Raw genomic sequence first — 144,179 nt, 5'->3', positions numbered from 1 at the left:
CCAGAACTCTTTGCCGAGTGTCTGCACTCTGGGAATGAGGCATAGAGAGCAACATACCACAAAATGAAACTCAGGGCAGCTACTATGCTGAGCAGAAAGCTGACAAGAGTATTTACGCTCAGAGTTCAGTCACCTAGGTGTTGTCAATAAAAAAACATTTTTGGGATAACTCTGGACACAGCTTTAAGCCAGTTTAAACACAACTCTGCCCTGGCTTCTTACACAACCTAGTTTCTTTTCAGGAATACTGAGAATCCAAAGATAATCCAAATATAAGAGCAGACAGGTTTAAGAAGGGCTGTCAAGCTATATCCACTTACTCTCCCGGAGTACACTGGCAGTTAGCACAAACAAGTTCCAAACAACTTGCCAAATTCAAGCCTTCCCATACCCAAGAATACGGGATGAAGGTGCATGCGTGTGTTTGCAGAGTGCTTGTGCTGATCTCAAGTCCCAGCTCCTTCATCTGTTGTCTGTTGAAAGGTAGTAAGGTAGTTGCACAAGAAATAATCAAAAAGGGGGCTCCGGGATTTGCTGCTCTAATGTGACACACTGACTTGCACATGAGTACACAGCTCCTGTGGCTGTTATTCCTACAAGTTTAGTTTCTCCTTTCTGTTGCATCGGAAACATCCATGTTCAAGGGAAGGCTCTGAATTTAAGCAGAGGAAGCCAGGTTTTTAATGGCAGGGTACGTAGGTGCTCATCCCTTAATCTCAGCAGTTTCGCATAGAAAGTTCTTTCATTCTTAATTCCCCTGTACATCAAAGATTCATCATATAATTATGTTTATAATAATTCCTCCTTAGAAAGTATCAACAAGGTTCTTCAAGATGAAAAACACTTTAGAAACACATTAGTTCTCATTATGATATCAGGATTAATCACTTCCAAAGTGTACAAATAACAGTCGTAGTAGCTTTTCCTAACTTTATGTTTGTATTCCCACTAATTGGTATCTCTCTTGGGATTCTTCACCACCAGATGGGTGACCATATGGAAAAGGACAATTGTTTATAAACCCTGTTATTTATGCACATACAAGGTTACCTAAGGAAAACAAACTTCAAACTTCCTCTAGATTTTATTAGGAGACAGACATTAAAGTATTGTTATTCCAGAGTGGTAGGAATTACATTTTTCTTTAATCTTTTCAAGAGGAACTAGAGAAAAGCTAAAGCTTTGGGTGTGGGGTTTTTTTAATAACTTCTTAAAGAAAGTGAGGACTTAAAACAGTAATAAGGTAAAAAGCTATTAAGGGCACAACTGCATCATTTTTTCTTCTCCAAAGAAAGCACACAACAGTAAAAACAGAGTGGAGGGGGAATGTGTCTGGCCATAAGACTGACTCTGATAAAGAATGGTTGAGCAAATTAAAAATATCAGCTGGAAAAACAGAAAATGAAACCTGCACTTTAAATCCCAGCAAGCGGGAGAAGAGGTCTGGATTTTGACCTATTACATTAGCAAATGTTCAGAAAAAAAAATTAGTAGCTCTAAGTCAATACTTATCTGCATTCACACCAGTGTAATTGAGATCAGACTCCGGCCTGGAAACCGTAGTAAAGCTAATAATATTAGAATAACACTTTAGGGTAATGATAATTTACATTACTTAATTTGCCATTTACCTAAAGCCGTTTAATCCACCAGAAAAATTAATTCACTGTTAAAAGACCTTTTATACCCCATTGACTTCAATGGACGTCGGATAAACCTTTATGACTTTACAGCAATTTTCAAAAAGAAATTAAGATAAATAGTAGCTAGTTTCAATATCCGTCAGTCGAGGCAGTGCAAGTAAATAATACTGTGAAACAATTTATTCCAAATAATTTTTACATAGTTCCTGTAAGTCAGCAAAAGGGGTTTTTTTCTAATATCAATTTAATAATTGTATTACTAACACATACAACAAATGTGTCACACCAGGCCTTGCATTAAAAAAAGTTCAAAACCTTTGCACGCTGTGTATGACATCAATTCCATACTGATAGACCAAGAAAGTAAAACCTGCATCAGCCCCTGCAACAGCACATCTATTCATATCTTTCTGTAAGCATTAAACATAGTCTGATGCCATCTTGAGACTGAAGGACTGCATGGCCAAGCAGTATAAGCAATGGAAGATGGAGTTGTCTCTATTCCTAGCAGGGCTGTCTATCCCTAGGCATTATTGTCCAAAGCCTCATCCAGACTCTCCTAGCGCCTGACCTACCAGGCTGGGAATGTTACTGAGTCCTGCGGGGGCTCTGTTTGCCTTGCCGGTTATTGGATGCAAGGAAGAAAGAGAAGGTATCTGGGCCTCAGAAGGGCACAAAGTCAAATGTCAGCAGGGCCTGAAAATGAATACAGGAGCAGGGAAACACAACTCAGATTGTTGGGGGGGGGGGGGGGTTGGGGTTTGTTTTGACTTTTGTTTTTTTTATTTTCAGATACAGGTCAAGAAACTGCTTGATTTGTGTTTAGCCTCTTAAAAGCCAGGTTATAACAAAGCACAGCTTATGTTTTCAAACTGTTGATTTCAGCAACACAGCACTGCAGGGAGTTTTCACAAAGCAGCTCACCTTCAAAGCCCAGTGTGCAGGAACGGCTTATTTTCCTTTTGAAGCTCAGTGAGGGAAATAACAAGACTGCATGAAATGGGAGAAGTATTCCTCTCTGCTGCAATTTTCCACTTAATTTGTCTGAAATTCTGCCTTGCTTTAATATGAATAGAGTTAGCTCAGTTGTGAAGTTAAATTTAGGGCGGAGGTTTGCATTGGCTCTTCTCTCTGTTCCCTATAATCCCCCAGTAATACTTAGAGCAAACATAGCAGTAGGTTGACTACCCAAGTACTGATTTCTCACAGCTATTTGAAAGATACACACTTTCAATGACAGAGTAGCACAGAAAGTGTTTTCTAAGGTCAAAGGTTTCTTCCTACTTACGTAATAGCCACATTAATGTAGCTTTCACCTTGTATTTATGTCTGTGTCTATACAGTACATTAAGCAGTTCCAAGGAACATTCCCGGCCATGGGTATTCAATTCTCTGTCCGCTCTGCTAAATCATTCAGATGGTCTTTAGTGGTATTTCGGCCCATGCAAACCAGCACTCCCCTAAACGAAGTCCAAGAACAGTTTGGAAGTTATCATAATTCAGAGACCACTTCTAAGAGAAAATCTGGGTGTAGCCACTGTTTTAGAAGCTAGAAATCTTCAGTAGTGGACAGTATCCATCATCTTCAGTGACAGACAATGGTCTTGGTTACTTCTCATTTGTTAAAATAAAAATAGTCTGTGATTTTCTTGTATGAAAATGTGCATGCCAAGGAAGAGATGCTTGCCAAAGAGTATTTATAGCCATTATAGATCATAAAAATCACATTTTCATTGTAGTAGCCAGCAGTGCATGATATTCAGGTAGCTTATGAAAACAGTGGCTACAGGAGATGAAGAGAATTCGAGGCAAGATGGATTCAACAGGTACAACGTACTGTGAGGGTGATTGAACACTGAGACAGATTGCTCAATGAGGTTGTGCAGTCTTCATCCTCGCAGATATTCAAAAGCCATATGGACATGGTCCTAGGCAACCAGCTCTAGGTGTCCCTGCTTGGCCTCCAGAAGTTCCTTCTAACCTCAACCAATCTATGATTCTGTGCTTCTAATAAAGAAAAATAATTTTAAATTATTCTGTTTTAATTGTGTCAAAGGCCACAAAAAAAAAAATAAAGGAAAATATTTCTCCTTCTGGACTGTTTTGTAACAGAATTGATTGTCTCACATAAGGCTTAAGCAGCAGGGAGCTTTACCCATGGAGATACATTATTCCTGGATGTACTCCTATTCTGTAGTGTGGAGAAAAGTGAGATAGGTATTGGTGAACAGGTAAGATAAGAGAATTGAACAAAGAAGAAAAAATATGTTTGCCACTTTCCTTTGTAGTGATAAAACATCAAACCCTAGTACTGACTAACTCGAGCCGGAATGCAACCTTTTTCTTTAAAACCAGAATGTATTTCTCAGAAAAGGTGATGAATTGCCCATCTTCTGCACAGTATAGGAAAAGCACAGGGAATGAAAAAAGAAAACTTCTTTGTCACGGATTGACAAGCATGTTATTAAGGCTATTTATTCTGCAAGTATGCCTCCTGAACAAGTGAGCTGTCATCCTGTCACCTGAAAGAATTGCAAAGGCCAACAATAAAAGTCACTAAGTGGACATCTGAACACTAGTAACAGGGCTGAGACCACTGCACTCGCTTTTGACCACAGGCTGCATGATAAAAGGTCCCATATCCTATAATTCATTTGGCTTATCAAGTCAGAAACATGGCCACATCTGTAGTCCTATTTACTGTATATGCTTGAGTGTTAAAGCACCAATAAGTCAACTTTCAGATAAAATCTGCAAGGGAAACATTTCAATGTGTCTTTAATATCTCACAGCTTGAAGAAGGTTACTGCCCACTTCTCAGAGGCCTGAAGTTTGAAAGGCGTGTCTAGACCACCTCCCTCTCATATCAACTGTACCACATGTTATTCTATCTAAATAATTTACATCCTGGATTAGATTAATCAAACATTTCTCGATAACTAAGTAGAAAGATTTTGATCCTATTAGTAAAATATATACTTCACCACTTCCAAGAAATCTATATTTGTGCTCTTGGACACTGGAGCAACTGATGGTACTAGGGAAAGCAACTGTTCTTACCACTGAAAATGAGCCATGGCCTCACAGAGGTAACTCCTCATTAAATGACTGGTGTAATGGGAATTACAGGGTGGAGAGCAGGGAAAAGGTGTTACTAACTAAAACAGAAGTGGAAGGAATAAATCCAACATGAGTCCCAGCTAAGCTGATACCTAACACTAAGAAACACATCATTCAAACCTGTTTCTTTTCCTGGCTTTGAGCTCACCGTGCATACCCAGAACTGTCCTGGTTAATCAAATAGATCCCTTCCTTTGCTTTCTACCTGGCCTTGACAGGGTGAAAAAAGTAAAGAAAGTAGGTCCACAGTGGCTTGATGAGCCCAGCTGGTCTGTTCAAGGGTCACACAATCATCATGCCAACAGCTGTCTGGAAGCTGCAGCTGGCATATATATCTTCAGTGCTACGCAATGGCACTACCAGCATTTTCCATATGCCATTATCACTTAGCACACTCCTCCCAGGTAGCAGACTACACTAGCTGAGGAAGAGGATTTCTGTCCCTACCTGTGGCTAGGATGATGTTTGAACAGATAGGCTGAGCTTGTTTGAAACCACTGTGACTGAGAAAGGACTTGGATCAGGACTTCACTTTACAGATAAGAGCCTCTAACGACTTGCCTTGAAGGTAAAGAAGTGACGCTACCACTGCTTCTCCTTCCTCTCTAAAAAGACAAGAGTAAAACGTCATCACATGAGCTCTTCAAGAGAATAATTGTAGGGCCTTATGCTAAAGAGAGGACTTTGGTCTCTAGCTTCCAAATAGCTTTGTTGAGACATCTCTGGATGATAGAGTTGAAAATGCATCCACATGCTTGGCACATCCAGCAGACTACATACAGAGGTCAACCTGAGCTCTGAAATGCCTGAGTTGATTTAGTAGCTTCTCGATAATCAGAGGAGTGGCCTACATTTGGTTCTATGCTCTCATTGCACCTTACATTCATGAGAGACCATGTACTTCTCTAATCCAGGGGAAAACTTCACTCATTCTTTGTAGGGCAGTTTTCTTCCAGCATAAAGGGGGGAACAAATAGAGAAGAGGGGGAAGAAAAGTGGCTGGCTTGAGCTTATTCGTGAAACCTCAACCTCAGAGTGCACATTGTTAACTTGCTTTCCTTGTCTAAATCTTCCTGTACACCAGACCAAAAGTCAAAACTCTGAGATCTGGATGCAGTCTTAGGCATCAGGTGACTCCACTTGTAGGTACTAAAATCTTATATTCGATTAATTCAAGACAAATCAAATGATTACTATAAAAAAAATCTCAAGACCCAGTTATAGGTCAAACCACAGTCAATAATCAGAGATCTGTTTCAGTTTTCTAATGAGCCTCTGGCTGAATTAAATTTCATCTTCTTCATTGCTCAAAGATGGTATTATGGAGAACATGATATGTCAAGGCATGTGTAAAACACTATGAGAGTCCCCCAAGAAATTGAATTTTGCTGTATAAGTGAAAGATATTTGTGCTATCATTTTAGAAATAGGTCCTTGTATAAATTTGCAACAAAGAAACTGTTGCTTGACCTCATGAGAACAGATATTACAGTGGATAATTTAACACTTTAGTAACTCAGTTATTTACTATTTTTATTCTTGTTATTAATGATGTTTGCACCATTACTAAGCCAAGATCTTATCTTCTTTTACATCATTAAGAGTAAGTCAGACTGGAGTCCCATTTTTCAAAGTATGTATTAAATGGTAGTTGTTGCTTTCAGGAAGGTAATGCCTGAAGGACAAGTCATAAGAGGTGAGTGTCTGTGCTCTCATAAGTACACTGAATAATGGAAATGATTGGAGATCTGAATAAGACAAAGAGGCAGCAAGTAAAAGTGGAAGAGGGGATTTTGGAAACAACATATTATTTCAGCGTTAGACATCAATATGCATCATTTAGAGTTAATCGATAGTAGTAATTACAACTCCTTACTGACCTAACCATTATCAGATGACAACATTATAAATATTCATACTATTGAAATGGATTACTATTATTATTCACAGCTATATTAATTTTTATAGTTACATAATGGTCAAAAATCCTTTTCAGTCATGTGGGGCATATTAAAATTTTAGTTTTGTAGAAAGCGATCGGCTCCATCTGCCTTAGTACAGTTCAGCTGCTGATGAATTTTCTGATTATTTAACCCTGAAGAAATATTCCTGCTGAACTGCTATTTTCTCTCCTCTAGTCAAAATCTACATTTCAGAACAGCAGGACAAATGCTGGGATGTGTCAAGCATTTATAATTTGACTTCAGTAAAAATTACAGATGTTTGATACTTTTCAGGTCATGAGCCAATGTCTGGATCTCTAGCAACTGAAACACTGACACTGTCCACTGTAATTTGAGTTCACTTTCAAATCATGGATTTGATTGTCAGTTGCTGGAGTTAACGGCAGCCTAGACATTCATCCACATGGGCAAGAGGGAACTGCAAGCAAAGAATAATAGAGATTTATTTCCCATGATTGCATTGAGTATTCCGTGAGGGAACTAAGTAATAGTAAAGCTGTATTTACGGAACAGATTTTATACACAAGTTGTAAAAGTTCTTTACGAATAGCATAGGCCTATACTTCACATCCAGCTGTCCCAGTGATTCAGAAAAACTCGTGGTAAGATTTGGTTAGCCTTTGCTCCAAGATCAAGGTTCCAGGTAATCAATTAGCTATTTGTTTATCAATAAACCAAAAGAAAACATTTCTGGAAATAATTATTTTGGAAAACTAGCCATATAAATATTGTGTGAGCCAAATGCAGGCAAAGCAGGGCAACAAACACAAAATCACAGATAAAATTAAAAGAATAAAGTTTTTTCTGTTACCTCTGATCCGGGGCTCTGGAAAATAGCACTTGGGCAGAAGGAATGTGAGTGGGAACGCGGGCACTGCAAAGCTTGGTCCTTGCTAGCTAGAGTGTGTATCTAAACTGCTGCTTTGTCTGTATTTATCAGGGAAAAGTAGAGCTTTTGAGACTTTCTCACAGCAATGCTGAAATCTCAGGCACATTGTATAGCCCTGAATTTCACAGGTCTTTGCTATCTAAACACAGACGTTCTACTTGTCAAGCAAGCAAGACTAAACAACAAATAGAATGATGCATGTGTTTTTCTTCACCCCCAGGTGTAAGCTGCTTGAGTGTGTTTATAACCCTCCACACCAATCTTGTGTTATAGTCCCACAAACATCAAGTTTGGGTTTTATATTTTCTACTTAAGTGATCAAACGTCAATAATTATTTGCATACAAATAGGACAAAAATCTGAAAAGAGATAAAAAAAGACATGATTCATATGTTGACATATGACCATGTATATCTGTGAGAGACTGGATGGTGATTTTGGAGAGGGTCAGGTGCACTTCAACTATTCACCTCTGCGGTTGATAGTATTTCCGATCAGTATTTTCTAGGCAGAAATGTAGAGTTGCACTGATGTTTCAGCAAGGCTAAGATCTGCTGCACAGATATTGTCCAAATGCTCTGTGTTTGCACAGCAATTCTGAAATTTCCCACAGGGGCAAATCATCCAAGGAGTGGAGACTGTGAGACCTCATGTGTCTGAAAGGATACTGAACACATTGCTGTTGCACAGAATTGCACAAAACATTCTGACTCCACTCAAACTAAACTTTCAGGCAGAAAAAAGATGTGACTGAGAAAATGTCGACATATGGTAAACCGCTGGGTTCTGCAAAGCAGAGATATGAAGCAGAAGAAGAAAGGGAAATTAAATGTCTTACAAGATATTGCAAACAACAAAACCCCAACAATTGTGTTAAAAGCCGGACATTAAAGACATCTCACCACTGGGGTGACAATGACTGTTGAGATCTCTGCAAGTTCACAGCTTTCTATTTACTGTATTTTTTGAAGGATTTTGATCTTGAGAGTTCTTCATCACTTATAAATGAACCGGTCATTAGTAGTCTTTTATGTATCTCCAGAGAGCTATCACAGCTCTCATTAACTGCTATATCTAAACAACTGAACTCTCCTGTTCTAACGACACACATTTTCAGGTTTGGATCTTTACCCATTATCATGTCTGGTCTTGTAGAAGCAGAACTGAGCCTGAATAAATGAGGGTAAACCGCAAATCTTTCATCATTGCCTCAGTTAGTAGTTAGGATATATACAACATATATTGAACTTAATATTTCAGTTTCAAAGATTTTTTTTCTAGAAAATGAGGAGAAAGTAAAGGACTGTCACAAAATATTTTTTGTGAACTGACAGAACTGTTTTTTCCCAACAATTGTTGATAATCTAATTCATAGTATTTGTTTGCTAGCTATGAATGTGATTATTTAGGTTAGAAAAAAAAACAACCCCCAAATCTGTATTAAGAAGGTTTTTATGCAAAACTAGCTTGGACAATTATTGAATCCTATCAAAAGAAAGCAGCTGTGTCGCTTGTTCTTTTTTTGCCATAGCTTTCCAGAAGAAAAAAAAAAAAAAACAGAAATGAGTTGTCACCTAATTCACAGCTTCCACCCTGCCCTTTGTATAGTTTCTCTAAGACTATGTATGTACTTAACCAAAGACATTGTATGTACTTAACCAATGAAATAATTTTGCTGCTTCCTAGAACTACTATAACTTATTTTAGCTAGAAATGTAAAACAGATCCCCGTTGAGTTAGAGAAAAGGTCCATTTTGCTGAATCCTCTGTGACAGGGGCCAGTAGCTGCTGTTTATGGAATAGTATAAAATCAGTCTAAGAATCCAATGGTATTTTCCCTCATCCACCTTACCAGCTTCCAGCAAAAATATAATGGGTTGCTTTGTACTCATCTTTTCACCCAATTTCTTCCCTTCCTGCTCACTTGAAGGATTTTATGAAGCACTGTAACTACACAATCACTGTCCTCTTTTATGGGCACAGCCAACATATCCCTCCCACCCCCTCTTTTATTACATTTATAGTCTTTGCCTGCCAAGATACTTTTATGGTGGTGGGAATGATTGCCTCACTCTTGATAAAGTCTGGAGCATCCCTTGGTGCTCCATATAACTTGTCGCAATATTCTTAACAACAGCTCGTTGTGTATTCCTGAGCGACTGATGCTTGCTACCAACTCCCCTGATGTGCTTTCTGACACTGTTAAAAAATATTCTTCCTCATGGCATCTCCCACAAAACACTGTGCAACAGTTCTTTCCAAATTCTGCTCTCAGCTTCTTCACTTGTCTTAACTCCTGGCTTTTGCCTTTGGAGACAATGAAAATTTATACCTTTGCTTGGCACAGTAACTATACAAGTAATTTAAAGTAAAACATTCCTTTTGCTGCATCGCATTTCTGTTGAGAGTGCTGTGCGTGTTCTTGTAAGGGGTATATCCCCATCACTTTTTTTAAATGTAATTGGAAACCAGGCATGTTTACCTCAAAAGTATCTTGTGAAGAGCAGCTTCACTCTTGGCTTTTCATTCAGCTCAGCCTTGCTGCCTGGTTCATCTGCATTTCCAGCTCACAGAAGATTACAGACATACCTTCTGTACTGAAATGTGTGACCTAAAGGAAATAAAAGACCAAGCAATAGTATAGATTTGGCTCTTCTTCAGAGACTTAAATGGGAAAGAATTATTGAAGGCACCGTTGAGGCCCCTTGCTGAATCATCAAACTATTTTGCAGTGGTAATTGAGACACCAGATAAATACTGCATAGGTATCTCTTCAGGCCCTCTTCATAGAGCAGTTATATTCCATTAAAGTGCTTTTCCTGTACAGGTTAATCTCTCAGAATAAAAGTGGAAAATACAGCAACAAAACAAGATGGTATTTTCACTACTCAATAAGCCTCTCTTCCCTCGCCTGTAAATAAATGATTCCCACAGGCATCCCCTCCAGGGCTGCTGAAGACTCAAAAGGGCAAGCAATGGAATTAAAAAATATTGTAGCCTGACTGATTTAGATTGTATTCAAGTTAAATCAGATTTGAACCCAATCTGGCTGTAGGAATACATGCCTTCTACACCCAATGATTGAGATAAAGGTGAAAATAACCTCCCAGTTGACTTGAGGCAGAAAAGCTGTTTTTTGTGAAAATCAGAACAGCAAATCAGGCTCGATGATCAAGACAAATCCAAAGTGTGAAAGGAAGAGTAGAACAAGCTGCAATATCACCTCCTGCAATTTCTTCTACATCGCTCACCTTCTTTTTTCCTTGTCCTGTGATTTTTCCTTTTTATTCCAGGACTATATCTATGGCAACTGAGCAGCACCTGATGTATTTTGGATGCCATGATAGTGTAACTGCCAGTGATAAAAGCACATTCTTGTTACAGCTGCACACAGAGGAAAGTATTTCACTGCTCAGTGTTGGACTGATTTCACATTATCAGTCAAAAAATACAAATGTCTCTCCCAAGGGAAGTGTAGCCCTGGAGTTCAATGGCTAGATTCCAGTTCCAGGACAGTTAGATAGTTTGCATTTTGTTATGATTTACCTAATTATATACTTACTATTTGCCATTCTGCTTTAATACTTTTGTCCTTCTCTTCCTGTCCCAAACTCTTGTATTATGGTATTGCATATTCTGTCAGATAATTTCGTCTTACCCAAGCAGTGGTCACTTTTTCTTTGTGGGCCTTGTACTTCCTCTCAAAAAGGGTGTTTAAAGCAGTTTGTAAAATGCTTTGGGATCTTTGAGAGATGAAAGGAACTTTATAAATCTCATTTATTACTACTAAAAGTGCGCTGAGTGAGTTGTCTAGAGGTAACTCTTGTATGTGGTTTGGCTCTTCATCGATACATCATAGAAACTGCCATTACTGGTCTGTTTTACTGTATATGAAACAAGTGTTGGATGACACCTTGTATTTCCACAGCTGCTTTCCTGCAATTTTTCAAAGAAAGTAGCACAATATATGGGCCACCTGCTGTGAGAACATCTGAAATACTACAGACAGTAAAAAGCTTTTGAGTAAAGTTCTTCCAGAGGGTCCTCTGCTGAAGTGCTCTATAAACCTTACTCAGTTTCCACACAGCATCTCCAGTTTCCATGTAAGGGAACTATGCTTTTATCATTGTTCTTTTTTTTAAGTGAATGAGAATTTGATGAGGTTTTTTTTTTAAAAATAATGTTCTTTTTTCTTTTGTTTTAGTTTTCTGTTTGTTTCTTTTTTGGGGTTTTTTTTTTTGTTTGTTTGTTTTATTTTCAATTAGGTCTGCTTAAAGGATCAATCAGCCCATTATTTCCTCATTGCTCCCAAGTACAAATTTAGCTCACACAAGAGTCCTAACAAAGGACTAATCTTGTATCCTTCACTTACGTAGGTAAATTGTCAGATATTAGTGGAACTAATTACAAGAGCATTGCTTTCTGCTTTCATCAGGACATCACTGAAGCATGGTCAATATACAACACTGTCTTCCAATAACACCTTTATTCCAGATGTTCATTTAAAACGTAGTGTCTTCTTTGAAGAGTGTGAAAGAACTTTATAAGCATTAATTCTTGCAGTGACCTGGCAGGGAGCTACAGCCATCCTACAGAAAGGTAAATTGAGTTGAAGCAAGGCTAGGTGGTTCATCCAATGCATCGCTATCAGTGAGCGAGCCACCTTTTTCATAACCCACACAATTCTCATCATTAAATTCTACTCAATTCCCTACCAGCACTCTGTGCCTTTGATTTATACTCATTTTCTCTAGATCCACAAAGCAGCCACTAATTGTACTCTACATACACAGCGGAATGGGACCTTAAGGGATAGGTTTTAGTAACTCTGATGACACCTTTCTAGTTAGTGCAGTGTAGCAGTATCCTATTTAAGATTGCTTTGTTTAATTATTCAAGAGCCATTATGGTAACTGGATATACTCAACTGTAATTTATTAACTCATACACTTGAATTATCCAAGTCACTTCACAGAATTACAGAGGAACTAGAATAAGGTAATAGTATCAAAATGGTATGGAATACTCCCTCTGCTGAGAGTACAGAAGCTCTCTTACCTCCCATACCAAAGAGGTTCACAAGGTTTTTCAAACTATGAACGAAAACAACAAGAATAAATTTATACCAGCAGCAGTTGTTCATACAGGCGGTATTAAAACATATCAATATTTTTTACATCAGTAAATGTAGATGTATGTACAAGCAGTTATATGTGTATCTGCATTCATAGACTGTCTTCAATGTAATACTACAATTTGCTTCCCTTTTCCTGTAAAAAACCAATACTGCATCCACCTGTTAATTCCTCTTTCTTCTTTCCTCTTAATATGCTTCTTCACACCCTGATCCCTGTCTTCTTTTCTGCTCTTGTGCTTTCTTGTTGTCTACTCATTGTGCCTAAACTAGGTTGCCATGTTACGAGGTTCCTTTCTCACTGGAAATACTGTCCATCCCCCTGAAATCCTCTTTACCATCATCCTCTGCATATGCTGCCTGTCTGCCTCCCACCTGCCTACATGGGACATCTTTTTTCTCTGGAAAATGACAGCTCTGGAAGCAGCACCTTGAGAGCTGCTCTTCCTTGCTCCGATATTGTGTCTGTCCTTGCCATCAGCAGCTAGATTCTCTTCTTGCCATTCAGGCATTTCACATCTCAGAGCTGTCATCTGCAAAAAGAATAGAGACACATGGAGCAGCAGCTGAAGAAAAAAATATCAAGACTAAATCATGTGAGCAACCAGCTCCCTGAAAGCCATAGCCAAGCACTTACAGACCATCTCAGTATCATAAATTCATTTGGAACTGCTTAGAAAGGAAAAGTTTTAGCACTCCAGATTCTTACTTACTACAGTGTCTTCAACAGAATATTGCTTTAGTTGCAGCATGTATCCTTCTTAACCTGAATGCTTACCAGAATTCTGCTGTGCTCCAGACAATATGCCATAAACATTATGAATGTGCAGAGCCATTATAGTGCCCTGATTCTGAGCTGCAGCATCCTCACAGTTCAAATATACTAGCACAGGACAGAAAACTGATAACAGCAATTCTACAAAGCTTTTGAGCCAGGAGGAAAAGAAGATTGCAAGCAAATACTGCCTGGGAGGCTCAGATGTTCTAGAGCAAAAAGGAGGAAAATTTATAATTTACCTGGACTGACCACTCTCGCAAAAAAACCATAATTTGCTCTAATCTAAGATCTTGCCAAAAACTAAAAGTTATGCAGGCCTGTCTGAGAAAGATTATTAGAAGATACAGAATGCTTTCCTGCGCCAACAGAATTGTGTACATCAGTAATGCACAATATCCCTCTTGCACTTAACCTTTATGTGCTACCAAAGTACAGCGCCAAGACTGTCCTTCCAGCATGTCTGTAACTGAAAGCTTTTAATACCCTCCTTCTGCCACCCTCAAAGCCAACTTACCAGGAACATAAAAGATTTAACCACTTATTAAACAGCATTATTTTGTCAGGCAATACGTTCTTTTCTGCAGGGCATCACTGAATTGAATGTACAAGAGAGACAAAGTGCCTAACAAAGAAAAAGTTGCAAGACCAGGATTGCCTCTCCTCTCCCAGAGAATTCAATCAGCAAGGAAACCACGTGGAGTACAAACCAAAGCAATCCTACGAGAGGAAATAAGGTAATAGGAAATCACACTAAAGATGTAGAGAGAGATATTGGTGGACATGAATTTTGTAGTTTTTTTGTAAGCAGTGCTTCAGTAATAACAAGAAAACTTGGGCCCTAATTGCTTTGATTACTTGGCTCATGGTGAACCTGTCTCTCCCTTCCTCTTTTTCTACAAACTGGAGTTGGAAAAAGCAGCTCTCACTGCCATGTTTTACACCGTGCAAACATGGCACACCACAAGCCAAACACAGAAATCAGCTGAGAATCAGGCCTTGAGGCACTTGTACACTTAAGAATACGAAATAAGTATAATTACATAACAATGGGAATTGAACGCTGCAGGAAAGCTGTCACTGGGGACTACTCCAGTGAAAGAAAATGTTAAAAAACAGCCCTCCCAACGCACTGTTAGCACTTCTTTACCACACAGTATAGACGTACACATACGTACTAACATAGAGAGGTCAAAAAGAGACTGTATACAGCTTTACCACCCCACAGCTTCAGCACACTGGCACTTAAACTATCGTTCGAGACAGAACAATGCAAACACTTCAGGACTCCTACATTTCTATGACAGTAACACCCATGTTCCACTGAAACTGCTGCTGCTAATTATCCTGCTAGGTCATGTTTGCTTCTTGGCTTTACTGCTTTGTCTAAACCCATAATTATCAGTTGATGTATAGCTATGAGTCATATATACAAGAATCACCATCACTTCTGGGCTCTTCAGTGTCTGAAACACAGCATGAGACACACCAACTAATCTATATCACCTCCACTTGCCGCTGCAAATCTCTGTTGATTGGAGGACACAAGGACGCACGGCAGTCTTGAGTTTTATGCTTCCGCACTTGAAGTGGTTAACTAAAAAAAAGTAACTGCTTTTAAAATGTAGGCTGGAAATTTTACAGAGCCTGGAGCATCCAGTGCAGCTGCTCTCACGTGGCCAGATGAGATCCTTATCTAAGTCCTCTAATGAGAAAGAAAAAAAAAAAACAAAACAAAGCAACCCCCAAAACTATACCCCCAAAACTTAAATACATTGTGATTTCAACAGCAAACTAAAATATAAAAATTCAAAACTATAGAGTCATAATGTTTAATTTGCACTGTTAATTTTGTTGCCTTGTTTATTTCACCTTTAAGAAAAAGGGGAATTCTTTTACAGTAAAACAGACATTTAATTTGGATTTGCAATTCATATATAATTGAATAAAATGCATGGAAAAAGAGCATACCCATCTCAACTCATTTTGTATCATTGTTTGACTTAATACAGTGGCTATAGCCTCACAAAATGGAAATATATTGTTGTTAAATGAAACATTGAAAACCATGATATTTGCAAATCATTGCATATTCAATCATTTAAGGTCCTTTTCTCCTCCTTCCCACATTTAGTATGAAGGGCTAGTAGAGACTTCTGTATCATCCTTTTTAAAGGTTTGAGGTTCTCCTCTAATGATGGCCAGGTAAAAATGACAGCCTCTGAGACAAGCTCCTGGACATGATCTAAAATACCAGTGTCAGTTTTAAACTTCAAGACATCGATCTCGGGTTGTTACAAAGAAAGTTCCCCTTCACACTAACTGTGACCTGTGCATATTTGTAGCTACAAGTCTCATCTCAGTATTTGCACATATATATGTCAAACAGGTCTATAATTTGATCACATTTTAAGATTCTCAGCTACTTAGTACATGAAGCGTTAAAAAAGCAGTCGGCTATAAATGTGACAGTAGGAGCTGCCAGAGTAAGTGCCCAAAATTTTAGATATGCTGACCCTTCTTTTAGCAGTGACTTTCAGCTTTTGAAAAGCTAGTCACCTCTCTGCAGTCTGAGTGATTCTGCTGTCTTTGTGCAGACAGGTCAAGTGGACCTGAGCGGTCTTGAAAAACCATACGCAACACAAAAAAGCTAATGCATATAATTAAGTTGAAGGATACCAACTCATTAAAGTATGAATAAAGCCTACGTTCTGCAAGATGATGAGAAGTTGCTAGCAGTTAGATTGCTCAGTATTCTGCAAAGGAAATTGCTTTGGAGCCAAAATTGGCATAAGAAATATAACACTTTGTGCATCTTCCTAAATAATCTTGCCAAGCCAGAACAAGAAGAAAACAATGTGTTGAGGTTTCCTGTCTGAGACTTATTTGTGCAACTGTAGTAGAAGAATCATATGAAGAAGTCAGAAAAAAAATAATTCTGCAAACGTACGTATGGGTGTAGTAATGTTTTATTCTACACAAAAAAATGAGTGTACTTGTGTGCATTAAGCATTCGAAACCGAAAAGCAACAATGTGATTTATTTCAGCCAAAATCCTGCTTAAAAATGTATAGGTATGACGAATGAACGAGAGAGGAAGCCACGGGGAGGCACTATTGTCCCTTAGCAAGTTCGTGATCAAAGTCTGTCCTGCTGCAACAGCCTTTCTGCCTTAACCCTGGAAAGCACAGCCTAACAGCGTTGTGTGAAGATCAACTTCCAAATAGGAACTTCAAAGTATGGAAAATACAGCATGGATAGGTATTTCAAAGCTGATGCATTTTTGTCTGCCTTGAATAGTAGTGAAACTATTAGCAATAAAAGTGATGTGTTGGTCTTGCTTGTTATCCCAGATTTAAAGTGGTTTGGTTTCTTTTCTTTGAATTTTTCTAGTAGTCTGTTTGTTGTTTTTTTTTTTTTTTTTAATAGCACCATCTATATCCTGAACACCGTGGTATCACAAAAAAGGGAGCTATAATGAACAAACCAAAATTTTATGTGCATATGAAAAAGCCACTTCGTACGTTAGAAATTAAGGACTATCTACAGAATGAATACTTATCTTTCAAAACTGCAAATTGCTATGCAAAAGAAGAAACTGAATGTGGTGATTTAATATGACTGACTCTCCTCTCAGTTAAAAAAAAAAACTTAAATTTGTTTTATTAATTTTCCACTGTATCAAGCTGCTTGATTATAACCTCAGAAGAATAAACAAAGCACAGATGAAAATCAGAAACCACAGAAGCCTGAGAGATATCCTGTTCTTATAGTGTCTCTCATCAGAATGGAAGTCTGGAAAATCCAAGTTTTTTTCTTCCAGACGCACCTAAGTGAAATTATTTTTTTTTCATGTAATTAACAATTCCTTTGCAACCTGCAGAGTATTGTAGGACTTTTTCAACCCTATATTCCATGATTCTGTAGGAACTATATTAAAACAATGAACTCTCACTTACATAATACTCCAAAGAAGGCTTTACTTAATAATATTCTTCTCTTATGCATTTATAATATTTTTAAAAGCTGCCATAAACATGGAAAAACACAATGCTAGTTAGGATTTTTGTTCTTCACCATGAAAATAAGGTATAAAAACTGTTATTTCAAATAATGCTTTATGATCTCTATTGGTCCACACATACGAGAGTTTAATTCCTGAGGCTGATCATGCATGTAGCATTTTCCCTTTCTCCTGTAACCCACAATATTTCATACCCAGTATATTTGCCCTTTTTCACTTGGAGAAAGAAAGACACAGTTCTAACTAAACACGCTATCACCTCCCCTAATTGCCCAACAACAATTAACCCCGTAACATTTGTTGACAGAAGGAAGTATAGAAACACACATAAAGAACCAGAAGTGGACAGTTTTAAAGCACACTATACTATGAATTACTTTGCTCACTACACAGACTATATTGGGATAAACACAACACGCATCTCTATTGAAACTTCTCTTCAGGGAAGAGGTTTCAACACTAACTTGAGTCCAGTAGGTTAACCTGTGGGAATTCCAGATATTTTGTGGTATATCTGTCCGTGCCAAGAGCGTGTGCTCAGGCAGGTGGAAACATCTGGCTTCAATTTTGCTTCCACTCAAAGCTAGTAAAATGCAAATCAACTCCAGGTTTGACAGCTATGCTCCTGTGAGAGTCTGCCACATGAGACAACGGATACATGCAGAAGCCTGAGCCAATGACGCTGAATAGTTCTGCTTTTACACCTGGCTTGCACTGTGCTCCACTTTAGGTAGAAATAACCCAAGTCAGATTATGAAGATATAATAGGAAACCAGAAAAAATATGGTTTCCTGCATTGGGTGCCAGCTGAAATCTAATTTGCTCTTTCATAGCTTATTTTTCATCAATTTTCTGTGCTTTGGATCTTCATCTACAAAAAATTAATTCTCTAATTATCACAGTATTGTCAAGATAAATCAATTTATAATTGTCATGCACTTTGGTACTGTTGTAATGATGCTTATATAAAAAACTTCAGAGAGGTCCTTAGAGCTATCTTCTACAAAAGTGGAGTAAGGTTGGATAGGGAGCACCTGCATCCCTCAGGACATCCAGCAGCTTCAGGAAGAGGAAAAAAGTCTGTTTGTTTGATGCATTTATTTATTTATTATTGCTGGACAAAGGGAATCAGGAGCAATCATTTGGTTCTACTGAGAGAGGAAAAAAAAGCTAAGTTTAACCAATATTCTGTTTCTACCTTTATTAAAAACGACTTGTGAAATTATAAAGCAAAGTTAAATGTGGGATTCAGACCCACTTGTGAGTCATGCAATCAGTGGTTACCAAGCAGCTCTGCCTCCATACTACATATGGTCTAGAAGACAAGAAGTGCTGAAAGTCCCGAAGTCCACTCAGGAAGCCGCGATGACATGGGTATGCGTTTTCATTCCAGCAGTAATAAGGATTAACAATATTACAGAGAAAGTTCATCTTTAAAAGTTGCCATTTCCACCCTGATGTCAGAGGTTACCTGCAAGTAGTTATACTGATTTTATTAAAGAACTAAGTTCTTCACTTAATACAGACTTCTGGGGTTCTGAGCAAACAGACCAGGCTTCTTGAACCAATTGCACCCAGCAGCTCATTGGAGAGCATATTGAACATTATATTTCCAACGTCATTCCTACAAATTAAACCATCTAGGCCAGACAGTTCTGGAGAAATCCAGAATTTGACCAAATGAAACTTACCTACCTTTATTTCTAGGAACAAAAATTTGTTCAGGACTGAGAATTCTTGGTTCTTTTTTTCTGGCCCTAAAGAACAATATTGTTTCTACAAGATAGTGGGAGTGGAAACCTATAAACAACCGTTGATTGATTGTGAATCACAACCTTCCTGTACAGAGTAATAACCACATTTAATAACTTAGTAATAATCTGTACAATGTCATGACCTAGTAGAAGGTCTTTCATCCATAATTAACTCTACTCATTTTGGATAGATTTTTTTTTAGACATAGGAATGACAGTATTTGTCCTGATCTATTTAACTGTGATCAAGAGTTTAATTTTACTCCCAGTGAAATTTTCTTTCTGATTTGCAGCAATGAAAATAAAATCAGATGCATAATTCCTGAAGATCATCTTAAAAATAACTAAAGCTTTGCTTGCTTTTACCAAGGTACAGAAATAGAATTTTTTCATTTTTTTCTATAGAAAAATAAGATGAGAAAGTATGTACTTACTTTTATAGTCTGGAAGTTGCTGTCCATTTATTCCATTTTTATATTGTAATAGCTGTAGAGCTAAAAGATTGGAAGACATTTGTTTTAAAATTTAGTTTTTAGAGAATCATTGAATTTTTGTTTGGTTTTTTAAGGAAAACCAGAAACAATGGTAAAACTAAGAATGCATAAATAGACCATGTACCTAATTATGTACTATAAATCGAGCAGATGAGTATTTTTAACATGGGAAGGGTGACACACTAACAATGAAGAAACGTAGCTGTTTCTAAACCCTAATGTGATGATTTTCTGTTGTTCTAGAGACACTAGAAATACACAGAGAAAGCTTATAGAGCTTTGCTTACTTCTTAAAGGGAATTGATAAATGGGGGAAGGCATCCCAAGGGCTTCCCTTAGTTTAACGAAAACAAAAGTACATTTCAGTACAATGCTTTTTCTTCACATCTTCCCTGAAATAAAATGAATTATGCACACATATTGTTTATTGCCAGTTTGTGTGCTGTGGAATTTCTGTTGTAATAACCAGAGCTCTGAGGACTTCTCCGCAAATGCTCCTTCTGTTTATTTATGTGTTTTTTATCAATACAAATACTTATCTCAATCCAAACATTTCACCATCCTCTGCAAAAAAAAAAAAGAAACATTATTAATTCAGGGATGCTGAAATATGTTATAAGTGGCTGTCTCTCTGCGTCTTTCCATCTGCAAAGAAAATGGAGTAGGAAAGTTTACATTCCTGCAGGATCAATTGTGAGATTATTTTCACATTCCTTTTATTCTTAGAAAATGCATTTGCCATGTGTTTAAGTTAATTTTATAACTAAATTAGCTGTAAGATTTAGGTATAGTCATGCACAATTGAAAAGAATAGTGTATATAAAAAACCAGCCTGAGGATATTTTTACGATAACTCCATTCTATAAACAAAAAATGGGCATTTATCTATCGTCTTCTTCCCTCAACAGCCCAAAGCACAAGCTCTGACAGGGTCCAGAAAATACATAGAGCAATACCTAACACTCAAGTTGCCCGAACTGGAAGATGGTGACACATTCAAAAGGACAAATGCTACCAAAATGTACTTGTAGCCTCCTTCTTTATAAAATCCCAGCTGCAGCAGTACCTATCATTACAATAGTCCAGCAGTTGCAATATTTACCCATAAACTGTTGAGAACTAACTTGTGTGCTTTGGGAAGGTTCTTGCCTCTCAGAAAGCTACTTCAGTCAGTTAGGAGTTCACTTGCACAGTTTTTCTCCTCTTGCCATGTGATTCCTTCCTCCTTTTCAACACAGTGGAACACTTTGAATTTACCCACAAGCTACTATGGCTTGCATTCAGCAGTCAAAGGATTTAAAAAAGAAATAATCTTGAGGGCAAATTGAGACTCCAGGACTCCACGCTCCTAAGTCAATGCATTAGGCACTAGTGGGAAAGCATTTCTGATTAAATGTTAAAACCAGCAGCCTATTTTGTTTGAGGAGGGCTTGACAATGTTTTTAGCATAACTTCTTTTCCATTCTTTCATATTAAGCATCTTCCCTCACCAGCCAGTTTTGACACTGGGCTCTCTGGGGAGGCTGTGCATCATCTCCTTTGCAGAACTGACCCTGGTGCCTAAATCGTAGAGAGGACACAAACCCCAGACTTCTGTGCTTATCATTCTCCCCTGGTAGCTGCTGAGGTACTAGCACTACCCTAGTGCATCTGAGGGTCTTTGGATTGTCTCCCCAAGGGAACTACTCCTCACAGCATTGCAAAGACAGCATATGATAGGCTTTGGCTTCCATTACACGGGATCAGCCACCTAAAAAATAACCACTGCAAAAAATCCCTGCATTTCGTTATCCATCTGTCTTTAGTGGTGGTGTAAGACAATTTTACTCTAAGTTGCCAGTATTGAAGAAGTCCAACTTCACTGAAACAGTGCCGTGGAAAACAGCTAAGCAGGGAAGCTGTTCTTGGAGGATATTGTTGCTCACAGAAGCAGATGATAGTACTCCACCGACTTAAACAATTATGAAAAAGTGAAAAGATGCAAGAGGGTCATTTTGGCTTGTGTTTCTGTGCCTCCCTGTCTCAATTATAAATGTGTTCATTAGACGTCTGCACATATGTTTAAACACCTGCACAACCTATGGCACAACGGGGTCATAGCTATTACATTGGTGTTTATTTGTATATGCTGTCATGCTAGTGTATTTTCTATACTTTAAAGAGGTTATCAAAGCATCATAATGTCATTAAGTACTGTCAGGACATGAAAGCCTGGTAAACAACTTCAATTCATGTAGAAAAAAACCAAACCAAACAAAAAACCAAAGCAACAAACTTATAAAGCCCCAGAGGCTTTACATTCTTTAAACATTTTCTATAACCACTAGTCTCACAGAGCAGACTTGGTCTGTGGAAACTAATGAGCTAATGATAGATTTTCTTGGGGTTAACACCAAAGAAATGGGATGTTGCCATTGGATACACCTCAGTCATTTTCAAAAAGAATAAGTACTGTCCAAAATCAATATATTTGTTTTCTTAACTGGGATGAGAAATCACAATCATTCCAACTAGTTCTGTCTCTCAAAGAAGTGAAAAGAAGTTCAGGTGCCTACACATAAGCATTTAGTGCTACTTGAGATTTCCTGAGGTGTCATTTATATAGGGAGAGATGGAATGGCACAAGATCTATAGGTGAACCGCATTCATCTGCAACAAAGGCTAAAAGTCAGTTGTGCTTCTCTAAGCTGGTCATGCTGAGTTAGACGCATGCATTTGGTATCTGCCTCTCACTCAAGGGAGAGGCACTTGAGTGCTTGTACCACCTTTATGCTGAAAGAGAACATCGTTCTTCGTGTGCAATCTTATGCTGAATCACAGGTGGTGGACTTACTGTCCGTTAGTGATGGTCAGTAATTAAAACAGAGAACCTCCAACTACAGTTATGCTTATCAGCAATTCTAATTCACCCTCTATTCTCTCTCCTTCACCTCTAAAATTTGTGTCAAGATGTCATTAAGATTTAATTCTTTTTCATATACAAAATTTAAGCCATACATTTTCATTGCTTAAACACAGTTCATGCAAAATCTAGTTCAGTAATGAGCGTTTTGTTTTAAATATCCACCACCAGCTTCAGAACATCAGCAAAAAGAATTCACTGAGGATTTCTAAAATATGTCACACAGTTCCAGTGACTTAAAAATATGAGAGAGTTGTTTCATAAACTAAACAGTAAGTCTTGTTTTTCAAGAAATTCTTTGTCATTCAGATTCAAAGGGCTAAAAATGTACTCCGGCGGTAGAGGAACACCTACTAACATGAACACCACACCATTAGCATTGCAGGAAACTCTGACTTCTATAGTGTATTAAAACTATTGATTTCATCATACAGATAATGGAGGGATATAAGCAAAAGCTATATTACCCCTCTGTTTGAATATTGAAATAATGTAATAAAACTCAGAATTACTACTAAAACACCCCCCCCCCCGTCATAACAGATTTCAACAGATGATTTATTATGCGTTGCTCACAGACTCTACTATGAAGCAAATAATGAAACCTGAAGAAAATTCTCTTACATTACAGTCATAAAAAGCATCTGTCTTCTTTACTGGAACAAATAAAAACACAGGCTCTTAAGAACACCAGATGACCTACGTAGCACAAACAAGGTTATGGACCCTAACACTCTCCTGCTCGTGCCATGGTGTCTTTAAGATACAGCTTTGTCAAACACTACCAGCTTTTCATCCACTTTCTTCAGTGCGTTAATAAGTTTTAACTACCAAAACAACCACTTGCAGTAGAACTACATTTCCGAGATTGTTTTGAAAGGCAGTTATCTTTCAATAGTTCTCAAGACCCATATACAAGAAATACCCTTCTTGAACCTTTGTCAGGGAGTGGATATTAAGATCCAGTTGAATCAGCCACAATAACTGGTATTATAGGGTTATTGTCAACTCAGGAATTACAGGTATTTGTAAACAAAGACAAAAGATTAATTTTTTATAGTGACCTTCTTTTGTCTCGGCTTACTCTACTGTTGCATCTGTACACTGCTGTATATTATAACTGATTTCCTTATAATAAAATTTGATGGAGGAACAAAATTTTCCAAGAATTTCTCCAATACAAGGACATATAGCACAGCAAACATCTAGGGTTACAATGACAGCTTCAACTTGGGGGGCCTTAAAAAATCTTAAAAACCACAAAGGATTTATTAACATAAGTTAATGTGATTGTCCACATTTTTAATGCATGTGAAGATTTATTTCATTCAAAATTTCTAATATTAGAGCCAATCTCCTTTTTGGTGGATTGGTTCTAAGGCTCTGGGAATCAGAAACAGATTCTGAACTCCAGGGCTGTTTCTTTCTCAATTTGGATAATGAAACATGTTACAAATATCACTAGCTTTGTGTAAGGCTTTAGGGTTTTGTGTTTAGTAAGGAAGGAGGTTGATGGCTTTTTTAAAATCAGGTTTAAAATTACTCCAGTAAAGTCTCCTGCTGTATCAGCAGATCTGGATGAAAGTAATCAGTATAAAACAATGTATTGGTTTCTTTTCTTTAATAAAAATCCAGAATACAAATGCCAAAACAAAATAAAAAAATCAAAACAAAACAACAGAAAGAAAACAGAAGTCAAGCTCAGTGCAAGTAAGAAAAAGTTAGCTACAATAAAGACATGAGCACTAAATTAGCTTATAATTTATTTTTTCTTCCTGTGTCTCATATGCTTTAGAAATTACATACTCAATGTAATTTTATGTCTCTGAAATGAATATGTGGGACAAATTTTCTTATTTTTATCAGCTTACATAGTTGAATATTTTTCTTCTTCCGAAGTTCACAGACACCAGTCCTCTCAGTCTCAGGGCAGTCACAGCAATGAAATGCCCTAAGTTCAGATCTTTTAAGTTCCTTGGTATGGCTGAACCACCCCATAAGATTAGGGCCACAAATAGTCAAGAGTTTGAGAAGAAAACAACTTTCTTGTTTCTCAAATCACAGTGATTGCTCTTCTCATCTGATATCAAGCTCCTTTAAGTTTACAACAGAAAAGAAGAACGGGACAAACACACCTCTTTTGACTTCTCTTTAATTATTTTTATTGAATTAAGATCTTTTGATTTACCACTACCGCAGTAATCACCCTCTCCACATCTATTTTCTGAGTCCTTTCCATTTGGAGCAATTTTGAGATTGAATATTGTTTTCTGAACTTCACCCATCCTTAATGGCAGTGAATAGCAATATACCTAAAATGACTGACTGAAGCATTAACAATTTAATTATGAAGGTTTTATTCAGAATTTATTCTTCAAAAGCCCATACTTTTACGTTAACCTTTCACAAGTGCCTTCCTCTGGCCTTTACATTCAGTGAGACACAGAAGGCCATTAGTCTGCGCCAATTTTATTGCGGTAGATGTTAAATAAAAAAATAGACTATTAACCTTGAGAGCAGTGTGGAAAACACATGGACTCCTTCACGTGCAATTTACTCATTCCACATGCAAACAGATACGGTGATGTCAATACAGCATCTTCTATGAGCCCTGAATTAACTTGAAAAAGAACTCATACCATGGAAAACAGCATAGTGAGGGTAAAGTAAGGTTTTTATTTTATATTTAATGTACTAAAGCGTAACTAGCCACTTGCTTAGAGACATAGATGCTAAAAGCGTGACATAATTATTCACATCCTTTGGGGGGGCGAACATTAACAAACAAGATGCAGGATTTGTAAGAGCAACCTGTATAACGTGAACAAGTGGGATAAACATTGTATATGTTGTCTTACAGCTTTAGGGTAAAAGCTCAAGCCCTATAGTAACCCCTGTCCCGGTGCACTTTCATCCCATAACTAATGCTTTACCTCACAGAAGATGTCTGTAGGGATAAGAGAAGGCCAGTACATGGGGCATTGTACCCAATTTCCTGGAAAGGCAGTTCAGCAGATACTAATGTCCCCTGGACTCTTTCCTTGGGCAAATTGTTGGATTAGATGATCTCACTGGGTCTGTTCCACCCTGTTTATCTTTGGTTCTGTATCATGCAGCTCATGGTAAGATTGCATTGCCAAAAAAGAAAATTGATGCTGTTCCTTTCTCTGCATATAAAGAACATTCTTTTATAAAGCTGCTCTTGACCACTGGCCCAACATGTTAAGGAAATGTGAATATTCATATCTTCTTCCGTATGAAAAAACAGCAAGACTTTAGCACTGCTGCAGCTAAATACCATAAATCTTGAAATGAAAGCATATGTTTCTTTCACACATTCCCACTTTTAAGCTTCAATTTGTCCCAGCCTACCTGAAGTGTTTCTACTCAAATTAGATCTGTTACTAGTATAAAATTATAGCTGTTCTATTTAAGTGATATTAAAAAAAAAAAATAAAAATGTATCCGAGTATACTTGGGATTGGATATTTTTAGGCGTGCTTCCTAATCTGCTGTGAAAATCTAATGTAATATAGAGCATAAAAGATCATGTTATTATTCTTATAGCTATAATATAAGCCATCATGAAGCAAAAAAAAAACCAGTATACGATAATGAATATTAAAAATCTAATTATTTCTGTCATTTAGAACATTGTATTTGTTTTATAATGCAACCAAGAATATGGCACGTTTGTGTAACACATTCTGTTTATTGAAAAACAAATCCCAAATGAGATAATTTTAACTGCATATTGTATCATGTGAACAAAAGATCTGTGGCAAAACACCAGGAAAAAAAAAAAAATCACAGTAATGACTGAAAAAATCAGTAGCTGGGAAATGTACAGTTAGGGACTCATTTGTTCTTTAGGATTGTTATGCTAATTTTCAGGAGTTGCTGCAGCAGCAAAGTTGAGATTTATGTTGAATACATCAATTACTAACTACTAATGCTATAAAGATAACCTTAGCTTATCAAGGTAATTTAGAAGACCCATTCATATGCTGCCTTTCAAGCGCTGGACTTTTACTTGAACTGTAGAAGAAATAAACTCTTCAAAAGTCAATAAAACGTACACATTTCCTTCAGAAAACAGAAGTGGTTTCCTCGGGAAGTATTATGTTCTAATTCTCCACTCACTTAAAATAATGAAAACAAATCTACTTAGAGGTCTGTGAGTAAGATCCAGAACTAAGGTATTAGCCCACTGATGTATTATTTTCACACAAACATTTTAAGCCTTACTAAGCGTTTCTTACCCAAGCTTGCATTCATGGCTGTTCACTGCCAAAATAAGACTGTGCATCAATAAAATTCAAACTTTTGACATTTAGTAACTTGTTTTTGACAAAAATATATTACTCAGTTTAAGTCACAGATCTATATTCGGTCAATATGCCAAATTATTAAGGAAAATGATTGGGTGAAGTAGGGTAACTACATTGAATTAAAATCTTTTAGCAGGAAAGCAAGAGGAATATTTTCGTCTTAACATTTCATTTTATAGACTGACCTATCTCCTGATAGACAGAGTGCTTTCTCCTGGGATTTATTAGTGTTCAGATATTTTTTAAAAATTTAATTAGTTTTGATACTTTTACAGAGGTTTTTGTTACACCATAACAATTCCAACACATTCTTTGTCCTTCTGTATTTTCCTTTTTTTACAGGGCAGGTAGAAATCATTCTCATATCTTAAGGTGAAATTTTGAAATTACTTAACCTCTTCAAACACTTCTAAAACTGCATGCAGTGAAGGGAGGCTTAAGGCAGCCAACAAGATACCACCTTATAACTGTAAAACTAACATGAGGGGTTGTGGCCACTGTTGTAATAACTCTCTCCCCTAATCACCATGTAACACTACCTGATGCTGTGACCACTCAGCATTTAAAGAATGCATGATACAGATACTGTTTTCCGCCTACAGTAAGACAATTAATAGTGAGACAATTTTAATTGATACTTCCATTCAGACTATTTTATCTCAAAAAAAAAGAAGTAAATGCACGGCTATATGTTTCATATAATTATCATAAAATATATAAGTATTATGAAGAACTCAACATTACTGTTCTAATGCAATATGATATTGCAGAACAAGCACTTCTAATTTCATTTCATGAAAGATATGAAAGAAAACCTAAAAATGAAACCAGACTGTTACTGAAATGTAATTTACCCGGTCTATTTACTGCCTAAAGCAAGAAATGCTAAACTTAAAAGAGATGATACTTAGTTTGCTTATGGAAAAAAAATAGATAAGTTTCAATAAGTTTTCAAAATAAAAGACTACACCACAATGATTAGAAGTTCCATTAAAACTCAATTTAAACTTATAATGTGATGGATTTAAAGTGTGATTTTCTTGTGAGGCAAAATTCATAAATATACTACCTGACATAATTCTGGTGATATCGAAAAAGTCAGCAAATAAAACTCTCTAAGATTCGTTTTGGAATATCAAGCATCCTTTATCAGGCCTTGGCAACGTGAGGGAATGATCTCCATCAATTGTGTGCAACAAGACTAAGGCTGTTACAGAACATATTTCCCACTTATGCATCTTCTACTACTTTCTAAGGTCTAATTCTAATATTTTGAAAATTTGCAATAGTCAAAACTCTTGCTAATTTGGAGCTGGCTCCAGCTCTCTACTTGACTTTGCCTTACAGATTCGTAAGAATTCCAGACAGAGGTGATTACAGAGGAAGAGACATCTGTTTAGCACAAATCGTTCCTCACACAATAAGTTATCATTTTCAAAAAAAAAAGACGATGTCTGAAACACACTGTTTTAAGGAAGACATGCTGCTAGAGAAAGGGAATATGCTATCAGAGGAACATTCTAACTTTCAGACCACAAGTGCTTGGACAACACTTTACTGTTCTTTAGCTTAAATCAAAATATTCTACTTTGAAATATTCCACATACTGTATCACTGCCTTTCCACCACATGTACTCTCTTTTTCTATTACTAACAATTATCAATACATACACAGCTGAAATCTTAAAAACAATTACTTTGCATATATTTGCTACCTGCTTTGCAATATTACAAAATTAAATGATGAAATATGTCCCTCACATGAACATTTCAGTGTGGACCTGGCATTGATATGTGGCTTGAAAGCATCAGGTCTTGGAAAACAGTACTTTGTGTTAAAAGTGCAAATGACACTTCTTGGAGCCAGATATAAAAACCTCTGTTTTTTCAGCAACTGCTAATGAGCTGAATATATCTCTGGTGGCAACTGTTAGGTGATGGTGTTTCTGTTCCTTATCTCTGCATCACAAAAGATATCAAGAACATAGTATACTGAGAACATTTTGGACTGCTTGATCCTTCCATTGTAGGACTGGCAGAGTGGGAGCACTTGTAAAATCAATGTTTCACATGCTGATTTGCCTGTATACTTCAGGCAGGAGCTGAGCCTTGCTGTTTTTCATGGCAAGTTCACACTCTTTCATTTGTTGCCTGCAGAAGGTGCAGAAGGTGCAGAAGGTGCAGAAGGTGCAGAAGGAGCAGGTTCCCATTCCTAAAAAGGAGATGGAACTGATTAGAGTCCTTTATACTTTTTTCCCCAACAGTTCCTTTGGGATGCTCCTACAACTGGTGATTCATAATCACACTTCAGATATGCAGACTCTTGGTGATCACTTAAAACATCATTATTTTTGTGTATCCTTCAGTCTCATCACAGTCTGCAAAGTTTTCTTGAAGTATGTTCTGTCTCATTCTTGTAGAGTAATTGGTGCAGGTGAGCACCTGGACTAAAACCCCCCATCTTCCAGCATTTTAACACTTGTTTTCCTAAGGAAAAATATACATTTCACTGTTGTCCCTCCTCCCTCTTAACAGAATCTTAAGAAATGCTTTTTATAAGACTGCTTCATGGTCACTACATCTGAGTTAACTCTGTTTAAAAGCAAGTGCAAGAAACTACCATCATCAAATGGCCTTCATTATATAATAACTTTAGCTTACCCCAGCTCCCCGAAGATCTGCGCAGTCTGAACAATATTACCAGGAGAAAAGAAACTACAGTTTTCACGCAGAATAACGAAATAAATTGACCATGGGTACATTAGAAAACAAGTACTGCAGAAAATAGTGGTATATAGAAGATATTAATGCAGTAGGTTTTTTACAACCTGGTGAGGAGGTTTCTTCCAGTCTTGGAGTAGATAATGTTCTTCACCCTGAATAGTCACTTATTACACTGGGTAAATAGGAAAAAGGCAGGGGTATTTTCAAAGCTCAGGTATCCAGCAAACTCCTACAAGCAGATAGGAAAACAGATCATCATTCGGAATTGAGATCTGTTTCTTTTGAAAGAAAACATCAACATACAAAGATAAATGTTGTAAGAAAAGTCAAGGTCTTATTAAGACAACTGATAAATTATGGCTGGTGAGGCCTTGGTAGTTAGGAAAGACAGCCTGTGAAAGACAGGCTTCCAGCGGGGTTGAATACAAGAGAAAAAATTAGTGACAATTTCACACTGGAAAAAACTGTCCTAAGAACAAACCAGAACATTCATTAGCATATGACACAATGTGCTGAAAAAGTGCAACCAGGAACAAGGAAGGCATAACAAAGATAAGTGTGGACTGGATTCGGCATCACCCACATTCAGAGAAAAAAAAAGGGGTGTGTGGGAGGGCCAGAATCATCAAGGTTTGTAATACATGTTGATTGTCCACACATGAGTAGACAGTCACAAAGTGCACAAAGCAAACCACTTGTATAAGCATAATACACAGGAAAACAGGGAAGTAAAGAGCACACAGTTTTGCAAAACCACCTAGCTGAGAAACTTAGGAATCATATGATATTCCTCTGTAGCTATACTACAGGATCAAGAAAGCATTCATATCCAAATATGACACATGAGAAAAAGAATATACAAAAAAAGTCTTTTCACCATGATAATATTGATATATTTTGCAACATTAGAACTACACGAAGTAAGCATTAGCAAGTCCCGGAACCCTCAATCTAAGATATAGAGCTCTTGGATCAGGTCCAGAGGAGGGCCACGAAGATAATCAGAAGGCTGGAGCACCTCCCATACGCGGACAGGCTGAGAAAGTTGGGGTTGTTCAGCCTGGAGAAGAGAAGGTTCTGGGGACACCTTATGATGGCCTTCCAGTAGCTGAAGGGGGCCCACAAGAAAGCTGGGGAGGGACTTTTTCCGAGGGCATGTAGTGATAGGATGAGGGGAAATGGCTATAAACTGGAAGAGGGAGGATTTAGACTGGACATTAGGAAGAAATTTTTCACGCTGAGAGTGGTGAAGTACTGGCACAGGTTGCCCAGGGAAGTTGTGGCTGCCCCATCCCTGGAGGTGTGCAAGGTAGGGCTCGATGAGCCTTTGAGCAACCTGATCCAGTGGAAGGTGGCCCTGCCCATCCAGGGAGTTTGGAAGTAGATGATCTTTAAGGTCCCTTCCAACTCAAACCATTCTATGATTCAATGATTCTAAGTATATAAAGGAAAATCCTAAAATATAGATTTTTATTAAATACGTGTACAAAGGCAATATGAGACAGAGCGCTGTAAAATCATTGCACCTTATTCATGACAAAATTAGAAAACAGTCTTCTAATCTTACAAAACACTTTGGAGCAGAGAAAATAAAGTTTATCATGATGCCTACAGGCACATCATACGATCAAGGTATACGCACATGTAGTTCCAGGACTATGAGCACTGTTAGAACTGCCATTAGCAATAATGCCTAAAGGAAAGGAAAAAGCCTTTTGGATCATGGCATACATGAACATAATGAAAAAGGCGGTGAACTCACTCTAATGTATTGCCTAAATTACCACTGTAGAAACTGGAGAATCTGTTCTGATATAGTGCATTAGCTTTTAAGACCAAAAAAGAACAATAATGTGGAATGCTAAAATTTACCTGCTAGAGATGATGTAATCTTTTTGCTCTCCAAGTCTCATACATTCTACATACTGTGTGTTCCACCTGGACACCAGGAGTCTAGGCCAGGCAGAGTGTAGCAATCCATTTTTCAGTTCTCTTGAAGACAGTAACTCAAGGAAATGCCTTTTATCATGACTGTTGCCCATGAGATTTTTAATGAAAGTGCAATGATATACTAGAAGGACTGCTTGGGTTTAGCCATTAACAATACTATACTAAAATAAGAACGACAGATTATGGCAAAATCCTAATGTCACAGGAAATATTACATGGAGATGTAATCTAAATTTCAATTACACTTTATGGAAAACTGGTGTTAAACATTTTAGTTATATCTAAGAATAGAGATGTATATAATTCTCCAGAGTTAGTGCTTAAAACAAGTAAAAATATTTTCTTCTTACAAAAGCTCAAGAACATAATGAAGATGATGACTAAGATTGGCAGAGATCTAGAGTGACTGGGGAGGGAAGGATGCAAATGGTATTGGGATCACAGTCTGAACGATTTCACAGATGATGTTTCCCATAACATGAAAGATTTAGTCATTTACATGTTCTACTGTAGTATCTTAGCTCATTCAAGGAAACACACTGTAGGCTGATACATGACAAGAAGTTGAGAGTAGCCCTTCTTTAATGTAAAATTGTGATTATCAGAATAGTAGTTATTTGTGGATAAAATAAACATTTTTTTCATCACATATGGGTACACAAGAACAGTAGAAACTAACCAAAATTAGTTCAGATTCCACAAAAAACTTCGTAAACCTTTGGCTCTTTCAGTGCTGACTTTATAACACAACATAAAAAATGCAAAATATAAAACTTGAATGAGGCATATAATCCTCAAAATAAATCTTTTTTGCGTATCTTTTGTACAATACAGTATCTGGTCCAACCTCCCTGCTCAAGCAGGGCCACCTGAAGTCCAGGACCAAGTTTGGAAGGCTTTTGAACATCTCCAAGGAGAAAGATTCCACAACTTCCCTGGGCAACCTGTAGCACTGTTCAGTCAGTCTCACAGTAAAAGTGCTTCCTGATATTCAGAGGAAATCTCCTGCATTTCAGTTTGTCCTCATTACCTCTTGTCCTGTCACTGGCCACCATTGAAAAGATCCCAGCTCTGTTTTCCTTCTCTGCAGGGCACCTCTCAATCACATAATCCCCCATCATGTACTGAAACCGGGGATTGCCCCAACCCAGGTATAAGACCTTGCACTTGGCCTTGTTGAACCTCATGAGATTCTCATAGGCCGACTTCTCCAGACTGTCCAGGTCCCTCTGGACGACATTCTATCCTTCCGATGTGGCAACTCTACCACTCAGCTTGATGTCATCTGCAAACTTGCTGAGGGTGCATTCAATTTCATTGTCAATACCATTGATGAAGATATTGAACAGCACCTGTCCCAGTATGGACACCTGAGGGACACCCCTTGTCATGGATTTCCATCTGGACTTTGAGCCATTGACCACTACTCTTCGAATACAACCATCCAGCAGTTTCTTATCCACCTTGTCGTCCACCCATCAAATCCATATCTCTCCAATTTAGAGAGAAGGATGTTGTGGGGGACTGTGTCAAAGGCTTTACAGAAGTCCAGATAGATCACATCTGTTGGCTTACCTGTGTCCACTGCTGTGGTTACCCAATAATCTAAAAAAAAGCCACTAAGTTGGTCAGACAGGACTTGCCCCAAGTGAAGCTCTGCTGGCTGCCATTAATCACCTCCCTGTCTTCCATGTGCTTTAGCATAGCTTCTAGGAGGATCTGTTCCATGATCTTCCCAGACACAGAGGTGAGGCTGACAGGTCGGTAGTTCTCAGGGTTGTCTTTTCTACCCCTTTTAAAAATGGGCACGTTACCCTTCTTCCAGTCACCAGGGACTTCTCCTGAGTGCCATGACTTTTCAAATATCATGGAGAGTGGCTTGGCAACCACATCGGCACGTGGTTCATGATGGATGACTTGATATGACAGTATATTCGTATCTACTTTTTCATAATTTAACTCACATGAAAGTATCAAAAAAAAAAAAGACAACAAAAAAAAAACATGGCCCCAGGAATATTTGATAAAGGAGTGCAGTGGTAATTTCTATGTGCCTAATAGAAACTGGCAAGTGATATATTGGAACACTAAGGAAGCCAGCACCTACTTAGCAACATGCTAATCAGAACTGTGGTGAGTCACATCAAGGACATATTCACTAGACGTGGTATTTGTGACAAACCATTTCCCAAAATAGACTCCGCTTCTATAGGCCTTCAGCTGTGTGCATTTTAATGAGCTAAAGTCTCAAATAAGTAATGATTCTGTAACAGTCTGTTGTGGTCTGATGTCTAGAACAGAAATACAGAGGTAAATCAGAGGTGAGAACTACAGTACAGCCATGTAGAACTTACCATGGTCAGTGGCAGCTTGATAAGATCATTAAATAAATAGTGTAACACTAGTCACACAGAATAAGAATATGATTGAACAGTAATTTAAGCAAAATTATAAATATTTTGAAGCACTTACAATATTAGGAACAAAGAGTTACGGGTGAAAATACTGCTTGTTATGCTGACCCACCAAATACAGATAGCAAAACTGCAGTAAGTTGTACAGAACCTACACAGAAGTGACAGGATGCAGCTCAAGTCACAGTCTCTTCTCCCTTAGTCCTGACATCTCACTGGCCGCAACAAAGGTACAAGAAGCAACAAAGTGAATCTCAGCACTGAGAGCAAAGGTACTAGCACATTCTCATACTTCTGTTATTTATGAATATTAATTTTGGCATCTACAGTTTTTGTTTGTAAATAGGCAGGAACATTATGGCATGGGGGGTTGGAACTAGATGATCTTTCAGGTTCCTTCCAACCAAAACCATTCTATGATTCTATGACTATCAGGTCAGACAACTGGTGCTTTAGGAGAAGTAAGGGATGTCAGTTTGGCACCGGTTCCTGGCTGATACACACGAAAAGTGTTACGAAAGTAACTCCCCAAGTCTACTGCATATCTATAGACAGCAGAGTGGACGTGTAAAAACCCTGCTCAGTTTACTGTAGAAGAGCAGGGATAAACAATTTAAATAGTGGGTTTTAAAAGTCTGGACTCATGACTTTTAGGCATTTGTGAATACTAAAGGTAATACATACTGGGCAGTTACTTGATCAAGTTGCGTTTCAAGCTTTGTATGGATTTCAGCAGCATAAAGCAATCAGTCCTCAAGAAGCTGGTGTTTCCTGCCTTTCCTGGACAATAAGAACTATGCTGAACAGGCTTTTCTCAGCTAACCAGATTTGAGGCTGCTTTCTATGACTTCAGGCTCATAATTTCCCGTCTTTTCTGTCCTCCTCTTGTTTTATCACATCCTAGTTAATTTCATCTGATAAAACAATATACTGCACTTGTTCTTGTGCAGTTTTCACTTTGAACAATAGGGCAAAATGTGGATAATTTTATAATTCCTATGTTATTACAGAGCTGGTGAGAAATAAGGTTTCAGACACCCAGTAAGTTTTTCTCTCTTGCAAGCCAGAGGGTATTGGTATAATTTGGGAAGAAATACTGTGATTTCTTGAAACACCAAATGTTTATTTAATCAGTTACCAGGGAAAATATGAATCCAAGAAACATACACTGTGTTTTACACCATTTATAATAATATAGCTACCTTTCTGTCTGAGGTCCTGTACGCTGTAGAAGGACTTTAAATACATTTTTTACTTTACTGGCAAAGACAGGGATTATTTTGCTCCAGGTCATTTAATAAAGATTACACTCCTACATATTGTTCTGTGTCAAAGTAGTATGTGTCTGCTTGTTTCACAACAGATGGCTGCATTTCAGTAGTTTTATATAGAAGTTGTATATGGAAGGTTGAAACAAACCATCCGTTGTAACCCAGCTTCTTCCAGTCACTTGTATGTTTTAGTTGTACCCATCAAGCTTGATGCCATGCTGAACAATGTTCAAAATATAAATTCATAAACTTGTTTCTGTTAGTCTGGGGTCAAGATTTATGAGGAACAATTGCAGAAAGAATGTATATCAAGTATATTTCATATTGCACCATACCAGACATTGTTCTACGGGATATTCCAGTCTGTAAAATACAACAAGAAATAAGATACCTTGATATATAGTCCTTCTGTTTTAAGAGAGAAAGAAAACATGTAGTTCTGAGAACGGACCCTTAGCACCTGCTTCTAAGCTTTGAGTGAGTGATTTCTCATGCCAGGCCACTTTTTTTCAGAGCTTTGTTTCTCGCCATCTTGCAAGAATATGACTAAGATACATTGCAACCTCCCCCCTCTTTTAAAATTTAATGTACAAGTAAATGTGTGATTATTTGGTTCACAGAGATAATTCTATTTTTACTGTTTTTTTTAATTGTAGTTTATCACCTAGAAGTTTCTTATTTGCTTTTCCAGTAAATGTTGGTTTGAAACCAAGAGGGTAAGAGAGGAAAATGTTACTTTAGCAGGATTATTTTGGCTTCAGTGATTTAGTAATTTACCTACATTTTGCCCTTGTGCACCGTTACACAGAATAGTAGTCTCGCCTCCTTTGGGCTTTTGTCACCAAAGATTCATTGATGAAGCACCTAAAGCCTAATGAGGAAGCTATGTACAGCCTCAAAGCTAAAGATCAAAGTGAATAATGATCTAATATACCAAGTGTATCCACTGAAATAAGACAATGTGGTTGAGCAAGGGCTCTTAAACTTTGCTTCTCTTTCCTGTAAAACAGGCTGCTACTGAATCACACTTCAAATTGGCGTAATTCAGCAGAAATAAGATTTCCTGGCTAATTTTATGAAGCACTTTGTATTACTCGATGCCCAAGATGTTGGATAAACCAAGAGCACTGCTGTTTAGGGGAGAAAAAGAACTTAAAATCGCGGGTCTACTCTTCCTTTACAAACAAACCCTGCCTTTATCCATTCCCATTCCCTCTGGGATGAGAAAAGGCGGGTCAGAACGGTATTCCCGAGCCCCCCCGCACATCCCCAGGCGGCTCCTTCTCGTCGGCTGAGGGTGGCTCCTACAAGGCAACAGCACCAGTTTTCCCTTTGGGAAAGGGTCCGCTGCCGGAATTTAAGGGGAGACCGCTCCCCGTGCACCCACTCCACGTCACGTCACTTGACGTCACGCCTCTTGACCCCTCCCCCCGCCCTGGCTCTGACCCCGGCCCCGCCCCCTGCAGAGCAACCACCAATCAAAACTCGCGACCGGGCCTGATTGACAAGCGGCAGCGCCCAATAGAAGGGATCGTTTGAGGGGGTGGGGCGACTCTACTATCACCGCCTATTGGGAGGAGCTGGGCAGCGACAGGGGCGTGATTATATGAGAGGGGCGTGGTCAGTGGTTGGAGGCGCGGTCTATGAGCACTTGTGGGCGTGACCAGGAGTTTGGGGGCGTGACCTCGGCGGGGGTATATAAATCCGGCACAGAGACGCTCGCCAGCTTAGTCGGCGCAGCGGTGCGGGAGTAGCGTGTTTGCGCTGTCGGCTGCCGCTCCGGGTTCTCCCTTTTCTTATACTCGTGTGTGTGCGCGCACGCCGGCTGCGGGCCCGTCCCGCCTGGGTTAGCGGCTCTCGAGGCGTCGCGCATCTTCCTTTCTTTGCCCCGTGCGCCTCCGCAGAGGGATTTCTGCACGCCCCTTGTCGGTGGTGGGGGGTCCCTTGCGGCGCTTCCCTCTGGATGCGTCCCCGCAGCCCCGGGCGGGAGGCGGCCAGGGGGAAGCGCTGCCTCCGAGGATTTACCGCTGTCCTTCCCCGCGGGGGGACCCGGCGCCACTGCCGCTAGCTGCCATGGACGAGAAGTACTTGCCCGAGCTGATGGCGGAGAAGGACTCGTTGGACCCGTCCTTCACCCACGCCCTGCGGCTGGTCAACCAAGGTGAGGGCACGGCGGGGTGGGGACGGAGTTGGTAGCAACGGCCGCCGAGGATGCTCGCTTTACTCGTGGGTTCGCACCGCTCGGAGGCGTTTACCTGCTCCCGCATCTCTCTTTCCCTTAGTGAAGGGAGCGGGGATTCGCCCAGGGCTGCCTCTCCACCCGGGGGAGCTCCCTGTGCTGTCCCCGGGCAGGCGCATCCTCTCCCGCGGAGCGCTCTCCCCACGCTGCTCCCGCTGGGCTGCCTTCCCGAGTGACTCCTGTTCCGTAGCTGCGCTTCACAGTAGCGATCACTGGCTGCTGGAGTTCCAAATTTTTCCAAGTTGCATTGTCGTGCGGAACAGCTCAGGTTTTATGCGCCCTGTTTGGGCTGCAAGTCGATTAAAACAAGTAAAACCCCGGGTTTTCCTATTTTAAGGTGTTTCTGAACAATAATTCACTTACTGTGTACAGATGTGTGAGCCTTTTGAAAAAGGAACCTATAGCTGATGTCCTCTCCTAGGAACTTTTGTCTCTGTAGCTAAAATATTAAGGAACTAACAATACGTTTTGGTGAATCTTTTAACAACCCCCCAAAGCATGTTTTCTTTTGCAGTTATGTAACTCTAGATAATAAATGATGCTTATCCCTTCCTCATCTCATTTGTCAGAGATGCTTTAAAGCGCTAGCCCTTTGTTTCAATAATACTGTACCAAATAGAAGCACTATTCTCTGTGATTTACAGTATAATTTAATGCAAATTTGGAAACATTGTGTAATTGGCAATTGACTTTTGAGTACAGCTCTGTAGAGACAAACACTTGATACAGTGCTTGAGATGGACAAGTGGAATAAGTTACAAACTGATCTAATATGACTTAATGATAGCTGAAATGATTTTGTGATTACAAAGCTGTGCTAGTGTACTTGGCTGTCTGTAAGAGGAATAGGTCTAAATCAATGTGGCTTCTTTTAATGCATTGTTGTAGTTTTTGTTGGTAATGGACTGTGAATGCCCATCTGTAAATCAGAAGGAAAATCAACTGTTGTCTGAAATTCTGGAGTTAGGGGTAGCTGTCACAATTTCAGCTGTGGGATGCATATACTGTATGTTTTGTAGCTTTGTGTCCTTGGATGGTTGGTAGCTTGTATATTTTTCCCAAGTCGGAGGAAATACTGCTCTTGATAGTGGGCAAAGGAAAATTATGTTAATAAATAGAAAATAATACTAAACTTGTTAAAAATCAGCTTGATTGCTGAGAATTTAAGGCTGCAAATTATTGAAGTTCCTCACAGTTAAGGAAGGATCTTTTTACATATGTAAATTACACTGTTTTGCAAACAGCATTTATGGAAATATACACAACTGTGTGGCTGTGGTGGCTTCTTAGGACTATGATAGCTTTGAGACTTTTATTGATAGGAGAAATTAGAGGACAAACTTCTGCCTGGTTTTATCATGTAATACTTGGTATCTGTGTGCGTACTTCCAGCACCAAAAATAAATGATATTGTCAGTGAAAAAATGAATGTAGATAGGTGTGGATCCCATGTCTTTACTGTAGTATGTCTAAATTTTTCTTGCTTTGAAAGTGAAGTCTTGCATTAAATCTGAAGCACCTCACATGTTAGAGATAAGTAAGAAAAGTGTGACTGTCAGTGGGTTAACTGTAGTTTAAAATGTATATTTGTTTATCATCTGTGCAAAATGGCTATTTTAGGCAACTGTAGAGTCACCAAAGAACCAAATAAGATTAAGTGACTGTATATGCAAGAGGTAAATAAAAGAGGAGTTGCTTTGCAAACCCCTCCTGTCGTGACACTAACTTTATCAGTGGCTGATTTTTTTCTTCTCAGTTGTAATAATTCTTTGCAGTTAAATACAGGCAAACAGTAGTGAAAATATATATCTAATAATTCTGACTTGCACTTCATGTGTCAGGCCCACTGAGATCTTTCAATGATAGATCAGTGAGCAGGCAAATTAAATGGCTTATGTAGTGTTTTAAATGGGGTTTGTTTAGCTTTTCGGTTTAGAATGAAGCATGCTTCTCAGTTTGGCTTCTTCCAGGTGTGTATTCGCAAAGGTGTTGAGTGTGTAAGATAGTCAGCCTAAATCGGCAATATCCTTTTGATGTTTTAACAGTATTGCATTTACTATCTGAATTTACTTAAACTGAAATACTGTAGATCAAGCAATCTTCCTTTAGGAACTCAAGACTGATTGTAACAACTGTATGTTTGAACTAGTAAATCCTTCCAAGAAGCTGAAAGGATTGAAGTGCGTGTACTGCATAGGCAGGAGAGCCAAATCGCTAACAAATTTAAAACCTTGTTGAAAATTGGTTTCTAGGGAAGTCCTGTGTCTAGACTTACAAAATCTGTTAATTATAGTTCTCAAATAGAAGTGGACACATTTGCATATTATGCTTATAATTACAAATTATAATTTAGGTACACATGAACTACATAATTCTAAGTTTTGCAGGAAAAAAGTGAAGCTTGATGTGCTTTTAGAGTTCCAGAGTGGCCTTTCAGTTGAAAAACAACAATGAGGAGATAACTAGGATGCTGCAAGAATACTTTCCTGGGCAGTATTTTTAATCTGTCTTTCAGAATTAAGACATGACAGCATCTCATCTTGCCTGTAAGACAAAACCTTGTTTTAAGCATTTTGAAAGCATTAAAATCAAGGATCGGTATTGCTCCTACATATTACATGGAAGTGCTGTTTTTTCTTGTTGAAAACTCTGCACAAGTATGACTTATCTCTTTGGGACACAAAACTGTTCAAATTTTGCATTAAACACTCATTGAAACATTCATCTGTTGCTTAAAGTAGGAATCTTTTGCAGGAGACTAGACTAATCCTTTGCTCTAATTAAGATGATTTACATGTGCACTTGAACATTAAGCCTTCCTAAAAGGGATATTTTTACCTGTAAACCTTTAAACATGTTATAGCTTGGAAGTAGACTTTTTTGCATATGTAGTAAGGTGACCATGTTAATAGGATTAATTTGCGGCTGATACCGGACAATGGGAATTGGAACATTATGTCCAATTATTATCTTATAAGTTCTGAAATTTAAGAACCTTGGGAAGGATGAGGTTCATGTGAAGAAGCAGAAGTTTAGCGCATGCATATTTTTTCCCATTTACAACTCTCAAGTGCTTATCTTTATGCAGAATCTGAATTTTTTTTATGTGAGTTATGTTCTGAAATCAGGTGGATTCTTTGTTTGCCATTGCTACTGAGTAGCTTTACTTTTTAACCTCTTTTTGAGACCTTTATTTTGAGGCTGACATTGTATTGGGGGTTGTATGCAAATTTGAGTAAATGTGCAAGTGTAAAGTTGATTGTCGTAACTTCAGAAGTGATGCTGTAAAAATGAAAGATTTGTGAGGGAAGAGTTACTTTCACTTCATTGTCTTTCAGGTCTATGTGTTGTATTGGTTTGATTGAGTATTTTGTGAATGTTGGGGAAAGTGTGTGAAATTGCAAATTGAAGGAGCTAGCTGTAAATAAAACATCTTGATACCAGAAGTGTTTTGTAATGGGAGACATTAAGATGGATGCCTGCCACTTGTTTGATTTGTGTAATGTAGAATGTGTAGGTGGAGACAATTCTGTAATCAAAGTTAGGGCAGCTGAAACCCTTGAGTCCCAGTGCCACTGCTGAAAGATAACTTTTACTTCTCTGTAGGCTGTACTGGTGGAATTCTTCCTTGCAAGCTCATTTTAGCTACTTTGAGATATGAGGTAATATCTTAAATTGGCAAGGCTGCCTTTAAATTGTCAACAAAATGATGTACAGGAATAAAGTCTTCCTATCAGTAGGTGGCTGTATGTGCTAGCTGTACAGCAAATGACTTGACTGAGCAGTGTGGCTACTAGGGATCAGTAGAGGCTTGCTGGTTCTTTTATCAGATTTTGAGTAGGAGTTCAGTAATCAAACGGACTAGTAAATCTCTCCCTAAATATCGGGGGAAGGTAGAGTGTGAGGAGAAGTGCACTGACTTTCTGTTTTGTGGAGAATATGAAGTCTGATTTTTTTTTTTTTAGCTTGTTAAGGGGATAGCTTTGTAAAAATGTTTGAAGTAGGAACTTATAAATTAGGATTTCATGGATGTTACTGATTGTGAATATATCAGTCTTGGCATGCAAGGGCTTCAGGATGCTTAGCAAGGATTTTCTTTATTTTTTCACAAATAGAATTCTATTTTTTCACTGTTCTAAAAGATTTACTTGGTTATGTGTAGTGAAGTGGCATACATATCTTATGTAATCAATTTGCTACTAAATCTCATCCCCTTTCCTTTGAGGATGAACGTTTTATGGCACAGAACAGATTTGTAGTGCTGCTCGTTCCCAGTCCTTGATGGTGTTACATGTACTCTGCTGTGTAACCTCAAACTCTCCTTTATTTCTCATTGCAGTCTCAATCATGAGCAATGCTTGTTTGAGGTGTCCTACTCTTACAGGCTAGCAAAACACTTTATGAAGGTCGTAAGTGTTTCGTAAAGCAAATACAGCTGAAGAAAGCTGCTGGGGTTTTAAGACTACTTGGAACATCCTATTTTTGTATTGGTTGGCTTTTTTGTTTTGCTGCAGTGAAAGTGTATTGGGAAAGTCACAGGACTTAGTTATATTCTAGTCTTGGTCTTTTAAAAGGCTGGGGAAGTGATTTATCAGGTATTCCAGTCATGTTAAGAGGTCTGCTGTGAAATGCAGCTGAAGATTGTCATAGACACTTCACTCTGGGCTGCTCTGCTCTGAAGCATGACTCCAGCCTGCAGCCACTCACTGATGATCACGTTCTGTCTAAAGCTGACTCCTAATTCACTTGCACACTTACTTTGGCACTCAATGAGAGAGATCGAATTTAAAGCTTTCAAATTTAAACTGACGTGGTGTGTCACTTCCAATCCTTTTCGACACCAGCCACGCAAATTAAAACTGTAACCTTCTGAGTACTTATTTACTGGAGAAATCAAAGGAGGTCACAGCACTGAATGGCTGCTCTTTGGTCTATGGCTTGTTTGACTTACATAGATTTTAAATACATGCAAGCTATATGACTTCTCTGCCCTCTGAATTCCCCCCCTCTGACTTCAACTTCAGGCATAATTAAGAAACACGAGAATTTAGGATGCGCTTTGGTTTGAAAGAACTGGGTATCCAAGTTCAGGTTTGAGCAGCCTCTGAAGGTATTTGGTGTAATACAGCATGGATTTTCTAATTGGTATTTAGCAGTTCCAGTAAAAGCATGTTTAAAGAGATTAACTGGTAACTGACACACCTAATATTTTACAGTGAATTAGCTGAGTGTTCTTAGCTGAACTCTGCAGGAATTTTGCAGGCTCTGTTTACATTATTCATACTGGTTTTCAAATAGAAAATTATAAAGGGTAGGATGCTTATTCTGGGCAAGTGGAGTATCTTGATGAAATTGGGTTATGTGCAAAGATTGGTACCAGAGACCTGGGAAGCCAAGTATCACCTGTGTGACAGGAGCTGCCTGGCAGGGATGGCAGCAATTCTGGGAATGACTTTAGAGCCATATATTGCTAGCTGAGTGCAACTTCCAAGTACAACAGTAGCTAGAAAATTAGTATCTTTATGGCCTCACACAAAGGCCATAAGGGCATATGGACTAGGTAATTTAATTTTCTCTTGACATTCTCAGTATAGCAGTCCATGTGTCTTAATCTTTGAGAAGACTGTGGAAGAAACACAATGCTCTGCAAGCTTCAGAAGCTCATTGGGTCTCTTGCTGTGGTCTGATTGGTTTGTGAAAGTGCTCATTAACCAGTAGTTTGAGCACCTTCATATTGTTATGAGGTAAATAACAGTGCTAAGAGGCCCTTTAAACTGGTGATGGAATGTTTGCCTGAAAAAGTTCAAGTGCAGAAATGAAGCACAGACTTTAGCAATGGATGATTTACTCTTAAATCAAATTTAAGAATTGTTAGGTGTTTGCATCTTTGACATCGCCAGTTCAAAATGAGATGTATTGCAGGACACTATTTTTACGAAGTTGTTAGGCTCTTTACTGAACTGCCACTAACTTGGGATATACAGTGGATGTAAGCTGGCTATTTATGACAAGGAACAAATTAAAGAGTAGCAACTGGAGAGGTGGAGTGAAGAAACATTAAGCTGACAGCTGTTATTTTCAAGTGTTTCAGCAGCTGAGCAGTGCACATTTTATTGTTTACCTATCTTAAAATATTCCTTTGAGAACTTGACTGTTTTGTATTTATTACTTATTGTTATCTTGTGTTGTCGTTTTTCATAATTCTACCTTATCGTCAAGGTAAAATTAATAAGCAGCTAGAAAGCCAAATGCATTTCTTTCCTGCTCTCCATTTCCAGTTGCTGTTTGCTGGCTGTCTTCCATTTCTTATTTTGATGTGTTTATCAGACTTTCGACTTCATCTGGCAGCTCAACAGGAACAAAGTTGCAAGGCAGCAAACAAATGGCAGTTTAATTCTTGGAGTTAGTAAATCTCACATTTTTGGCCTACGTAAGTATTCTTTTGTAGGTCTGTATTTTCTAGGAAGAATTTTTTGACAAAATTGGAAGCCTAAAAGATTAGAAGTCTTTTCAGTAAACCTATTGTTCTTGCACTTAATCCAAAGGAAAATTTGTTATAACTGCTGCTGTGCTGATCTTGGTATAATGTAGTGAAAATCTGAAGCTGCAAATCCTTTGAGGATTTACCGATTTTCTTCAACATTATTAATCTATTTGGGTTGAACAAAAGGAGTAGTCAGTAGGGGAAGATACCTTTTTGTGGACAAGACAAAGAATCTAGATGTCAAAATTGCTACTCTCGCTCTGACACTGAATACTTGCTGAATTTACTGAATGGAGAGCAACTGTAGTCTCTCACTGCCTGTGGTTATCATGTTAACTGTACTCCGGAAAGCAGATCTGTTTGAAAGCCAAAAGTTTGAGATGTGTTCAGCCAGTTCTTCCTGCTGCTTTGGAATAATAGTGACTTTTTTAAAGGTGTAGAAGTGGAAGGACTGCTTTTAATATAGTCATTCTTCCTTTCATGTGTCTCAAAGTTTTCAATTGTTCCTTTTAGTCTGTCCTAGTTAACTAGAGGTGGTCAACTAGAGGTGGCTGTGAAGCACCAGTCCTGATGCATCTCTGGTCAGTAGCCCAGTTTCTGATCCTTGAAATCCTTAACCCACTCAGGATTGGATGTCTTTCTCCTGCTACCACGCAGAGATGATATGCCTTTTTGTACGCAGACTTGAGTGGTACAACTCTATGGGGTAAACCAGTGAACTGAAGAAATTGCCCTTTTCTCTTCTGCTTACCTCCAAATTAATAAATGATGAATTTCACTTTTGAAAAGTGAAAAGCACTGAGTCCTTTGTCTGTTTGGTGTTTTGATTTTTTTTTGTTATGCATAATTGTCATAGAATCATAAGATGCTTTAGGTTGGAAATGACCTTTACGTGTCATCTAGTGTATAACCCCCTTGGCAGAAGCAGGGACATCTTTAACTAGATCAGGTTGCTCAGGGCCTTGTCCAACCAGACCTTGAATGTTTCCAGAGATGGGGCCTCCACTACCTCCCTCGGCAAGCTCTTCTTGTGTTTCACCCTTTACCCTTTCCTGCTTGAAGGAAAACAGATTTTTCTTGTCTGAACTTCCTTCGTGTGGTTTGAGTATGATGTTCTTGGTCCATTTGTTCAGTCATGAAAGTTCAGAAACCTAGAGTGGTTCACTTCACAAATTGTTTCATGACAACTTCTAGCCTGCTTGTTTTTAGGATCAAGAAGTCAGCATTTCAAGGAAGGTTGTTTCACAGTTGTGTTGTGAGGATTCCCAAAACTTGTGGTAGGTGGGGTTTCTGAAAGTGAAACCGTTCTAACTAATGATGTGACTCAGTTTCTCCATTTAAATTCTGATCCATATGAAAGAGCTAATCCACTTCATCCTATGCTTCACAGCATATAGGCTGAAGTAATATATTTAGCTCTAGTTAACACTTGCTGCCTTTCTAGATATAACCTGGTGATATCCCAGGCTGAAATGTGGCATCTTAGTACTTGACCTCAAGACCGGAGAGGACCCCATGCTCCAGTTTGTCTGGTATAATACATATTGGTCTTAAAGATTCTTTTCACTTACCATATACCGTTGACCTTTTCATTACACCATGCATCCATGGTCTGGAAAAATGGTGGGGTTTTTATTGGCCTACTGTATAAAAGCATATAACAGAAGATTTATCATGTGTTTAAAGCTTACTGTGCTCTTCAAACTCTTTCTCTGCAGACATCACAGAAGCCTGTTAATACCATGTGAATCAAATGTTGGAATGACATAAGCATAGTCCCAAAATTGAGGGAATTAATCATAAGATCATAGAAAGGTTTGGGTGGAAAGGAACCTTAAAGATCATTTAGTTCCAACACCCCTGCCATTGGCAGGGATACCTTCCACTAGGTCAGGTTGCTCAAAACCTCATCCAGCCTGGCCTGGAACACCTCCAGGGATGGGGCTTCCATGACTTCTCTGGTCAACCTGTTCCAGTGCCTCTCAACACTCTCAGTAAGAAAGCTTCTTCCTAATATGTAATTTAAATCTCAGATCAAAGCAGTTACCCATCATCCTGTCCCTGCACTTCCTGGTAAAGAGCCCCTTCCTGGCTTTCCTGCAGGCCCCCTTTAAGTACTGGAAAGCCATCCCAGGAGCCATCTTTCCTTTAGACTGAACAACTCCAACTCTGTCCTCATATGGGAGGTGCTCCAGCCCTCTGATCATCTTTGTGGCCCTCCTTTGGGCTCCTCATGGTCCTTCCTGTGCTGAGGACTCCCGAACTCCTCCAGGTGACATCTCATGAGAGCAGAGGGGTAAAATCACCTCCCTCAACCTGCTGGTTATGCTTTTAATGAGCTTTAATCTTTCTTCCAACCTTATTTTCTGTGAATTTGGAGATCCAGGGCAAATATGAAGGATTATTATGAGCACACTTTGGAAGGTGTGTCTGGGGGATGACATGATTGAGAGCAGCCCTGCAGAGAGGGTCTTGGGGATGCTGATTGACGAGAAGCTCGATGTGAGCTGGCAATGCATGCTCACAGCGCAGGAGAGGAACTGTGTCCTGAGCCACATGAAAAGAAGTGTGGCCAGCAGGTCGAGGGAGGCGATTCTGCCCCTCTATTCCTCTCTGGTGAGACCCCACCTGGAGTATTGTGCCCATTTCTTAAATCCTCAACATAAGAAGGATATGGAGCTGTTAGAACAGGTCCAGAGGGCAGCTACAAACATGATCAGAGGGCTGGAGCACCTTCCATATGAGGACAGGCTGAGAGCGTTGGGGTTGGTCAGGCTGGAGAAAAGGCTTCAAGGAGATCTTCTAGTGACCTTCTGGTGCCTGAAGGGGGTGTACAAGAAAGCAGGGAAGGGACTTTTTACAAGGCCATAGAGTGATAGGATGAGGAGTGAAGATTTAGACTAGACATAAGGATGAACTTTGTCACTATAAGGGTGGTGAGGCACTGGCACACGTTGTCCAGGGAAGCTGTGGATGCCCCATCGCTGGAGGTGTTCAAGGGTTGGATGGTCCTCGAGCAGCCCCGGTCTGGGTGCGGTGCCGAGATGCAGTGCCGCGCGGGGCCCGCAGGGGGAGCCAGCGCGCAGCCTTTGTACGAGGCTTTATTTAGTTGGCAACTGTTCGCTATGAGCATTGTCCTGCTCAGCTGTCTTGTAGGTATTTGTATTTGTTGCTTGTACCCTGACCACGCGTAAGCTCAAATGCTGCTTGGATGCGGTGGCTGATGTAGAAATACTTTTGCTTTGGATACATGGCTTCCAGGTACAACTGAATCATAATAGAACTCTTTGGTTGGAAAAGACCTTTGAGGTTGATTTCTACTATACCCATCCACTACTAAACCATATTCCTGAGCAGCTCATCTACTCTTCTTTTTAAATACCTGCAAGGATGGTGACTCGGCCACTTCCCTGAGCAGCCTGTTCCGGTGCCTGATAAACCTTTTGGTTGAGAATTTTCCTGATATCTGATCTGAATCTCCCTTGTTGCAACTTAAGGCCATTTCCCCTTGTCCTGTCACTTACCCACCTCGCTGCAACCTCCTTTCAGGTAGTTGTAGACAGTGATAAGGTCTCCCCTCAGCCTCCTTTTCTCTACGCTGAACTGAGATGTGTGGAAGCTGAAATAGCTTTAGGCTTGTCTGCTTTAACTAACAAGGCTGCTGTCAGTCCAATTTGATGTTATAACTCCATTCAAAAGAAATACTTTGCTAGACTTTAAAACTCTAAGCCCTTAGAATATCCCACTATCAGCTGATTAAATGGAGAATAAAGTAGAACTACCATAATGTTATTTATAAATCATTTGTTCATAAATGCACTTACAGAATTTACAGATATCAAGAAATAATAGTCCTTGTTTGGAACGCTAAGTAATAGTTTACATAGTTCAGTATAAGGTTAATTAAAATGCTGATGTATTTCATTGCCATTTAAGTGGCAAGTAGGTGGCTGCAAGTTCAGCTCTACAAAAAACTCTAGACAAATTGTACTTTTTAAATTAATGCCCCAATAGAAGACAACAGATGCAGTTTCCTTTATAACCAGTAGATCATAGTTTCTTTAGACTTGAGCACAAAGCTCAGCATAGCACTATCATTGTATTTTCTGCCTCTGAGTGACTTGTAGGTCCTCAAGGCAGTGCTCCCTTATGTTTGTTAATGTGCTCAATGACCAAAGCTTTCAATGGCTGCTTCTCTGGGCTGGAAGACTATCTGTTATGATGGCTTGTGCGAAGATGATGCTGAGCAGTCAGCTGCTGTTGCCACTAAAATACTCGGCTTGCTGGATAACCTCCTGCTTGGTCTTTCTGCTGGAAAAAACAGTGAAATGGATAAAAAATCGAGTCAGAAGTACTTTTCTTTCCCATTTGGATGAAGTAGGCCATAAAAGTATAGGTTTCACCTCTACAGTCCTTTTAGAATCATTTGGTTAGCTTGATATTATTGTATTGGAGTAATACCTGGCTAGAGCTCAAACCTGTAGTTTGGAGTCAGTCAATTTGTCAGGGTAACTGTTCATTATTCCTATGTCTGCAAATGGTGCTAATCATGCAGGTGTGTCTTGTCACCATTCATACCAGGTATTTTTGAGCACCTCATTTGGAAGGTTTTGGTGCTGTTATCAAAGCAGAGATCTGAAGCTTTCCTGCAGAGTCATGTGAAAAGAGATGAGTGCAGGGAATACAGAGAGCAAACATAGTCCCTTTATTGAGATCTGGCCCTTCAAAACATTGCTATGCGTACTTGTCAAGCTGTGTTGTAATAAAACAAATGTTAGAGCATTATTTTCTTTTCATTTTATTCATGACTAATTAGCTATTTGAGCTGTATCATTTACAGTATCAGCTTTTGGTAATAGCCCCTCTTCACCTTGCAGTATTTCATCCTGAAGAAGAAGTTTTTACATGTAACTAATTGAAATCTGAGTAGAATAGTGAATGCAATTTCAAGCTAGGTCATGAAATGAAGAAATAAGAGCAGATGGCTCCTTCAGAAAGAGAATAGATGCTCCTGGACAGCTACATAGTTAGTCCCTTGCTTCTTGTCAAGAGGTACTGCCAATATTTATAATGCAAGGGTAAAATAAAAGCTGTGTGAATTTAATGAAAAAAATTCTTTTCCTCATTCCCAGCTCTTCCTGATTATTTTGTTAAGCTCACCTTTTTAAGATATAGCCACAGTTAATTGAAATAGTAACCTGTTTTGTTAGTTGCGTATTGCTTCAGAAAGAGATATGACAAAAGAGCAATACTGGGGCTGTAGTTCCATTTATATTCAGTGAAGATTCACTCTAGCATTTCTGGTATTTTCTTGCTCTGTGAAACACTGATGATTGAGTCTTTAAACACTCCTGTCAAATTTGGTGGAGGTATGTGTGCCTGTATTGTTCCTGACGGCTTGAGGAAGAGTTTAACTTCTCCCTTACATGTTCTTTCCAGGTTTATTAGTGGTTAGTCGGATCTTTTTCAGTTCAGTGCCTTTATTTCTTGGGTTTATGCAAAGTAGCACATTTGTGCATTTTAGGAGGTTATTCTGTTTGTAACTAGGTAAGTCAGTCCTACATTTGCTCTAAAGTCAGTGATTAAAAAGGGAGAGGTGGGAGTTGAAACTTCTAGTGTACAGTGGACCAGTCTTTAGGAAGACTTAATCAGGGGACCATAAGTATCCATTATGATTGTTATGGTCTGCTCTTCCTAAATAGACTGTTATTCTTTGTTTCTCTATACTAGCAAGGAGTGATGGAACAATCTACCATATTAAGTGGTTATTGCTGTCTTAGCTGTCCTTCATCCTTTGGACACCCGGAGCCTGAATTTATTTGGCATCTGTGTTTTTTTAAAATGCATCCCCTTTGTCCTCTGCCACATCTAGAAGGTAATACAATGCTATAACTTGGTAACTGGTGCATCAAAATTTCCTTTCCTATATAGAAGCAATTTAAACATAACTGAACCAAGAAAGTAATGGCGTCACAGGTTCTTGGCATTTGCACTTCTTATTGTTCCTTGGCAGATGAAAGCAATGGAGCAGAAACCTGAATACATGGGATTCTGAAAGCAGATGAGGGCAGGGTGCTTAGCAACTTCTGCACTTTCCCAGTGCTACTTATATCTTGCTGACCAGTTCGGCTTTGGTTTTGGTGTCTCGGTTCCAATGTGGGTTTATTCCCTGGCTCTGGAGTGCCCCACTGCACTGAAAGATGTCACTTGCCTTGTGCCTGTGGCTACCTACTACTTGATTATTCCATGTAAAATAATGTATTGACATTTGCTATTTAAACTATACAGGAATTACTACCACAAGAAAATTCATAATGCACACAATCCTCTCTGGGAAAAGTTGTAGTCTTCAGTGAAAGCTGAAACTTATAAATTAGCTGGGTTAAAACTAAAACATGAACACTTCTAGGAATTCATCACTTAAGTACACAAGATAATGTAGCTTCTGAAACTACTGTAAAACTGAGGTATGATTTCTGCTTCCACATAGGCACTTGATTTTAAATTGTCTTCAAAACAAATTTGTTAAGACAACTGAATTTGCAGTATCTTAACTGCTGATTAATTGCAAAGAAACTTGTGCAGGTGTTCTGCATCTTACTGCTGTACATAACTGTCTGTAGGACAAACTTGACCTTGGGTTTTTAAATAGTTTTTACTGAAGACATACTTGTTAAACCAAGTCTACTAACCTGGAATGTATGGTTTAAAGAAGGAACTGTCTAGTTTTACTTAAGCTAAGCATGAGGACAGTTTATTTAGATTAAAAAAATGTAATTTAGAGATGCTTCTTATGGCAAGTAAAACCGTAGCATAAATGCTAATAAAACTTTCTTTACAAGGTACGTTTCAGCAAAATCTTGCTAGCATAAGTTGGTAGGTATTCCAGAGACTTATGCAGGTATTAATTATGAAAGTCTGTTTTATTTTCTTAAATCGGTGAAATAGAACATTATTCAATTAGGTGGATGTTGAAAATACTAGTTTAAGGAAAAACTTCCTTTGATAGATGCCATAAAAGCTGGAAGATTGCTTTCCTCAGTAAAGGTGCTACATGGATAAGTACATGGTCCTACAGAGAATAGTCTTATTGCAGACTTAGGGTTTTTTTTTTTCCTGGAGAAACCGATCTCTTGGCAGATATGTTGTTTTCTTCCCTTGTGAGTTGCAACTGAAATGAGTCTGAGCTGGACTTTCAAGGTTTATCACACTTCTAGGGAAGTCTGATTTGGTCTGAAATTCCATTAAATGATTGAACTGAATTTATGAGAATAAGTTTTAGGACAATATTTGGTAACAATTGAATGTGGAAGTAATCAGCTTAATTCTGTGTAGTATGGATATTTATGCATAGAAAGGATGCATTGATTAAGATTCAGCTGCTGTTGAACATGTGGAAAGCATAATTAGTGTTATCCCTCTGCTAGTTAATTTTTAACTTGAATGCTAAGATTTTTTAACATTGAATTTATGTTGAAGTTCATATGTAAAATATTTGAGTTTTCAGCTGCACCGCCCCATAGGCAGTAGATGTACAAGCTGCCTTTGTTTGTTCTGCCAACCTATGTCCTTGCAGCCAAGGGCTGCAATGGATGACAAATACCAGGATGAAAGTACTGCCTACAATGATTGTATCAAAAATAATGCTTTGCCTTTTTTTTCTGCTGGAAGTAATGGTCTTCTGAAGGATTAGGTGTTTTAAAGTATTTGAGAGGAGTATGCTGGAATTAGTCCCCTTTCTTCTGTCTGCACCAACTAACCTCCATATGCTTGATATACACCTGTGAACCAAAATTATACAATGTTTTGGGTTGGAAGGGACCTTAAGGATGATCTTGTTCCAACCTCTTGCCATGAGCAGAGACACTTTGCACTGGATCAGTTTGCTAAAAGCCTCATCCAGCTTGTCCTTGAACAACTCCAGGGACTAAATATTCAAGTACTTCAGGATCTTTGAGTTCTTAACTTTTTTATAGATATTCTAAAACCATTTTTCAAATTCTTGAACAATATTGTTGTTTCACAGTTTGAAATACAACACATCCATGGTATTATGTCCCTTCACGTTCACCTATGATTTCATGTTCTTTCTGTACAAGTTCACCTTTTCACGCATCTTACATATCAATAGTTTGTGCTTCAGTGAACGAAGATGAAGTCTTGGGAAATCTCAGAGCAATATACATCAGAGGACAAGGAAATGTATTAGAATCAATAAGCTGAGAAACTTAGAAACAGTAGGTTGAGTCAACAGATATGCATGAGGGGTACTCCAGCTTATGCTGTCTTCAGTAGCTGCTCTTTAGTTCACACTTGCTGAATTTGTGGTGGCATTCACTTTTCTAGTTCACTTGACTGGCGCAGTATTGTCACAGTTGTTTTTCTCAATTTCTGTAGTAAGAATGAGATTACTTTTGTTGGATCCAGTGGCTATGAGTTTTCCAAGTCCATACAATATTCAGTGCTGAGTTTCAGTGAATACAGTTTAAGAATTTAGACACATTACAGGTAGTTGTGAGAACTTAATCTCTATTCCTTTCCCTAACACTGAAATATGAACAATAAGTTTCTATTGGACAGAAATCTATTGTAGATAGCACAGTGTTCTGTGAAGCAGTGAGAAAAGATACTCAACTTTGGAAGAATGTGTGCACTTTGACCCATGGAGAGGGGAGAGTGTGATGGGGCTATGGAGAGGGGGAACAATGGAAAGCTGTGCACCCAATCGGCCCAAGTCTGTTTCTCTGGACTGTTTGAGCATATGTAGTGCTGTGATGTGAGATGGATCTCTGTGATAGTTCTAGGCAGAAAAACATGGCTTTTTGGGCTACGGTATGTAATGAGAAATAAATCTCGCGGTGGACAGAAATCACTGTAACTAATAATCCTTAAAAATACTGAAGGTGGGACAAATCTTTCCTTTAAAAAAACAAACACCCTTAATCTTTTGCAAAACAGTAGAAATCCAACAAGTAGCTTGCTAGAACTTGCACCAGTGCTGAGTAGAAAAGATAACTACCTTCAAAGTGGCAGTGCTGTTCTAGTGCAGCCCAGGGTGATGGTGGTATTTGCAAGCATACATTCCTGGCTAGTATTCGCTTGTTCGGCTCCCAAGTTCTTTTCCTGGAAAGCTGCTTTCTCACTGTTTGGTTGCCAGTCTGTTCTGGCGTGTGAGGGTATTCTCCACAGATACCGGGTTTTGCGCTTCTGTTGGAAGTAAATGAGGTTCCTGTCTGCCCATTTTTCCAGCTTGCCAAGGTACTTCCAAGTGTCATCACAACCTGCTAGTGCGTACACTTATTTGTGTATCTATCCATTATGCAAAATATGAGAATGGAAGATACCTACATTACCATGACATATCTTATTAGGGTATTTACCAGTATTAAATGTGACTTGTTTGCATCTGTTGGCAAATTTTTAGGCTGTGCTGTCTTTGCCAGTGCCCAAAAAAGCTTTAAATATGGTCTTTAATAGTGCTCAATCAAGTATGTCTGATTTAGAGTTCAGTAACTCGTTGTGCTCTGCCTAGTGTTTCAACTTGGCAATAGTTTAAAAATGTGATATATGCATTTTAAGAGCTGTGGATTATATCAGTTTCAAATGAGATGTGAATTATGCTTTTCCTTCTTGTGAAAGCTGTTAAAAGAATCACAAACCTTATTGAATAGTGTTATGTACATAGTCAGGAAGAAAGGATATAGACTCTTCTTGATGACTTGCCAAGATGACAAGTTAAATCTTGTTTAAGGGCTACCTGATCATGTTCATGCATATACATGAAAAAGATGGAATGGCTTTTTATAGGGGGTCTTAATTCAAAATATCAACTTTGTTCTTTCTAAGCCTTATGCCCAAAGTAATATAAGATGATCTGTATATTGGATCGCTTCATCAAATAAGTCATGGCTTCACATTTGAAATCTGCCTCCAAAGTAGTTTTATCAGTTCTGCCAATGGTCATGTCTGCACATGCTGCCTTGAGGCAACTACTTCAGACTGATGTTTAAAACTCCCTAAGAAATGTCTTTCTAAATATCAGGATCACTCAATATTGAATCTACTCCTTTGTTTTGTTTCTACCATACCATCTAAATAGTTTAGAGGGCTTTCAGAGCTTTGCCTTTGGGACTTGGGGGCTAATTGTGCTGTCACATGGAAACAGAAGAGTGTTTTTGGAAAGAGAACGTTGTAAACTATTGCTCAGTAGATACAGTAGGTAAATACAAGGCAGCATGGGTCCCTTCTTGGACACCTTCTCCACATAGGAAGAACCATGGGATGCCTGAGGCTTTAAGAAACCTCTGAAGGTCCAGTCTCCTGCTCAAAACCAGAAAGCCAATCTTTTTGTGATATTTAGGTAGCGAGGTGTTACTGAAGCAGGGAGGAATGGGGAAGTCAGATATCTTCATCCTGGTAGAACGTAGTATTCAAATTTGAAGTACTTGAATCTAGGACATAGGGTACTGTTTCTCTGTATATGTATATTGAAAGCATTGTTTTGTTTCCTGAGCAAGACTGAACATCTGTTGATCTTAGGTGTTACTTTTGACAGTTCCTACTGTGGTACTTTCTACATTATTGCTAATATTATTCTGTCTAAACAGATTTTAGTGCAGTCATCTTTGATGTGAAGGTAATAGGTGTTCAATTAGCTTTGAATTACTTTAAGCAAAAGGGCCTATTCAAAATATTTGTCATATTGATGACTGAAATGTATTTTCAGATCAGTGCAGACAGCAGTACTTGGACTGTAAAATAGAACTTACAGTGCCTGTGAATGCCATTTAAATAGATTGGTATAAGTCCTTCAACAAGGATATTATTAGAGTATGCGGAATGTTGTCGACATCATTCTAGCATGAACCACTCATTTTATTGTAAATTCAAATTAGATTCATTGTCAGTTGCTTCTACAAAATTGAGGTGGCATATAAAAGACTGAATATTGTAATAATGTGCATTTGTTGAAACAAATTCCTATGTTTTTTATGCATGGCTTATGCTCTTAATGTATTCCTTTTTATGCCAGTTCAGACTCAGGTCTTACTGGTGGAGTCTAAATTTGATTTAGGAATACCTTTTTTAAAGCATCAAAATGATGGCTGAAGAGGGAGGATAGGTGGAGTTTCATGAAGTTGACATGGGAATGGGTGTGTTTTAACTGCATTAAAAGTTGGAAACTTTATTGCATTTTTATTTGTGTATTTTAGACCCATTCAGAATTGATGTAGATGGTGTCTATTCTGCATATGTTCAACTCCTTTAGTTTTGTTTTAAGTTATTTTTATTTTATTTACTTGAATGCTTCAGTTCTCTAATTTGCCTTTTTCATGAAGATACACTAATCGGCATTTGCTGTGTAAAAACCTTGTGAGTGGGCAAATGTTTCTTTGTCCAAGCATTTGTTTACACGATAAAATGTTTAGTTGCTGCTGTCTTAATTGTGCGTTTTTCTGGGGGATTTGGATGCTATAGACTACTCAAACTGAGGAATTCTACATCTCTTGTGACTATGTACTGCTTTAGAGCTAATTAGGCTATGCTAGACTTCTTAAGAGACACTCAAAAGTGGGAAGCAGACATTACTGCTGTTCACTGCAAGCATGGGGAGGTTCATCCAACTTCATACTTCTGAAGAGGACAGGGAAAAGAGTAGCAGGTCACTTGGATGCTGCCTTCAAGAGGTCCATGGGGTATATTTCAGAAAGCCTTTTGAAATGTATTCAAACCTTTGTGATCATAGTTAATGTTGTGCAGTACTATTTTCAGCTGAAAAGACTAGAAATATTTGTTGAAGTACTGTTCCAAATAACTTTTTGTTCGCTCAGTAAAGAAGGGAATAAAGGAGTCCTGTGTAAGAGTTAGTCTGAAGCACAGCACAGATCATTTTACTTTGACAATGAGATTAAGTTCTCAACATCAAAATTCGAACTGTCGTAGGGTTCATCACCCTGTGTTACTGCATGTTGTTTTTATTGGAACTAGTCATGGAAGGACTGTGAACATTAAACCAACATCTGGCATAGACTTCCTATGGCTTGACCTTGGAGCAGAAGTTGTAACTGCTAGTATTTTCAGAACTGACGGGCTTAAAATGTGACTCTAAGATACACAAGTATGGGTTTGGGCACAATGGATATTTTACAGTTTTAAACAGTATATAATGCTGGAGTGGTATAAATGTAGTATTTTAATCACAAAGACTGTTTCATAAATACTGATACTCCGCACTGTAAGGATTGTTGAGCATGGGGAAACAGAACGAATATAATGTACATGGTTTTTCTTTCATTGAGGGCAAACTGATTTTGTTCTGAAATTGTTACAACTGACAATGTCCTTCCTCCTCTGGAAGCTTTATCTGTTTAAAGCTTGGATGTTCTGTAAAGGGGATCTTCATAAAATACAAACTAATCAGTCCAAGTTGGTTTTGTAGTTAAAATCATAATTTTTTCTCTAATGTGAAACCATAAGGAATTGCATGGTCAAACCAGATATCCAACCTGTTGTATCTCCAGCAATAGTCAATAGCAGATTTTTTTTTTTCAGAAAGTAAAAGGATACTGAAGGCGCATAAAGGTGCTGCTACAGCCTTTGATTTGACTTACGAGCTTTCTGAACTGAACATGGTGTCTTTTGAGGCAGCTCTGAAGTCTTGAGAATTTACCTAGAAGTACTATTATTGAAGCATGCTTCAATAGTTGTGTAACAGACTAACTTGGTTGACTTGATCTAAACTTGAATGTTTCTGTTAGTGACAAGCTAATAAAATTGACGTTTTCTGAATATAGCAAAATACACTGCTGTTGTGTAGTTAGTAACTTTCCAAACCTCTTCAGTGAATTTCATTTATTTAGGGATGTTTATAAAGGATAATCTCATGTATTTTTTTTTCAAAATTAATGTGGAAAATATCTTAGAGGCTTTTTCCAAACTTAATGGTTCTATGTAGGTGTGGTGGTGGGCTGGTGGTTGGTCTGGATGATCTTGGAGATCTTCTCCAACCTGAATTCTATGTTATTTGTAGTGAAATTGTGGTGCAGTTCTATTAACTCAATATTTTCTGAAGCCATGGTCATGTGGCATTTGTAGAATTTGAGCCTTTGATTCTTCACTTATTTTTTCCATATGAAGTAGAGAAAACTAATATGAAATTATTTATATTCAATAGGATATCTGTTAGGTTTTGTGAACTTAAAGAAATAGAATTGAGGATTTGCAGACAAACACCTGGTTCCTGTTTCTCCTGATCATGTATTTTGGAAACACTGTGGAAAAGACAGGTGCAGTAAATATTTATTTAGTTTGGGTTTATTTGATCTTGTGTTATGATGATTTACTACAGATACATACAGAGCAGCATTTTTTTACATTGAACCAAGTATTTATATTGGCTTAGAGGAAGATAGAATCCTGGCCTGTAGTTCTGCTACAGGAAGATTAATTCTACCTGCAGATTAACGCAAAACAATTCTACTTTGTCATTATCTGATGTATCTAGCAACTTTATTCAGTGAATTAACTGAGGAGTAATCATTGCTTAGATCTCTCTGCTGTGATTAAATGTAAAGAAAAAAATCCATGCAGTTACTACTTCATCCACTTAAATCCCTAGACTGTTGCATTAGCTGCATCCTTGGTCTGAGAACATGGGATTTTAATCTCTGGCATTATGGGAAGCTTTAATCACATGTTTACTATTTGTGATCTAGGAAATGTCATTGCTTCATATAGCTAAGCAGTACAGAATGTAATCTAAGGATTAGGAAAAGGCAAATCTTCTTATCCATTTGACCTTGAAAATCTGATTGGATTTCCTGTGTGATCTGGCATGATTTTTACCTAATTATCTGCAGCTTGATGTATGTGAAAGATACCAAAAGAGCTGTGCAGATATGGGTAAAATTCTTAACTTGATTTCATATTCATCTTAGATTTGAGTGCAGAGAAATGACAACGAAAAAACAATCTGAGAAAATATGACCTCAATGTAAAAATTTTTCACTAATTCAGTCTCTTTGACACTGTTTGTTCAAAAGGAATATCTGTTGATAGAAGTGAATATGAGTAAAGTCCTGAGTTAGTTTCATTAGCTTTGGACCATAATGGGAAAATCTCTTATTTTGTAGTGCTATGACTGTTGATTAGAAAAGAATCAAGTGATTTAACTTCAAAACATATGGGGAAAATTGTGATCCATTTTGCTAAGAGTTGATTATCAGACTCTTATGGGTTTCAGTAGCTTCTTCAAGCAAATGAAATGTTGATTCAACAGTGCAAGTTAGGAGAAATGAAATTTGTTATCAACCGTTTTAAGAATATTAATATGTAACTATTTGGAGTAGGAAAACTGATCTTCAGGGAAGTGAATGGATATTTTTATGGTATTTTGGTCACTTCAAGTTCAGAGATTACTATAGTAAGAAGGTATTTTCTTTCTGTGACCTTTGTAATTTTTTTCTATGGAATAAAAAAAATACTATAGGGTTGTCTAGCATTCATTGAGCTATTGCAGTCGAGTTCTTCAAATACCTTAGATAAGCTACATTATTTAGGAAACACAAATAAGAGTATCATTTAAGGAATTTATGCAACTGGCTCATCTGAGGAATGCTACTGAGATAGTGTTAGAACTCTACTTGTAAGTTTTCAAATACATTTTTAACATTGACAAGTCAGTTTGCGACACCTGAATATTTCTGAAACAAAGCTTGCTGAGGTGTAATATTTTTTGTCAATTTCTAATAAGGTCTTTAAACCACTGTTCAGTCATAAACTTGTGGTTCTAATTTAAGATTCCTTATTAGCTCTAGAACTGCAATTTCTATGCATCTGCATTTTCAGGTGGAAGGGGGATTGCAGTATATGTTGTACTACGCAGTTGTACAATAGTATGCAAACAGGAGAAACTTTTTTACCTTTATCAGTTCATAAAAGCATGGTAGGATTTAATTTTAAAGGCATTTTTTGTAAGTTTAGGTTACCTCAGGATCAAGTCCTTTACTGTGACTGTAACTATACCTACTGAAAACTTCAAGGTCTTCTATGAATCAAACTACTTTGTGCTAATCTGTTCCAAAATACTACATCACAGTACATTAATTCTTAATTTTGGAGTCAACTGTGCCTTTCTGATTTTCTGAACAAACTGTAGTCCTAACATCTAAAGTCAATATTAAATGAAATTGTATTAAATTTTGTTGTAACTAGTTTTGCTTCAGTCATAACAAAGTGAATGTATTTCTATTACAATTGTAGTATTTGGTGTTTCTTAGTCTAAGACGTTTCTGAAGAACAGCGTGTGTCTGATCAGCTTTGAGCTTTCAGTATTTATGCTGTTAGTGTATGCTAACTGCAGCATTAAGAATCAGTGTTGTTTCTGCTTCCCACTGGCAAAATATACAAACCTCTGACTAATCAGTCTTGTTTTCCAAGAGAAGTCCAAGAGCTTTATTGTAACTGCATTGTTTTATCAGGAAGCAGAGTTGTTAAAAGTAGTTTGAGTGCTGTGACAGTACTGGATTCATGTCTGAATGTGGCATTTGCGAACTTTAACTTCTAAAAGTCACCTGGTTTCTGAGTAGAAGATATTGCCCTATAAAATTTCAGACTTAATTTCATCTGGAAATGAATTAATTGCTTGTAATTCACTTGGCCATAAAGCAATGTCTAGAACATGAACATGAGTTCCATTTGTACCTGGAGGCAGCAGTTAGGATGTGTTCCTCAGTTATTGTCAGCCTGTGACAGGGGTTTGGAGTGTTACTTCTGGGCATGCCACAGCGTAAAGGACACGTAAGCGGAAGGTTGCTCTTGGGGCTCGTCCAGAATATTTACCTTATGGGAATCTATGTGAATCAAATACTTCCTAGGGAGTAACCAAGAAGATTTGCAAGCATACCTGGGCAGATGTTTCTTCCAAGAAGCCTTCAGATAGTCTTAAGGCACTTTGGCTTTCTCATTTCATCAATCACAGGACATGAACTTGAAAAAATGCAGTTATATTTTTTCCCGTTCTGCGTTAGCGAGGTGAAAACTTGCATGGAAGACTGAGATGTCAGTTACTGGGAAAGACATTAGCATATTAATTTCTGTTGTGGTAAAAGGGAATGAACTGGTATTCATTAAACAAAGCTGCTAATGATGTGTGGATCTTTTCAGTAGTAAAAATGTGTTGATTTACTACAGTTTGACACTGGAAGTAATTTCAAACTAAGGTCTCTTAAAGTGTCTAAAAGATACTTTCTCCTTCTGTATTTTGTATTGGTTTCTTTGCTCTCAAAAGTTTTTGTTGTTATCTTCTGTTGACATAAGATCACATTCCCAATATAACTTCAAGCTCTTCATAAATGTCAAACTTCTGCTGGTCAAGTACAGCAGAAAGCTGTTAAAAGATATTTGAAGATGGTTGTGGAGGACAAAGGCTAGATGTCCTTACAAGAGCTTTTGTTGCAGTTCTGAAATTGATTTGGTTTAGGTCTGTCCTGTGCTGATGTTTAATGCAACATGCTGGACCTGGACTCCAGTCCAGTTCAGGAGCTGAAACATTGCTTCATTTTGCTCTCCTTTTGGGCTCATGTTTCCCTACAAATGAAACAAAATCTGCCATTTTTTATTAGCACACTGGAGACTCAATATTTAGAGAATTATGATAAAGAATCAGTTTTGTATCAATCTTGGCAATAAGTGGGATCATGCAGCCTTGCTTGTAACCACTAAATTTCATTCCAAACCCTGTTGTCATTGGTGTAACACAACTCAGGTTTTTGGGCACTGTGTGTGCCTCAATTGTGTTACTAAAATTTTGAAAGATGGATTTAGCATTTGCTCATAACTGCACTGTATACAAACATCGTTAAAACTTTGTACTTTGTGTATAGTATAGAGGAATGAAATAGTCAAGTATTAAACTGTACTGTACATTTTAGAATTTAAAAATTAGATATCTAAAAATAGTTTTGCATGCTTGAGCCATATGTAATGAAATGTAAATGTATTCTAAATACTAAGCTTAAAGTTAATATTTAAAATACTTGCAATGCTAATTCAAGGTGCTGATATGAACATGAGTAAATGCTATAAAAGCACGATTTACCCTATCAACCTGTGTAACTAATTATATGTATTAATTACACATTATGCCATATGTGTTAAGCCATACAGTATTAGATTTAAAGCTTTTAATTTACACTGACTCTGAAGATTCTTGGCCTTTAGATTGTTGTATTAAACTGAGACAATAACTAACTTTTATCCTTTAACAGAAATTGAAAAATTCCAAAAAGGGGAAGGAAAGGAAGAAGAGAAGTATATTGATGTAGTCATCAATAAAAATATGAAGTTGGGACAAAAAGTTTTGATTCCAGTAAAACAGTTCCCTAAGGTAAGCCCAATTTTCGTACATAAGTCTGAGTGCTTATAAAAGGTGTTTCAGTAACCTTAACTAGGTTTTTTACTGTTATATTTAAGACAGTATTAACGTATCTACTGTTGCGGATGTGCAGTCTCTTCTACAGAAGATCTAAGACAGAAATGGTTCTTGTTGGAATTATTCTGCAGGAAAGCAGTGTGGGTCACACAAATAAATAGTCTGTTGAGAATAAATGATAAACGAATCTTTTTTTCAGAATAGCAGGATCCTCCTTTTCAGAATAACAAAAGGAATCAAATATGTTCAAGTGGACTCTGATCCCATGCTTAAAGACTTGTATATTGTAGGTGGAAGTGCAACTTAAAATACACTGCTGAAGGAACCTGCTGTGTATGTTTTTTCTTTCTCGGTTTCTTAAGTTCAAGTTATTGTTAATATTGAGTTATTTAAAACTGCACTACTAAGCTATACAGTCTGTTCTGGAGGGATAGGGACTGTTTTGTTGGTATTTGACCACCATGAATTCTTACACTTTACTGCCAAGTATTATCCTGCATTGAAATTATTGCGGACTAGAAGCATTTATTCAGTGTTCAGTAGGCTGAAGAATGTTACTGTTTTGGTCTCTTTAAACTTTAAGGTTCATGTTATGAAAGTCAGATTAGTATTTTTTTCACTTGTTTAAATTTTTTTTTTTTTACTATTTCAAGAGTGCTTCTGTTTCTGCTCATAGAGGAAAATAATTCCTTCATTCCTTCCTCCATTTCTTTAGGAAGACTTGTTTTCTAAATACTTCTTCCACTCTGTCAGTGTTTTTCTCAGACTATGCTGGTTAACTTTCAAGGATTTCTTTATTGCTGTTCAGACTTCCATGAAATAGTGCTTCACTGAATTCAGGATTGCATGGCATTTATATGGGGGCACCTCTGTAACTCCGACTTAAGTCATTTTTATGGCTGGGAAGAGCTATCTACTAACATAATAATGTAATCAGGATGTTTTTCTTATAGATGCTGAGATGTAGGTAGTTGAGCTTATGGGGGAAGAAAGGCAAAATGGATATTAAAAAGGAAATAGTGCCTTTTGCAATATGCTTATGCTTCTTGATAGTGTCAACTTTCTTTTAAAGGACTAAACACTGAAATTCTTGTTTAGGATATATAGTAGGAAAGCCCTTGACACCTTTGGGCAGTTGTGCTCTGCTGTGCTCTGTAGTTTTGGTCCGTGGAGTGTCTGACCTGGACTACAGCCTGGTACATGCTATGGAAAGAAACCTGAATTTATATCCAGATGGAATTTTGATATAATCTTGTAAAATCAAATATATATTTGATCACCTAAATAATGAAACTTAATAAAAAAAGATATGTCTCTGTTTAGAAGACCAGGATGCAGGGAGCACAGTACAACTGCTGTGCAGAATAGATATACCATTTAAGTTCCTGTGAATCCACAGAAAGCAAAATACTGGTATTTCCACTCACACAAATCTCCCTGCTGCCAGGGTGAATATAATCCTAGGTATTTTCTGTTTAAGAATATTTTCACCCCAACATAGGAGGGCTTAGATTTTCTTAGAAATTTATTTATTACATATAAATGAATATTTGTTAAAGCTTACCCATTAAAGATTCCATATAGGCAGAAAGAATTAACATTTTTCACTGTACAGGAGTAGTCTGGGAGATAAGTATGAAGTCACACTTAGGACAGATTCTTGAACTTGTCTGAAAAATAACCATCCTAAACCACAAGTAATCACTGCAGTTTATAATTTCTTTACTGGCTTGTAGCTTTATTTCTGAAATGTAATAAATTTAAATACCATGTATGAGAGCCTTATCCTGGCATTCTGTAGCCTGCAGTGACTGACATGAGTTTTCAATTCCTGTACACAGAGTCATCTTGCATCCAAATGTTTGTTCTAAAGACTAATAGGATCGGGGGTAACAGTTTTAAGCTGAAAGAGGGTAGATTTGGATTAGATGTTGGGAAGAAACCTCTTACTGTGAGGGTGGTGAAGCACTAGAACAGGCTGCCCAGAGAAGTCTTGGAAGCCCTGTCCCTGGAGATGTTTGAGGCCAGGCTGGATGGGGTCTAGAGCAACCTGACCTAGTGGAAGGTGTCCCTGCTCGTGGCAGAGGGGTTGAAACTGCATGATCACTAGTGTCCTTTCCAATGCAAACCCTTCTATGTTTTTATGAATCCTCTTCTTGGTAGGTGTGTTCAGAGGAGGGATCAGGAATTTGTGATGCTTTGTATAGTCTTTTGCAGTAGGTGTGAAATCACTCTAGTCATCCTGGTTTCACTGAGCTGTATTTAGTGCATGCATTTTACATTCAGGTTCTGTAGAACTTAAGCACCATGTAATACCTTCAGCTTATAAAACCTGAAATGGTGCTTCACATAAATTCTTTATGACTCTGTGCTGTTCTTTTGTGACTGTGTGCAGTTTTCTAGACTTTTTTGCGTACAAGAGGTGTTAGTATTAGTGCAAGTGTCATTCGTAGAAGGTGCCAAGTTATAATTCCTGAGAAAAATAGTTAAAAGATTTTACTCCGAGTAACTTTCTCATTCCTTCCTCCTAGACTGGTGACAAATGCTTCACAAGAATAAAACTTAATACTTAAATATGGATTAAATTGATGCAAAAATTTCTTCTGTACGTGAATGCTGAATTTGGAGCAGTTCTCCTGCTGACTGGCATCTGTTTCTGTATGCCTCCAGTCCACACTAAAGCTGTTATTGTGCAAGATCTGGAACAAAAAGGCAACTTCAGTCTTTCAGGAGGTATAGTCTTTTGATGCCAGTGAATTGAGCATCTACTGTTTGAAGTTGGCCAAGTCACTACATTAATTAATTGATAAATCTATCAGAGTAGCATTGGGGTACCAATTTGGGTTGAATTTTGCAAGCTTATGGGTTTCCAGAAAGTGGCGAGGAAAAACAAAGTTTGTTTTCAATTTTATGAATAAAAGTGCTTCCTTAAATCAATAATTACTTCTAAACAGGATCAAGGATTTAATAACTTGTTTAATATATAAAAATGAAACTAACTACAAATTAAGTGATTTTTCTAGCAGAAACTATTCCTTTTTTTTTTTGCTAGTGATGACTCCAGCAAGCAAAGATGCTCCTGCTGTTTAGGTATATAGGTGGGATTAACGGAATATCAAACACTTCTTATGGTGAAGGGGGTCTTGGGACCAAAGCATCCCACTGGTGTACTACCCCCCTTCAGATAGGTTACTAGACCTGACACAGTTAATTAAATTTAAGTATTTCATTGCCTTTTCTTTCTATAAAACTTCTCTGACTCCTTGAATAAATCGTAATGGCCTCAGGATGGGTCAGGCAGTTCTAGCTCTGATCTGATCAGCCTGGCGTTGTAATGCCTGCTTACATTACCTGTCCTGTCAGATACATTCTCATGGGCTCATAGCTGGGTCGTGTGCAAATGCAGCCTCATTAGCTCTGACAGCCCTGGAAAGTGACAGGTTAACTGCAGCAGAAAGACATTCAACTGAAGTTCAGAGCAGCTGGGTTTCTATGGGTGAAGAATCTGATAAACTTCAGACTTAATAGTATGAACTTAACTTTTTTTGAGCTACTTTGCCCTCCCTGAAAAAGTTTTTATCTTTTGCTTAGCATGCAAACAGTGGATCCTGTGTTGATGCGCTTAACTTCCCCCTACTTAAGAGCTCTTGGTATCCTCTGTGGTGCTATATATTTATATCTGTTAGCTAGGACCTTTTTTCTTGCTCAAAGCTTGGCAGTGTTAACAGGCCTAATATGCCAACTAGCTCTAGTATGAGATAGATGGGGGTATTTTGGTCTGGACCTTGATAGAAGATGATGGAATAACCAAGACAGCATGAATTTTGTCTGTTTTGTTAAATAAAATAACTTGGCAGGATAGTCCCAGGAGTTTATGCTCAATTTCTATTTGAGGCTGGTTGTACATCTGAATTATTCATTTGCTCTTTAGACTTCTCTACACATTAAACCCCTGAATTAACACGTCTTGATATGGTGACAAATAGTATTACTTGAATAAGACAAAACCTTGTGGAACCTCTTCTATAGATTGCAGGTCGAGTCAAGTCTTTCCAAAATCTGATTGCTTACAATATGATTTTTTTTCAGGTTGTTCCAGCTCTATAGATTACTCTGAAAAGCCTGTGATATGGAAATTAGGCTGAGGTATTTAGATGAGGTTTTGCATGTGCTTTGGTAGTGCTGTCTACAATCCTGTTGTTGCTGGAGTGTGCTACAAGCAACGATTGGAGAGCTTAAGGCTTTTATGCAATGTTGTAGGAAAAGAACCAAGTTGAGGTAGGATTCAGTTTTAAATCAAGTTCTGTGTAGGAGTCCATGTGGGGTGCTTGTTGTCTAAACTGTAGTCAATGGAGTGAGATCATGTCAGTTTAGGCAGCAGAGTTCAGGGTGATGTAATACACCTTGCTGTTTGATCAGCTGGATACCTCAACTGAGTATAGGTGAAGTGTGAAAATGTGACCCTTAAAATTGTACTTCTCTTGCATTTCATGCTTGAAAATCTTCACATTTACACAGGCTGAAAGATAAAAGTAGGCAAAGTGATCTGGCCATGAGAAGTCATGTGATTGACTTGAAGGTACTCCTGGGATCTATCATAACACTGCTTATGAAATGCTAGTGTGAAGGTTGTTTCATTGCTTAGACATGTGCAAATGAGGCAGGAGGGTGTTATCCCCCCTCCCACGCTTTTAATGAATATGCATTGTGAAGTGGTTTAGTCTCAGAAATCTGATTTTGCTTTGACAGTTTAGTGAACTCGAAGTGTTCTGAATCTGGAGGAAAAATAGCTTCCACGGCTGATAAACAGAATGATAATGGTTTTCCGTGAGGTGGATCAAAACTATGGGAACAGTTATTTCCGTTTTGTGACAGGCTGCCACTTCAGAAATTGCTCATATAATAACACTTAAATACTGGGGAAATCTCAGAAGTCTGTAAAAGTTGGTCTGTTTTGTTCCCTGAAATGATACTTCAAATATATTCTCAAATTACTGACTTATGGAGCTGGTAACCATTGAAGCCTTTTAATTCAACATTTGAAGTGGAAATATCTTGATGTCAGTCCTATAAAATATATCTGCAGTTGTTACATAAAGTCATGGGGATTATTTTAATCACATGACTAGTTAAAAAACAATTTTTCATAATTTAATTCCAGTGATTTCTTAGGGTAGGAAGGAGAAATAAAAGGTTTTATAACTAAATGACATTGAAGAACAAGCATCAGATGTAATACCAGGTATAACTTTTGAGCAACTTCAGAGTAAATTGACTGACCTTTCTGCTGTGAATAAATGTTTAAAGACCTATTACTGTATCTGAAGGAGTGAGTAGTTTGCAGTACAACATAGATGCTTGAGTATTTGTTTCTATACAAACCATATGTTCTTGAACTGAGTAAGAAAAATATTGAAGTTTTCCTGGTTTCAGGTCACTGTAAGGAAAAGTGCTCTGTATCATATTCTTATTTTTTCTATTTTTTTTCTATCACATGGGAACTATTGTGGAAGACTAATATGCCAGGAGAGCTTTCTTTGACTATAATGACAAAGGCTTGCTTAAGGCTTTACAGGAAAGCATTTGGTCAAGCATTTATATTTTTGCTAAGTATTCTAAGCTGGATGAACTATTCTTAGCAGTCTTGTCTTGGTGAGGATAGACAAAGATTATTTTTTTCTATTATATGCCCCTTTCTGTAATTCGTTGATTTAAAAACTCTACTGTTGGCATTAGTTCCTTTTTTTGCTGAAATTCATACAATAGATGAAATGCTTATGAACAGAATGCTACACTTGTATACTCTTTAGCCGTGTTTTCTCCAGAAATGTTTTCAGGAAATAGTTTCAACCAGTGATCTGGTAAGGAAATAAAACTCTATAGAGGTAACTGTCAGTCATATTTTGATCTGGAGATTCTGGAGAAATGGGTGTTAAGCAGTGTCCATAATCTTCAGTGTACTGTATCTATAAAAAACTTCTTAATGTGGATTTGTAAATATCTGGAGAGGAAATGATTTTTCTAAAACCAAACCAAAAACTGATTTAATTTTCTTTGAATTTTTTTATATTAATAATGTTTTTTAAATAGGAGCTTTTGTAGTTGTACAGCAATTAAAGGTAATGTGAAAAGGAAAGGAATACATGTTTTCAGCATAGTGAACCAGTACAGTCATGGGCTAGTGGACAACATGGCTAAGGGACAGAATCCCAAATGAGAGGAGTTTGAGAAGGTACTGTTGCATTTCATGGTGTCTCTTTTTTAACCACAAAGTAAATCAGAGGTATATATGTGGGAGGATATGCTTTCAGTGTTCAGACTTTCTAGGAAGTAAGGACACTTAGATCTCACATCCTTTTTGATTAAACTAATCTATATCTGGTGATACTTTGTGAATGTGTAAAACTACAGAGGTTATCATTTATCATGACTGGAGTGTTGTTTGGATTGAACTGTAGCTGGGATAATTTTTCCTATCTTCTCTTATTGTTTCCTCCCAGATCTGTTATACTGAATCTTGATACTGGTTTTGCAAAAACACCTTCAATGTTTTCCTGTAGTTTTTTGAGATACTGTATTTGGTGCATACTTTGGAGCTGGTCTAGAAGCGACTTTGCACTGGGGATTTATATTCTGTTAATCGTCATCCGTAAGAACCAGAGTCTTACCTGATATATTGGAAGCTGTCTTAACATGTAGTTCATCTTTGATTTAACACAAGATTCATCCAGTGTTGAACAACATTGATAGCTCAGAGTTCAGCTCTACTGTAGAACTGAATATGGCAATAGGTTCCAGACAGCTTGCATTCGAAAGTGGTGCAACTGCTTCAATACAATGTTAAGCTGAAGCTAGTGAACTCAAGGACAATTTTGACTATTTCTGACAGTTCAGATGTGATCATGCTCTACCAGGGAGAAGTGAGAGTGGAGAGTCTGGCATATCTTGATTTTGAGCCAGAGTTAGTGAATATGACTGACTTTCACAGAGCTGGTCACGTGTCTTTGTTACCCTCCAGTGCCTCCAATTCGGATAGCTTATAAGCTTAAGTTCAATACTAGGCAGGAATTTAGTCTTTGTTCTTGTGCTTTTGGGCAAATAAACTCTAGGAATGTGAGGTGTGGGAAATGCCCGGGAAATGCCCGCGAAACTTGTGCATGGGCTGTCTTCTGTAAAGAGCTAGCTTGGATCTGTCAGACTGACTTGCTTCTGGTTCACCATTAGATAGGCTTGATTTGTTAATTTTATAATGAAAACTTTGTGCTGTAATGTGTGATGGTTTTGTACCTTTAGGTTTGGGTCTTCCTACTCCTTGATTACTAGGGATAAAGCAGTGTATGAATAATGATAGTAACTTAGTGGTTGATGTCTGAGTGTATCTATATCAGACTTCAAAGTAAACTTTTGATCAGATATTTCCAAATAGATATGAAAGGGAGATGAACTAATAGTTTGAATGAAATTGATACCTCTTCGAAGTAAAGCATAATTTTCCTACTAAAAGCGACATTTGATATTGTAAATGGCTCTTATTTATGGAATCAGCTGAAATGTTCCAAAGCATCACTCTTTTTGATGTGGGAGCAAAAAGGTTTTGGGGATTCATTTTGAGTCTTTTTTTAGTTACCTTTGCTGTTTCATCTTTGTCTAAATGTAGTTATCAAATCAGGAATTTCGGACTTGCAGCACAGGTTTTTCATGCTTCAGACTTGTCAAATCTAATAGAGAGCCTCAGTGCACAGGAAAGAATAGTTCAGTGGATCTCAGAATACAGCAAATACATTTTCATGTTCATTAAATGTGTTGTCTAGGCATGTCATCTGTGGAGCTACTTGCATAGCTATCAGAGTATCTACCTTTAAAAGCTAGAGATATTTGGTTTTAAGATGACAGCTTTTGGTGATATTAAATATTTGTAGGTAAATTTTTAGATGTACACAACATATTAGCCTGTTTGGCTTTAGTTGAAATAAACTGTACACTGAAAGAAAGGTGCTTTGAAACGCCCAACTATTATCTGAACTCCTGAGTCTTCTAGTGAGTGGGATTACATACAAAATGGGGTTTTTTGGGGTATTTCTGTTTGTTAGTTAGGATTTCTAGTTTATCTTCATTTTCTAGTAGTTTGAACTTAAGTGATACTCGGAGCTATGCATTCTGTAGTTAAATATATACTTGCCTATTCCTAAATTGCAGTCAAAAACTGAGTAAAAAATCTGAACATTAAGATTACTGTTAGAAATTCAGATTGCAGGTTCTCAACATGCTGCAATAATTTCAGCATGCGTTACTGTAAATAGAAGATCTCTTATTTTAAATGTACGCAGTGTTTATTTTTGTTCCTAATAACTTGAGTCTATTTTAAAGTAAACATAAGTGATCTTAAGTAACGCTTGAAAAATTGATGTGGTGTTACACTATATGAAAGCTTTCATTTGAGTTTAACTATGAAATCCTTGTTCATAAGTTATGATCCTTTATTTAAGGAGGCTTTGACAAGGAGTTATTAACTTTTGGAAGTTCAGACTTGCTATGAATTGTTTCCGTTTGTTTGCTTTCCTTGAAGTTATACCTCCAGTAATAATAAAATTGGAAGTCTAAGTTGAAAGGGACCTCTGGAGAACCATGACTGCAGATTAAATTACACAGACCCCCATCAGTGGCCTTCACTGCTGAGTGTTCTCAGCAAACGGGACTTCTATGATTTTGCTTGGCAGCCTGTCTCCAATTAATGTTGTCTACTGTATCTTAGGACCTATGAGAAAAAAAATGCAATAAATCTAATAAAACAAATTGTCTGAAGAATTATTGAGATTTGGCTTGATAGTTTCAGGAAAGACTAATTCATACAAGGCCTTATGTTTAATAGCGTCTGTGAACCATCATGGTTGTCCGTAATTTGCTCCATTGTGTCTTGGTTCTAATTCAGGTCTACATTGGGAATTGAGCTTGAAATTACTAAAGAGAATAAAGTTAGGTTTTCGTATTAGGTAGACTTTTAATGTGATTGAGAGTAGCCCTGCAGAGGAGGATGCGAGGGTGCTGGTCGATGCCAGCTCACGTTGAGCTTCTCAATGTGTGATCGCAGCCCAGAAGGCCAACACTATTCTGGGCCATGTCAAAAGAAGTGTGGCCAGAAGGTCAAGGGAGGTGATTCTGCCCCTCTGTTACTCTCTCTGGCTGCCAGGTGCCCACTAAGCTGCCCTTTCACTCCCACTCCTTAACAAGATGGGGGCAGAAAATAAAATGGAGAGCTCATGGGTAGAAATATGATTCTACAGTTCTATGAATCCAGTCCCAAACAGAATCACTTAAGATCTTTTCAACTGCCACTCAGCCTCCATTAACATCACTGAAGTTGAGGTTCGTGACCATGGCATTAGATCATTAAAATATTAAATGAGGGAGAAGTGGAGAGACAGAAATAAAGGAACACAAGGAAAACCTATCATTCCCATTCATAGAAAACGTGAAAACATAAGCTGGTGCTCTTTCAGCCAGCAGGTGCTTCAGACAAAACACACGCTAAAAGTTACCAAAAATCTAATCATAACAAAGGAAAACAAAAGAGTAGAATGTGCCTATTATGATTTTAAGGACTTAGTTAAGCCAGGAGTGTGAAAGTTCTTATGAGCACTCCTCCACAGGGCATATATTCCTACTTGCATATACCAGAAAAGCTGTGTACCTTCAGCAGTCCACTTCTATATATCACTGCACTGCATTTCAGAAGGTATATAAAATGTGAACAATAGTTAGAAGATTTGGGGATTCACTTAAAGGACACATACTATTTCAGTGGGGAAAAAAGATCACAAGAAAGTTGATAGACATAAGCTACGCTTGGGAGTTGCTACAGAATATTGTAAACACTCTTGAAAGTAATACTTCATTTTACATGGAAAGGTTTTGGTAGCAGGATCCTGCAGGGGTGACTTCTGTGAGAAGATGCCAGAAGCTGCCCCTGCATTGGATAGAATCAGTTTCAAGACAGACACATCACTGCCCAGAGCTCAGCCCATCAACAATTGTGTGATAACACATTTTTAAAGATGAAAATTCTGCAAAATTGAGATAAGTGAGAATGAGAGAAGCAGCCCTGCAGACACCAAAGTCAGTGAAGGAAGGGGAAGAGGTGCTCTAGGTGCTGGAGCAGAGATTCCCATATAACACACAGAGAAGATGTTGCTGATGCACATTGTCGCCCGCTGCAGCCTCTTAATGTCCACAGTGGAGCAGACATCCACCTGTAACCCATGGAGGACCCCACAGCAGAGCTGGTGGATGTATCCTGAAAGAAGGTGCAGCCTGTGGAAAGTCCAGGCTGGAGTATGCTCCTGGTAGGAGCTGCAGCCCATGGAGAGCAGCCCATGCAGGAACACTTTCTGGCAAGATCAGGGACCCCACGGGGTACCCATGCTGGAGCCATCTGTTCCACAGGGTACAGCCCTTCAGGGAAGTACACATACTGGAACAGCTCTTGAACTGCATCCTGTGGGAAGGACCCACACTGGAGAAGTTCATGAAGGGCTTTATCCCACAGGTTCAACCCCCCAGTGGAACTAGGGATGACCATGAGGAGGAAAGAGTAGCAGAGATGAAGTTGTTACAAGCCAAACACAACTCCCATTCCCTCTGTGCTAACTCAGGGGAGGAAGTAGAAGAGAAATTGAATGAAGCTGAGCCTGGGAAGTAGGGGGTATGTGGGGAAGACACTTTTTATTTCTCTCCTACTGTTACAAATAATTGGCAATAAGTTAATCTTCCCCAAGTAGAGCATTTTGCCCATGACCAATTGCTTAATCATCTCCCTCTCCTTATGTCTACCCATGAGCTCTCCATTTTATTTTCTGCCCTCATCCTGTTAAGGAGTGGGAGTGAAAGAGCAGCTTAGTGGGCACCTGGCAGCCAGCAAAGGTCAAAACCACAAATCCATTCAAAATAATACCACAATAGAACTACTGTTCAGAAATATTTACTGTCCCTGATGAAATTCTAAAGCCAGGATATTCACATGGCTGAAATTTAGGTGACACTATCACATTAACACGACAGTTTGCATAATTAAAAATATAATGATAAAGAGCAAACGGGCTTAAACTACTTGTTTGTGGTCTCAAATTTATGGAACATTAAGTTCTTTAACTGTTCCTCTATTACTGTGTCACTGAAGATGGGCTTCTTCGATCTGGTTATTCCTCTAGTGAAATTTGGAAACACTTGACAACAGGGTAAGAGCAGCTCAAAAAAATTCACTCTTATGATGAAGAAATTCTTCCTTATGTGTAATCTAAATCTGCCTTTCTTGAGTTTGTACCCATTCTCCCATGTCCTATCCCCACAAGCCCTTATGAATAGCCCTTCACCAGCTTTCCTGGAGGCCCCTTTCAGATAGTGGAAGATCTTCTCTGTGCCTTCTCTTCTCCAGGCTGAACAACGAGCCCAACTCTCTGTCTGTCCTTGTAGGGAAGGTGCTCCACCCCTCTGATCGTCTTTGTAGCCCTCCTCTAGACCCATTCCAACAGCTCCATATCCTTCTCACATTGAGGATTGCAGAGCTAGACACACTACTCCAGATGAGGTCTCATAAGAGTAACAGAGGGGCAGGATCACCTCCCTTGACCTGCTGGCCACTGTTCTTTTGATGCAGCGCAGGTTACTGTTGGCACATTGCCAGCTCAATGCTTATATGCTTATTTATATGCTTATAGTCTCTAGATTTAGTTCCTTGCTTGTTTCTGTATTTTAGTGTAGAGTATTATATAGTAAATTCGTAAATCTTCAGGGGAGGATAAGGCATTTAAGATACTACAGCACCAACTAAAGCTCTGAAGAAAAGCATCTGTGAGATTGCTGCTAACTTTCTTTTTATTGGTTATGTACCTGGTGACAATTGTTGAGAACTTAAACTGCAGTTTGAGCACATCTGTTCTCGGTGTTGAATGGGATAGTTATCTTTACACTATTTGATTTCTTTGAGATTAGGTGCTTCTTCTGGCACCTGATGGAGCCACTGACGTGCTGTTGACTGTCTTACACGGTTATTGAGGATTGGGTAATTTATCTAATAATTGTTGGCACCTAGAACAACTTGATCAGTGAAGTATTCCGTTTTGCTTGTTCATTTGTTTTAAAGAATCCAGTAAGCTTAATGACTTCTTGTTTTCTTACAGTTCAACTTTGTGGGAAAACTTTTGGGTCCACGTGGCAATTCTCTAAAGCGTTTACAGGAAGAAACACTAACAAAAATGTCTATTTTGGGAAAAGGCTCTATGAGGGACAAGACAAAGGTAAGATCAGAGTATGCTTGTGGAGTGTTTGATACCTGAATTTCATAGCTTTAATAAAATTTTGGGGGAGCAAAACAACAAAAAATGGATCAAACAAAAAGCACAGGATAGCCTTGTATCAGTTAGATTGCAGTGGAGTCTATTTTCTGAGTATGCTCTCACTGACTGTTTTGAGACTACCGTGAGTTGTACTTAGACCCTCCTCCTCCAACCTGTATTCCTTGGGGCTTGAAGTGGGGCATTACCAGTGGCATGTTATAGTTTGGTCTTGTACAGCTTTAAGGTGAGTAATGCCCAAGTGAACGTTGCAGTGTTCTTACTGTTGAAAGAACCAGACTTCTGGATAGATCCAAACAAACATTTTCCATAAAATAACATTTAGTATTAAGTTTAATTACATTTCTAGGAAAAAAAAAAATGGTGAAAGACGAGAAAATACTGCCAGAACAAAGTTCACAGCTCTGAGTTTATATAGTCTAAGCAACTTGGAAATGACAGTTGTTTCTGTGGGAACTGTTTGGTTATAGTGATGTATCCGTCACAAGAGCAGGTGTGCACAGAGGAAGAGAAACCTCGAGCTTGGTTAATGTTTGTACTCTTCAGTGAGTGATGCTTCTCTCTACAGTGAAAGAAATCACTGGTTAAACTTGTAGCAGATAAGCGTTGCATCAGTGAGGTGTCACCTGTGCTGCATTTTTTGATTGTAGCATTCTTAACGATACAAATTAAAACACTAATTGCATTTCTTGCCCATAGCATACCATGTTTTATAGGCCTTCAGTGAAATCTTTCTGTGGTTATGTAAAATATTGTGTGCTCCAAAGACTGCTAATGGCATGCATATGGAAGAGTGATTTAGAGGGCGGGCTACTGATAATTTCCAAAACTATGTTTTTCAGCACATTTAGCCATCAGCAAAATTTAAAGGTTTATAGAGTTTTTCAAGAACTTGATCAGAACCCATAAACTTGTGTGGTGTGCAGTGTAAGATCTAACTCTTCCTTTGAATTTATTGTTGAAAATACTTTTATTAAATAAGACACTTTAATTTATCTAAGGGTCAGATGAAAGTGAAATCTCTTAAACAATATTTTATTCTACTGGTGAATAGGAAATTGGAGCAAACCTTGTTTTCAGAAGTGTGAGGTCATATAAGAGAACATTTAATGGCATGAACTCTAGTTAAAAAAAATCAAGAAGCTCTGTTATTAGAGTTCTTGTTACAGGTGGCAAAATGTTTGGATTTTTTTTTTTTGCCTGTGATAGTGGAAGTTACTCTTGCACACAATTTACTTAAGAGATTTTTTCCTTAAACTGAGTTCTAGAATTAGCCTAGGCTTCAATTTTTTGCTTTTGTCAAAATCTGAATGACAATTTTAGCTATCTCATGTAATATCCAAATTAGTCATTCTTTGATTAATGTGTCTTCAACCTATATTGTCATTTCACCCCGAGTTTTCACTAATCAGCCCAGAGACACCTTCTGCTAAACCACTTAGGTTCTCATGTATCTATAGGAGCATGAAAAAAAGTAACCGGACCTATTTCAAATTTTTTTTATTCCATGACAAGATTGCCTTTTAATTGCAAATCTGAGAAAAATAAATTTAAGCCTTCCACCCTAATTGGTGGTTCATGTGTTAACAATATTTTGAGACCGGTATAGGCCTTTCAGTACCTTCAGTATTCTGAATGATTTATGAAAAATGAAAGAAGCCAAATTTAAGGTAACATTAAAAATATATAGCAGGTAGTGCCTAAAGAAATTTAGGACCTAAATCAAAGGGGGTGTAATGAAGATGAAAATGGACAGTACTATGAGCATATCTTGCTTATACTGCTACTGAACTTCTGCTATAAACTTCCATCTGGCTCTTGACAGCTCGACAAGTAGTATGGATAGTAAAAGGCTCTATGAGTACAATAGAATACAGGGCAAAAATACTTGAACTGTAGGTAGGTTGTCAGTTGCTTTGTGCTGTTGTGCATCTTAATCTGTGCTAGTACTCTTCTGTTCCCCACTGTGTAAGAGAACAAGGTACAAAGCAAATAGGATAAGCATTTTCATAAGGCTCCAAGAGTGCAGTACTGCAGGGATACATCTCTACTGAAAAAAGTTAAATCAGACTGCTCAAACCATGATAGATTTTGTGTGAGAAGATGGAGACTTAAGGGACAGTTCTTGGGTTTTTTTAGAGGAAGTGGCCGACTTGTTCTCTTAGCTCACTTGTTCCACATCTGGTTTGCCTTCATACTTTGAGCAGCTCTCAGATCTCCATTGTAGTAGAGGAAGGAAGTTTTCACTATTTTGGCCAGCGAAGCAACATCCCCGTGCAACTGAGCAAGCCTAGCCAGTATACGTGCTGTCAAGTAATGGAAGGCAGAGGATGCTGTGAGATCTGAAAATACTGTCAGTGAAGGATGGGAGCAAGCTGTGACTTTTGTGTTGGTCATCATAGAGAATAAAAAAAAACTCTTGATATGCTTAATGTATGCCCAGGATTGGGAGATCTAGGCAAGTGGGCAAACTCATTTTCATTTCTGTGCTGTTAAGAGCTGTGGAGAGTGTGGTGCCAGGGAGTGCTACAGGATTGAAAAAAATTAATCAGTGAACTTTATTCTTTTTTTCTTGCTTCACTTTTAAAGTTATTTTAAAAGCTTGCTTATGGGAATGCTTTTAGAAAAAACTTGCACTGAAATTTGTTCTGTTAAAATTGATTGAAATTCCTTTTCACCAAGTGCTGCATGTGAAATTGTGACTTGTCTATTGCTTGTTGCTGTTACTGATAAAGTTGATTGATAACCACAGAAATTAGTTTTCTGATTCCCAATTCTCTGCATGTCTAAACTAACAGGGATTTTCTCCTTAAAAAAGGGAGAGGAGATGCTTGATAGTATGTATATACCAAAAGCAAAACATACGGGGAGCTCCACTGATGAAAACATTTAGCTTCCAGTGCTAGTTGACAGGTTCGTGTGTCTTGAATAATTGTGCTTAAGCACTTAAGTAAGAAAGTTACTATTAAAACTAAATTTTTGAGCTGAAATGTTTTAGTTTTTATTTCTGAGATCTGATATTTGTATTGACAAGATAATGGTTTTGCTGACTAATTTTAATCCTACTGAGTCTGGCCTCTTAACATTCTTGCTGTGGATGCCCTCACTGCTATCCACATTGTTTTAAAGCATCTCGAGTCAAACAAAGTATGATGGAAATGTTATGAGAAGTAGAAATGATTGTTGCTTATAAACCTCAATCATTAATTAAGGGGTGTGTGAAATTTCAACTATCACTGAAACCATAATTTTAATGATCTAAAGAATAAAGTACTTACCTGGTTCTTGCTAAATGTAAGAAGCAGCAGGGAAGAATTTTTATAGCTTTGTTTTTCAGATAGCAGGATTGCTAAGAATTTGAAGTAATGTTACCTCATAACACAGTGAAATAATTTTTAGTGGTGGTTTAGTCTCTTGGATTGCCCTAGGCACACATGAGGAGAACCTGTCAGAGATTAACAAATTTCTGTTAGATTGGACATTTTCCATGTGAATGCAAGTATTTGAGAACTGAGCTATGTTCCAGCCCATGGAAATCGGTTTCAGTCATTGAAGTGCTGGATGCAGTAGAATAAAAAAAATCTGTTCTGAAATAGCTAGGGCATTCTTTCTAGTATCCTCCTCCCTTGTCTCACACACTGTCAGTTCCGTGTCCAAGCAACACAGTTCTATGAAGGGTATACTTAGGGGTAGAAATCTCAGTGTGAACAGAAAATAAATAAACCTCACTGAGAACAGAAAATAAATCTGAGCTGTTTGATAATATGAAGAAACTGAAATAACATTGGCAAAAGAATGTTGCTCCTGTGGAATAATAGATCAAGCCTGTTTCTAAATACTTTTGAGGAAAAAAGAGCTTCAAGTTTGTTCTATGTTTCTCAGTGTTTTCTGTTTGAAACTGGTGCACTCCTGGGACCATTCTCTCTTGTGCTACAGTTTCTGTATGTGTGATAAGCTGATGGATCCCGGTTTTTTTGTTACATTGCGCTAGTGTTCGCAAGGAAACTGATACTATTCTGGTATTTCAGCAACGTGATTGGTTTGAAAGGGTATCACAAAAGTATGTAATTTTATAGTTTATTTCTTGACATCTGAACATGAGTAAACAGTATGTGCAAATACCTTTGCAACTCTTAACACTTCCATTATGTTTAAAATAAGGTGGAAAAACCCCAACCTTTTCCTTATCTCGTAGGAGGAAGAGTTGAGAAAAAGCGGAGAGGCAAAATACTTCCACCTGAATGATGACCTGCATGTTTTAATTGAAGTATTTGCTCCACCGGCAGAAGCGTATGCCAGAATGGGACATGCATTGGAAGAAATAAAGAAGTTCCTCATCCCTGTTAGTACTTAATTCTTTTTAATTAAAATTGTGGTAGTCTTAAGTAATCTTGTCTCTAAAGCTAAGTTACTGTATGATATTGGTGAGGTCGTGTTGCTTAATTTCCTTCAGTGATGACAAATGATGTTTACAAATACTTCTAATTCTGATGTAGAGGAATGAGTAACTGTCCACATACATGCTTATCTCGTATGACGTGTAATAAAAAAGCAACTTAGTCTTGCTTTAACTTGTCATGTGCAAAGTATTTGAGTTTAAAAGTAATCATCAAAATCATAATCTGAAATACAGAAAAACTAGCTTTCTTTGTTAAAGTAGTGCTTTTCTGGGTTTTGTATGCCTGAAACATCAGCATAGGGTTCTGTTTCACTAACAATAAATAAATTTGAAGTTGTGGTATTTCTCTCATCCATAATTCTGGTTTAGTGTTCAGTGCTGAGAATCAATACAGCTTTATCTTGTGCCTTTAGTTTTCTCACAAAGCTGGTGATACATGGTTTATACTTGTCTTCTGGTGTATACTTCCACTGGTGAGGTATGGATGTATAAAACCAGATGTGATTTCCAGTCTAAATTTGTAGTCTAGGTTTAGGATGTGTATAGACACTAATGTTGTGTAGTGCCCAGTGTCTTTTCACAGAGGATTCCTTGATTTGTTTCTCATGTAAAGCTGGACCTTGTTTGGTTTGTGATATTAAACTAAGTGGAACAGTCTACGCTCTTAAGAAGCTGAGGCATTTGAATAGGTCTTACTGTTTGGAAGTTTGTAACTGTATTAGCTCTTAAGTGAAGATGGTTCTGTTTTTTATTGATTATCAATGAATGAGTATAGAAAGCAAAGAATGTTTAAGGTGCATTGACTTCTGTTCAATTTCACTGCTGAAATTGTTATCCAAGTGTTATTGATTAGTGTCAGGTTTCGGAAATGTATGAGACCTGACTGAAGGAACTTTACCAAGGTGTGTTTCTGACAGCATCACATAAATGCTTGAGGATAGCCAGTGTAGGTGTGTTCAGGAGCAGTTGGGGGTGCTTGTTGTATGGATGCCACAGCTTGTTTCAGAATCACCAAATCTTTTAGGTTGGAAAAAGCCTTTAAGATCAGAGTCTAATGTAAACTGTTAGGGGCAGAACTGCCAGCAGTACTCTAGGGTGCACAGTTGGTGCTTATGTCCTGACAGTGCTGCTGAAGGCACTTCAGGGACTTTAGTTTGAACTAGAATCGTAGAATGGCTAGGGTTGGAAGAGACCTTAAAGATCTAGACTAAACCTAGTCTAGATCCATGAAACTAAGACCCCGTGCCTCTGGAGTTGGTTATGTGCTCCTTGAGTAGTTTTGGCTGTAAGTTAATCTGTCCCACTACTACTCAATGACATGAGCCAGAGCATGATAAATAATGATCATCAGGAGGTTCGTTAGGGAATACATGCTGATGTGAAATAATGCACTAATGTGAATACATTAATCTGTAAGCACAGGATGGGTCTGGAGCAAAAGTGTTATGAGGAGTTGGCTGAGTGAACTGAGGTTTAGTCTGGAGAAGAGGAGGCTGAGGGTAGACCTTACCACTCCTCTACAACTCCCTGAAGGGAGGTTGTAGTGAGGCAGGTGTTGGTCTCCTCTCCCAAGTCACAAGTGATAGGACAAGAGCAAATGGCCTCAAGTTGTGCCAGGGAAGGTTTAGATTAGATATTAGGAAAAATCTTTACTTGAAAGAGTGGTGAAACATTAGAACAGGCTGCACAGGGAAGTGGCTGAGTCACCATCCATGGAGGTGTTCAAAAAGCGTGTAGGCGTGGCACTTCGGAAGCCTTGTTTAGTAGGCGTGGTGTTGGGCTGATGGTTGTACTGAATGATCTTGGTTTTTTAAAACTTTAATGATTTCGTGATTCTACACAGTAAGACAACCCCCCTTCACAAATTTTCTGAGCATTATGTTCTATTATAAAAAAGGAAACTGGCTTTTTGCGCAGGTTCCAAATGGCTTTTGTTTTGAAGTATATGAAGAGGTAAATAAACATACTACTGTTCCAACATCCTAACTTGTTCTGTTGAGTATCTCCTACTTAGTATTTGTAGCAATGCTGGGCTGGCATAATGTCAATGGTTAATGTATTTACATGATTCGTGATTTGATTGTGCGAAGATAAGGGAGGACTATGCTTTTGCCTATTCTGTTGAGAAAGCAGCTGGTTTTAAGTGAAGAAATGCTCGAGTTGATGAGTACTTTTTGCATGCACTGGAAACAAGGATGTATATCGTCTGTGCCCCCTTCATTGGAGAACTTATTTTTCTTCATTGAGCGCGATTCATCTAACGTCATAATAAATGAACTGAGCTTATTGAGGCCTAACCTTTACTGCTGTTAAACCAGTAGAATTGAAGACTGATAATGAGAAGTTCCATTCATTAGTTGTATACCTTTTTGTCTCAACTTTTGATCATAGTATCATTATTGTAGCACTAGTTCAGCTCAGTACCTACTTTTGTGAACTGTGGGAGCAAGCCAACACTGCTAATTTCCCTTTGGCTTTTCAAAAAAAACTGATCTTATCAGACAGTTCTAAATCATAGGGTGACATGATTTGGAAGGGACCCACAAGGATCATCTTGTCCAACTCTTATCCCTTCATAGGACAACCCAGAAATTCATACGATATGCCTTAATTTCTTCTGCCTCCCCACTCCCCTTTGCAAGTGCCACTTAAGGAAGCAATAAGGAGTACTAGGTCCTCTCTAGGTCTTACCACATTTCAGTTAACTGCTGCCAAATGCAACTCTTTTTCTTTAAGGTCTCTTCTGGCCTTCTTAGCAAATTATTAGTTATTTCAAGTAAGAAGCCCTGCTATCAGTATATATGATTATGATTTTAATTTGTATCCTTACAGTGTAGGCTAGCTATACCTTCTAACAACTTTAAATACTGATCCTGACATAAATATGGTCGTTGTTCAGTTTTCAGATCTGACCTGAATATACAATCACAATTGGCACTAGAATGTAGGATACAAAGAATCCTTTTAGTAGCTGACTGTAGCAAGAATGCCTTAGCCTCTCTTCTCAGATCTTTTCAAATCCATGAATAAGCTCCTTTGCATTGAAGTTCACCCTCAAGCAGCTTCAGTGGTGTACTTTCCTTTAAAATATTGGTGTAAATCTTAAGATACAAAACCTTCTGACTTCAGTTTTTCTGGCTGTGGTTATGGTACCTTGATGTTCACCTGTCTTCCACAGGTGAAGCAATAGCTTCTGAATTCAAGTATATTCTTGTGTCCTTCAAATAAGCCAGTCTTTTGTTCTGGCCAAAGCTTATGCTCAGCAGTTCATTAAATTGGTGGGTGTTGATATTAATTTCTCAGAATTATTTCTGTCAGTTAAGACAAAAAGCCAGGTACTTCTACCCTCACCTCCCTCAGGTCCTGTATTATACCATGATGACTGCAGTTTTGGCTGGTAGAACTTTTCTTAGTCTATTTTACTTAATTTTTGAGTAGTGGTAGTCATTCTTCTTTTGATAACTACAGCATTATTATGCTTTGCTATGTATTACCCAGGGTACTTGTTTTCCTGTTCTTTAAAGCAAGGTATAGAAATATTTTCTGAGAACAATCTCTATTGGTCAGTTTACAATGTAGGCAGAATTTATAAGTTTTTTCTCTAGTCTACCTTGTCTCATGCATTTTCAGTTTTAAGATGTGGTGAAAGTGTTTAATGGTATTTGGAAGACCTGGTGGGCTTCAGAAACAGACATGCTTTAAACAAGCTGGTGAATAACTGTAAGGTATGTTAGAAAGGTGGTAGGAAACCTGATAACTAACTGTTGCTCACTGACAAGAAAAAGATCTGCTTGGGAATTTTGCAGAACCTTATAGGGTTTTGCCAGGATCTGTCTTAACATTAAATATTTTTTTTTTCACAATTGTTTGAATGATAAATTGGAATAAGGTCTTAAGTTATGGGTGATCCCAAGGAGAGCTGCTGCCAGTGTGTCAAGTCTGGGAGAAAATCACTTAAATTCTAGGAGAATGTTGCTTAGTTGGGTCATGTAAGTAGTTAGTTCCACATAAAGAGGATTTCTTGCATTTATCTTGGTGAAATACTCGTTCCTACAGAAGAAAACATTCTCCATGCTTAGAGAATGCTGCAGTCAGGATGGGCAATATTGATAAAATTAGTACATGTGTTCACTTTAAATTAATCAGCAGCTTTTGACTGAAATTTGAGTGTCACCTCTGTCTAAACTGTAGAGGGGAGGAGTGCAGTTTAAAGAGTTTCTATGTCCATCATGTTCTGAGTGAGAGATTGTTTTCTCCTTAATTTGACTTGAAGTGTGCTGTTTTCCAGCAGTGGGTTTTCATAAATTGACCATCTGTTACTGTTAATTGAAGAATCCATTTCAGAGTCTAATGGATTAACACTGCTGCTTATCATGGCTACTTGTATTGTTACTTCCCTGTACTGCCTCTTCACGCTGTGTCCTCCTGCTGCCTCTGGCATATGTGATAAGGACCATATTTTTCTCTTATGTGCCTTTGTGCAGTGGAGTCCTTGTCTACGATTAAGGCTGCTGGCATGTCTAGTGGTATGCTACAGGGAAATGAGAAAGTGTTAGGAAGAAAAAGAACTCTGTATGTACAGTGGTAACCTAAGCATGTCTCCAAGAAATTAAATGAAATTAATATCAAATGATCAAAGGTATTTTTCTAGGAGCCCAATACTGAGGAAGATGTCTTGTGGAGCAGTTATAAAGGGCACCTTTGATATATGTTATCACAGAACTTTGAGATCTAAGTATTGTGATTGTGGTAGAATTTTAACAATTCTTTAGCATTTTGTTTCAAGATCAAAGTTCTTTTTTTCTATACATTACATAGAATTTTGCATTCATAGCCAGTGCTGGTTGAGCAACAAGGTACAAATATAAAGTGATTTTCCGTATAGTTAGCCATAATAGTGTTCGATTGCCTGTTTCTGTTCTGCTCCCTGTGATGGTTTGACTGTGCATTGGTTCAAGGTTGTTTTATAATGGAATCTGTTTCTTAAGTTTCAGTTATGCAGTTGAAACAATTGATTCAGTCTTCCAAACTTTTTTCTTCATTTTGTTTGGTTGGTTTCCACTGCTAAAAAAGAGGATAATCTCAGATGGACAGTTTTGTGAGTTAAATTTCAGAGCCTATTTAAGACAGCTTGGAAAAAATGCCTTTAGTGCCACTTTTTTTAACACTATTATTAGACTGGTGCAGTTTTTAACCTTCAATTTTAAAGCAGTATATTTCAGCTTAGAATAAAATTTATTAATTGAAATAAGAATCATTACAATCTATGTATTTTTGCCAAAAAGAAAAAGATCTGTTCTGTTAGCATAGAATTCTGGAGTCCTTGAACTGATAGATTCCTCAGAAGTGTGTTGAGGTGCTGCTTGGTAATGGAAAACCTTCTCTCGTGGGAATTTGAGATGCTTGAAAATGTGGTAATGTGGGACAGAGGTCTGGTGAGTAAGCTGGGTGAGGTAGAGTTCCATAGCCCAGTTTATGCAACTTCTCTGGAGTCATTCGCAAGACATGCAGTTGGGCATTGTCATGGAGAATTGGTATTTTTTGATTGACCAATGTTAGACTTAAACAGTTGGATGTCACAGTTCTTGGTGCATTGTGCCAATTTCCTGGCAGTATTTCTCTGCTGTGATGACTTAGCCAGGATTCAAGAAGTTGTTGTGGATGACTGCTTCCTGATGACAAAGTATCCTTCTTTGAATGCAGCTTGGTTTAGGCAAGTTTTGGTGCTTTGCCTTGGTTCATCCACTGCATAGAATGCCATTGGTTATCATATAGAACCCATTTTTTGTTACATGTTACAATGCGATCAAGAAATAGATAATTTTTGCCACACAAAAGTGCAGAATGGACTTTGTAATGGTGGTGATCTTGGTTTTTGTTGAGCTCATGTGGCACCCATTTGAGCCTTTTTGATTTTTCCAGTTTGGTTCAAATATCACCACGGAATGGTCAATGTCTAGTTCTTCTGCAACCTTGAGTTGTTTTGAGTGGGTCTACTTCAATAATGGCCCTCAATTGACTGCCATCTATTGCAGAATTATGTCTGTGACCCTCCTTGTCTTCAAGGCTCTTCTTTCCATTACTGTCACAGTTTTGCCTCACCCAACTAAATGTAGGCAGCTAAAACCATGCAGCTGAGCTTCTAAAATCCCTTCTACCCCAGCCCTACAGGGAAAAGGGAGGGAGAAATGATAGCAAAGATTTGCAGGTTGGAAACTAAGTCTACAGCTTTAATGAAATAATGATAATAATTAGAGAGTAATAAATTATATACAGATATGAGATCATGTCCCCACCGCTTGATGACTACATGATTGCAAATATCACTAAGCAGTTTCTACTGCTTTTTCCCCTTTGGGACTCCTACAACAAAAATTGCTTTCATTTGGGTTTTTTTTAATCTTTAATTTGACATTGTAGTATAAAAAAGAATAAACGGTGAAAATAAACCCACTGGCTTAAATAAACGTCACTATTTACAATGAAATAAAGACAATAGATTTTGCACAAACCCAGTAACTATTTTCAGAAATGGCACGTAAAGGGAAACGGACTTATTTCTGTTTGAAAGCTTACGGGAAGCAGAGTGTTTCAAGGATATTTGGGATCGTTGAGTTCATAGGTGTGTTGATCTCTCTTCAGTGTGGAGTTTTTAGTGAGTTGCCTGATGAAGGCTGCCTGCCTAGTACATAAATGTTATAAAATCAGATTTCCAATAAGAGGTGCAGAACCTTTGTTTTGTGATTGAAATGTGAAAGGCAGTGTTTGGACAAACCTGCTGCCTTTGAAATGGGAGAACTTGTGGAAGGTAATAGCTATTATGTGAGAGGTGTCACTTTGCTCCTGTTGGAGGACCTGTTAGTGTTTTCATGCTTAGTATGTGTATATACACACTGAGTATTTCTTTTGTCTCGCCTTTGCAGATGCATTCTGTGCCTCACCGTAAGTGGAACAGAAATGGTAGAAAAATGTGCAGCTCAAGAGTTCATTGTTGTATCTATTTTATTCCTGTGTGGTGTGTTAGTTTGAGATTGACTCAGGGTCCCTTGTGTATTCGAGAAGTACCATATTAATTCTGTGTAACTTCAGCTTTTTTTAGATAAGCCTTGAGAGAGGATTTGTGCAGAATAAGAAACAAGCCACGTGTCTTCAAATTGTTTATTTATTCTTTATTGCTTCACAACACAAGACAGTGCCATTTTTCCTACTTATAACACACTATATTTCTCCTGCTGAAACTACAAACAAGATCTCAGCTTGGAAATGGGAATTTGTTTGTTGTTTCACCCATCTGCAGCATTTTAATGTTGGTATTTTAATTGATAAAGCTACATGGAGGCCATATGCAATGGGAAAGAGCAACATACCAGAGTAAAACTTGCACTTAATACGTAGGATAGTTTCAGAAATTTAGAATGCTTTTAGAATTTTTTTTGCTAATATGCCTACAGCATTCTGTATATTAAACTTTTTCAAGGGGATGATCAAATTTTTAAGAGAAACTTTCAGAGGCGGTGTTTGGTGTTACTACCTTGGTGTGGTGATTGAACAGTTTGGTTTTTTTTTTCCTTCCTGTGCCCCTTCTTTAGGACTACAATGATGAAATCAGACAGGCACAGCTTCAAGAATTAACATACTTAAATGGTGGTTCAGAAAATGCAGAAGTTCCAGTGGTTCGTGGAAAAACATCTATTCGAGCAAGAGGAGTACCAGTTCCCGCTTTGTCCAGGTAAGTATCTTAACTACAGTGGAGTCTGGTTAGAATGTGTATATTTTAAGCTTCTCCCTTCAAACACAAAGAAAACCCCTATAGCACAATAGTGTGAAGGACCACCAAAATAAACGTAAGGGATAAGGGAAACAAATACTGATTTGTTGAAGGCATTCCGATTAGCATGGACTAAATTAACAATGGTGTTGAAATTTGTCTTATGAAACTTGGATGGTACCTAATGCATGTTGAGCAATAATGTACATCACAAAGATGTTCAATCCTACTGTGAGCAGCACAGTGAGACTTCTATTCTGCCTGACTTGTACTTTCAGTTGTTCCTTAGGTGCATGTAGGGTCTGCATATCAGTCCTGTGGAGCTCTTGGCTTTGAAACAAATCTTGCTTTGACATGAATTTCAGATCACTTCCTCTAACTTATGGGAAATATGTATTCCTTTTACTGTATTACAAAGTTTTTTATAGTCCTGGTAAAACAATGTTGTGGAAGTGTTTTGGAGGTAGAATTTGGATTTAGTCTCATATGTGTTCTTATTTTCTTTAAAATAATTTCCTTTGGTTCAGGAATAGGCCTATCTACGGCTTCTTTTGATTTTTTTCTTCAACACAGGAGATGTATTTTCACTCTAGCATCCCCTATCTTCCTTGCAGTACTGAGATGACAGCTTCCACTCCTTTGAGTCCTGAAGTGTGAAATCAAACTAAAATGCATAATTGCTTGTGTTACTATACAGAGAGATTGTGGTTGGAGCAGCTAAGTGTAAATATTTTCCACAGTGAACTATTTTCCTTCAGTTGTGGCTTTGATGTTTATTAATGTGAGCTTGAAACTTACATTTCAGCTTTCAAAATAACTTCAAAATAATTTTCTGAAGTATCTTTAGCTCAGATTAAGCATGTTAAAGCAAAAAGTGAAGGAATTGTTCTGTTAATGCAGGTCTTATTTGTGGTCTGTAATAATGGCTGGAAATGCAATACAGAATTAATCTTAATTTAAAGAATTTACACTTACTGCTGGTTGTATCCTGTAAGAATGAAATTTTCTCTAAATGAGCAAGTTTTTGTCCTTATTCTTAAATATTGTGTGATCTATCTGTTCTGCTTTCTTGATTTTAGTGTTTTCCAGAGTAGTGGTAATCTTATATCAAGGTTCACATCTTAAACACAGTAATCAGCCATACAAAAGTGCTTGCAATTTTGGTATCTCATTTGATTTTGGAGATGGGGTATTTGCTAATTTTACTTCAGTTGTTAAATATCAATTTTTAACTTCGCCATAGATGCCTTGTACGTGTCTGCTACAGGTGCTCAGTACAGAGACACTCAGGTCTAGCTTATGTTTTCCATTTTGTAAGTCCTTAAGCTACAGAAGTTGTTTTATTATCGCTAAAGTTTGATACCCAATTTTCACTTCTAGTATTTAGCACTTGCATGCATAATTGTCTTTCTATAGTACTTTTTCTAATATTGATAGTTTCATCCTTTGGATTTTTGGTAATTTTTTTCAAACCTCTTTTCTGTAAGACATATATGCTATTAGGTAATTCACTAGATCTTCTGTAATTCATCCTGTTGGCCTGCAACTGTCGAAGTACCTTCAGGGTGAATTTAAGATGCTAGCATTTGATTTGGAGATGACTGCTAAAAATTGCATTTGTACTGTCTTTTTTTGGTATGTGTTCTAAAGAAAATGGAAAGGTTTTGAGTTTACTTGTTCTTACTTTAAGACTTGTCTTAAATTCCTAGACTCTTTCCCTTCAAACTGAAGTGGTCTGCTAGCATAAAAGATGTATTGAGTGAAATCAAATGCCATTGCTACTGAGATACTACAGCGATTGAATTAAAGATCCTGCTCAGTTGCAATGCTCAGATTATTTGCCTTAGTGTAAATGGAACAGCTTTAATAGCAGGTGCCCCTGGAATATCCAGGGGAGGTTGAAGCAAAGCTTGAAGACTTGTGAAATGAAGACTAGAACCTTGATCCTACCCTCTTTTTATCATCTGTAGAATATTTTTAATATATCAACCTTGATATATTAAACATCCTGTGAGGATGCAATAACTAAGAGTGTTTAAGTTCACAAATTTTTTAAGCCTTTATTCCTGAACAGTTTCACTTAAACCCAGAGTACTAATTTATACCTTTCTTTTACTCCTTATCAGACATGTTGAAACTGGAGATAATGCATCTTATCAAGTGCCTTTTAAGAAGACTTGTTACGTGTATATTTAGCTCCATACCAAAATCTTACATTGTAGAAAACAATACATTTGTTGTCCTTGCGTACAAAATTCTAGCTTGTGCACAGGTATTTTTGGATATGGTAAGTAATTTCCTACTGGTTCTGTTTTAGTAACTTTTTTCTTCCATTTCTGGCTTTTTTCCAGATTTTCTTGACTAAGTTTTTGTGACTCTAGAATCAAGTAAGAATTTGGGGATGAGCAGATGGAATTCATTGTAGAAAGGTTGTGTAGTTTACTTCTAGTAGTGTGCTTTTCATGTCATCGATCTTGGGTGTATAGCTGCTTCCTTCTGCTCTCTTGCCCGCCTTCTTTTTTCCTTTGTCCTAATACTATTAGAGATTATGACCTTCAGATGTAATCATAGTATTTTTATTCTGTGATGTTTATGCTGAACATTTAACCTCTTTAGGTAGTACATGCTGCCTCTGTGCAGCAAAAGAAGAGACGTGACATTTTTTCCCTGATGTTCCTTTGTTTTTATTGTAAATGGACATTGTTCTTATAGTTGCCTCCAAAAACATCTAAGAAATGGAATTATAGAATAGTTTTTATTGGAATGGATCTTGAGAGATCATTCAATTCCAACTGCCTTGCATGGGCAGGGGCACCTTCCACTAGACCAGGTTTCTCCAAGCCCCATCCAGCCTGGCGTTGAACATGGGCAATGATGAAGCATCCACAGCTTCTTTGGGCAGGGGCAACGTGTTTCAGTGCCTCACCACCCTCACAGTAAAGAATTTCTGCCTTGCTTCCAGTCCAAATCTACCCCCTCTCAGTCAGTTTACAGTCATTATCCCTTGCCCTGTCACTACAGGGCTTGGTAGAAAGTTTTTCTTACTGTCTCCCCTTTAGTATCAAAAGGCCACAGTGAGGCAGAGCTGGTTGGGTTCACCGCCCTGGTAGAGAGGAGTTCAATTTGAGAGCAGGTATTTTGGTTTCACTGAATGAGGGGAAGACTATTGTGGTCAACTGAAAGGCCTTTAGAGTTTTCTTCCATGCTTTTCAATCATTTGTCTTTGACCAGTTTCACAATAAATAATGGGGTGTGTGAAGTACTCAGAATGGAGATCTTTCACCTTTTTCTGGGCTTATCCTGGCAATCCTTGTAGTGGTGTCTTAATGTGCTGTAGAGGAGTATACTTGCTGCTTTAAGCAAACTGTTATGTTACGCTTAGCATTTGGCTGTAGAACTAAGCTTGTCAGAATGGTGTGGCTACTTTTTCTCCTAATGAAGTTAGGCCAAGTGATAGGGTTCTACACAGAAACTTCAAGCTTCTCCTAAAACAAACCATTATCCTGCTCTGGTGGCCTGTGAGGAACAGGACAGATCTTCCTCCAGGATTATCTATTAAAGTAATTTCTCATAGAGCAAACATGTAAGAATAATCTAATAGAAGTAATAGCAAAATTCTGTTTTACACTTGCATGAGATTGTGTATTTTCTTTCCATTTATTTTTTATCTGTACTTCTGTGTATGCAGGGCTGGGATCTTAATGGTTGAATTTCTATCACACTGTCTCTAGGGTCAAATCAACCGCTATAGAATTTATAGTTTACAATTTGCTGGTTTATATGTCAGAAGTAATATGAGGTGATACAGATTACTGCTGTAATGTGTTCACAACCTCCAGTTGTTCTTTGTTAGTCACCAGATCAGTCTTAAGTCATTCCTCTTATATGCCTGTATTCAGCTAATTTCTTTTTTTGAAGAAAAAATTCTTCTTGAGAACATGTAGGACTGCAGAAGACTAGTGCAACAAATATTTGGGAAAACCAGTTCAGCTTGTAGGTCTGAGACATGTATTGTGCTAAGTGTGTTTTGTTTCTTTGATCTTGTGATAAACCTCCCACTTTTTTCAGAATAGAAACATGAAGATACCTATTACTGTTTTCAAGTCAAAATATGAAATAAGATTTTGACATAACTAACTTCAGTGGTGACTCACTTTGAAAAAGACAAAAAAACCACCAACATGATAAAGCAGGAATCATGGTATCTGGGTATCACTGTTCAATATTTTGGTGCTGACATTTTAAAATAGCAGGTCTGTTACTTTTTGTATGTCTAATGTAAAACTGGAACAAAAATATTTACTGTTTAAGGAACCCTGACACTAGTTGATTCTGCTCAAAGGAAACAAATATTTCAACGTTGGTAACAACTTGTTATACCCATTTATTGAACAATTTAGATCACGGCAGGCGTATGGAACTATGCAACCTAAAATTAATGAATTCGAAGTGTTTCCTCGTTGAATAATAGTGTTAGAGAACTAATTTTAAAGCAATTCTTACATTTACTTCCCCTTCTGGAGGGGAGAACCTCAAAAGGAGCTTCATATAACATAAAATCATGTAACTTTTTTTCTTCTGCTAAAACAAAAGGAAGGAAAGCTTTTAACTGACTTTCCCTGTGATTTTAATAATCAGAGTTAATTTACTAACTCAGTCATCCAGTGAAAGGAAAACTTGAAATAAAAATTATACATTCATAGAATTGTTTAGTTAGAAAAGACCTTTGAGCTAGTCCAACCGTGCTTGTCCACTACTAAACCATATCCCTAAGTACCTCATCTCTACGCATCTTTTAAATACCTCCAAGTGTGATGACTCAACCAATTCAGTTGGAAGCCTGTTCCAGTTCCTGATAACCCTTTCAATGGAGAAGTCAATGTAATTTTAGAGAGAAACATGGTAAATGAAAAGATAAAAGTAGAACTATGGCGGAGGGAAGCTGGGAGTATCGTCTGGAAGCTGTGCCTTTTGTGGTCAAGGACAATAACTCCTTTGGGTGGAAACATCCTAGAAACACTGAGTCTGCTATATGAAACTACTAGATATGTCTAAGTATTCCTGATAAAGGCCAAAGAGGAAGTACTTAAGTAGTTTTCAATGGAAGTACTTCACTTGAATGTGTTGGTAAAATAATACTATTTTAGTGTTAATCAACAATTAGATTAGTACCTAAAATTACTTCTAAACATCCACAGATGCTCAGTCTGGCATGTGGCTCTGATTGGTACTAGATTTTCTTTAGAATGTTTTTCCACATATTTAATACCTTATTGAAACATCATGAGACTGATCAGTTACAAAATACAGTTCATAATTAATATTTTAACTGTACACAGTAAGGCGAATGTTTCAATTTTTTATATGTTAAGGTTTTCTTCTGTACTGTATTTCCGAGTTACTCTAGCACATTCTAATGTTTCTGTGAAAGACTGGTTCTCCCATTCTTTAAAGTATTGTGGCTTTATAGAAATATAGTGCTTTGCTATTTATTCTCATATAAAATTGCAAGTCTAAATAATGTAATAACATTATGGTGGGAAGATCCAGGTTCCAACAAAAGTAGTTTCTATGACATTGTCTTCAAGGGATACTGTGATATATGAGTTATGTTAGATTATTTCCACCCACTCTTCTAGTATGTTGTTCAGTGTGTAGTGAAAACAAAAGGTATTAAATGAGTTACTGGGATTTGCTTTATGTGGTTTAGTCCATGGTACTCAGAATGAAAAAGACCTTTTTACTACAGAGCCTGTAAGATAATTACATAGCATTGTAACAGATATAACTTTTTTAATGTAACCACCTAAATTACACAAATTTGAGGATGGACGGATATGAGGGGCTCAGTGCCCACTTGTGTACACCATTAGTCTGAATATATTGGCAGTCTCGATACTGTAAAATGTGTTCTAGTAGACACTGGAGTAAAGTGGATGCATGAAAGACTTCTAAAAGGGAATGAGATGATAGCATGTTAGTGAGGAGAGAAAATAAGTGTAAGAACCTTGTATTTCAGAATATAAGCAAGGTAGTCAAGGCTGATGTGAGCTGACAAATGAATTTTGATGATGTAAAACTTTAAAAGTTTGGGGATAATATTTTGTGGCCTGTGGAAAGGGAAACAAAGATGTCTAACAAAGATAGTGGAAGGATTAATGACTAACAGGCAAGGAAATGTATTGAGAGACTGATCAAATTTCAGATTCAGAAGCATTCTTGAAGGTTAATATAGCACAGTCATCTTTATTGTAGAATCATAGAATAGTTTGTGTTGCAAGAAACTCTGTAAAGGTCATCTGTTCCAACTGCTCTGGTATGAGTAAGGACATCTTCAACTAGATCAGGTTGTGCAGAGCTCCATCCAACCTAACCCTGAAGGTTTCCAGGGATGGGGCATCTACCACCTCTCTGGGCAAACATTCATGTTTCACCACTTTAACTATAGAAAATTTCTTCGTTATATCAAGTCTGAATCTACCCTCTTTTTGTTTAAAATCATTACCCCTTGTCCTATTGCTACAGACCTTGCTAAGAAGTCTTTCTCAGTCTTTCTTGTGGGCCTGCTTTATGTACTGAAAGGGTGCAATAAGGTCTCCCTGGAGTCCTCTCTTCCCCAGTTCTGTGAAGGACCTTGCACTTGGCCTTCTTGAATGTCATGATGTTCACGTGGGTCCACTTCACAGAACCACAAGATGGTTAGAGTTGGAAGGGAGTTATGCTAATCATCCAGTCCAACCCCTATCCTAAAGCAGGTTCACCTAGGGAAAGTTGCGGAAGAAGGCATTCAGGCAGGTTTTGAATATCCAGAGGAAGAGATTGCACAACCTCTCTGGGCCGCCTTTTGCAGTGCTCTGTCACTCTCAAGGTAAAGATGTTTCTCCTCATGTTGAGGTGGAACTTCCAGTGTTCCAGTTGATGCCCATTGTCCAGGTCCCTCTGGATGGTATCCTGTCTGTCAGGTGTCAACCACAGTACTCCGCTTGGTGTCATCAGTGAACTTGCTAAGGATGCACTTGATCCCGCTGTCTGTCACTGACGAAGATATTAAACAGTACTGGTCCCAATACAGACCCCTGAGGGACACCACTCATCACTGATCTCGGTCTGGACATTGAGCCATTGACTGCTGCCTTCTGGATGTGACTATGTAGTCCATTCCTGATCCACTGAACAATCCACCTGTCAAATCCATATCTCTCCAATTTAGAATGGTGTTGCGAGGCATGGTGTTAAAGGCCTTATAGAAGTCTAGACAGCATCTGTAGCTCTTCTTTTTGCACTGATGTAGTCACTCCATCAAAGAAGGCCACTAGGTTGGTCAGGCAGGACTTGCCCGTGGTGAAGCCATGGTGGCTGTCTCAAATCGCGTCCCTGTCTTCCATGTGCCTTAGTATAGCTTCTAGGAAGATAAGTTCCATGATTTTCTCAGGCACAAAGGTGAGTCTGACAGGTTGGTAGTTCCCAGGGTCCTCCATTCTACCCTTTTCAAAATCAGTAAGATGTTTCTCTTTTTCCAGTCATCAATTACTTCACCTGACTGCCCTGACTTTTCCAATACTATGGACAGCCATGGCAGCTACATCAGACAGTTCACTTAGGGCTCTGAGATACATCTCGTCAGGTCCCAGAAACTTATGTATGTTCAGGTTCCTCAGGTGGTCACGAACCTGATCTTCTATTACAGTGAGAGGGATTTTGTTGTCCCAGTCCCCATCATGTGGTTTATCAACTTGAGAGTTGTTGGAAGAGAGGTTGCCAGTGAAGACTGAGGCAAAGGACTTAAGTACCTTATTGTCTGTTGTTTCCAGTTTGCCAGCCTTGCTTATTGTGGCAGGTATGCTTTCTTTGACCTTCCCTTTCTGACACACATGTAACAGCCCTTATTATTCTTTGCATCACTTGTCAAGTTCAACTCCGGTTGTGCCTTGCCCTTCCTGGCCCCATTCATATAGAACCAGGAAGTGTCCCTATACTCTTCCCAGATTAAAATAAAAATTATTTCCAGTAGTTGTGCTTGTAATGAAACAATTAATTGTGTATGCAAACCGAAGTTGTGGATCAAAGCTCTTTCATAGTTACTTGAGAAAATGTGCAGTAATTTTAATTAAAATAGGTGGAAATTTGTAATTTAATCACTAATGATACAGAAAGTTTTAAGTTTTATTTTTCCAAAATTTCAGTTAAAATGGAAGAATACCTGATTTTGGGAGAGGAGCTCTTAATTGGCTTAAAGGCTGGGATGTCACCTGAAATCTACATGCCAAATAATTTTTCCTGTAATTTGAAAAGAAAGGCTATTTTATGTGTTTTTTATAAAAAAGAGAAATAGACTGTAGGGAGTATGCAAAGATAAGGAGAGTTGATGACACCTGAAATCTGGCCTACAGAATGGTGTCCTTGGTCAAAGAAGGAAGCAGTAAAACACTTGGAGAGACTGAGAGCCATGATGAATTTGATTTAATGGTAAGTTATCTCTGTGAATGTGATTGAACAGAGCTGAGATATCTTGATTTGAATGAAATAATAAGAATGGATCTGAACATTAGCAGATACACAAGGGTTTTTGAGCTTATAGGTGAGACAGTTGTAGAAGAAAAAGTACAGAGAAAGGGCCTTGAGCTTTATCAGAGGGTTGAGAAGCAGATCATTAAATCATGTAATGGTTTGGGTTGGAAGAGACCTTAAAGATCATCCTGTTCTGAGTCCTCTTCCATGGGCAGGAACGTCTCCCACTAGATAAGGCTGCTCAAGGCCCCAGATGGATACCCCTCAGAAGTAGTTGATTAGTAGAGGGAAGGCCCAGGAAAATGGGTTCCAAAAGGAAAAATGTCATTGGATGAGAAAAAGTAAATACAATATGGAATATTTGGAGAATCTCAACAAATCTCAACAAATCTAGCTGAAAAGTCATTAAATGCCTACTTGGGAGTGCTTTCTAATATGCTGTGGATATTTGCACACTGCTGAATTTCCTGAGAACAGAGAAGACTTTAGCACATTCACTAAAATAACAGTAGTATTGGGTTATGTTCAAGTATGAGTGAAGTGTTTACTTAAAAAGTAAAATAACCACTTCAGCCTTAAATGTCTGGAGAAATACATGAATTATAATGGAGTGAAATGGAAAACAAAAGTAGGCAAGATGATTCAGGATAGGGAGGTATTGAAGGATTAGCTAAAGCATAGATTGAAGATGAGAACTAAAAGGTGTGGAGACTAAACTGCTGTAGGGCATCAGTCTTGCCCCTAATGGATAGACGTGTCTGCATAGACATGAGTAGAGATGACTTACAGGAGTTATCAAGTGATGTGGTGGTAGGTGTCAAAGTCAACAAGAAAGACTTCAATGAATGCCTATGTAGGAAAAGGAAGACTAGGGAAGATGTGATCCTACTGCTGAATGGTGCAGGGTCCCCTGTTTCAAGGGCATGGAAGAGACTGAAGTATCTCATGTTTTTTCTGACTCAGTCTTTACTAGTAAGAAGGGCCTTCTGAAATTCAAGGACACGAAGATGAGGGGGAAAGCATGCCCTTGGTCGAACTGGATCAAGTTAAGAGAATAGCTGAGTGAACTAGACATGTATATGTAAATGGGCTTTGATGGGATGCACCCATGAATGCTGAGGGAGCTGGTGGGTGCCGTTGTGAAGCCACTCTCTTTGAACAGTTGTAGAGATTAGGAGAGGCACCTGAGGACTGGAGAAAAGTAGACTTTACTCCTACCTTCGCAAGTGGCAGGGAGGGCTTACCTCGATCCCTGGGAAGGAGGTAAGGCAACTAATCCTGGCAACAACTTCCCAGCCCATATATGACAAGGTCATCAGGAGTAGTAAACATGAATTCACAGAGAGGAGGTCATGCTTGAGCAATATGATAGCTTTCTATGAAGCAGCTGGTACGTAACGGGAGAGCAGTGGATGACTGCTGTGACTTCAGGAAGGCTGTCTTCTGTGAGGTCTTTCACTAGTGAAACTGTTGATGTATGGGCTGGAGGAAGAGACGGGTAGTTAGAAACTTATCTGAATGGCTAGGCCCAGAGGGTGGTGATCACTAGTATGAAGTCTAACTGGAGAGCAATAACAAGCAGTGTATGTCAGGGTCAAAACTACTCAACATCTTTAATAATGATTTAGATGATGGGGCACAGTGTACCCTCCACAAATGTGCAGGTGACACTGAACTGGAAGTAGTGGGTAATATGCCAGAGGATCACGCTGAAGGATGTTTTTTAGATTTTCTACAAGTGATTTAAATTTTCTGACCTGCTTTTCTGGCTACTTTACTTTTTATTGGCATTTGTCGTTTAAGACTAGAGATGAGTTCAGCTTTTCAAGCAATACTACTTTAAATACCTCTCTTATCCTGGTGTTCTAGCAGTACGGAGCTCCTTTTCTCCTTCCTCAAGTTTTGTTTTTTCTGACAACTGTGTATTTGCCCTGACCTCCTATGGGATTTCTCTGAATGCCTTCCCTTATTGTGTATATGCCGTTTATTCTTTTAAAATGTGACTTACGTAGCTGCCCTTTTTTTTTTTTAAATAAGCAATACCGGAACTAATCTGTTGTTTTTGCTAAGGTAGGCAAAGGCTCCTGTGCAAGTTGTTCCTCAATATTTTGAGTGGATTTCTGTCATTCTTCATGTCAGTCAAACTGCTTTACATCCATTTAACTTAATGAAATAACAATTTTCATTTTCTAAAAATTTGCTCTTAGCATTATACCCTGATATGACTCAAATCTGTATGGTGGTAATTGAGCTTTCCTGTTACTGGGTTTCCTATCTCTGCACCTTTCTAGTCTCTTCCAGTCTGGTGCAGTAACCATCTGACTGGTTTAATACAGAGCTGTATATCTCAGATTGTTTATTCTTCCTACAGTAGCCCTTCAAAAAAGCGTGTAAATGGTTTCCTAATATAGGAGAAATTTTATTTCCCACTCATCTCCCCTCCAATCCTATTAACTGTTTTTTGAAATGCAGAAAAGACCTTCTCATCATGTGGCTCTGGTGTTCTGATTACTTTCCTAGAATAAATCTGTGCTGGCTCTAAAAACTGTATTTTTTTTCCCCCTTCCTCAAATGTTTTTCCATGTTTTTCAGCATATCCCACTTCCTGCTGCTTTCACTTGCACCCTGTCTGAAGGATGCCATGAAGGTTATGGCTAGTGATTCTTGAGTCTCTTTACTGCTTTTTTTTTTTTCACTTGGTATTGACTATTGTCTATGCCAATAGGTTCATTTCCCTTTCTTTGGCTTCACTTGGAAAGTGTCACATTTGCTATTTCTTTATATTACTTCAGCAGGCTGTGTCTGGGAACTTCACTGCTCAGCCCTGCCCCCACTACAATGAAGTCAAATAAGCAGCTGGTACCCTGTCCTGAGGAGGCATTCTACAGATTAGCCAAAACCAAGTAATAAGCACAGTTTTAAATCACTTACTCTCTAGGCTTGTTTAAAGTACTTTGTGACTGTGTTTTGATTGGTAATTAGAAATAATACATTCTATCCTGCTTGTATAAAGTATTTATATTTTTGCATTCTTCCTTTACCGATGCAGTTTTTCAAATACTAATTATTTGTGATAAAATGATAGTATCTTTTCTCTAAGTTTACTAATGAGAAATTATGGCTTATTTGAAATGGGATAGGAAGTCTTAAGGCCAAATCTGGATCTTAAGATATAATATTATTTAAATTAACTTCTACTGAAATCAGGACAGAGTATTTTCACTCAGTTACTACTCCTGAGATAAATGATGTGATGGCTTGATAGGTAGAAAAGTAGTGTAGAGCTTGTGCTTGTTTGTTTTCTTCTATGTATCTGTTACAGTACGTAATAAGGGTGTGACTTCCTGGGAACAAGTTTATATGCCTAAAGAGCAGTCACTTAAACTCAATTATAGTCCACAGGGTGAGATGATCTCCTTTAAAAAGGAGATGTCTGTTAGCAAGGTTTTAAACATCCTGTTTATAATTTCTCCCAGATTGTACCTCTGAGTCTCTCCCTTTACTATAGGGAGGCGGGGGGATTGCCACCTCTAAATCAAATTGTTCTGGTTTAAGTCTCACTTTTCATCCATATGTTCAGTGTTCAAAGTAATGGAATGCAAGTTAATGCTTATTGTTCTTTCAGAACTTTAAAAAATATACTGTTATTTTTTTTAAAATACCTCTACAACATCAGGTTATATCCTATAATTACCCTACACATTAATTTCATATTTGAATGTTTCCTGCCATAGCTGGGAATTGTTTAATATGAGAAGAGAACGTAATATTTCTGACCCACTCAATCTCTTATATGCAGTGTGATCTTTGGATTGCATTTAGAGGTTTATACAGGATCAGAAGGAAGCTGCAACTGAATCCTCTGTGCAGGGTTTGAGTACGATATAGCCTGACAGCTTCAAATTGACCTGTTATTCTGTGACCGATTTCGCATACAGTGAGTCAAATTCTAGTGAACCTGACTGATAGCAAATTGGTTTGGGTGTCACATGTATGTGAGAGTGGCTCAAGCTAGTGATAAGTTCATCACTGAATCACCTGTCTAGTTACTATCATCTGGATTTATTGCACAATGTGTGTAATTGGGTTGAAGCATACAGAAAAATAACAAACTATAAACCTCTTAAGCTTTTTTGGGCTGTAGCAAAGCAAAATTTTCATGATATGGGGGAGGGAGCTTCTGAAAGAGAGGCCAAGTGTGTAGTATTTAATGATAAGTGATCCATATGTTCACAGGGGCCGTGGAGGTGTGCCTCCACCACCATCAGGAGTACCACGAGGGGCACCAGCGCCAAGAGGAGTGCCTCCAAGTAGAGGACCAGTCAGTCGTAGCCGTGGACTTCTAGCACCCAGGGCGAGAGGAGTACCTCCACCTGCAGGCTACCGGCCCCTGCCACCACCTCCAGCCCAGGAGACATACGGTGAATATGTAAGTTGAGCTGTTGACATACCGTTTGTGAAGTGATGTGGTCATCACCTTTTCAGATTTGAACTGTTTCATATTGACAAAACTTTAAGTTATATGTATTACCGTAAAGACGTTTACAGTGTATTTGGCAAAAGTTGTGCCTTTTAAACATTTTGTATTGGGTCTCTTTACGAAAATATGAAAAAATCACATTGTCAGATTTTTAATTCTCAGCTAAAACTGGGAATAGTACTCTCTTCTTCTTCCTAAACCTATTTTTATGACCGTAACTGTTCAACAATTAGACAATTCAAATATTTTTGTGAATTTAGAATTCATCCCGAAACTTTAACAATGTACAGTATATTGCAATAAGCCATATATATTTATCTTGGGTTTATTGTATTAAAAATTAAAAAACATATCAAAATACTTTGTTGTATGTAACTGAAAATTACGGATAGTTGTGAATTGTTAGGATAAATTTAATTTAAATTGAACTTACAGAACAGTGAGGAAAAGAAAAGCTTATTAAATGAAAACTATTGTCATAAGAATGGATTTAGTTTTACAGAAAAATAACATTTTCAAGGACAATGCTTTCAGTGTTTTCTGTATCTTAGTTCTTAGTGTGCTCTCTTTACAACCAAGTCTGTCTGGCCTTTATCTCGGTTCAGAGTAGTGAAAAAGGAATTCCTGAGATCAGTTTTGATATGTAACCATTTCTTGTTTTTGTCTCAGCCTTTCTTCCACCTGTCTGCTCTGTCTTTCCTTTCACCTTGCCCTCCCAAAAACCCTTTAGATCAAATCTCAGCTGTTGTCCTTTTGATCAGAAACCTAATTTTCTATATAACTCTTTAAACTTCTTCCTGCATAAATCTGTGTGCCTTAGCTGTATCTTTTACAGTCAAGGAAACATGGTAGGGGTTGTGACTAGTATCTGTCCTTTCCCGACTCATTGCCATCTCTACTATTAAGTACTGGTTTGCTAACCTGAATATTTGGGCAGGGTGGGGAGTCACTGTTTGAGAAGTGCCTGTAGGATGAGAACATCGGTGAGATTGTGGGTATCGTAAGACCTTATTTAAGCAGCATATAGTTTCAGACCCTTGGAGACTCGAATATCCAGAGAGGTTACAGAGCAGCCTTTAGAACTTTTCCACTGAGGGCTGGAAAGTCTGTGAGTATTCATGAACCTTTTCCTTCCCTTAGGCTAACAAGCCTCTGTTTTGTACTCTTTATGATAATGTGAAACTATGCATGTTCAGAAGGAAGCGAACTACATTCTGCATGGGGAGCTTCTTTCCCTCTAACTCCCTAAATATCTCAAAGATGGTGCCGGGCCTTCACTATGTGAAGTCTTTGCCCTTTGACTGTTTAAGTATGCCTCGTGACAGAAAGCAAGGCTGTCATTGGGTCGCAAGCAGCATCAATTTTTGTTCCCTTGCTTTGATATTTTTTTTCTGTAGTCCTTGAGAAGAATTAAACCAATGAATCTCTGACCTATGAGGTACAAGATCAACAAAACTTAAGTGATCACTGCTGTCCCATGCTTGAAGCCCATAAGGACATTGTCCGGAACTTACCTGTTACAGAAACCTCTCCACCATCTGCCAGCTTTCTGGGTTTTTTTTAAAGCTGACTCTGGATGCTTGGTGTGGCCTCATCTGTTGAAATCACGCAAGATATTGGGCCAGCAGCAGTATCTGCGCTTTTTTCCCAGTTCAGTATAACTAGTTTTCCCACTCCACTGCTGTCAGTCTTACTTCTGTCTGTCTTACCCTCGGGACCGCGTTCCTCCTGGGACCTAACCATATTGTTAGTGCCATGATGGTTTCAAAGCCACTGAATGACAGTTCCTTATCATTTTCTGTGAACGTTGTCTTTTTAATAGCTATAGCATCACCTTAGATGATAACAAAAATCCAGGCCTCTCTGGCCAGCCAGTTTTATAATCACAGTTCTAACCTCACTGCTGAGTTTGTGATAAGCTTTCTCTGAAGGTTGACATACCTCCCATTTTTAGGTCTTCAACCTCTCAGGTCAAGAGGAGGCCTAGTTTGATGTGTGAAGCATGTCCAAGTTTATTTTTAATAGTTGGGTAAGGAAAATAATAACTACATAACTGATAGTTATTGAATGACTTGCAGATAGTTTCAGTGACATCATTCTGTAAATTACATGAGGGTTTTTCCTACTCATTGAACAAAACTATGCAGTAGGTGAAATTATTTTCCCGTGGTTTTGACGGTTTATTCTGTTAAGATAGGAAATATAAATAATAGAAATATAATCATAGAATGGTTTTGATTGGAAGGAACCATGAAATGTCATTTAGTCCAACACTCCTGCAGTGAGCAGGGACATCTTCAAGTAGAATCAGGTTGCTCAGAGCCCTTCTGACCTGACCTTGAGTGCTTTCAGGGATGGGGCATCTACTACTTTGCTGGGCAACCTGTTCCAGTGCTTCACCACCCTCAGAAGAAAAAAAAAAAAAATCTTCCCAGTATCTAGTCTAAACTTCTCTTAGTTTAAAACCATTATCCATTGTCATATTGCTACAGACCCTGCTAAAAAGTTTCTCCCTCTTTATTATAAGCCCCCTTTAGGTACTGAAGGGCCACAATCAGATCTCCTCAGGATCTTTTCCAAGCTGAACAACCACAACTCACTCAGCCTCTCTTCATAGAAGGGATGTTGCAGGCCTTTGATCATTATAGTGGCCCTTCCCTGGACCCGCTCAACAAGTCTGTGTCTTTGCTGTGGTGAGGGCTCCAGATCTGGGCACTGTATTCCAGGTGCAGTCTCACCAAAGCAGAGTAGAGGGGCAGAACCACCTCCCCCGACCTGCTGGCAATGCCTTTTTTTGATGCAGCCCAGGATACAGTTGGCCTTCTGTGCTGTGAGCGCACATTGACGGCTCATGTCCAGCTTCTTGTCCACCTGGACCCTCAGGTCCTTCTAAGCAGGGCTGCTCTCAACCTCTTCATCCCCCAACCTTTCTCAAAGTTGAAAGTTCACCTACAATGTGCATATGAAATATTTTCTTTACAAATTATTTGAGTTTAAACTGCTGATCCAAGCTGGCCATTTTCAGTCTTGGTACTGAATGAGCATGAGTCGTCATCTTGATTCTGACACTGCTCCCTGCTGTTGTATATAGAAAACCAGAATTGTCTGGATAGTAACTTGGTTTAAATGTTACTGCCTGTATTCATTAGCAACTCTTCCATTTTTTTAAGGTGCATGAAAGGCAATCCACTCGTACTTCTCTAATTCCAGGAATACCTTATTTGTTCTGGTTGAATATGCACTAGGCTACTTCTAGATTAAAACAGATGAAAATCTACAAAATGAGAGCTTACAGTCTGTGCATGTTTGCTGGTAATGGCCTTAATGTGAACACTCAGGCTTTCGATGGTAGTAGTTACCCATATTTGTTCTGATGCCCAGCCTTCCCTGTTGATTAAATGACGGGGAGATGTTATTTCTCTGTAACAATATGGCTGTTCCTTCCCTTTGCAATTCTAATTCACCAAAAATAATTTCTTCATTGCAGTGTACTGATGTTGTCTCTTGTTCTTTCTGCTTCATGTTAGACCCTGCACACATATTTTTTGAATGCGATAGTCTTTATCTAAAAGGAGACAATTTCTCCGATATTCTGAGATAAAGTACTGGTGTAAACATTAATTTCAGAGAATGATGAGGAAAAGAAACAACAACCTTTTAGTTGTAGTGATAATAGCCTTAATTTTTTCCCTTGGATGGATTTCCTTAGTTGAGGAGAGCTGGAAAATTGATTTCTTATTGATTTCATGATCTTTTTTTTTTCTCCAACACTGCAAATGGCCTTTTTGTTAAAATGAACTCTTTGCCTCTCCTTTCTTCCTGCTTCTCTGTCTGGTTCTCTTTGAAACATTGTTAATTTCCCCTAAAGAGAACCCAAACACTAGTCTGTCATTGTCAGTGCCAGCAGATGATAATTTAATGCCACGATTTCCTTTTCCCCCGGAACATGGATAAGTTTAAAGTACTTAATTATTAGAAAGAAACATTGAGGAACAAGGCTTAGCACGATTGATGATGTTTTGGGTAGTGCAGAGGTATTGCTTTCATGGTTTTTATCATCTTTTGACCGGTGATAATAACTTACTATTTAGTACATTCGTAGGGTGCATATTTACATGTTGCCTTTGGTTCTGCTAATGAAAAATTTCTGTGCTTTGCACTGAGCAATTGCTGTCACAGGTGCAGTTCTCCAGGATTTATATCAGCTGTGGCACTACCATTGAGACAACTGCAGGCAGAAGCTTTCTTGAAGAGGGAATATAGTATGATGCCGCCTTAGTAAAGGAGTTGACTAATCAATTTGAGATTTTACAAAGTAATTTCATAATCTTTTCAGAAGATCTGTTGTGTAATTTTAGCTCTTCTGTTATTTTGGGGGGAAGATTCTTAACATTGGAATTAGCAGAAGGCAGGACTATCATTCTTGATTTTTTTTTTTCCTGGTTGATATTTTTCAAATGCTGCTGGAAAATGCCTGTGGTTTAAGAGGACTTCAGCATTTTTCAGTTCATTTTTCTTCTACATTGTTGTAAGTACAAACTGCACAGCACACTTCCTGCCTTTTCATCAGATCAAATTTGATGAGAGTTTCCTAGGTTATCCTGTAAAGTAAGATAATGAAAAACAGAAACAAAATGCTTCCATTCAAATGGGATAAAAATATTATCTTATTGGGGCTTTTGTTTTTTTTTTAGTGGGAGAATCATAGAATGGTTTGGGTTGGAAGTGACCTTAAAGATTATCCAGTTCCACCTCTCCTGCCATGGGTAGGGATACCTTCCACCAGACCAGGTTACTCAAAGCCTCATCCAACCTGGCCTTGAGCACCCACCTCCAGGAGTGGGGCATCCACTAGTTTGCTGGGCAACCTGTGCCAGTGCCTCACTGCCCTCACAGTAAAAAATTTCTTCCTAATATCTAATCTAAATATAGCTTCACCAGTAAACTCTCTGATTACAGAGTACCTTTAGGAAGAGCTATTTATAGACTTACATAATTGGAGTAGAGGGGAAGTCCATTATATTTCACTTGGTAGGTAGTAGGAACACAAATGCTGTCATCTGTTTGAAGAATAATGGCTTTAAATACAAAAATGAATGCTTATATAAATATATACCTACTTATATAAAATACCTGAAACCTGCTGAAGTATCAGCAGGAAAAATGCAATTAAAATACTCTTATGGAAGTCTAATTCTTCCTGTATTATATGGAAAGAAACTTGTATAGCAGTGCTTATCAGTGACTCTTTAATGTACTTTATTACTGAATATCTGTCTATATTTAAGTTCTGTTCATTTTCATTATATATGTGTAAAAATGATAGATATTTTCATTTAAGTTAGCATGAAGCTTTATAGTACTGAAATATGCTAGATGGCCAAGGATATTTCACCAAGATACTAAATGAAGTTAAAGAAAACACTTATTGAAGCCACATGATGTCTGTTTCAGAAAAACACTCAAGTAGTGTGAATTTAATCTAAAAGAAAACATTCTGCCTTGGCCAACCTTACTTATAACCTCCTGAAAAAGAAAGTTTTCAAATACAGTGTTTTCTCAAGTGATGCAGTGTCAGACCTAATTTAGAAAATGCTCTGAAACAAGCTGTAGTTGCCCCTGCCTAATTGCTATTTCAAGGGAATAATTCACAATAGAAGTGGTAAAACTTTCCTAACATGTTAAGAGGTTAATTTTGTTGTTCTGCATTCATTTGTTGTCACTGCTGGGTGAACATGGTTTTGAAGTTTGGGAGCCCCTCCTAGGAATGGCTGATTCACAGTTAAGAGATTCTATGTGAGGAGACCAAATGTCATGTAAATGTTCTGGAACAGAGCAAATAACTTGGTTCAGACAGCTTCTGCTGTTGATCAATATCTGTATTGTTAACAGATGTTTGTGTATTGCATCAATAAGTAATAAAGTGCTTGTTCATAATAGCTGCCAGGAGGCAATGGTTTTAAGGGGTTAGTGTGTGGCTTATCAGGAAAAATCCATATTGAATAGGCAAAGAAAATGCAAAGACTCTATTTTAATTTTTAGTTTCAGGACAGTGAATTACTCAAAAGAAAACAATGCACTTCCTCTTCAAGTGGGACTATTTATCCATGGATAAATAGTCTTCTCAACAGACAAATGGAAGAATCCTTATTTCTTCTTCCAGACCTATGAATAGGCTGTCAGTCATCCATGTCCTGCAATTATTTATAAACACTCTTCTACTAATTACTTCTGAGAAACAGTCTTGTTCGCTGATCTAGCATTGGTGAAACAATATTGATGTGCAGATTATCTGGTTTTCCATATAAACAATTTCAGATGGCTTGAAAAATGCTAAAAACTCTTCTAGCAAATTTGTTTTCCTGACAGTTGTTTTGAGGATGTCACTGGCTTCTGCTATAGAAAGCTTTACTTATAGTGTCTAGAAAGCTGCCAGTCATTGGAGGTGTTTTTCTGCTAGAGTTAGATGTTCCATCATTTGTCATGCCTACATAACTGATAACTGCTATTCAGTTTTGTTTTCTGTAGTCATTGAAAGATTCTTAGAGGTTCCTTTCCCTGGGGAAGAGTTGGCTCTTTCATGAGACTTTACGCATTGCCAGGGTTTGATACACACTTATTCAGAAAACACTACGTATAAGATGGTGCCTGATTTTCATAGTGGGGTCCCTATATCATCAAAGCATCTTCTCATTAGGTCATTCTCATCAGCCAAAACTGGACAGGATACCCTTAAATATCCATTGAGGGTTTTGGTGTGTTCAAATAGCATTTGGATATTACGATTTCCTAGGAATCAGTGAAAAAGAAGTAGCGCTGTTTCTGCTTTTCATGTATTTAGATCAGTTAGGTTTACTGTTAGATGAAACAATAAATTGGTAGTAGGCTCTTTGGATTTCTGTAGTTCATCCTTCTCTGGGAAAGCACAGCATCATTGTCACTTGTTTTTATCTTATTTTTGTCTGGCTTGTTGCTGGACTTACTGGTTTGTTCAACTTGGTATTTAAATCCAGTGCTATTTTGGGAAGAGTATTACTACAGTATGTACTTAAATAGTATACACTATAAATTATGTGAAAGGAGTAAGAAATCCTTGCTTTTATTTTCTTAATGGATGCTAAACTCCCAGAAGTTGAAGAGTATACAGAGGGTATTCAAAGAAGTAAGATCACATTCTTACTAGTCTTATCTCTAGGGAATTCATTCCCTATCCCTAGTCTACGTAAAATATTGAATTTATTGTCCAGAAATAAGTCAGCTATCTAAGTTGGTTCATAATATTTATTCAAATGTTTTGATTCTTGAGATGCTTTCCAGAGCTTTCTTGAAGATCAGTAGTTCACTCATCTCAAAGTCAAGTACATGGAGCACTTGTACTGTCTCTGCACAAGACAATATTAGCTAAAGGAAACTTTTTAGGAAGGACGTTGCCAATAGTTCAAAATACCTTAAAATAATTATAATTTTTGTGTATGGCCTCCTAAATGGAAGTAGTCTCTAATATCAGTAAGATTTTGCCACTTTGTAGTGTGTGTACGTCATAAATGTATTTCAGGAGATAATTGTCTTTCATATTAAAAACTAAATTACTATTTTCCCAGAGTATGCTTACAGTTAATATTACCTTTCTTATATCATTTCAGGAGTACGATGATGGTTATGGAACTGCTTATGATGAACAAAGCTATGATTCGTATGATAACAGCTATAGCACTCAAGCACAAAGGTAAGTCTCCACATCTGCTGTAACTACATTTGAAATATTCTAGTTGGAAAGTTAGTTTTATTAAAGATTTTTAATATCATCTTGAACAGCAAAAGCGTTGTAAGAGGCTTATTAGAAATAACCCCCAGTGTTATTTGTCTCCAGTATTACATAAAAGTCAAGTAACCAAATGGTTGAAAAGAAACAGAAATAAGAACTTCAAACAGAGTTTTAGTAATGCCAAATCATAAATTGTAACATTTTCAATAGTTCATGTAATTCAGGAAAACCTAGAATAGAATGCTTTGGGTTGGAAGAGACCTTAAAGATAGTCTGGTTCCAAACTTGCTGCCATGGGTGGCCTTGAACAGCTTCAGGGGTGGCATCCACAACTTCTCTGAAGAACCTGTTCTTGTGACTCACAAACATCACAGTAAAAAATTTCTTCCTCAGCTCTAAATTTCCCTTCTTTCAGCTTAAAACCGTTACCCCTCGTCCTATCCTTGCACTCCCTGATAAAGAGCCCCTCCCTAGCTTTCCTGCAGGCCCTCTTTAAGTACTGGAAGGCTGCTAGAAGTTTTCCCTGGAGTCTTCTCTTCACAGAAATTTTCTATTTGCTTTCATTCTGGTGGGGAGGTGGGGAACAACTTTATAAAAGGCACTAAATAGTCTTAAACAGAGCTGATTGAATTTTCTAACTTCTTACAGGCATTATATTCTTGTACTTTGCCTTTATTTGGCTGTGGAAAAAGTACACCCTTTAGTTTTACTCTTTTGTGAAATTGTCTGTGACAAATTTGAATTTCTTACCATTTGTGTTCCTTCCCCTGCTTCATTCCTACAGCATTTTTAAACACTTCCGATTTATTTTTGTAAAATTTTGCCTTCTTCAATGGAGCCATTATTAGAGGACTTTATGAATTACAAGGAATACTAATGTCTTCCAATGATGGGAAAAATGCTATGAAGTACAAATTATTAAGTAACAGTTTGAAGATAATGGCAAAATTATCACATGACTTGGTGTTTAGCAGCTTGTCTGATTGTTGCCACTGTTAGGTACTAGCAATGTACACATCTGGGAAAGGCACCTTATGTGCACCTTTCCCTGAGTTGTAATTTATTCTTTCTTTTAGACCATGGTTTCCTAGTTGAATCGGTAGTAGATTTTGTAATGTCATTGAGAATTTCTTGAAATTTCTATGGCAATAAACTTCAAATGGTTGAAACAATGTTGAGAAAAGGTGGAATAAAATAAATACTCCAGTTCTGCATTACTGCTTTGGTTATTTGGGGTTACTAGACCTTCAATCCATACCCTCTGGGAAGATGATCATGGTAGGAAAGGAAGATAACAGGTGGGCATTTTGGTTAGACTGTTATACCTTCTGCTAAATATTTAAGACTTTTTTTGGTGTTCCCTTATACAAAATAGTACAGAACTGTTCACAGTGAAGTTGAGAACAAAGCTGTTTACACTCCACATGTGCTTTGCTGTAGTGTTGACACACCTGACTTAAAATTTGTTCTATAAATGGACATTTCCTTGTGCCCAACAACATCTGAAAAAGCTTATTGAAAGTTCAGGTGTCATTGTTGAGAACTAACAGAATGAAAATGCCTTTGTCTGACACTTGGCTCCTTACAGATTCTTTTTAAGCTACTGAAAGCTGGTAAAAATGACTTCAGAAACCAGCAGTCTAGGACCTTCGAAATATGAAGCTCTGTAGTACATTACATTTAGAGGACAGCTGCTGGTAATAGATTTTTCTTTTTCCCCCTAAAAGAAATTAACCAAAATAGTCCTCAGCTTTTATGTTGGTAATTCTGTTCTGGTTTGCTGCTTCTAGTATTGGTAGATGGGTTTATTGCGCACAAACATTTGGAATTCATTACAAAGTAATTTGCCTGAGCCAAAACTAAACATTACTTGGTTTTGATATTTTTTCCATATTAAGAATGTTTTCTCTAAGATTTTTCTCCTTTGAACTAAAAGTAGCAAAAAGCAAATCTCCCAAGAAATGAAATTGCTTTTGTAAAGGACTGATATGTAAGAATATTTATAGTACTCTTTGATATATATTCACATACTTAGCCCAGAATGGAAGGAGATACTTTGTAAAATTATTGTTCTTTCTACTTTTCCTGTAATTTCACAATACATATGTTAAATGTTGTTGAATTCATTATCTTCTGAATGATTACTTCACACCCCTCCACCCCGATTTTAAATGCTGTATGGTAAAAGGAAACAAGAAATGATTCACTTGTATGTTTCTCACAGGGTTTCACTCATTTTCTGGCTTGGCAAAAGGATTTTTAGGACTCTATTGGCAGGCAAAAAGTAATGACTATAACCAGCCATCTGAGCTACCTGGAACAGCATTCCTATCTTTAATCTGAATGTCAAATAGTAGCCCATATTGCAAGACGTCATTTTGTGACCACTAAGAGATACTTATCCTATTTAGGTACACTACAGTGTCCCTACTGTGAAGGAAATTGGGGAAAAGTGTATTGCTTTCCTAGTTCGGCCTTATCATTCTTGATATTCTGCCCTCATAGAACATGGCAAGAAAATACATTTGTGTATAGAGGGCATTCATGTGTTCAAAACTAATCATTTAGTGACTAGCAGTTTTAAATAACTTTTCTTCTTTCCATTTGTAAACTAGAAGTCGTAATCTTAAGCAGTAGTATTACTGATGTGCCTTCTGATATTAATTTCTGTAGAATATTGTGATATTCATGATTCTGTGTATAAAGAGGAAATTTGAAATGGCTAGCAAACTGAAATGATGAGTTTGCTCATTGAGTGGCATGCAGTAAGTTTTTCAGTATATGAACCCTCTTCCTGTACCTCATCAAACTTGGTTAATGTTCACAAGTGTGCATTGTGCGTACACTCTTCATGTGTGAGATACAGTGGAGACAGTTGAAGTACTCGTTTTATTTTTAAAGCTTTTGTTTACATTAGTGATTCCTCTGTTAAAGATGGGTATTCTCCAAATTTGACCACTGAGTACAACGCAGCATGATTCTCCTTTCTTTTTAATTTTGTTTCCAGTGTATTTCCCAGAAATTGCTAGATCTGAGAGACTAGGATGGGTGATATGTTCAGATACAAAGAATAACATATTGTGTATTTCTATGTGCATTAAGGTAGCTGAGAATTTGCATGCCTCTGCACACAATAGATACACAGAATGGTTTTAAAGGAACCTCTAAAGGTCATATAATCCAATCCTCCTGCTATGGGCAGAGACATCTTCAACTAGATCAGGCTACTTGGAGCCCTGTCCAGCCTGATCTTAAGTGTTTCCAGGGATGGTGCTTCTGCCACCTCTTTGAACAACCTGTTTGTGGTTCTTGTATAACCTAACTGCTCGCTTCTACCAAATCACATGTGTTTAGAAGTTTAATGGCATTTTATTTGACATTGTGAAGCACAATCAAGGGTATGGTCTCAAACAATCTGACACTTTAGTTAAAAGCTGTCACAGCGCTAATAAGAGAGAGAAGCATCAGTGTTCTCCAAGTTCTTGTCCATCTTAATGCCCTGTAATCCTATAAAAATGAGATTTCCTTTAAAATGTTTTCTTATCAACAGTTGTTGGTGCAACCAAGCCCCAATAGCGCTTCAGAATGTCTTTTAACAGAATTATGTTTATGGTTAGAAAGACTTAAACAACATCCCTTGGAGCTGTACTGAGCTTGACTAGATAACTGATTTTTAGTAGAGATGATGAGTCAATTTTTTTTGGTTTTTACAGAGTATTGTTAGATGATATTTTTAGCAGGATAAACTGGAATAGTTAATCAACTAGGCTATTCAGTACTGTTATAAAAAAGAAAGCAATCTGAAATTATTTTAACAAAATATTTCTCAATTCCCTGAAAATTGAAGGCTAGCAAATACTGAAGGCAGTTGAGATAGTTTTACCTTAATTAGGGCATAAGGAACTCTGCAAAAGCTGTGATGGTTTATGGTTGATACTCAGGGCCTTGTGAAGAAGAGCAGCAAAACTAGTCGGAATGTTACTGTCATGCAGGGCAGGTTTCACATTATGCAAACAGTAATTCCTTCGTAAACATTGTTCTATAAACCTATGTAGTAAATTAACGTGTGCAGCTGTGTGCTAAAAAACCCTTGAATGGGAGTTAGAATTGTTGGACCATCATGCTCATGCTGATTTTTTTTCTGATGTTGCATGCATGTAGATTTGTCAGCTCCCCTCACCAGTGCATGCACAGCCTAGCTGACTCTTAAAGGAATTCCCCAAATCTGTCTTCTATAACTGTAATCCTTTACTTGGATTTATTGCAGAAAATACTGGGCATTTTAGTGGCCTGATGTTAATGCTAGATGAATTTTATTATGAAAATTCAAGAGAGTACTGTGGAGGAAGCTGAAGCATTTAGTTTGGTCTTCATTTAAATTTGTAGATTGGTTTAGACGTTTTCAGCATGAATAAAAATTCTATTTATTTTACATCTCTGAAATATGTTTCAAATTGAGCAAAAGTACTTTTGTCCCTTAGTGGCTCCATACATGATCTGCACAAGTGTTTGTTGAGACAATAATAGGGCAAAGGGAAATGGATGCTAATAAATCAATTGGCGCTGTCAGTTCGCTGTTTAATGTTCTCTAGAATACATAAGATTTATCACTCAGGAATTGTAGAATAATGGTAGTGTATGGAAACAAAGTCCACCAGGGAGATGTACTACATCATTCGGATTTAGCGCTGCCATCTGCTTAATAGCATTGAGATGACTACAGAGGTACTTATGATCAACCATTCATAGCAGTGACAGATGCTGCAGAGAGTTAACATGCCAGAGAACGAGGTTTGTTACTAAAATTCAGATTATGTGACAAGGTTCCTGAGAAAGGGGCTGGGTTTGATACCTCTCCAACAGAATTAAAGGTTTACTGTGTGCTATTAAGTTTACTGTCAAGAGAGAATGGCTAACAGTTACTACAGTAACTGGAAATGTTCAAGGTCAAGTTGGACAGGGCTTTGAGCAACCTGATCTGGTTGAAGGTGTCCCTGCTCAGTGCAGGGGAGTTGGACTAGGTGAGCTTTAAGGTCCCTTCCAACCCAAACTGTTCTGTTGTTTAATGAATAAAAAGTGGAGAACCTCGTCTGTCTGCTTTATGGCACTCAGAAGTTTCAAATAACTTCTTTAGGCTTGTCTGTTAGTGTTTAAAACTGGATACTTTTCTGAAAAAAAAAAAGAAAAATCATCTTTTATCTAACTTACAGGTTCTATACCTGCAACAGGTATCAGCAGTCTAAACTATTAAAGGAATAGTTTGTATAACTAATCTGCCTGTTTATGAGGGGCAAAAATAAGTCGTTTGTATAGTAACGTAGTAATTTTATGTTTAATTAAGGTTTGTGATGTAAAAGCTGCCTTAGATGTTCAGTCTTGGTGATCTCACCTTCACTACGCTGCAGGAGAAATTAAATACTGATGTAGGAGGGGAAATATTAGGTCTTAAGGTAATTGTAAAAAACTGTAGACTATACCAGCAATGTTTTCTAATTTCGGCCCTTATGCGCTAAATTTCTCTTGGTAACAACTGTTATATAGTTAAAGTATTGTTTCTTAGTTGTTCTTCTTGTATATCTAAGGATAATTACTGCCATGTCCAATTACACCAAGATGTAATATCTTCGAATACCTGTAAGTGGCCTGTAAACCTTGGGGCCATCCAGTCAAACTAATCTGAATAGAAGGAACTCACATTTCTTTTTAGTTATCCCTGTGTTTGTTCAGTGCCTCTAGTTCACTTTCTTGGTTAATGTGTTGGAAAGTGCATCCTGCGAGTTTACTTTTAAGCATTTCTCTACAAGTATAAAAAGAACTGTCCATGTAGTAATTCCTAAGCATGTTTTAAACTCAGTGTTATAATTGCCATGTGTTGAGGCCTTATTTGTTTCCACAGTGACTGATTCAAACGAAATTTTCTTCAAAGTGGGGAATTCTATGCACAAAGACCCTGTAGTCTGAAATATTGGAGGAGTTTGTTTCATAGCCTGTGGTAGTTACTTAATAGCTAAGTAACTGGATATCGAGTTAAAAGAGGACTAAAAATAAAACCACCTTGAAAAATCCAGCACTGGCCATTGTTCAACTGGTGTGTAAATTACACTACACAACTTTTTTCAGTGAAATTCTTCAAATCTCTAAATCCCTGATTTTCTGCCACTCCGCATACTTTAGTTTTGAAGGAAGGTGATTCCTGGTATGTAGTTCTTGGCAAGACCTTCTCTGTTTTCCACTAGGAACTCAAATTTTCAAGTGTATTCTGAAACTGTGCTTACTGGTCATACAAAAGGATGATAACGTTGTTGTTTATAAAAGGAGGATTTTTGTAAAGAGCTGAGTGTATGGGTTTGAAATTGGCTTATAGAGGTGTTGCTATTGGTATTTGAAAGTTAATTGCTAACATTTTGTTTGTGATGCTCAATGTTCTAAATTTACATTGTTAAGTTTGTCAGTGATCATGCATTTCCAGGCTGTATAAATATGCATAATATGCAAAACAGTGTCTGTTACTGTAGCTTTTCAAGATGTAATTCTCTGGATTTTAGTGCTAGTGGCTGTCTCTATTTCATGCTCTGAGTTATAAATCAATTTAATCCACAGCAGTTTGATTTCTGGGGATAGTGTAAATGGCTAGCATTTTGCAGTTGCTGTTGCTTATGAACACCTGGTATGTACGGGCTTATTAGAGGTTATAATTCTGCACAAATAAAGCCTCAAAACCATTATCATAAACAAGCGACCGTATCTTTTAGGTGAAAAACCCTGCCATGTGTTTTCCTGCTAAAGTTTTATGCTCATATTATTGGAAGAGTGTTTTATGCAGTTCTTCAGATCTAGTTCTTCAGATTTAGATTTTCCTTTTTTACCTGCTAAAATGTGATAGGATGAAATATTCAGAAGCGCCTCCACAGCACAGATAGTTTTATTTGTGAGTCTAGCATACACTCTTGATTTTTTTTAAGAAAAATGATTTTACTGAAATCTAGTCTGAAACTTCAGTAAACAGAAATACGACTAAGGCAATTCAAGTGTAATGATGAGAACTTCTTGCCACAAGTACACTCATAAAATTGAAAGGATGTTTAGTATCCTTGTCATGTTGGCATTAGTCACATTACTTCATTATTTTAGAGATGTTAGGTTTATTTTTAATTTGTACTAATTATACTTAGTAAAAAGCTTTCTAGATTGAAGAAATAATATTGGGTTTTTTTCCATGGCTTTGTTATTGAACTATGACTATGACTCAATGTTTAGAAAACAACGAAAATGCATTTAAAAATAGATTTAGAGACCTGATGGAGAAAACTTAGAGGTGCTATAGTAATAGAAAAAGTAATAACGTGGAATTTTAAATATTTGAAGAATCAAAAAAAGGAATTATTTTCTAAAATTAGGTTATTCATTTTGTGTGATTGGTTTAATTTTACTTAAGCAATTTGTACAGCATCTTAAACTGGCTGCTTGAATTACTGCAATATGTTTATAAGAAGATGAGTATTTGGTAGGACTTAGGATTTTTTTCTAGACTGATTACACAGGTGGAAAAATGGATAGGTCAAATAAGATTTTTTAAGTCCTTAATTGAAAGTTAGTTGTTAATGGTGAATTTTTTTAACTAGTAAATGCTATATTGTAGTTACTAATGGTAACTTGAGTTATAATTAGTCATAATTTAAGAATATCTTAATTATATAAGGGCTTCAATTTACTTACAGTATGTTTTCAATAAAAAAAGCTACTTGAAGCTTGGATGGTGGAGGCAGCAAAGAGGAAGGAACTTATCCAGTTGCTAGGCCTCAGCAGGACGCTGCAACAGAGCTGGTAAATGTATTTGCAGACAGAATTTGGATAATCAGGCTTCCAAATCGTACAAATTGAAGGTAGTATTCATTTAAAAATAACCTTTCAAATATGTGGTAAATTTTCAAGTGGTTTCATTAAGAGATACTACGATAAGAAAGCGAGATTACATAGTGTCTGTGTCTAGAGAAAGGACATCAGAAAGTCATAGAATCATAGAATGACCTGAGTTGGAAGGGACCCACAAGGATCATCTAGTCCAACTCCTATCCCTGCATAGGACAACCCCAACATTCACACCATGAGTGTAAGGGTGTTGTCCAAATGATTCTTGAATTTTGTCAGGGTTGAGGCCATGACTGCTTCCCTGGGGAGCCCGTTCCAGTGCTGCACCACTCTCTATGTGAAGATCCTTTTTCTAATATCCAACCTAAGCCTCCCTTGGGACATATTCTTGCCATTCCCTTGAATCCTGTCATTGGTCACCAGAGAGGAGGGATCAGTGACTGCTGCTCCTCCTTCCCTTGTGAGGAAGCAGTGAACTCAAGGAGGGTGTCCCCTCTGTCTCCTCCAGGCTGACCAAGTGACTTCAGCTGCTCCTCATACAGCTTCCACTCTAAAGCCTTCACCAACTTTGTGGCCTTCTCTGGGCACTCTCCAGTAGCTTGATAGCCTTTTTATACTGTGGCACCCAAAACTGTGTGCACTACTCAAGGTAGGGACAGAGAAGAACATATATGAGGAAGATTTATTTTCCCCAGTGTTGGAGAAGGAATGTCACTGGACAATCAGTTTCTTGGAATCTAGTTTCTATTAGCTCAATGTGAGAGGCATGATAAATCAGGCTTCATTGGTTCAGAACGCATTTCTGTCACAGAACATATTTTTGTAGATTAATGTGACACTGTTTTGCTGGTACATAGCCAGCTTACTAAGTTTACTAGCAGTAACTGAAGATTGTAAGTTTTCTCTTCAACAGTCCTGTAGTATTTATTTTGCTTTCGAAGGAAGGTGTGTCTTGCCTCTTTCCTTTGAGGCAGTGCCTATTTAATTGGGCAAGTTCAGAAAAGAGAGGTAGTTGCAGAAAAGCTGTAAATTGGTCTTATTTGTTTGTCCTGCCTGTATTTTATTTTAGGAGAAATGCTTGGAGCTCTAAATTGTACTTTTAAGCACAATTTTGGCATCATTCAGTTGACAGATGATGAGAAACACAGTTCAGAAATCATCAAAGTTTAAGGTTTATTGTGATGTTGTTTGTCAGGTGCAGTGTGCTTGGAACATACATGTTGATAAAAAGTAGTCAAGTCCAGTAGTAGAGTAGTAGAAGCCCAGGAGACACATCTTAGTAAGCAAGTTCTTTGAGTTATCTTTACCACAAAAGTTAGCGGTGTGAGCAGTGTGCCTTGTTGTACCCAGAGAGGCAAGGTTTGAACCTTACCTGCGTAAGGTGCATTAGAGAAGCTCTGGAAAGATCTCAAGCATGGTAATACATTGCTTTTAAGATCAGTTCAGTGCTTGTGGTTATGCAGCCCTGTAAAGTTAAGTAGGAGTTAAATATAATCTCTTTAAACAGATTGGTTGATGATATTTTTATTATTTTTAATTATAATCTTATGAATTTGGGATGGAATGATATTTTTTCTATCAAATGTTCTTTAATTTCAATTGAGTAAAGGTATCAGATTTATAGGAAACTGATGAAACTTGTCCTACTCCTTCAATAAATTAGACAAGAAGGTATGATGCATATCTCATTAATTAGTATTTCTGCTGACAGAATGGTGACATACTGTCTGTGCAGTTTTTGTGGATGATGATGTATAAGAGGCAGTGTTGTCTCGTACTCCATTCCGTGACATGTAACATCGTAGAATGGTTTGAGTTGGGATTCAAAGATTATCCACTTCTAACCCCCCCGCCGTGGACAGGGGCATCTTCCACTCAGTCAGGTTGCCCAAAGTCCCATCCACCCTGGCCTTGAATGCTTCCAGGGACTGGACAACCTGTTTCAGTGCCTCGCCACCTCATAGTCATAGATTTTTTTTCCCTTTAGCTAATCTTCCTTGTTTCCTTTAGCTAATTCTTCCCTGTTTCAGTTTAAAGCCACTATCCCTTGTTCTACCACTTCATACCCTTGTAAAAAGTCCCTCTTCAGGTTCCCTATAGGCCCTCTTTAGGCACTAAAGTCTAGAATAAAGTCTCCCTGGAGCCTTCTCTTCTCCAGGCTGAACAACACCAATTGTCTCAGCCTGCCCTCGTAGGAGAGGTGCTCCAACCTGATGATCATCTTCATAGCCCTCTTCTGCATCTGCTCCACCATATCCATTGCTTTCCTCTGCTGAGGGTTCCAGAGCTGGACACAGTAATCCAGGTGGGGTCTCACAAAGTATGCAGCGTTCTGCTAGAAATATGTAGATGGATGTAGCTCTGTGCCTGGTAGGTAGCACCAGAATGAAGATGCCTCTGAGGGCATTTCACTGTACTACAGAAGTGAAATTTATTAGAATTTCTGCCATAAAAAGTAATTCCTAAAAAGTGATACCTAAGGGAATCCTTGAGGGGGCACTGGTCATCTTTTATGATTGTAAGTAATAGATTTGCTAATTGTATTATCCACATGAGAGTAAAATGGGGTATAATTGAAGAAAGATTGCATAATTTTTCTATATTTTATAAAGCTTTCACATACAGATCTCAGTTTGAGATCATTCTGGTTTACAGACAATCTGAGATGCAGGAATAAGTATCTAGTAAAGGAACTTCTGCTAAGAAGTGGCACAAGTGGGCATTAAATATAAATCAATCTGCAAGAAAAGATGTGGATCTCCTCTTGATATCCTGGTTCTATGCTCTCCTGGTGTTAGCTGGGTTAAAGAATATGGCGTTATAGTGGTTCATGGAAGCATTAACAGTTACTCAACTCAATGTTCAAGACAGTTATGGAATTATAGAATCATGGAATGGTTTGGGTTGGAAGGGACCTTAAAGATCAGCCAGTTCCACTCCCCCTCCCGTGGGCAGGGACACTTCCCACCAGACTAGGCTTCTCAAGGCCCCATCCAACCTGGCCTTGAACACTTCCAGGGACGGGGCAGCCACAGCTTCCCTGGGCAACCTGTTCTGATGTCTCACCATCCTCATCATTAAGACTTTCTTCCTGATGTCTGATCTAAATCTTCCCCCTTCCTATTTAAAGCCTTTCCCGTTTGTTCTGTCTTTACATGCCCTTGTAAAAAGTCCCTCCCCACCTTTCTTGTAATCTCCTTTCAGGTACTGGAAGGCCACTACAATGCCTTCCAAGACTGAACAGCTCCAACTCTTAGCCTGTCCTCATAGCAGAGGTGCTCTGATCCTTTGATTTTCTTCATGGCTTTCCTCTGGACCTGTGCAGTCATTGTGTCTAGACTGACAAACATTTGTGACACTCCTCTTTGTGCTTGCTGTTTATGGATGTTTTTTGATAGACAAAGCAGCTGAGCATGAAGATCTGGTGGGAATGTTAGAGGCTTGTCCTTGTGGAAGAGTTCTGTTCAGATGTGATCATATCAGTCAGGGTCTATCATATATAGAGAGATTCTCAGTTCTTCTTTCTACTTTGCTGCTCTTCTGTGTGACCTCTGTGTAGAAGCACAAAAGCGATGCTTGTGGAGCTACTTGTAGCACAAAAGGACACCTTTTTGTGTTTGGAAGCTGTTTTGGTCACTTTCTGTAACTGTCCTGCTTCTGTCTTTTTACAGCACAGCGGTTCTAGAAAAAATGGTAGGAAGCTTCCAAGTCCTCTGTTTTACTAGATAAAGGAGGTCTTCTAATGCTTAACTTCATTGCTGCTGCAGTGTTAAAATCTGAGTTTAGTCTTCTCTATCTCAGACCCTGAAAACGGGCACTTCTTCCCTGGCCTTGTTTAAACTACTTAAGCCTCACTTAACACTTCCTCTAAGCATTGTTGGATTAACGCCCAGCCCTCAGCAATTAGAACTGACATACTTTTAGGTTTATTGTTTGCTAATCCTTCCATACCATTGGGTAGTTCTGAGTTTTTGTCTGAGTGGAAAATCAGAGCATTTTTTTTCTTTGCCATATCTGCTGCTTTTTCAGCCTGAAGATGTGCTGGAATGGGAATACAGAAGAAGTTAAATAGGAGTTGATATAAGAACTCTATTTGTACAAAAGACCTGATACACCAGCATTTATTGCAGTTGCACTATTTACTGGATGGTTAGGAGGAAGACTTGAAAATCTGCCTGACTATATCATGTAAGGCAACTATCCATCAAAGTAGACACGGCAGAATTTTCAGGTACTGCCCCCATGTGATGCTAGGGAAGAAACTGCCTGGAGACAACTGGACAAGTAAGAAAAAAATAAGAAAAAAAATTGAAGAAAATTACCTCAAAACATTTCACATCTGAAAACAATCTCAAAGCAGACTCCAGTCTTGCTGGGTTAGAAAGGAAGGGATCCATGGTATGTTTTATCCTTATTGTGAATGAGAGGCACAAGAAGTAAAGAATAAATTTGTTTTGTGGTTTTCTACAAGAGGAATAGGAAGAAAAGGGTTTCCCTTCTAGAGTAAATTCATGAAAGGGAGATACGGAGTTTGAATAGTCTTCAGTCAGAAGTCTAAGATAACAGAGGACATATATAAAAAAGTAGGTCAAGGGGGCTTTTAAAAACAAGAATTGACATCACACCTTCTGCCCAGAGGAGAAACTACGTAATATAGTTACTTAATTCCTCACAACAGAGTTGACCTTCACTATCTTAGTTAATGAGTTCAAATGTACAGTTTACAAAAATTTAATATTGCAGGTTACTTTGCATAGTTTTCCTAACAGGTGTTTGCTTTGGGGGAAAAAAAAAAAAAACCACAACAAAAAAACTAAGTCCTGTAAGCTGTAACTTTGTATGTAGCACTAGATTTTTCTGTTTCTTCTGAAGAAACCTCAGATACCTTGATTTTGACTATGTACTTTGCCTGTGTGGACTGTTACAGGTGAAACAAGCAATCTTTTTAGTGTTTTCTGTTTTACACAGAACTTCTTACACTTGTCTATGTATTTTGTTCTTTGGATTATAGTCTAAGTTGTCTTATCTGAAGTTTTACATTAGTTCAACATACAGTTGCATTGTGAGAGCATTGGCATTGTTTGTAGAGCACAAATGAAAGTGGTCAGAGTATTGAGTATTGGACTACACAGGCAGCACTGCGTCACATGATAACTTTGTACTTTTTGGAAAGATTATTTTGAGGGGTTTATCTGTTAATAAACACAGGTCATTGTATAGTTTCAGTAGAAGTCGAAGATTTTTCTTTTCTGATGTTTATTTGTTTTGTGGTTTACATGCTGTAAAATGAGTCACTTCTGGATTATTAGATATTTTAGGTTTATGAAATGAAGCCCTGCAAAAGTCATTCTGACAGGAGGGACAGATATGGGGATAGGTTTCCAGCTGCTATAGACTTCTAAACTTGATGACAGCCTTAAAATAAATAATCAAGCACTGTATGGAAGGCTAGTGAACGTCAGTTTCAAGTTGCTTGTCAGAATAAAGACTGCTTTATCACTGACTGCTTCAGGGCAAAATTATGTTATTTCTTATACTTCGAACTTTGCCCTTGTTGCTCTGGGGTCCTCATCACATAGACTGCAAACCATAGATACCATTTAGGTTGTATACAGATACTTTTTTCTGTGTCTTCATAGTGCGTTCTACTTAGATTTTTGTTTAGGAAGCCTTATACCAGCAGTACCAGTACTCATCAATGCTTTTTTAGATATGCATTTACACACACCAGAACTGTATTTCTGGCCTGGGTAATTCTGTGGAATTTAAGACTCTTTAGTTCAAAAACCATACCTAAATTAAAACACAAACAACCCAAATGTGACAAATCATCTTTGGCTTATGTCAGTTTAGAAGTGATTGTGATGTGTAATTTGACATAAATGCTTCACCTGCTAATTCACGTTAAGGCTATAAATTGCTATTTCTCTCTGGTTTTTACTTGGTTAGCAATCAATCTAACAATAGAAACATTTTGTCAATATTAGTAATTACTTGCTACTGATAGTTTATTAGTGATCTCCTTCTCACTTAGAAGGTAAAGGCTTGGTAGCATCAGTTTTAGATTACTCTCCAAATATAGTTAGCCCTGGATCTGGCTGTGGTTAGAAAGAAAAGGAAAGAAACAATTAAGAGACTTGCTTTTGATGTCCTATAAACATATCTGATATACTTTTTGTCAACTATGTAAAAGACTGTATGTAGCTATGCTTGCATGAAATATGAAAGCTTAATGGAGTAGTATGTAATAAGGCTTGTTCTTCAGTTTCCATTCAGTGTTATTAATACAAATAGAAATGCCATTATGAAATGGAAGACTTTTAGGCCATAGTTACAGTATTCCTACATAGAAATGCCATTATGAAACAGGAGACTTTTAGGCCATAGTTACAGTATTCATACTTACTTTTGAATCCTAACAACTGCAGAGTTCTGCTTTCACCTTAGTTCCTGTTGTTGTTTCTCATCTGCCTATTAAAATGATGATTTCGTTTCTTATTTTGAAGATGCTGGATCTTGTAGATGTATAGCATGTATATAACTATGATCAGCAAGCTGATTGACCTTTATTGCATTTTTCATCTCTGGATTTGAGGATACAAAGGCTAAATACTAGGAAATCAGTAGGTAGTGAAGAGACATTTGACAAATGAATTGTTTCAGTGCTGACACATCCTATTCTTCTTTCATTGGCATTTGTAAGATCTTTGATCTTCCTAACTGTACTTTTAAATACAAAAATCCCACATCCACGTTTCCACCAGGGGCTCAGATAAAAATTCATAAGTTAAAGTAAATATGATTTAGTTTATCTAATTAATGAACAAACAGGACCTGAGCTGTCATTGTGTCACATACATGCTTACCTTTCTGACCATAGGACACATCTGTATTCTTCGTGCTTTCTTATTTTCAAAGGTAGATAGCCTAATGATAAGCATTGCTTCTTAAAAATGTAACTGCTTTATTTCTTGTTCTTTTTCCTATTTCCCTTCTCCTGTGCAGTGGAGCAGATTACTATGACTATGGCCATGGACTGAATGAAGAAACATATGACTCCTATGGTGAGTAGCTTTTGTGTGCTGAATAATTACAGTAGTAGACTCTTGAAAAAATAATCAAGGAAGAATTTCCATAAGGCAGTCTTCAGTTCTGCAGTGGTTAGCAGCTGTTCAGGGCTTCCTGTGTTGTCACAAAGCTCCTCATGTGATTATTAAGAAAACTACTGAAGGAGGTTTCTGCGGTCTGTTAGCTAAGAGTCATGTGAAATTAAAGAAATTAAAAAAAAATAAATATGTTAAACATGCTTAAAATATCCTTCAATGGCATTTGAGGGGAAAATGCCCTTACATTCAATGACATTTGAGGGGAAAAATGGGGTAGTAGGACCTTTTTTGAGGAGCTGTTTGCAGCTGGAAGCAAATGCTTCTAGTGTGACACAACTGGCGTTGAAATTTGCCACAAGGTAAGAACATGCTGAAGTTCAGCTGAATCAGGGCCTAATTGAGTGCATTTTAGACTTGTATGGTCATTGTATTCATTTTCATGCATCATTCTTGTGAAATCAAGCAGGGAGGCATTACGTAAAGGTTATAAAAGTGCTTTAGGTAGCTAATAGACGCGAGGGCAGTGGGTTACTCAGATGGAGACAAAATAATGTGTAATGAAGCAAAAAAAATCTGCCAGCGGTAAAGATTGTGTTTTATTTTAAGCTAGAAATGTGATAGTGACAGGTTTAATTAAAGAAATTTGTTATGGATTAGAAGTATGAAGCATGTTAAGAGGCACCTTTGCTTAAGGGATAAATGTTAAATCTCTGGCTAGAGATCAGAGAAATATAGTGCAGATCACTCAAATCTCAAACATTTGAGGATCGTTGATAACTAGTATGAGGGTTCTGATTCTGGGCAATGCATGCTTCAGTGCTTTTTTGAAGCTCTACTTGAAATTTTCCATGCTGTGTTTCTTGATCTCCATTTGGAAGTGCTTCCTGCTGAAAACTAAAATGACCACAAGTTGTGATAAATGCACCCAATACAGAAGTTTGCTCAATGTGGTCTGCTTAAACTAATTATTTTGCTTAAGGGCAAAGTCAATTCATCAAAAAAGAGGTCCCTTGAAATTCCTCTGTCCCCCAGCACTTTCAGTTGGTCTTGATGGATATATAGTTTAAAATTTTATTTCAGCATTAAAGTAAACTGTTTGCCATTATAAGCCTGGTCTTTCTTAGACTATTTCATGAATGCAAAATTGATGGGGGAAAATATATGAAACTGCTTAATGTAGATAGAGTTGACTGATGGGGGAAAATGTGGATTGCAGTATTTAAGGTTGAAAATATGGATTTTTTTTCATTGCTTTTGCATTTAAAATTGGTTTTCTATTTATCAAAGCACAGCAACTCAGAATATTAAGTGGTGTATTTACTCAAATTGAGAGACTATAAATACCTTGAAGAATGATTATGGGTTACAGTTATGGAAGTTTTTGCACATAGAAATAAATAGTTATATATTTATTTCTTAACTAGCTAATCTTCAAGTACATCCTTAAATGCCGAGTTAGACACTAATAATCATCCTTATATTATGTAAAGAACATCGAGTGCTTGGACTAGAAGTCCTTAGACTACATGGTGAGCAGATAGTTGCCTTGGGCTGGCCAAGGAGAAACAGTTTCCCAGGAAATACTTGAATGTTGCCTCTTCTGAGAAGCTCAGCTGCTAATCATGAGGATATTAGGAAGAATATTGAGGGGTTCAGGATTCAGTCCTGGTTGACAACAGAATGAAAACTGATAAATGTGAGGTGGCTTTTTTCCCTACTGATTTGGCCAGTTGCTTGAAAAGGAGCAAGTATTCCCCTTTAATTATACCTGCTTTTAACATTTCAACAGCTACTTGCGGTGGTGCTTAAAAGCAAGGATATTCTTTAATTCTTACTCCTCAGCTAGCTGCCTTTAATGTTACGTTAGGGTTCTTTTCCTTAACATAAGCCTTGCTTTCTATGTGATGACATAGCATGAGAGGTTACTTCTCATATGTTATTGTTTCCAGATTCCTTTGGAACATGCTGAGGTTCAAGTTTAATTCTTTCAGCCTTACACCAAATTTAAACATGTTCCTTTTCCCACCTATGCAAATCTTCTGATGACCTAGGTATCAAATGTAACCTTGGCTCTGCGGACAGACTCCTAAATTTTTAAAAATAAAGGATCTAGGATGAGACATTGAAGAGATGATGAAATTAGGTGCTTGACTTAGGGGATTGTTGTCACCTAATGTCATGTATCTACTGCATGAGGAAGCTACCTTGCGATTGAAAATACAGAGGTTCTTTGACAGTTGACTTTGACTTTCTTTATTATTTCATTTTAATTGACTAGAAGACAAAGTGATACCTACATTTTAGATTACTGTACCTAGTCGTTTCGATTCCACCCTTAGTTTCTGGATTGCATTGGTTTCACTTGGGCACAGTCTGTTTAGGACAGGATACCTAAACACTGTTTCATTATACTCTGTATTTGGTCCTGTGTAGTCTCTTGTTGTAAATGTGTGGCACAGTAGGACTGATTCTCATTTATTAAGACAACACTTCACTATTTTGTTAATATTAATTACCACCAAAATATAATAGGATTATGAAAAGTTAAATATAGCACAAGGTTTTCACAAACTTAGCTTGTTGTCAAAATTCAAACATGCGATCTCTTGCCTTTTTATTTTTTTTTGGTTCTACCTTCCTGTCTCTTGCATTTTAGAGAAAGTGTGTGTTTATTGCCCCTAATGTTGGATTGCATATTTGAATTAAGCCTAAATTAGTACTGATGCGAAGAACCGTAGTTCTGGGAGTAGCTTATTTGCTTATACGTAATTCATATTCTCCATTCATTTCATCCTAGCGGAATTATTTGTAGGTCTGCTACAATAGCTGGCATTACTGTGTATTTGCAACAAGCAGGTACAACTGAACGCCAGAGCCCTGAATACTTTTGCCATTAGCCTGTCATACTTCCTGCTGTGTGCTGGAAAAGCATTGTGGGACAGCTGATACAGATGTGTTGTACCCGGATTTTTTTGTTTCACATATTAGACTTCACTTTGTATACCTTGGTTTTGGTAAATAAAATAAAATTAAATAAGGAGAAAATAAGTACAGCATCTGAGAACATCATAAATGATCTAACTATATTTCCCTTTCTTGAAGGGCAAGAAGAATGGACCAACTCAAGACACAAGGCACCTTCTGCAAGGACAACAAAAGGAGTCTACAGAGACCAGCCATATGCCAGATACTGATTGTACTGTCTGATGTTGTGAAATATCCAATCTCCACCAGTCCTGTATACTGTTCAAAGTAATTTTTTCTATGAACAATCCCTTTTTATTAAATGAAAGTGCTTAAAAATCTGAATGGATGGACTGAACTTAAAATATTTTGTTGAAAGAACAACCTGGACAGAAAGATATGTAAAACAAGGAATTTTGTTATTTCCAGACTGTATTTGAAAAAAATAGGTGATCAAAAAAAAATAACCTTTGATTAACTAGTGTTAAACAAAAAATAGGTTTACTAAATATTAGTCCATTCTTTTAACATAAGCGTAACCTTTTATTTTAAAGGTTTTCAAGAATTTAGCTTTTAGTTTTTATTTTCAGCCATTTGCTAGTTTTTCTCTTTGCATACATGCGTAAAAAGGGAAGCAAATTACAAATGCAAATAATGTTGGTATTTTGTAACTCAAGTCTTGAAATGTTCTGTAGTGTTAAGCAAAGTTTTACCCTTGCTTGATACTAAATAAACTTTTGAAAGAAAATCAGTGTGTGTGAGATTAATTTTATGCTTTATCTTATAATAAAACTTCATAAATAGTAGTAAACAGGGAGAAACACGTTTAACAGCGATCAGCGTAAAAGGCTCATATTAAAAATATGGTATAATCTAAATGTATATATATACACACATATACTCATAGTAGATATAAATGCTGTTTAAAGTATCCAAATGGTATGGATCTGCTTGAGTACCACATTAAATCAAACTATTTTTTGTTAAAAAATGGTTTAAAATAGCTAATGAATTTACTGAAAAAGATGTGACTAGTTTTCATCTTGTTGAGCATTTTTTCACTAGTGCAACTTGGGAATTTTTATGAGAATTTTGGTACGTTAATGACCACCTCGCTCCGTGCTGGAAGCAATAAACACAAAGCTTTTAAAGACTTTGACTTGACTAATTGAGGTCGCTTTCGTCAGAGGCAGAGGATGTGTAACCCTTAAAACGGTCTTCATTTGCAAAGGTAAATAAATCAAATAAGATTTTAATCTCACTTAATTTATCTTAATATAACCAATAAAAACAGGGAGGCTACAACTTAGTTTCATTTTAGAATGTAGGAAAGACTTCAGGGACACCTAAATTCTCATTTTAAAACATTCAATTTGTTTTAGTAATCTAAAAAGCCTTAGCTTAGCTAGTTAAATTTGGACAAACTATTCCCTATTAAACAACTGTAAAACCTCATAACCAATAGTTTGTAATATATTATTTTTCCATAAATTCTGGTAACTCAAACATTACAAATGTTATCTAAAGTTTTCTGTTTATCATTAAGTTACTCTTACTTAGTTTGATTTACATTGTTTTCTTTAGTTTTTATTTGAAAGTCCTTGGAGTTTAGTAAAAATATTTTTTTTTTCTCTTTGGCAGGAAACCCACATCCTTGGACAGCCACAAGAACAAAAACCTTACTTGTCTGATGCTTTGGTAGGTATCTCTACTCATCTGTGCAATTATTAGAGGGAGAACGGAGCTTTTGATCAAATCCTTAATTCTTTATACACAAGGCTTTAATTTATGTAATGAGCTGGAGGTCAGTAAAAATCATTGGCTATGTTCAATTTTGGTGGGAAAAGTCATTTTTAAACTATCACTAAACAGGATGTTAAACTGTCCCAGGGTGTGGACACTCCCCTCTGGCTGCTTGTTTGTTGAAAGCTGTACGTAGCTTTAACAACATTTCAACCAATTGAGTATTTTACTGATAGAGGAAGGGGAAAGAAAATGAATGTAATTTTATGCTAGTAGTGTTCAAACGGGAGCTTAAAGCTCTAATCTGATCAGCATATGTGTCTAAAGTGATTTTCCAATGCTCAAGAAAGCATTTTTTTTAAGTCAGGCGTTTCTGCACAATGAGTAGACTGATTTTTTTTTTTTTTTTTTTGGCATGAATGTAAGAGAACAAGTCCATTGAGAAACATTAGCCAAAGAATAGCTAACTTTACTGTTTCTGGTGAATTCAATATGTAAAGTAAGAAATAATTTAACTGTATTCTCAGTTCATGTATATTTTAAATAGAACAGATTTTTTATTTCCTTTGTACAATGGTAATTCTTCCTGCTAACCTCACAATATCAGTGCCTTTAGTTGGTGTGATTTGGAGAGCTTTATACTTTAAAATATTGCAAATGTTGCACTGCCTCTGTAAACCACAGTAAATTTAAAACTCCTGTCATGGGCTAAAGGAACTTTTTGTACATAAAAAATGCCTTCAGAACAAGTTTGGGAGTATTTTGAAGATGTGAAGCAAAGGACTCTTTTAAGTAGGAGAGGTTGGTAAGATTTCTGTCCTCTGGGGCTCCAAAGGCAAAGATTTGATACCAGCTGCTATGGCAAAACTGAGTATATAAATATCCTTTAAAAATACTTTTAATGGAATTGGCCAAATCTTTCTGTTTGCATCTTATGTGGCTCCTCGTATTATGCGATTTAAGTCATAACAAGTTTTCGTTTGCAAATATTAAGTTTTATATTAACCACATAAGATGAAACCTGATTAGTTGAAACTACAATATGTAATAGCAGGGGTAGCTAGTAGAGAAATAGGTGAATCAGAATTTAATTCAACCTTCTGTAATATTTATCCAACTCTTTTTTTTTTTTTATGCCATCTTTCCTTAGTGCCTCCTGTGTGGAGGATGAATGTGTAAATATGCATTTGTGCCACTTTTCTGCTACTCAGCCCTGAAATCTTAGAAACTTTAAATTGTTTGAAGCTCTCTGTTTGGGAGAGAAAGTATGTCCTTGTCAAATCTTTTGAAGGCTTTTTAGGTGCACAATTGTGTGAAAGGATGTCATGTACCTGGATGTTGCAGATCAATGAATAAATTAAAGAAAATTTTCCTCCTGACTAAGGGTACACCCATCTGATGGTCAGAAGGGATTGTTTTGGTCATATGCTAGATGTGCTTCTAACAAGGTGGGAGTAGTCTGATATGGTGCTCTAGTAGTAAATCTTAATTCTCCTAAGAAAATCTGTTTTCGTATCTCTTAAAATAAGTTGTATCAATTCCCATACTCTTGTGTGTACAAGAAGCTACATCCATTCAAACAGCTGGTATTAGGTGTTCTTAGGAACTACATATTTGCAGTACGCTGCTCCTCTTGACAGTTCCTGAAATAACACTATGCATTGTGTTCTGCAATTACATTTATGTTTTGTTGGTTTTTTTTTTCCTTTGGAGTAATCTTTGAAATTAAATCCATTAAATTTGGAAGAGAGGGGGGGAAATAATGAGAAAAAGTCTCTAAATGTAATAAGAAATACATTAATGTGGAAGGTAGCCTTTCTTTTATTGTGACAAACCACTCTAGGAGGGTTTATCCATTCCAGTATGGGGTTGTATGCTGATACTGGTCAACTGCTGTATGTTACTGGTCAAACAAGTAATGTTAATGAATATAATTAATCGTATAATTAGTGTGCCTTTATAGAACCATTTTATCACATTTGCACTGAATGTCAATGATAGCGGTTTCTGCAATAGTTTCCATAAATCTACATATGTTTATTATATGCATAATTGCCTGATCCCACTGCTTATAATCTGACAGTCTTCAGAGAGTTCATAGTTGCTAGTCTCAGGATATATACATATAAATTATTTTTTGCTCTTTTTCAGGACCTTCTGCCGTGTTAATTATGGACTGCATAGAGCATTGTACTTATCCGTGTGCCTAGACAGCAATGAGACAGGCTACGGAGTATGAAAACCCTGTTCTGTATTTCTTGTATTAAAGCCTTAAAATGTATATTATACACTTTTTAAAATAATTGTATATTTAAACTCTTCATTGCTTAGTGATGCAACAATGTTTTAGTTGGAGCTCAATAAAGTATTTTCATCTAAGTTCCTGTTACAAAGCAATAATGCAATGTCATGTTCCTTTAGTGATTCTTTTTAGCCTTATGCAGCAAGTGTGGTCTCATTATTAGAATTTAAATGCTTTTGGAAATAGCTTGTCCAGTGTATGAACAACATGGATAAGTTAAAGGTTATTTTATGCTGAAGCTTTTCTTAATAGCTAATTATAAGCAGACCTACTCAAAACAAGACTCTTGGGTAGAAATGATATTCCAACTTCCATTTCCTTCAGAAACTTGTATAACATGAAGGTGTTCTAAATCCCTGTCAATTATAGTATGCTACTTATTCTCTTTCACTTGGTGTTTGATGCATAGAAGTGTTTTCTGATATAAAGTCACAGGTTTTCTAGTAGTAGTCTTCGATGAAGCTTTTACACCTTGATAAATCTTGTATCTAACTCAAGTTTCCTCAGTGCTTTCTCTGTTTTGTATTAATTGTGATTGTGATAATTTGTAACAGAAATAAAATTCTGATAATGTAATTCCTTGTGTTCCTAAGTACTGTTTGCATTACTGCAACCATTCCTCAGTTACGGTTCTGTCAGATGCATTTTTCTTCACTGAATTTCAAATTCATCCCAAGAAAAGCATAAACTGGGTCTCACTTTTATTTTTAAAATAATAATCACTTAATAGCTTCACACCGAATGCCTCCTCTTCAACATGTATGCATAACTTCTAATACCATATACTGACTATTGAAGAATGGCTTTGAAATTTATGAGGATGTGGAAAAATTAAGATTTCTTACTAACTTTGGCACTGATCAAAGTGTCTTAAGTATAAGTTTTAATAGATAAAAAAAACTTTGACAGTATAAAGGAAGTCTGTATTTTTAAGCATCAGATATATGAGGTGGTTTTATCAGTTCATCTCAATCTGGAAAGCCTGTACTTGCCATCATGTCTCACCGTACTAAAGCTGCGTTTCTGTTGTTTTCCACAACAAGCAATAGCAATTATTTAAATAGGTAAAAGCAAAACGTGAAAGCCTTTGAATAAGCACAAGAGATGTATGATAATGATTCCCTTCAGACTGACAAGCAGGAACCTCTGGTGTGGAACAGACACTTTAAATGCGAGTCAAGTGTAAAAATTGTATGTGGATACCATGGGGGGAATTTAGATAAGCAGAATGCAATTTGACTTGCTGTAATTTGGACTGGACACCAGGATTACCAACACAATCTCATTTGAGTATTGCTATGAGCTAGTTAATAAGTCAAGTATCAAGCCTTCCACTCTAGAGTCTGAACAACAGTGTTGCTTAATGTTAATAATGTTAATACTAAAATATTTTGATAGCATGAATTATTTTAACATGTGACTATCAAAGCTATGTAGCAAAACAGTAATTTTTCTCAGATTTTGTCTGATTACTGAGTGGCCAGATGTGGGAACTATTTGGGTCTAGCCAAAGTGGGTTGCCTGCAGACTATCCAGCTGTGTCTTGCTGTTTCTTTTGCTAAAAACTTAAGGACTGTCTGTTTCTATGTTTTGAAGCCTAGACTTCATTTTTGCTATGGTTTTATTATGGCAAAGGAGAGATTTGTGCATTTGCTGTGATTGTGTTTTGAGTGAAATCTGGGTCTCATTGGAACAGTTTTGATCTTCACTTAAAGAGACCACACATGTGCATGTCTTGCCTGTCGTTTATTACATTAACCCACACTCTGGGAAAGTCCTGATGCTCTGTTTTGTGATACCAGTTCCATGTGATATTGCATTACTACTTTGAGCGAGGATGTGAGCCTGCAGTTTCATCTGAGTTGCTCAGTGTGCATCACAGCCTTTCCAGTAGCTTTTATCCTGTAGTGGGGGTGGCACCAAGTTTAGGTACGTAATCTATCTATGATATAATATTCTATGGCTGTATTAGAACAAACCTTGAGGTCATACACCTTTCTGCATTGTACTGCAGAGCATGCTCTTCAAGTTGGAACTTCATGTTTCTAGGCAAAGAAACTGAAAACTTAAAGATAAAAACATAAAGTTAAATAATATATAATGATTGGTGGTGAACGGAATCAAATCAGCCCTGAAATAGTTCTGCTTATGTTTCTCACACAGAACTTTTCAGTCCTTTTTACTTCTAGTGTTGTAGCTGGATTTTTGTGGCAGGTTCACAACTGCATTTGAAGTCCCAGGTTGCAGTAAAATTTCTGGGTTCCCAATATCGAGGAACTTCAATACTCTTGCAGCTGAGTAAATGAACACCAAGAATCAGAATATCTTTGACTTTAAGTTTGTGAAAAAGATTAATTGGATGGAAGGGGCTGAGAATTATTTTCAGAATCTCAGCAATTTTGTCCAAGACAGCTGCATTTGTTTAATGGGTAGAAAAAACCCTTTGAAATTATTAAAGGTATTTAGTGTTAAAGAACATATTGCTAAGATAATAAATGTTTGTGCAGCCTCATACTTCAAAAAACTTGCTGTACATTGACCCTTGTCTTCAGGCAGACTTTCTCTATAATTTCAAAACAAGAGAACATCTCTTGCGAACCTGGATTTTAAAAATGCTTAGAAACTGTAGCCAAGGGCAGGAATAAAGCTGCTTTGCTGCTTAGTTTTTTTAGGTTTCTCATTGAGAAAGTATTAAAGTATGAAATGTCGACATTGCAAAAATAGCAAATTCGGGAATAAGCTTAATGGAAACTTGCACTTTTCGGTCAAAGATGTACTTGAAAGTTATGAAATCAAAATAATTTAGATTTAATAAAGGTTTATGACAAATATTCTCAGGAATCTTTAAATCCAGTAATCAAAATAACTCATACTCTTTCATGAAAGCTACTGATCTAGAATTCCTGACTAAACAAAGCTTTGTTTGTATTAGCCTGAGAGAAATCAAATGTAAATCAGTCCTTGAAGTTAAGTTTCTGCTTTTGCAAAGCTAAACACTATGCGGTTCTTTATGCCCAGAACCATTTGGTATAGGAGGGCTTAAATGATCTTATCTTTACATTTTTAGTGAAATTTGAAATCAAGGAAATTTTCATGTGGATTGAAATGCTGGCCCCTTTGTGAAGGTGAAGGAAGTTCTGTTTTTAGTGATGTCTGTAGACTTTTTTTTTTCTTCCTCTTACGCAAAGTGTAATTAACTGCTTCAAATGCTTACTCAGGCAGCACCTATGAACTCGGTAGTTTATTGTCTTCTGTAGCGAAAGAGTAAGTGGTAAACATATGCTACTGTTCAAAAGATCCTGATGCCCTAAATATCTCATGAAGATTAAATGCTCACTTTTTATTCATTTGATAAACTGCCTTGTTTCTTCATTCTTCTAAGAGTCTGGCTTTCTGAATGTGGAGGTAGCTCCTTTGTGTGTGTTTCTTACTGAGAGGAAATACGCAGACACAGTCTCACAGAATTCACTACTATTACTCAGGATATTTGAAAAAAAAGGAAGAAAATGTTTGTCTCCGAATTCTTTTTTCTAATAATGCAATTACCAGCTCAGAAGTCCATGGATGAAGATGTTCTTGCTTCACATAGTAACAGACTGCTACAGAAATGCAATGCTAAACACATGCTCATGGACTTTAGGCTTGAACTAAATAATTTTAGAATGTTCCTATCACCATATAAATACCTATTGTTTGAAAAATTCAGTAGTCCTTTCAGGATTATCAATTACAGGCTGAAAAGCAAATGAGAAGACCAAGTATAAATTATGGTGAATGCAGCCTACATGTGTGTTAGAAGTCATATGACTGATGATGATGATCAGAGATATCCACATCTGAAAATTAACCTCTGAAAATTAATTGAGTTTCACTTTTTTACAGTACTTGAGGCTGTAACTCAAAATGGTTTGAATAGAAAATTCCCTTAGATATTTAAGATATTCTGGTGATGATTTTCTCATAAAGCATATTATTAAGAGAAGTAGGGGGTTGGTTTTTTTCAGTATTGACTTGAAGACTATATTATTGTTACACTGGAAGTAGAGCCCCTCTAAGACTGACGAATTAAGGAAGTACAAATGAAGGAGGAGGTGATCCTCAGGCAGTTGCTTCTCTTGAAAGATTTTTGGGATAAATGCATAAGGAACTCTGATAAAGTTCTGTGGTATGTTTTAAGTGGCAATCATGAGTCATTTACTTTTTTTTCTTACACTCGCAGATTTGAAGAAATGAAAATGGAAAAAATAAGCATATGATACAGAAGAAAACAGGATGGGGAATGAGGAGGATAGATTGTTAGAAAGGAAAATAAATACTAAAAGCCATTTTAGATTTCAAACTGCAATGGAGGGGGTAAGATTTCATATTCTGGAGCGTTTCTTCCCTGAGCTAACTGGGGAAGCCATGCAATAGCTACTAGTCTTTAAAATGTCATTTTTTGGCATAAACTATTCCAACAATTATTCCTCGGAGCTCACTCAATGTTCAAGTGATGCATCCTAGATCAGAAGGGAAAGAGAAACTTCGGTCACAGGCATAGTTGATGATAACTGTCATTTTTTTTTTATTACCTTTATCTATCTAGTCTGGCATTGGAATCCCTCACACAAGAATAGCTTCATTAACTTTTGGTGATATCCTTCAAAGGCATAAGTATATATTTTTGTAAATGCCACAATCAATACCTCTTTGAAAAGTCACTTTGTGTACTCCTGAATAATATTTATTAGCGTGTGTACATAATTTAATGTATTTGGTAAGGGCTCTTCAGAAGAATAATTCAAGGGACAGAAGATGACATCTTACTGTGAGAGACTTAAAAAGCTTGATTATGGTTTATAATTGCACAGGGAGAAAATAACAAGCACTAAATGACTGTAATCTAGTAGTGAAAAAAACTAAGAACTAATGCTGAGTGTAAAAGCCCTGCAGCTTCAAATGAGAAATTAGGCTCAAGTGAGAGTGATTAACCACAGCAGCAAGCTACATGCAGAAGAATGGGCTTTTATTGGTTTTCCCACACAGCAGAGTAAATTGAATGATCTAATAACCATGTCTGAACTCAAAAGTTGTGGATCCATGATCGTTGTGTAGTAGTTCTATCTCAAGAAAGCACTTTCTTCTTGATTTGCAGCCTAATAGAGTAACCTGTGAGGATTAAGATGATCAAAATACCTTTTATTAACAAGGATGCATTCCCTCCTTATGCGTATACGTTATATAAATGTTATGCTTTTCTAACTGCATTTACAAAAAGGGAAAGCGATGGTAAGTCAACATTTACTGATACTAACATAATTCAATTCTTGTTCTTCATGCACAAAACATTTAGAGATCTTGTATATCACTGTGGTGACTTGCAAATTATGCTTTATGAAAAACAGCATCATCTTGTTAAGTTTCTAAATTTTGTTTTAAAAAATAGACTGCATTTTTCAGTTCTTATTTATATATCTGAAGTCGGAGACAGATTCTTCATTGGTTGCCCCAGCTCCCCTTACAGTCAACGAAGAGAAACAAGCTCAAAGGACAACTCATCTTTTTGTACGCTGAGATAAGGTGGCTCACCCTCTGGAACACCTGACTCTTCCCTCTTGACTCATATTGGTGATAAACTTTTTTGGATATTTAAAACTTAGATATCTGAAGTGAAGTGTGGTGAATCCCACTCACATTTGTGTTCCAAATCTGGCTTTGCTGATACCTTGAAAACAGCAGCAATCAATGGGATCTAGAAATAAACAGATAGTTGGAGAAAATCACTGAAGCCGGCTCTGATAGTAATGCATGTGGAAGGTGTGGTTTGCTGTTATAAGTAGGAGTAGGTGAAAGGATGTGTACGTAACCAGGTTGTCCCCTACTGTCTGTCCTTCTTCTGTAGAAGTTTTATCCTCTGCTCTGTAAGCAGAAAAGAAAGGCAGGCTGTCTTTTGATGGCTTCTGTTCAAAACGTTTGTGTGACATAGCCTTCTTAGCCTATTTATTTATAAGGACATTTTCATACTCAGTGTTTGCTTCTGGAGCCTTCTGTTAAATATGTTTACATGTTTTTGTTTGCTTGTAAGCATCTTAAATCTAAGGATTAGCTAGAATATTGGCTGAGAGGACTTGTACAAGAGGGAATTTATGGTTATGTTGTAAATGTTAGTCACTGCTTAAAGGAAAGGCTTAAATGGGATTGTCTGAAGGAAAGTCTAAAGATGAGAAAATGCAGTTGAGTTTCTATGCATAAAAACTTAGGACAATAGGAAGGAAAACATTTCCTATTTCAGTCTAATGTCTAAAATATTAGTATCTGGCCCTCACTAATAACTATTAGATGGAAAATAAAAGCCTCAGATGTACTTATCCAGTTATCCAGAGCTGTTTGAATAAGATTAGCTCTCCTTTGGAATATCTGCAGGAAATCTTTAAACTAGGAAACAAAAAATATGCAGTGCTTCTACTAATGGAAATCTAAGACTTTATGCCTCAGTGGTTCTTAACATTTAAGGAACTCTCTAACATTCAAACACTATGTTAAGGAAGAGGTAATGCATGTAAATCATTTTGCGCTATACATAAGAAGAGCCAAAACAAGCCTGAAATTGGTGAAATATTCCTTAGAAATACAAATTTCCCTAGAAACCCATTGGCTTGTAGGAGAACATATGTTGGAAACAGAGTTACTATTACGTTTTAAAACCAATTCTTTCAAAACCTTTTTTTAAAGACGTGTATTTTTAAAGCATGGCTTTCTCTCAGGACATGCATGGTGTTTTTAAGCCACTCAAAAGCCATGAAAAAAAAAAAAAATCCTTGGGGGAGAAAACAACCAAAAGTAGAAACAATAACTGCAGGACACTGACGTAGAACTCAAACTGTAGTTCTCTGTATTAATATAGTCCTGGGCAACCTGCTGTAGGTGGGCCTGCTTGAGCAGGGCGGAAGTGGATAAGATGTCCTCGAGAGACTCTTGTAACGCCAACCATTCTGTGATTCTGTACACAGTAATGCTGCTGTGATGGAGGTCTACCTGAATAGAAGCTCTATCTGCGATGCATTAACTATGTCCCAGTCCCCCTTCCTTTCCACCACCCTCAACGGGTTTCTGTGGTGCACTCCATCCTGTTGTTCAGTATTGGCTCCAGTGTGAACCCCGAGGCATGCTGCAAGGAACTAGCTACCACCATATCTTCAAAACAGTAATCACTACCCTTGGAGTCCAGCTAATCTTTTTCAATACAGCCTGATTTTCCAGTCACTGTGGAGTCCATCCAACCTCTCCTTATATCTCGTCAAAGTATATGACATTGACAACTCTTTCTAGCTCTACCCACAAATCACCAAAGAACACAACTAGGTTGGTCAAATGCGATTTGCTCTTGTTGAATTCATGTTGGCTCTTCCTAGTTACTTTCTAGTTCCTCACGTGTGTGGAAATGTGCTTCTAGGTGGGTTTGCTCCACAGCCTTCTGAGAGACCAAGGCTAGGCCAGCCAGCCTGTAGTTCTCCAGATCCTCATTCTTGACAATGGGCATAACATCAGGCATCCAGAACATCGCTCTTTTGCTTTACATTTGATTTTATATATGTTAGGAGGAGTGGGGAGGGAAACGGAGAAGAATCTTCCCTCGAGTCTTCCTGTATTCTTTGTTATACAGTACACTGGAGTAGTTACTCAGCATTTACCCAGCTGGAGGTAATTAAGAGGAGCCTAAAACTATAGAATCACAGAATCATAGAATAGTTAGGGTTGGACCTTAAAGATCATCTAGTTCTCACAAGAGAGGAATAGAGGGGCAGAATCACCTCCCTCGACCTGCTGGCCATGCTTCTTTTGATACAGCCCAGGATACGGTTGGCCTTCTGGGGTAAGCGCCCATTTCTGGCTCATTTCAAGCTTCTCATAAACCAGCACCCCTAAGTCCTTCTCCGCAGGGCTGCTCCCAATCACATATAGATGTCCTTCCTCCTTTTTTCTTTTATAAAAATGTATGAAAATGAGGTTAAAAATATACAACATGCTTTCTTTTCACTTTTTCTTCTCAAGTCATTTGTAGTAGAAGAAAGATGTTTATACACATCTTATTTAGTCCCTCAGCCAGCAGGCCTTGGGACCATTGCAACAGTTTTGTTCAATACAGTCCTGAATGATGCTGTAAGAATCTGTAGGCTTTTCAAAGGTACTTACAGTATCGGGGAGCGTATATCTCTCCACTGTTATAGTGGCTTCTGTGTTTCAGGTGTTTTGGACCCACGTAATGTGATCTTAAGTTTGGGCTGTAGTTCTTCTAGGTTCTTTATAAACAGCTGCGATAGAAGGCCATGGAAGAAGGGGAGAGAAGTATGCCAGTACAGTTTGGCAAGCCTGAGGAACATGGCAGCACTCTTCCATGCTAGTAGTCTCCTTTGTTTGCCTGAGGTTAGCTGCCACCTTTTTACTGACCCACATGAGCTGCTTTTGAAATAATCGCAGCCATTAATATAGTAATAGAATTAATGTATTAATGAATAAACAGTAAAGATGAAGTCTCCGCCTCCTCCTTTTGTCTTCCCTCTTGTGTAAACACAGAGTGTAAGTGAGCTGATTATAAAGAAGTTTCTGATTGTCAGAATATCTTAGCAGGAAAGAGATGACTTTCTTATGATACCCCACCACTAGACCCATTGTCATTCACTGATGACACTCTTTTCTACTAATAATTCAGGTGGAGGATTGTGTAAGTGGGAATGATGTTAATTGGATAGTTCTTGAGAAACACTGCAACTTATTAATCATCCCTGCACAGCATTTGTTCTACTATAGGTATGTGGAGAGAGGACGCAATTTTTCAATTATATGCAGGCATTTATTTTGCAAAGAGTTTCTTAGTATTAAAAAGGAAAAAAAAGAAAAAAACACACCAAAAATCTAGTGAACTACAATTTATTATTTACTTTCTTTTGAGCACCTGCAGCATTTCACATCTAGTGGTCAGGACACAACACTGCATTAGTTCATTGAATGTATTGTTCCTATTAGCTCTGTGCTTTAAAATTTTAAAAGCCTCAGATATATCTTAGGACAGGTCTCTTGATCCATCTGTCTCTTTCAAAGAACAAGAGTCACAGTTTTAAGTATCTGGCCATAATATACTACAGTTTGATTAGAATAAAGCAAGCCTTAAAATGTCTACAGCTTTGATTTAGATGGCTACTTGCACAAGTACAAGTTGCCAGTCTTGAAGTAAACAGAGATAAAAAAATTACCACTAGTGTCATATTGGCAGGGCTGCTATAATTATCCAAGAAAGCATATCTCTTAAACTCATGGGTTGAGATAAAGATGGGAGAGCACTGCGGTGGGTTGGTCTTGTCTGACCACCAGGTGCCCACCAAGCCACTCTTATCACTCCCCCTCTTCAACTGGACAGAGGAGAAAACGTGACAAAAGGCTCATGGGTCAAGATGAGGACAGGGAGATCACTTGGCAATTACCATCACAGGCAAAAGCACTTCACTTGGGGAAATAGGTTACTTTGATTTTGATTGCCAATAAATGAAAGATAATGAGAAGCAAGAACAAATCTGAAATAACCTTCCTCCCACTGCTTCCTTCTTCCTGGGCTCAACTTCACTTCCAACTTCTCTACCTCCTCCACCTGAGCAGTGCTGGGAGATGGGTTTGCAGTCAGTTCACCGCATATATCTGCTGTTCCTTCCTCCTCACTTTCTTTCCCTGCTCCAGTGTCCCTTACCACCCACAGGAGATAGTCCTCTGAAGGAAGCAGTGGCCCCATGAGTACCCATTTGCTCTGGCATGGGGTCTTGCACAGGCTGGAGGTGGATATCTGTTCCATTCTTAAACTCCATGGGCTGCAATAGGACAGCCTGCCTTACCACGGTCTTCATCATGCGCTGCAGGGAGATATCTGCTCTGGTGTCTGGACCACCTTCTTCAGTTGGTATTTTCAGGGCTGTTTCTCTCACATAAATCACTCTTCTCTTCAAGCTACTGTGCAGCAGGTTTTTTTCCCTTTCTTAAATACATTGTCACAGAGGCTCTACCACCATTGCTGATGGGCTCAGCCTTGGATGGTGGCAGATCTGTCCTGGTACTGGCTCTACTGGACATGAGGAAGCTTTTAGCAGCTTCTCACACAACTGATTCCTGCAGTGTTTACTCCACTACCAAAACCTTGCCACATAAACACAATACCAGCACTTGTGACTCGTCATCACAGGCAAAACAAACTTGGGAAAAATTAATTCAGTTTATTGCCAATTAAAATAGATTTAGGTACTGAGAAGGAGACGAATATTAAAACACCCTAAAACACCTTTTACCTTGCCCATCTTCACCACTGCACTCCTGCCTCCTCTCCCCCTGAGGGGTGCAGGAGTAGGGATAGGGGTTGGGGTTGGTCCATCACAGCCCTTCCATCACTCCTCACACCTCTTCCTGCGCCAGAGCAGGCTCTTCCCCAGGCTGCAGGGATGCAACTCCCTCTTGGGTCCTCCCTGGCCACAGCTCCTGCAGGAAATATCCCCCTGCTGCATCCTGGATCCTTCCATGGGCTGCAGGGTGGTCTCTGCTCCAGCAATTTCTCCAGAATTGTAGGGGATCCCTGTTCTGTGACTGCAGCACCTCCTGCCCTTCTTCTCCTCCAGCCCGGGGCTCCTTACATTACTGCTCCCTCCTTGGCTTCCTCCTCATCTGCCTGGGCTGCCTTTGGCCCTTTTGGAAACATGTTTTCCTCCTGGTGCCCTCAGCTTGGCTGAGGGACTCAGTTACGTCCTGTGACGGGGCTGTTGGCTTTTCTGTGTCCAGCACAGGGCAGCCCCAGTCTCCCCACACAGAGGCTGCCTTTGCCAGCCCAGCACCTGGGAATGGACACTCAATACATAAACCCAAAAATATTTGTAGTAGTTTTGATCCTTTGTTATCATATTTTCAGTGATTTTCATTTTGTAGCTTACAGTAGATAAGATCTGCCCCTTTCTAATATGGCAGAAAGCATCAGTAGCAGAAGTCGCTCTGCCTTCGGTGTAACTGTCTCTTGTTGGCTCTATGAGTCTCTTAGCTGAGGGGCCGTGTATTGTTTCTCAGTCCTTTGTGATAACTCTTTGACATTATTTCTGACCACAAGTTCTTTTTATTTACCGGCATGCTGTGCTCCAGGATCAATACTGTATCGTTATGTTACTGCTCTGGTCATGCATAACACCGTGCTGCAATAACATCCTGGGGATTAAATAAACTGAATAAAAATGTAAGGGGTATTGTCCTCTAGATGAGGTTTCTTAGCATAAGCACCTTGCTCCGCCTCGGGTACTGTTGTCTGATTAAAGTATCTGAGCATTAATTATCTTGCAAAGTTAGAAATGGTGAGGTTGAATGCCTCGATACTCAGGGTAACAAGGACTCAAGTCCAAACACAGTAGGTGAGAGGAGGAGGTTTGATTCCTGTCTTGCTGCAGATAGTGGTTTTCTAGTTGGTATAGATCGGGCCTCCAGTGGAACTCATAGGAGTTTTTTAACTGGTCTAAGTCCTGTGCTTAAGCCTGAATTTTGCATGTGAAGGCCACTTCCTATTCTCCTGAAGAGGTCCATGGGTTAGGGGCAGGGTAGCATATTCTTGTCATCCAAGAGAGTCATGCAAAGGCTACTTATACAAAACAGGCATCTCTGATGACTTATGACCTATGGAAGGTAAGAACAAATCACCATCCTCGTGTTTATAGCAGCAATTTGTGAATCTCACAAGAACAACTTCAGTATTTCTTCTTTGGATGCCTTCTACATTTACCAATGCTTTAATTAAGTGTAGCAAAATTCCCATCACCACCTCCTAATCGTCTGGCAAAACCAGTTATTTGTGTCTTTAGATTTTCAGCAGCTGCAGTAATTTTTCACCCTTCACTTCACCCTGCACCTTTGAGAAGCAAGTGAACCAGAGTTTTAAGCCTTCTAACATTCATCCAGAGCCACGTATTTATTATCTCAGTTCAGGTCCCCATTGACTCTGTGGGCTGCACAGCTTTTGATTCACATTTGGATTTCTGCCTTTCCTGTTTTCTTTTTTATGTTTTGTTTTCTATTTTGGTTTTTTTTTTTCCTTCCCCAATCTGGAAGCAGCCCAATTTATTAGCACCAGCAAACTCAGCCTGTAACCAAATTTTGTTCCTCAATGAAAATGTATCTGCCGTTATGACGCTAGAACAGCATTTGCTGCAGCTCTTGCAGAGCAGAGGGCCCTACAATGTGGTGGTTGCCAGGCTTCAAATAAGATATCGAACTTCAAGCTTTGCCACACAGGGGTGCCTAAAGGTCCTGTGGTACAGGAAGCCTAATTCCCATCTCTGTCTCAATAATCTGAATGGGTAATGACTGCACGGTTTTCCTAGATAAGTTCCTGATGCCACTGTGGTTTCACGTGCAATTTTTCTGTCAAATTCCTGTGTGGCATCACTGTGTGGTGTTACACAGCACTTTCTCTCTACCCCAGAGACAGCCACATTTCAGCAGAAGACAAAGCAATTGCTGTTCTTCAAGCTTGTGAAATTCCCCGGGAGTAAAAAGCTCCTAATCTTCCACCTTATTTGACTTTAAAATCTTTTCCAGACATCTGCAGATTTAAGAGCCATCGCCTGGATATCGGTAGAGATGTATTCTTAAATTATTATATCCCTAGTGAGGACTAGTTCTTTTCATCTCCCCCCCACCCAGAAAAATAATTTAGTGATCTCTTCAAGAAGAGACAGACTTTCAGGCTTACTAAATCAGAAAAAACCTTTGCAATTAAATTTCAGTGTACTGAAGGTCATTTGTATTTGAAATTGAAAAAAAATAGCCTTAAGATTCTACCAGATGTGCTGCTTTTGCCAGTTCTCGGGATGAGTTATATATAATTTGTTTATGTTTATTTTTGCTGTAGTTTTTCAGCTAATTTCACAGTTTATACTAGAAGATCTGACCTAAGTATTTTGGCAAAATTAGATAATAAGCAAGCAATCTATGATGCAAATGAGATATTAAAAAAAACACTCAAAAACCTTCCAACCACCAAATATCTATTTTCTTAATAAGGAAGTTGCACCATCATGGTAATTTCTCATGACACAGAATGAGAATAAGGAAGAAGTGACCTTGATGCAGATAACTAATTCCAGATTAACTATGTGTGCTAAGAAAAGTTGCTCCTCCCTACTACATGTGCTAAGAAAGGTTGCTCCTTCGTATTGCAGATAAAAATCCAGTCACATCCTGTTTCTGTTTTTCAGTGTTAGCCAAGCCACCTTAGAAAATTCTCCTCCAAAATACAAGGATGTATTCTCAGACCCTTGGGATCAGGCTTTGTCTACATGCAGTTCACTGAGAAAAAGCTCTTCACACAAAGACTTTCTGTGCATATGAGATTCTTTTTCCTGCTCTGTAATTCATAGCCCTCTTCATCCCAGCAGCCCTACTTTTTTAAAGCAAGGACTGCTGCAACCAGGGTTTGGAAGCATTTCTGAGATGTGTAATAGGTATCTGGCAGGAAAGAAAGGTTGTGTCTCACAAACAGGACAAGAAATGGTCATCACTGTCTTAGAAGATGAGGTGAAGAAGATGCCTGGAGAAAAGGAGGCTGAGGGGAGACCTTATTACTCTCTACAACTACCTGAAAGGAGGTTGTGGAGAGGAAGGAGCTGGCCTCTTCTCCCAAGTGACAGGGGACAGGACAAGAGGGAATGGCCTGAAGCTCCACCAGGGGAGGTTCAGGTTGGATATCAGAAAAAAATTATTCACAGAAAGAGTCATTGGGCACTGGAACAGGCTGCCCAGGGAGGTGGTCGAGTCGCCTTTCCTGGAGGTGTTTAAGGAACGGGTGGATGAAGTGCTTGGGGGCATGGTTTAGGCAGTGTTAGGAATGGTTGGACTCGATGATCCAGTGGGTCCTTTCCAACCTGGTGGTGGTGGTGATTCTGTGATTCTGTGATTCTGTGAAATGCGTCCCTAAATGATGAACATCAAATAATGTATCCAAATAAACACACTTAAATAGGTTAATTTAAATAAATTAATTGAAAGTCATTAAATTTTATATGCAATCATCTGAATCAGAACTGAACAGACCATGAGAAGCAGTGAAAGGAAGCATGCGGTCCTCGTGTGCAGGTGTCTAACAAAAGTATCTTTTGGTTCTGGTTTGCAATGGGTTATTCCACAAACTTCAGTTTTGCATCTGGAAATTAAATTATAAAACTCAGTGAAACGAGTGGTGCCTGGTTGGGACACTGAGCTGGACTAGAGATAAGAGTATTTTAGGGAGGAACATTTAGTACATATTCCAGTCACAACCAAAACAAATTCCTTTTAACCCTCTGCTGACTTCTGTTCTGTTTTCCACCTATCAGGTTAGGTATGTTGCTATGGGACTTGCTACTTAATGTGTGTTTCTGCATTGTATTCAACTGCGTGTAGAGAGGTATGACTTGAGTTTATTTTCTTTGTTCTGGAATGGTCTAACTCTCATTTGAACCAACACTTACTGAAGTTTAGTCATTACTAACTGTGAAAGCAAACACCAAAGGCAAGGGTTACACCAAGAGGAGTAATTCTGTGGACACCAAGCCAGTGAAGTAGGTCTAAATCTGAAACTTCTTCCCTTAATTTCTTTACATATGTAATTGAGAAAAAAAGAGTCCTTCTGACTCTGACTCTACGTGATAATCTGACATGTTAAGTTCTACTGCAAAAAAACTACTGTGTTATGAATGCACTGAGGCCAGCATAAGAAATCCCATTCCTGTTACTTGTGCTCATAGGCATTCAGCAGAGGAGGCTTGCATATGCTTTCCCCCTCAAAAAATGCAATTTCAACAATACTGTCCAAAGCTAGATAAAGAAATCTCAGACCTTGTTTAAAACGCCACAGGAGACAGTGCTTGCCTTCCCTTTCCTTTTGTAAGAAATATGTCAGCTCTTAGCAAAACTACTTCTAAGAAATCATCAGTGATCTTAAGGTTGAATTTTGAAGTGTCCAAATTTCAGCTTTTGATATGCCATTGTTAACAATGTTAAAATAAAGTTTAGGGTGTTTGCATGCAAGCCTATGGAGTGAATTAGCCCAGTTCCGTTACTGTGTATTTTTGTTTTCATAGAGTCATAGAATAGGTTGGAAGGGACCTTAAAGATCATCTAGTTCCAATCTCCCTGCCATGGGCAGGGACATCCCACTAGACCAGGCTGCCCAAGGCCACATCTTTGTAGCCCTCCTCTGGACCCATTCCAACAGCTCCATATCCTTCTTACATTGAGGATTCCAGAACTGGACACAATATTCCAGATGAGGTCTCACAAGAGAGGAATAAAGGGGCAGAATCACTTCCCTTAACCTGCTGGCCACGCTTCTTTTGATGCAGCCCGATATGGTTGGCCT

At 37.9% G+C, this 144,179-nt stretch overlaps 1 protein-coding gene across 4 annotated transcripts; it reads left to right on the top strand.

The window, feature by feature from the left end:
- The first annotated feature begins 37,435 nt into the window (after window positions 1-37,435).
- On the top strand, window positions 37,436-129,327 carry KHDRBS3 (KH RNA binding domain containing, signal transduction associated 3). Of its 4 annotated transcripts, XR_008448517.1 has the most exons (12): window positions 37,436-37,550; window positions 61,380-61,498; window positions 73,717-73,833; window positions 78,086-78,232; window positions 85,879-86,018; window positions 97,358-97,468; window positions 98,802-98,994; window positions 106,689-106,771; window positions 121,685-121,743; window positions 124,888-125,037; window positions 126,391-126,447; window positions 128,644-129,327. XR_008448517.1 is itself a non-coding variant. In XM_054058749.1 (10 exons), the coding sequence occupies exons 1-10, from the start codon at window positions 37,463-37,465 to the stop codon at window positions 124,977-124,979; spliced, it is 1,146 nt and encodes a 381-aa protein (XP_053914724.1). In that variant the 5' UTR covers window positions 37,436-37,462; the 3' UTR covers window positions 124,980-126,307. The 4 variants fall into 4 exon arrangements, 3 of the variants coding, with proteins under 3 accessions (XP_053914724.1, XP_053914723.1, XP_009558323.1); XM_054058749.1 differs by lacking the exons at window positions 126,391-126,447; window positions 128,644-129,327 and having other exon boundaries at window positions 97,361-97,468; window positions 124,888-126,307; XM_054058748.1 differs by lacking the exons at window positions 126,391-126,447; window positions 128,644-129,327 and having other exon boundaries at window positions 124,888-126,302.
- Window positions 129,328-144,179: the final 14,852 nt, after the last annotated feature.

This window comes from Cuculus canorus, chromosome 2 (assembly GCF_017976375.1).
Source record: "Cuculus canorus isolate bCucCan1 chromosome 2, bCucCan1.pri, whole genome shotgun sequence".
Classification (NCBI taxonomy): domain Eukaryota; kingdom Metazoa; phylum Chordata; class Aves; order Cuculiformes; family Cuculidae; genus Cuculus; species Cuculus canorus.
Note: the sequence above shows the minus strand (reverse complement) of the source record. Positions and strands in the feature narration are given on the sequence as shown.

What these genes read in the sequence shown, in the direction of transcription:
- KHDRBS3 (XM_054058748.1), top strand. Translation starts at nt 37,463, where the DNA reads ATGGACGAGAAGTACTTGCCCGAGCTGATGGCGGAGAAGGACTCGTTG. An exon ending in AGGAGACATACGGTGAATAT is followed by an intron (nt 98,995 to 106,688) that starts GTAAGTTGAGCT and finishes ATATCATTTCAG; the next exon opens with GAGTACGATGATGGTTATGG. An exon ending in AGAAACATATGACTCCTATG is followed by an intron (nt 121,744 to 124,887) that starts GTGAGTAGCTTT and finishes CCTTTCTTGAAG; the next exon opens with GGCAAGAAGAATGGACCAAC.